Source organism: Pecten maximus, chromosome 5 (assembly GCF_902652985.1).
Source record: "Pecten maximus chromosome 5, xPecMax1.1, whole genome shotgun sequence".
Taxonomy (NCBI): domain Eukaryota; kingdom Metazoa; phylum Mollusca; class Bivalvia; order Pectinida; family Pectinidae; genus Pecten; species Pecten maximus.
This window is the reverse complement of record NC_047019.1, coordinates 11,115,685-11,259,863: the sequence shown is the minus strand read 5'-3', so window position 1 is coordinate 11,259,863 and position 144,179 is coordinate 11,115,685. Positions and strand designations below refer to the sequence as shown.

Below are 144,179 nucleotides of genomic sequence, written 5' to 3'. Positions count from 1 at the left end.
CAACTTTGTGAGAAAATGACAACTGTCTCACTATAATTTAGAAATAATTATTGATTGATTTGCCTAAATATGACTTATGTCAATTTTGTTATTCATGATGAAAGTCATAAAAAGAAATCTGGTGATCTGACACTGAAATAATGAAAATATAACTATTATTAAAAAAAATCAATAGATTAAAAAAAAATTGATGAATCTCATCTTTATACAGTTGTTTATATTTCTCGGTGCTGGTTTAAAATATACATTTTTTGTTATACATGTAATATACGGTTGATATTTTCCACATATCTATATATAAATTTATTTACATTTCTGGTCTCGATTGTGACCTGAACTGTTTACTTTGTGGGTTTTGTTGATTTGTAACAGAGTATTTTTATGTTCATCATCTTCCCGCTAAAGTGAAATAGACAACGCTGGATGTCCGCAGACTACACGCAAAACGCCATTGATTATTCATCCGTTTTCGAGGCGGTTAATTTATCGCTTGTTAGGCCGAGGAACGCCCCGCCCCTTTGCATCTAATTAACATGACCGATTTTTCAGCAGGTAGTACCGAATGAATATCTTTGGCTAATTTATCGAAAATATTCATTAATGGAAGGCACGTTCTACAGTTTAAAGAATCCAGCATCAGATTAAAACAATAGATACAAATTCCCAGCTTAACATTGGTAGTATTTAACAAATTGTTAATTGTAAGTAAGATCACACAGACTTGGGTATTTGTCATCACAACAATGGGAATTTGATGTAAAATCTTTTTTTAAACTTTTCCCTTAATATTTCAAACTCCAAGAGTAAAACTTAAATCTTATATACATCGGGCCAACTTTAAACAATAAAATCCGAATTTTGATCAAATAATGTTTCCGCAAGGAAATACTCCCGATATGACAACAAGATCATGTGTCACTTAACGAAATAGACATTTTTGTATACCGACCATTCTGTATAACGACAGCTCTGTATACCAACAGTCATGTATACCAACAACCCTGTATACCAACAGTCCTGTATACCAACCACCCTGTATACCAACAGTCATGTATACCAACAGTTCTATATACCAACAGTCATGTATACCAACAGTCCTGTATACTAACAGTCCTGTATACCAACATTCCTGTATATCAACAGTCCTGTATAGCAACAACCCTGTATACCGACAGTCCAGTATACCAACAGTCCTGTATACCAACAGTCATGTTTACCAACAGTCATGTATACCAACATTCCTGTATACCGACAGTCATGTATACCAACAGTCCTGTATACCAACAGTCATGTATACCAACAGTCATGTATACCAACAGTCATGTATACCAACAGTCCTGTATACCAACAATCATGTATACCAACAGTCATGTATACCGACAGTCATGTATACCAACAGTCATGTATACCAACAGTCCTGTATACCAAGTCATGTATACCAACAGTCATGTATACCAACAGTCCTGTATACCAACAGTCCTGTATACCAACAGTCATGTATACCAACAACTCTGTATACCAACAGTCCTGTATACCAACAGTCCTGTATACCAACAACCCTGTTTACAAACAATCCTGTATACCAACAGTCCTGTATACCAACAGTCATGTATACCAACAGTCATGTATACCAAGTCATGTATACCAACAGTCATGTATACCAACATTCCTGTATACCAACAGTCCTGTATACCAACAACCCTGTATACCAACAATCCTGTATACCAACAACCCTATATACCAACAGTCCTGTATACCAACAGTCCTGTATACCAACAGTCCTGTATACCAACAGTCCTGTATACCGATAGTCATGTATACCAACAGTCATGTATACCAACAGTCCTGTATACCAAGTCATGTATACCAACAGTCATGTATACCAACAGTCATGTATACCAAGTCATGTATACCAACAGTCATGTATACCAACAGTCATGTATACCAACAGTCCTGTATACCAACAGTCCTGTATACCAACAGTCCTGTATACCAACAGTCCTGTATACCAACAGTCATGTATACCAAGTCATGTATACCAACAGTCATGTATACCAACAGTCCTGTATACCAACAGTCATGTATACTAACATTCATGTATATCGACAACCCTGTATACCAACAGTCATGTATACCAACAGTCCTGTATACCAACAGTCATGTATACCATCATTCCTGTATACCAACAGTCATGTATACCAACAACCCTGTATACCAACAGTCATGTATACCAACATTCCTGTATACCAACAGTCATGTATACCAACATTCCTGTATACCAACAGTCCTGTATACCAACAGTCCTGTATACCAACAGTCATGTATACCATCATTCCTGTATACCAACAGTCATGTATACCATCATTCCTGTATACCAACAGTCCTGTATACCAACAGTCATGTTTACCAACAACCCTGTATACCAACAACCCGGTATACCGACAGTCCTGTATACCAACAGTCATGTATACCAACAGTCATGTATACCAACAGTCATGTATACCAACAGCCCTGTATACCGACAGTCATGTATACCAACAGTCATGTATACCAACAGTCCTGTATACCAACAGTCCTGTATACCAACAGTCATGTATACCAACAATCCTGTATACCAACAGTTATGTATACCGACAGTCATGTATACCAACAGTCATGTATACCAACAGTCCTGTATACCAACAGTCCTGTATACCAACAGTCATGTATACCAACAGTCCTGTATACCAACAGTAATGTATACCAACAGTCATGTATACCAACAGTCATGTATACCAAGTCATGTATACCAACAGTCATGTATACCAACATTCCTGTATACCAACAGTCATGTATACCAACAGTCCTGTATACCAACAACCCTGTATACCAACAATCCTGTATACCAACAGTCCTGTATACCAACAGTCCTGTATACCAACAATCCTGTATACCAACAGTCCTGTATACCGACAGTCCTGTATACCAACAGTCCTGTATACCGACAGTCCTGTATACCGACAGTCCTGTATACCAACAGTCATGTATACCAACATTCATGTATATCGACAACCCTGTATACCAACAACCCTGTATACCAACATTCCTGTATACCAACAGTCATGTATACCAACAGTCCTGTATACCGACAGTCCTGTATACCAACAGTCATGTATACCAACATTCATGTATATCGACAACCCTGTATACCAACAACCCTGTATACCAACATTCCTGTATACCAACAGTCATGTATACCAACATTCCTGTATACCAACAGTCCTGTATACCAACAGTCATGTATACCATCATTCCTGTATACCAACAGTCATGTATACCATCATTCCTGTATACCAACAGTCCTGTATACCAACAGTCCTGTATACCAACAGTCATGTTTACCAACAACCCTGTATACCAACAACCCGGTATACCGACAGTCCTGTATACCAACAGTCATGTATACCAACATTCATGTATACCGACAACCCTGTATACCAACAACCATGTATACCAACAGTCCTGTATACTAACAGTCCTGTATACCAACAACCCTGTATACCAACAACCATGTATACCAACAGTCCTGTATACCAACAGTCATGTATACCAACAGTCCTGTATACCAACAGTCATGTATACCAACAATACTGTATACCAACAACCCTGTATACCAACAGTCATGTATACCGACAACCCTGTATACCAACAACCATGTATACCAACAGTCCTGTATACCAACAGTCCTGTATACCAACAACCCTGTATACCAACAACCATGTATACCAGCAGTCCTGTATACCAACAGTTCTGTATACCAACAGTCATGTATACCAACAACCCTGTATACCAACAATCATGTATACCAACAGTCCTGTATGCCAACAGTCCTGTATACCAACAATCATGTATATCAACAGTCCTGTATACCAACAGTCATTTATACCAACAATCATGTATATCAACAGTCCTGTATACCAACAGTCCTGTATACCAACAGTCCTGTATACCAACAGTCCTGTATACCAACAGTCCTGTATACCAACAATCATGTATATCAACAGTCCTGTATACCGACAGTCATGTATACCGACAGTCATGTATACCAACAGTCATGTATACCAACAGTCATGTATACCAACAGTCATGTATACCAACAGTCCTGTATACCAACAGTCATTTATACCAACAGTCATGTATACCAACAGTTATGTATACAAACAATCATGTATACCAACAGTCATGTATACCAACAGTCATATATACCAACATCCCTGTAAACCAACAGTTCTGTATACCAACAATCCTGTATACCAACAGTCATGTATACCAACAGTCCTGTATACCAACAGTCATGTATACCAACAGTCCTGTATACCAACAGTCCTGTATACCGACAGTCATGTATACCAACAGTCATGTATACCGACAGTCATATATACCCAACAGTCCTGTATACCAACAGTCATGTATACCAACAGTCCTGTATACCAACAGTCATGTATACCAACAGTCATGTATACCAATAGTCCTGTATACCAACAGTCCTGTATACCGACAGTCATATATACCCAACAGTCCTGTATACCAACAGTCATGTATACCAACAGTCCTGTATACCAACAGTCATGTATACCAACAGTCCTGTATACCAACAGTCATGTATACCGACAGTCATATATACCCAACAGTCCTGTATACCGACAGTCATATATACCCAACAGTCCTGTATACCAACAGTCCTGTATACCAACAGTCATGTATACCGACAGTCATATATACCCAACAGTCCTGTATACCGACAGTCATATATACCCAACAGTCCTGTATACCAACAGTCATGTATACCAACAACCCTGTATACCGACAGTCATATATACCCAACAGTCCTGTATACCGACAGTCATATATACCCAACAGTCATGTATACCAACAGTCATGTATACCAACAGTCCTGTATACCAACAGTCATGTATACCAACAGTCATGTATACCAACAGTCCTGTATACCAACAACCCTGTATACCAACAGTCATGTATACCAACAACCATGTATACCAACAGTCATGTATACCAACAACCATGTATACCAACAGTCATGTATACCAACAGTCATGTATACCAACAGTCATGTATACCAACAATCCTGTATACCAACAGTCATATATACCAACAATCCTGTATACCAACAGTCATGTATACCAACAATCCTGTATACCAACAGTCCTGTATACCAACAACCCCGTAAACCAACAGTCATGTATACCAACAGTCCTGTATGCCAACAGTCCTGTATACCAACAGTCATGTATACCAACAGTCATGTATACCAACAGTCATGTATACCAACAGTCCTGTATACCAACAGTCCTGTATACCAACAGTCATGTATACCAACAACCCTGTATACCAACAGTCCTGTATACCAACATTCCTGTATACCGACAGCCATGTATACCAACATCCCTGTATACCAACATCCCTGTAAACCAACAGTGCTATATACCAACAGTCCTGTATACCAACAGTTATGTATACCAACAGTCCTGTATATCAACAGTCCTGTATACCAACAGTTATGTATACCGACAACCCTGTATACCAACAGTCCTGTATACCAACAGTCCTGTATACCAACAGTCCTGTATACCAACAGTCCTGTATACCAACAGTCCTGTATATCAACAGTCCTGTAAACCAACAGTCCTGTATACCAACAGTCCTGTATACCAACAGTTATGTATACCGACAACCCTGTATACCGACAGTCCTGTATACCAACATTCCTGTATACCGACAGTCCTGTATACCAACATCCCTGTAAACCAACAGTCCTGTTTACCAACAGTCCTGTATACCAACAACCCTGTATACCAACAGTCATGTATACCAACAGTCCTGTATGCCAACAGTCCTGTATACCAACAGTCCTGTATACCAACAGTCATGTATACCAACAACCCTGTATACCAACAGTCATGTATACCAACAATCCTGTATACCAACAGTCATGTATACCAACATTCATGTATACCAACAATCCTGTATACCAACAGTCCTGTATACCAACAGTCATGTATACCAAGTCATATATACCAACAATCCTGTATACAAACAGTCCTGTATACCAACATCCCTGTATACCAACAGTCATGTATACCAACAATAATGTATACCAACAGTCCTGTATACCAACAGTCATGTATACCAAGTCATATATACCAACAATCCTGTATACCAACAGTCATGTATACCGACAACCCTGTATACCAACAGTCCTGTATACCAACAGTCCTGTATACCAACAGTCCTGTATACCGACAACCCTGTATTCCAACAACCATGTATACCAACAGTCATGTATACCAACAGTCATGTATACCAACAATCCTGTATACCAACAGTCCTGTATACCAACAACCCTGTATACCAACAGTCCTGTATACCAACAGTCCTGTATACCAACAACCCTGTATACCAACAGTCCTGTATACCAACAGTCCTGTATACCAACAGTCATGTATACCAACAATCCTGTATACCAACAGTCCTGTATACCAACAGTCATGTATACCAACAATCCTGTATACCAACAGTCCTGTGTACCAACAGTCATGTATACCAACAGTCATGTATACCAACAATCCTGTATACCAACAGTCCTGTATACCAACAACCCTGTATACCAACAGTCCTGTATACCAACAGTCCTGTATACCAACAGTCCTGTATACCAACAGTCATATATTCCAACATTCATGTATTCCAACATTCATGTATACCGTCATATATAGCAACAACCCTGTGTACCAACAGTCATGTATACCAACAGTCCTGTATACCAACAGTCCTGTATACCAACAGTCATATATTCCAACATTCATGTATTCCAACATTCATGTATACCGTCATATATAGCAACAACCCTGTGTACCAACAGTCATGTATACCAACAGTCCTGTATACCAACAGTCCTGTATACCAACAACCCTGTATACCAACAGTCATGTATACCAACAGTCCTGTATACCGACAGTCCTGTATACCAACAGTCATGTATACCAACAGTCATATATACCAACAGTCATGTATACCGACAGTCCTGTATACCAACAACCCTGTATACCAACAACCATGTATACCAACAGTCCTGTATACCGACAGTCCTGTATACCAACAGTCCTGTATACCAACAGTCATATATACCAACAGTCATGTATACCGACAGTCCTGTATACCGACAGTCCTGTATACCAACAGTCCTGTATACCAACAACCCTGTATACCAACAACCATGTATACCAACAGTCCTGTATACCGACAGTCCTGTATACCAACAGTCCTGTATACCAACAGTCATATATACCAACAGTCATGTATACCGACAGTCCTGTATACCGACAGTCCTGTATACCAACAGTCCTGTATACCAACAACCCTGTATACCAACAACCCTGTATACCAACAACCCTGTATACCAACAGTCATGCATTACAACAGTCCTGTATACCAACAGTCATGTATACCAACAGTCATGTATACCAACAGTCATGTATACCAACAGTCATGCATTACAACAGTCCTGTATACCAACAGTCATGTATACCAACAGTCATGTATACCAACAGTCCTGTATACCAACAGTCCTGTATACCAACAGTCCTGTATACCAACAGTCCTGTATACCAACAGTCATGTATACCAACATTCCTGTATACCAACAGTCCTGTATACCAACAACCATGTATACCAACAGTCCTGTATACCAACAGTCATGTATACCAACATTCCTGTATACCAACAGTCATGTATACCAACAGTCCTGTATACCAACAGTCCTGTATACCAACAGTCCTGTATACCAACAGTCATGTATACCGACAGTCATGTATACCGTCATATATAGCAACAACCCTGTGTACCAACAGTCATGTATACCAACAGTCCTGTATACCAACAGTCCTGTATACCAACAGTCCTGTATACCGTCATATATACCAACAACCCTGTGTACCAACAGTCATGTATACCAACAGTCATGTATACCAACAGTCATGTATACCAACAGTCCTGTATACCAACAGTCATGTATACCAACAACCCTGTATACCAACAGTCCTGTATACCAACAACCCTGTATACCAACAGTCATGTATACCAACAGTCATGTATACCAACAACCCTGTATACCAACAGTCCTGTATACCAACAGTCATGTATACCAACAACCCTGTATACCAACAGTTATGCATTACAACAGTGTTGTATACATATATTCTTCATTGATAGCCACTTCTTAGACACCCGTCGTAATTTGTATAGATTTAACTGTTTCTCTTGATTTCGAGTAAGTATAGGATAGAACAAAATACATCATCAAGATACTTCGCCATAAGTACTACCTATTAACAATCTGTCGGTTGATGAAACGTTCCGTTTTATTCCCCCCACCCGTCCGTGATGTTCCTGTCGTTTAAAGCCACATTCCGTGTAGATCGCCCCACCCGTCCGTGATGTTCCTGTCGGTTGATGAAACGTTCCGTGTATATCCCCCCACCCGTCCGTGATGTTCCTGCGGTTGATGCCATGTTCCGTTAATCCCCCCACCCGTCCGTGATGTTCCTGTCGGCTGATGCCACGTCCCGTTTTATCTCGCCACCCGTCCGTGATGTTCCTGTCGGTTGATGCCACGTTGCGTTTTATCCCCCCCACCCGTCCGTGATGTCCCTGTCGGTTGATGCCACGTTCCGTTTTATCGCCCCACCCGTCCGTGATGTCCCTGTCGGTTGATGCCACGTTCCGTGTATATCCCCCCACCCGTCCGTGATGTCCCTGTCGGTTGATGCCACGTTCCGTGTATATCGCCCCACCCGTCCGTGATGTTCCTGCGGTTGATGCCATGTTCCGTTTATCCCCCCACCCGTCCGTGATGTTCCTGTCGGCTGGTGCCACGTCCCGTTTTATCTCCCCACCCGTCCGTGATGTTCCTGTCGGTTGATGCCACGTTGCGTTTTATCCCCCCCACCCGTCCGTGATGTCCCTGTCGGTTGATGCCACGTTCCGTTTTATCCCCCCACCCGTCCGTGATGTCCCTGTCGGTTGATGCCACGTTCCGTGTATATCCCCCCACCCGTCCGTGATGTCCCTGTCGGTTGATGCCACGTTCCGTGTATATCGCCCCACCCGTCCGTGATGTCCCTGTCGGTTGATGCCACGTTCCGTTTTATCCCCCCACCCGTCCGTGATGTTCCTGTCGGTTGATGCCACGTTCCGTGAATATCGCCCTACCCATCCGTGATGTCCCTGTCGGTTGATGCCACGTTCCGTGTATATCCCCCCACCCGTCCGTGATGTTACTGTCGGTTTATGCCATGTTCCATGTATATCGCTCCACCCGTCCGTGATGTTCCTGTCGGTTGATGCCACGTTCCGTGTATATCGCCCCACCCGTCCGTGATGTTCCTGTCGGTTGATGCCACGCTCCGTGTATATCGCCCCACCCGTCCGTGATGTTCCTGTCGGTTGATGCCACGTTCCGTTTTATCGCCCCATCCGTCCTTGATGTTACTGTCGGTTGATGCCACGTTCCGTGTATATCCCCCCACCCGTCCGTGATGTTACTGTCGGTTGATGCCACGTTCTGTGTATATCCCCCCACCCGTCCGTGATGTTACTGTCGGTTGATGCCACGTTCCGTTTTATCCCCCCACCCGTCCGTGATGTTACTGTCGGTTGATGCCACGTTCCGTTTTATCCGCCCACCCGTCCTTGATGTTACTGTCGGTTTATGCCACGTACCGTGTATATCCCCCCACCCGTCCTTGATGTTCCTATCGGTTGATGCCACGTTCCGTGTATATCCCCACCCGTCCTTTATGTTACTGTCGGTTGATGCCACGTTCCGTGTATATCCCCCCACCCGTCCTTTATGTTACTGTCGGTTTATGCCACGTTCCGTTTTATCCCCCCACCCGTCCGTGATGTCCCTGTCGGTTGATGCCACGTTCCGTGTATATCCCCCCACCCGTCCGTGATGTTCCTGTCGGTTGATGACACGTTCCGTGTATATCCCCCACCCGTCCGTGATGTCCCTGTCGGTTGATGCCACGCTCCGTGTACATTCTGTATATCCCCCAACCCGTCCGTGATGTTCCTGTCGGTTGATGCCACATTCCGTGTATATCCCCCCACCCGTCCGTGATGTTACTGTCGGTTGATGCCACGTTCCGTGTATATGCCCCCACCCGTCCTTGATGTTACCGTCGGTTTATGCCACGTTCCGTTTTATCGCCCCACCCGTCCTTGATGTTACTGTCGGTTTATGCCACGTTCCGTGTATATCCCCCCACCCGTCCGTGATGTTTCTGTCGGTTGATGCCACGTTCCGTGTATATCGCCCCACTCGTCCGTGATGTCCCTGTCGGTTGATGTCACGTTCCGTTTTATCGCCCCACCCGTCCGTGATGTCCCTGTCGGTTGATGCCACGTTCCGTTTTATCGCCCCACCCGTCCGTGATGTTCTTGCGGTTGATGCCACGTTCCGTTTTATCCCCCACCCGTCCGTGATGTTCCTGTCGTTTGATGCCACGTTCCGTGTATAGCCCCCCCCCCCCACCCGTCCGTGATGTTCCTGTCGGTTGATGCCACGTTCCGTTTTATCCCCCCACCCGTCCGTGATGTTCCTGTCGGTTGATGCCACGTTCCGTGTATATCCCCCCACCCGTCCGTGATGTTCCTGTCGGTTGATGCCACGTTCCGTGTATATCCCCCCACCCGTCCTTGCTGTTTCTCATGACACTGTCTTGGTCTCTTCCGTTGTTATTTGCGGCGGCATTGATTCGATCACAGACACGTGCTCTCCCCGGGGAGTTGTGTACGCTCAACAAGGTTATTACACAAGTATCTGCCAGCTTCGATCTCAAACATACACGGTATGACTCCATCGTCCCCCCTCTAGCCGTGCCCGAGATGACCGGTGTCCACCTACCAATGTAGCTCGGACTAATACACCAGGGAATGCCTTGGCCTGTTATCGACTGTAAACACAATTCACAACTGTTTGATCCAGGTCATATGATTATGCCGTTTCGATTGAATTCGAAATTTCAAATGTAGATTAATGTACATGTATGTATAACAATTGAATATATATCGCCGATGTATATTGTACATATGTATATAATGAAGCTTGAATTTGAATATCTACATATAACGCAATGCATGATGCTGAAATCTCACCAACTATCTACAAAATAAAACATATATCAAAATGATTATGTTAATGCCATATATAATATTAATAAAATCATATTGATGAAAAAAAACAACTTTTATTATGTAAATAATGCATTCCAATGAGGTCGATACGCGTTCATATCAACCCAAGAAAAATATTAACCGATGACGAGGTCGTTATTTTTCCTTTGTCATGGTGACTGATTTTCATATATGATGAGTGGGATGAAACAAATTTAAAAAGAAAAAAAAATAAGCATTCATCTAATATACATCCAACATAAAAATTTACCATTCCGCATAATGTGAAGTTGAAGTAATATAAAATGAAAACTGAACAGGTCCAGCACATGTATTTTATAAGCATATGGTATGAATTTTATAATTATAAACGACCAAAGAACCTGAGAATGTAGGCGGTGTATTGTAGATAAAGAATACCAAACTGTAAAATTCAGAATGAAGCTCACTAGAATAAATTGCTATTTCATAACCGCGTTTTGAGAGGTTGTACATCAAAAATAATGTTTTTGCTTTGAGATGTAGCTTCTTTTTCTGTTAAAACGTCAATAAACTGAAATTGAAATTTTAATTAATCACCAAAATTAAAATACGCTGTAATTTTTATTTGTAACTGAATTAAAAATCGCAAGTTCATATTTTGATGAGGCTTATTAGTTTAAACTTTATTTTACCATTGTAAATTGCAATATTCCATAAAATATACAAAAAAATGAAAGGGGTTTGGTTCTGATGGATGACGGTATATTGAATTAAATTCGTAAATTAGAAAAAAATGATATGACAGAAGTTAAACCAAGGACTTGGAAATACGAATTAAAGTATTTTGATTTCGTCGGGTCTGTTTTTGCCCAATCCTCAAGCATTCGCCGACAATGGAACTTCAGAGGATGAATGAAATACCCGGAAAACAAAATAGGGAACAAATAAGATATGGAATTGTAGGATTTTACCTACAAATATTCCACAATGATTTGTAACGTGGGAGGTCATATCGAAGTGGTGCATATTTCTCAGAAAACAACCACAAAACTATGATAAACATCCGGTTGTAACGAAAACAAATCGCATGTCGATACGTAGATTTGTCTTGATAGTCAAATGTCGTTGTGAAATATATACAGGATGTTGAGTTTTTTCATCTATGAAATATATCAGCAAAATCATCAAATTGAAAGATATGGCTACCTAACTTTGAACGTATTTTGTGAAATTCTTTCAATTAAATCGGTAAATAACACCTTCATATCAATTTAAACCCAATAAACACCGCATACCTATATAACTGTACTGTTGTCAAATAAACACTATATACCTATATAACTGTACTGTTGTCAAATAAACACTATATACCTATAAAACTGTACTGTTGTCAAATAAACACTATATACCTATATAACTGTACTGTTGACAAATAAACACCGCATACCTATATAACTGTACTGTTGTCAAATAAACACTATAAACCTATATAACTGTACTGTTGTCAAATAAACACTATATACCTATAAAACTGTACTGTTGTCAAATAAACACTATATACCTATATAACTGTACTGTTGACAAATAAACACTGGATACCTATATAACTGTACTGTTGTCACTGTGGTCAGATAAACACTGGATACCTATATAACTACTGTTGTCACTGTGGTCAGATAAACACTGGATACCTATATAACCGTACTGTTGTCACTGTGGTCAGATAAACACTGGATACCTATATAACCGTACTGTTGTCACTGTGGTCAGATAAACACTGGATACCCATATAACCGTACTGTTGTCACTGTGGTCAGATAAACACTGGATACCCATATAACCGTTCTGTTGTCACTGTGGTCAGATAAACACTGGATACCTATATAACCGTACTGTTGTCACTGGTCAGATAAACACTGGATACCTATATAACCGTACTGTTGTCACTGTGGTCAGATAAACACTGGATACCTATATAACTACTGTTGTCACTGTGGTCAGATAAACACTGGATACCTATATAACTGTACTGTTGTCACTGTGGTCAGATAAACACTGGATACCTATATAACCGTACTGTTGTCACTGTGGTCAGATAAACACTGGATACCTATATAACCGTACTGTTGTCACTGTGGTCAGATAAACACTGGGTACCTATATAACCGTACTGTTGTCACTGTGGTCAGATAAACACTGGATACCTATATAACCGTACTGTTGTCACTGTGGTCAGATAAACACTGGATACCTATATAACCGTACTGTTGTCACTGTGGTCAGATAAACACTGGATACCTATATAACTGTACTGTTGTCACTGTGGTCAGATAGACACTGGATACCTATATAACGGTACTGTTGTCACTGTGGTCAGATAAACACTGGATACCTATATAACTGTACTGTTGTCACTGTGGTCAGATAAACACTGGATACCTTTATAACTGTACTGTTGACAAATAAACACTGGATACCTATATAACTGTACTGTTGTCACTGTGGTCAAATAAACACTGGATACCTATATAACTGTACTATTGTCACTGTGGTCAGATAAACACTGGATACCTATATAACCGTACTGTTGTCACTGTGGTCAGATAAACACTGGATACCTATATAACTGAACTGTTGTCACTGTGGTCAGATAAACACTGGGTACCTATATAACCGTTCTGTTGTCACTGTGGTCAGATAAACACTGGATACCTATATAACTGTACTGTTGTCACTGTGGTCAGATAAACACTGGATACCTATATAACCGTACTGTTGTCACTGTGGTCAGATAAACACTGGATACCTATATAACCGTACTGTTGTCACTGTGGTCAGATAAACACTATATACCTATATAACCGTACTGTTGTCACTGTGGTCGGATAAACACTGGATACCTATATAACCGTACTGTTGTCACTGTGGTCAGATAAACACTATATACCTATATAACTGTACTGTTGTCACAGTTGTCAGATAAACACTGGATACCTATATAACTGTACTGTTGTCACTGGTCAGATAAACACTGGGTACCTATATAACCGTACTGTTGTCACTGTGGTCAGATAAACACTGGATACCTATATAACCGTACTGTTGTCACTGTGGTCAGATAAACACTGGATACCTATATAACCGTACTGTTGTCACTGTGGTCAGATAAACACTGGGTACCTATATAACTGTACTGTTGTCACTGTGGTCAGATAAACACTGGGTACCTATATAACTGTACTGTTGTCACTGTGGTCAAATAAACACTGGATACCTATATAACCGTACTGTTGTCACTGTGGTCAGATAAACACTGGATACCTATATAACTGTACTGTTGTCACTGTGGTCAGATAAACACTGGATACCTATATAACTGTACTGTTGTCACAGTTGTCAGATAAACACTGGATACCTATATAACTGTACTGTTGTCACTGGTCAGATAAACACTGGATACCTATATAACCGTACTGTTGTCACTGTGGTCAGATAAACACTGGATACCTATATAACTGTACTATTGTCACTTTGGTCAGATAAACACTGGATACCTATATAACCGTACTGTTGTCACTGGTCAGATAAACACTGGATACCTATATAACCGTACTGTTGTCAAATAAACACTGGATACCTATATAACCGTACTGTTGTCACTGTGGTCAGATAAACACTGGATACCTATATAACTGTACTGTTGTCACTGTGGTCAGATAAACACTGGATACCTATATAACCGTACTGTTGTCACTGTGGTCAGATAAACACTAGATACCTATATAACTGTACTGTTGTCACTGTGGTCAGATAAACACTGGATACCTATATAACTGTACTGTTGTCACTGTGGTCAAATAAACACTGGATACCTATATAACTGTACTGTTGTCACTGTGGTCAGATAAACACAGGCTACCTATATAACTGTACTGTTGTCACTGTGGTCAGATAAACACTGGATACCTATATAACTGTACTGTTGTCACTGTGGTCAGATAAACACTGGATACCTATATAACTGTACTGTTGTCACTGTGGTCAGATAAACACTGGATACCTATATAACGGTACTGTTGTCACTGTGGTCAAATAAACACTGGATACCTATATAACTGTACTGTTGTCACTGTGGTCAAATAAACACTGGATACCTATATAACTGTACTGTTGTCACTGTGGTCAAATAAACACTGGATACCTGTATAACTGTACTGTTGTCACTGTGGTCAAATAAACACTGGATACCTATATAACTGTACTGTTGTCACTGTGGTCAGATAAACACTGGGTACCTATATAACTGTACTGTTGTCACTGGTCAGATAAACACTGGATACCTATATAACCGTACTGTTGTCAAATAAACACTGGTTACCTATATAACCGTACTGTTGTCACTGTGGTCAAATAAACACTGGATAACTATATAACTGTACTGTTGTCACTGGTCAGATAAACACTGGATACCTATATAACCGTACTAATGTCAAATAAACACTGGTTACCTATATAACCGTACTGTTGTCACTGGTCAGATAAACACTGGATACCTATATAACTGTACTGTTGTCAAATAAACACAGGATACCTATATAACCGTACTGTTGTCACTGTGGTCAGATAAACACTGGATACCTATATAACCGTACTGTTGTCACTGTGGTCAGATAAACATCGATACCTATATAACTGTACTGTTGTCACTGTGGTCAAATAAACACTGGATACCTATATAACTGTACTGTTGTCACTGTGGTCAGATAAACACTGGATACCTATATAACCGTACTGTTGTCACTGTGGTCAGATAAACACTGGATACCTATATAACCGTACTGTTGTAACTGTGGTCAAATAAACACTGGATACCTATATAACTGTACTGTTGTCACTGTGGTCAGATAAACACAGGCTACCTATATAACTGTACTGTTGTCACTGTGGTCAAATAAACACTGGATACCTATATAACTGTACTGTTGTCACTGTGGTCAGATAAACACTGGATACCTATATAACCGTACTGTTGTCACTGTGGTCCGATAAACACTGGATACCTATATAACTGTACTGTTGTCACTGTGGTCAAATAAACACTGGATACCTATATAACTGCACTGTTGTCACTGTGGTCAGATAAACACTGGATACCTATATAACCGTACTGTTGTCACTGTGGTCAGATAAACACTGGATACCTATATAACCGTACTGTTGTAACTGTGGTCAAATAAACACTGGATACCTATATAACCGTACTGGTGTCACTCTGGTCAGATATAAAACAGAACGAACTTTGTATTTGATTTCGAAGCTAATTTTCCAATATCTATCAAGAGCAAAAATAAAGCTTTGATAAAATTGTATACAGAACGATAGTATTTACGATTTGTTTTGCAAAATGGAGTTACATTGTTACCCAAACAGCGACACACACATTTTCGCCACAGGTGTCTGTTTTACCGTTTATGTATCTCATTATCTATTTTTAAATCAAGAGAGACGATGAAATGGGAGTGTGAGCCATATATCTCCTAAACCCACTATGAAATTGTAACAAATTACTTGTGAAGAAGCAGGTCGGGGCGAGTCCGGATCTGTTACTGTTGATCTGGACATTATTACGACACGTTCCGTATCCGGTGACACCCATTGGGGCCCCGCCCATTGTTCACCCCGGGTGGTTATCCCCCATAACTACCACATATATGTGTCCACCATTATTTCACAATACGATTAACTATTATATTACCCGAACAGGCCTGAGCGCACATCACACAGATACCATTGAAAGATATTAGTTTATCTAGGGACATAAAGAAAATCCGATACGAAATAATTATCACGTGTAATTTCAGAGCATTACAAAACATTTCCTTGGTGAAATTCGAAGCCGAATCTGTGACAATTGGATTTTTTTAAAGTTGTAAATGTCGCGAAGGAGGAATAACAAAGTAGCGAAGAGCTAATCAGTACTCTAGGACGAGATGTGTTGTGTTACATAATGGAGTAGCTCAGTGTCCATCAATTGAAATCTCACACGGGCATTCCCCCCTGTTATAAGGATATCCTGCCAATGTTTCAACAATCTAATATATATCACCACTTAACACGGCTATTTATTAAAGCAAACACTGGATACTTTTTTATTCCTGGTATATACGATGCTTTAAACAAATCAACGGTATTACTTCTGGATAATTTATGTTTACAGTACAACCTCGGTATACTGCCTCTTTGATAAAATATTGATGGTGTAAAGGGGGTTGTCAGTATATCGAGGGACACATACAAAGGCAGTGTAAAGAATAGATGTAGGGCTGAGGGGTGTCGAGATCGATATATGGTAGTATGCGAAACAAAGAACAAGCGGTGTTATATCGAGGTTTAAATTGCAAGTCTGTATTAATTAGTGGATGGCATTGTATCGAGGTTTTACTGTATAATAAATTGAGGTGTAATTATCAAAATGTTTACCTTATTGTTTTTTCCATCAATAATTATATTGTCTGTCATTCATTGCCGCAAATGGTCTACGTTAAAGACTCTTTTTTCAATCACTATAATTAAAATAATTTACCAAAAGTTCATGTTAGTTATCGATCACAATAAAAAAAATCAAACAAACTTGCTGTATATCAAAAGACCGTTTTGAGAGGAAAATAATCGAGTTAATCTTACTTTTTTTCTGACAGAGTGGGGATCTCGGGCCTGCTGACACTCCGCAATTTTCTAAAGATTGGTCCCTGGAGGCGACTTATAGCATCTCGCTCTGCTGTTCTTCTTCAAACGCAAGAGATATTGAGAATTGAAGCGACCAAATTTGATTCGCTCCCCAATTGTAATATTATTTTCCATGTTTATTCTTTGTATTTGTATTTTGTTTTCCAATGTTGGTAATTAGTATCCTTCAAGACATCAGACCCCATATGACCCCGATTATTGATATCCCCTAGACACCCGTCCTCACATAGCCCCGACTGTTGATGTCCCCTAGACACCCGTCATCACATAGCCCCGACTGTTGGTGTCCCCCTAGACACCCGTCCTCATTTGACCCGGACTGTTGATGTCCATCCTAGACACCCGTCCTCATATGACTCCGACTGTTGATGTCATCCTAGACACCCGTCATCACTGACCCCGACTGTTGGTGTCCCCATAGACACCCGTCCTCATATGGCCCCGACTGTTGATGTCCCCCTAGACACCCGTCCTCATATGACCCCGACTGTTGATGTCCCCTAGACACCCGTCCTCATATGACCCTGGCTGTTGGTGTCCCCCTAGACACCCGTCCTCATATGGCCCTGACTGTTGATGTCCCCCTAGACACCCGTCCTCAAATGGCCCCGACTGTTGATGTCCCCCTAGACACCCGTCCTCATTTGACCCCGACTGTTGATGTCCCCCTAGACACCCGTCCTCATATGACCCCGACTGTTGATGTCCCCCTAGACACCCGTCCTCATATGACCCTGACTGTTGATGTCCCCCTAGACACCCGTCCTCATATGACCCTGACTGTTGATGTCCCCCTAGACACCCGTCCTCATATGACCCCGACTGTTGATGTCCCCCTAGACACCCGTCCTCATATGACCCCGACTGTTGATGTCCCCCTAGACACCCGTCCTCATATGACCCCGACTGTTGATGTCCCCCTAGACACCCGTCCTCATATGCCCCGACTGTTGATGTCCCCCTAGACACCCGTCCTCATTTGACCCCGACTGTTGATGTCATCCTAGACACCCGTCCTCATATGACCCCGACTGTTGATGTCCCCCTAGACACCCGTCCTCATATGACCCCGACTGTTGATGTCCCCCTAGACACCCGTCCTCAATATGGCCCCGACTGTTGATGTCCCCCTAGACACCCGTCCTCATATGGCCCCGACTGTTGATGTCCCCCTAGACACCCGTCCTCAAATGGCCCCGACTGTTGATGTCCCCCTAGACACCCGTCCTCATATGGCCCCGACTGTTGATGTCCCCCTAGACACCCGTCCTCATATGACCCTGGCTGTTGGTGTCCCCCTAGACACCCGTCCTCATATGGCCCCGACTGTTGATGTCCCCCTAGACACCCGTCCTCACATGACCCCGACTGTTGATGTCCCCCTAGACACCCGTCCTCATATGGCCCCGACTGTTGATGTCCCCCTAGACACCCGTCCTCATATGACCCTGGCTGTTGGTGTCCCCCTAGACACCCGTCCTCAAATGGCCCCGACTGTTGATGTCCCCCTAGACACCCGTCCTCATATGACCCTGGCTGTTGGTGTCCCCCTAGACACCCGTCCTCATATGGCCCCGACTGTTGATGTCCCCCTAGACATGCGTCCTCATATGACCCCGACTGTTGATGTCCCCTAGACACCCGTCCTCATATGACCCCGACTGTTGATGTCCCCCTAGACACCCGTCCTCACATAGCCCCGACTGTTGATGTCCCCCTAGACACCCGTCCTCATATGACCCTGACTGTTGATGTCCCCCTAGACACCCGTCCTCATATGACCCCGACTGTTGATGTCCCCCTAGACACCCGTCCTCACATAGCCCCGACTGTTGATGTCATCCTAGACACCCGTCCTCACATAGCCCCGACTGTTGATGTCATCCTAGACACCCGTCCTCATATGACCCCGACCGTTGATGTCCCCCTAGACACCCGTCCTCACATAGCCCCGACTGTTGATGTCATCCTAGACACCCGTCCTCATATGACCCCGACTGTTGATGTCCCCCTAGACACCCGTCCTCACATAGCCCCGACTGTTGATGTCATCCTAGACAACCGTCCTCATTTGACCCCGGCTGTTGATGTCCCCCTAGACACCCGTCCTCATATGACCCCGACTGTTGATGTCCCCCTAGACACCCGTCCTCATATGACCCTAACTGTTGATGTCCCCCTAGACACCCGTCCTCATTTGACCCCGACTGTTGATGTCCCCCTAGACACCCGTCCTCACATAGCCCCGACTGTTGATGTCATCCTAGACACCCGTCCTCATTTGACCCCGACTGTTGATGTCCCCCTAGACACCCGTCCTCACATAGCCCCGGCTGTTGGTGTCCCTCTAGACACCCGTCCTCATATGACCCCGACTGTTGGTGTCCCCCTAGACATGCGTCCTCATATGACCCCGACTGTTGATGTCCCCCTAGACACCCGTCCTCATATGACCCCGACTGTTGATGTCCCCCTAGACACCCGTCCTCATTTGACCCCGACTGTTGATGTCCCTTAGACACCCGTCCTCATTTGACCCCGACTGTTGATGTCCCCCTAGACACCCGTCCTCATATGGCCCCGGCTGTTGATGTCCCCTTGACACCCGTCCTCATATGACCCCGACTGTTGATGTCCCCCTAGACACCCGTCCTCATATGACCCCGACTGTTGATGTCCCCCTAGACACCCGTCCTCATATGACCCCGACTGTTGATGTCCCCCTAGACATCCGTCGTCATTTGACCCCGACTGTTGATGTCCCCTAGACACCCGGCCTCACATAGCCCCGACTGTTGATGTCCCCTAGACACCCGTCCTCATATGACCCCGACTGTTGATGTCCCCTAGACACCCGTCCTCATATGACCCCGACTGTTGATGTCCCCCTAGACATGCGTCCTCATTTGACCCCGACTGTTGGTGTCCCCCTAGACACCCGTCCTCATATGACCCCGACTGTTGATGTCCCCCTAGACACCCGTCCTCATTTGACCCCGACTGTTGATGTCCCCTAGACACCCGTCCTCATATGGCCCCGACTGTTGATGTCCCCTAGACACCCGGCCTCATTTGACCCCGACTGTTGATGTCCCCTAGACACCCGGCCTCACATAACCCCGACTGTTGATGTCCCCTAGACACCCGGCCTCATATGACCCCGGCTGTTGGTGTCCCCCTAGACACCCGTCCTCATATGACCCCGACTGTTGATGTCCCCCTTGACACCCGTCCTCATATGACCCCGGCTGTTGATGTCCCCCTAGACACCCGTCCTCATATGACCCCGACTGTTGATGTCCCCCTAGACACCCGTCATCACATAGCCCCGACTGTTGGTGTCCCCCTAGACACCCGTCCTCATATGACCCCGACTGTTGATGTCCCCCTAGACATGCGTCCTCATATGACCCCGACTGTTGATGTCCCCCTAGACACCCGTCCTCATATGACCCCGACTGTTGATGTCCCCCTAGACATGCGTCCTCATATGACCCCGACTGTTGATGTCCCCCTAGACACCCGTCCTCATATGACCCCGACTGTTGATGTCCCCCTAGACACCCGTCCTCATATGGCCCCGACTGTTGGTGTCCCCCTAGACACCCGTCCTCACATAGCCCCGACTGTTGATGTCCCCCTAGACACCCGTCCTCATTTGACCCCGACTGTTGGTGTCCCCTAGATACTTTGCCTCATATGACATTGGCTGTTGCAAAGACGTTAACATAAACACAAGCAGATCTTTGTCAAAGATACGCTTTGCTTCCCTTATACTTTTAAAACTGATTCCAAACACCCTAGTGAGTACGTCAGTGAACTTTCCCCTTCTCTTCTAAACTATCCAATAGGATAAAGAACACAAACACAAAAAAATGTATTTCCCAGCGACATAGGCACTGACTAACTGATGAATTTTCCCTTACCTTCATCTATTTCACAAGAACTAATACAACTACCAGTTTCTTAACAGTTAAAGTCATCTCTATATCATTTTTTTCTCAAATATTATTCATGGGTTAAAATAGGTTTGTTTTTGTTTTTTGTTTTTCATTTGCTTGAATTGAAATTCTATTATGAAATTATAGAAGTCACCGTGACGTCAATCCAATGCTGTACAAGCAGAATCTAAAACCATGTAGAAGATAAAATGCTAGTGATACCGAAGTGCTTTAAGGACGTTTTGTTACCATGATAAATAGCCAAGTGTTTATCTCGAAGCCATTGTAAGACAGACTAAACTCGAGTAAGGCTAACCCTTACCTGTGATAAGTTGTGAAAACTTGCGTCCAATTCTTTTGTAGAAATTCATTTGCGATGAAATATAGTTTTACACTAATTAATACTGATTGGTATTCCTCCAGTTGTTTTAAATCAAATAAATAAAAAACAAATGAAACAGACAGGCGTTAAAATTGGATTTGTTACCGCGTGGAGACGAAGACGTAGCTGTACCTGAAAACCTCCCTTTGCGCTGTCAAATACGCTCCGATGTCCCATCGTTAACCTGTTTACCCGAACGCCATTCTCATAGTTTTTGTAACCTCTGTTACACCTATCCTTTTCAACTCACCCACCTATTACCGTAATCTATAACCCACCTCAGTCAATCGGTGGACTCAAAACCACCTATATTTATCGGACGGAAGCGAAGGCCTTAGCTAGCGTCGGCAAGATCAAACACATGCTTATCGCTCAATGGTCTTGTCCTAATTCACGCCAAATCTATTAATTTTCTGCCGGTCGAATTCAACATTGTTATAATAATGAATTCAATTAACATCATTTCTCACGCCCTGCGCGAGATGTTGGAAGAATTAAAACGTACTTAACGGGTAAATTAAGTGTGAACGATATCGGTTTTTGGTGACAGTATGACCAGGGACGCCAGGGAACAGGCCGTGCGGGGAAATGTGGATGAGAAATTTCAGAATCTAAGATTAATCAAAATATAACCCGAGCTTTTAAAACCTTAATACTAAAAAGGAGAGAAAAAAATCCCTTGTATCTATGTTAAGTTAGACTGAATCAAGGCAATAATTTTCATATAATTATAAAATTCAAACATTTCGTATTTAGGATTTTATTATTGTGCACGTTTTCAATATAGTGTGTGCTTGGCTTAGCATTGCTTAACGCATTATGAACATGTATGGTCATATAATAATACATCGATGTGTGTTGGACAAATCTATATATTGCCATCTAACCTACGTCTGCATGGTAGGTTTCAGAATTTATAAATTCTGCCCCTTCCATTTAACGTTAATTCAAAAAACAAGAAATATCTTTAAAAAGATAAACGGCATAGTTTTTATGCTGGTGGTTATAATGTAAAACTGCTGGTGAAATAAATTTACGAACTAATTAATAAGTGCGCAGTTTCCACACGGATAACGAAATTATATCAGTTTGAATCATTTTTGGTGATAATAAGACTGCATTTGAATATATATCTCTGATTTGAATCAGGAATATGATTTTATTAATGTGTCATTTGAATAGATACATCCACTTATTTAGCTTTCATTCAATCTTAACTTTGTTTCGTTTTTAACTGCATATCTGCATTTTGCATTTACCGCTACATTGACCAATCACATACTTCATCTTGACCAGTAACGCCACCTTTCGCGTCATATCCGGGACCAAAAGAAAATTATACAGCTATGCCGAAAAACGAAAATTTGTAAGCTGCCAATGTTGACCAGAAAAGTTAATTCTATGTTACTCTTCAAAAGATCTCCGCGAAATACCATGTTTTAGAGGGTGCCATTTATCGCGTCACGGTTCACTGTATCAGAAACGAATGTCACGCACGAGTAAGCATTTCACATGTAATAAGGGATCGATAGGGGTATCGGAATGGAAGGTAATTGTTCATAGAGCTAAACTTTGGAGTTACAAACTTCAAACGACCGCTCTTTGTACTACCGGAAACGTCATCTTCGTCATCTCCATCACCTGGTCACACTCACAGTGACGTCGCGTTCATTAGAGCAAGCTTTTGTTACTGTCACGGTTGACTTGTTGATAAATTTCAACGGTCTATGTCAATTAAAATACATTGATAATGTAGACATCGCAAACTCAGAATCCCCCAGTGGCCATTTTAAATGGTTTGTTTCTTAGTTTGTTGAAATGCTTCAGAATATTATAAATTGTTGTGTTCCGCCATGTATAAAACTTGCTGTTTATGTTTGACCTCTTGTAACACACGTGTGTGTCTGAGCGATCAATAAAAATCTGAAATCTAAATTATTCATGAAACTCACAAATATGGAGATGACAGGCCCAGGTACCAGAAAACTGGCAAAGGTATCCAAAAACTTACCAATGTGTCAGGACTAATGAGATATTTAATTATCAAATAGCAGACCAGGGTGTCCGGATTAATGAAATATTTAATTATCAAATAGCAGACCGATGTGTCCGGACTAATGAAATATTTAATGATCATATAGCAGACCAGAGTGTCCGGACTAATGAAATATGTAATTATCAAATAGTAGACCAATGTGTCCGGACTAATGAAATATCTAATTATCAAATAGCAGACCGATGTGTCCGGACTAATGAAATATCTAATTATCAAATAGCAGACCAGAGTGTCCGGACTAATGAAATATTCAATTATCAAATAGCAGACCAGAGTGTCCGGACTAATGAAATATCTAATTATCAAATAGCAGGCCAATGTGTCCGGACTAATATTTCATTATCGACGTGTCGCATTATACAATATCAAATCCCAGCCTAAAATGTTGTTCATTTGAAAAGACAGACACATTTGTCCGACGTAATCACCCAGATATTTCCATCAGTGTTCAAAAATGTCTGGATTAACGAGGACCGTCAACTAACGGGCGGATTAACGAGAGGTAGCATAAGTACACATATCCGAATTCTTGTTATAAAAGTCATTAATCAAAATGTTTCAGAATGCCTAAAGTCTCATTTTAAAATTTTATCAAATTAAACGGATTAACACTTTTTGTTGTTGTTATTGTTTGCTTAGTTTTTGGAAACTGTAAACTTTTATCTATTTTACAATTATTGCGAAACAGGTTATAACAATTTATATGAATCGATATTTTTTATTGACTTTTGTTGTTGTTTAGTATGTCGTATTTTTATGATCAAAACCTTTAGTACCCGGAATGACAAGATTTCTCTGAATACGGAAAAGAAATTAAATTTCTGAAAAGGAACTACTTGATGGACCCCGATAGATTTTATGTTTTCAAATAACCCTTATCATGGGTGTGTAATTTCAGAAAACAAAACCAGAAACACAAATACCCGCAATATCAGCTTTCTTTTTTCTTTCAGTTTCATTTCAGCTGTGAAACCGTTTTAGACAAGGAAATCACTTCATGTAAGCGCTCAGGTAACAGAAATAGCTAATGTAACACATTTTGTTTATCATTTTATACAATTTCGACAACAATGATATTGACGTGATTTTTTTTTCAGTATTAGATGCCATATCAAACAGGTGAAATTTACACTCGGATAATTATCACCAACATGCTACCAGCTACAGAACACAGATGAAATGACTGCTGTACACAGCGCTTGGTGATTGTGCCATCCCGTAAAAATAGCCACATGTTACAAATATCGGGTGGCAACCCTTCGTCCTTAAAAGGGAACAGAGCACTTGTAGCTTAATTAACCAAAATATCTCGTTTTAAAATTTCAAATATTTGTACATATTTGTTATTTAAAAAAACAAATTTTATCGGTGATGATTGAGATGGATTGGGAGAATTTGAAATCGTCTTTTATTTCAGATTCAGTTGAGAAAATCATCCAAGGTGTGTTTTTTTCATTTGTCATTTTTAAGTTAAAGCTTATGATTTTTTTTAGATTATCCGTCCATCATTTCCATCAACACGGCAAAAGGCATAGGGGTTGTTAAACTCGTTATATCTGATAAGTAAGGCAACACATGGCCTTCACACAAAATCAGATTGCATTCGACTTTTAGTCCAATATAACTAACGATCATATTCACTCCGTAACACTTCCAAAATTTGCATATTTCTGCATACTAATGAATGACCTTTTGCACTTTCCCCTCTTGCCATAATTGTACGAAGTGTCACATTGATATTAATACCAGCCATTAGATAGTGGTCACACTTACTGGATACGGACTACTAGTCACCAAGGAAACAAAACACTGCAATATACTCCCAATTAAAACGGAAGCGGATGCTATGAAGATCAAATCGCCCGATTATCCGGAAACAGCTGAGAAGCACAACGCAGAAATGAGGCGACGGGTTCTTTATGAAATGACCGCTTGTTTTAATATGTCCGAATATCACAGGTTGTATTAATGGACATTGTAACATATGTGTTGAAGAGAAAGCAGACTATTATTTTTTTTATTTCTGTCAATATAAATACCATTAATGCTATAGAGATACCATCTTTCTCTACATCATCGCCGTAGTGTAGCAATTTATACAAACTTTATTACCTACTTGTTTTTACTTGAAAAAAATGATCAAATAAATCTATGAAATTTATTTTTATATCCCGCTATCGGTCAGCTACAACATACACATGGACGCAGCGCTTGAATAAATCAAATGTAGTTGTTTTTACTTACTATGACCGTCATGAATAACACTTTCCAGTCTCAACTATTTTTTTTTTTTTTTTTTATTAAACGTGAATTCTAGTAATAGAATTACGAACTTCAATACAGTATTATTAACTTTTTTTTTACATCTCACGGACGTAGGTCATGCATTGTACGCACGTGCAGCACGCTCTTTTCACCTCATAGTTTGTGGCCAACACACACTCAGTGTGGGTTACGATAATTAACCTCAGTCGCCTTCGGACCATCAAGCCACACGAATTGCAATAAAGAGATGGGTTTTTTTTTATGAATTAACTCAGCATAGAACTACTATGAACACCTTCATGATATTCTTGAATATTTTCTAAATGAACTTAGATGCTTGCTAAGTTTTAGAAACATAATATATTGATATGGAATTATCGGGTTAATAATGTGGTTCAAATACATATTTAAAAAAGAACCCGTTTACATTCATAATTCATTTTACAGGTCGAGAGGAAAATAGACTTGAAATGTGTTTAGGACTGTTTCCGGTACACGTTGGCGTCAAAATATCCTCCGCCGTTCTGATTGGCTGAAAATAGGCATGGCAATGGACACAGCTGATGATTGTACTGTAACACCGGGATATGTAATGATAATTTTTTATATACAAAACAAGCCTACTTATAAACTACGACAATGCTGAATGTACTTTTTTTTCTTTTTTTTTTCTTTTGAAACGTGTTGTTACCTTCTCTCTATTTTGGCTAATTTCTTTTATCTAAATCTAAAATAATTTAACATCAACACGTGATATCTACATCTGTGTTTACATACAACTTGTACTGAAGATCCCGAAAGAACTCGTTAGCGTCCACATAGATAAACCCAGATATTCAGCACATTCTTCATAGACGAAAAGAAAGGCTAATTAAGAGAAAGTTTAACGTAACGTCCTTTAAAAGTCGTGTGTGTCACTGGAATAAACGCTGACAACCATTGCTGGTTATGTCATGAATTTCGAGTGTCAGTTTCCATTACGTCACAACACATGAACCGTTGCTATGACACCGGTGTACTGTAGGTAATCCTATTTGACGCATTTGTGACCACGAATACACAAGGTGACATCCTTTGTCACCAATTCGTTTAGACGAAAAGGAACAAATGAACGGTTTCCTGTTAGTGGCGGAGCTAAATTAGTTCAAATTTCAAATAGCATCCTTCATAAATCGCCTACCCGGCAACCGAGTTAAATTCCAGGTTTCAGAAAAAAAAATAATAAAAAAAAAATGTACGAACTGTTTCTGCTTCTTACGGTAGTGGTATAACAAAACTGTATACGTCTAAAAGGGAACATCGGCTCGATGATAAATAAATAAATAAACAAATAAATAAATAAATAAATAAGATAAAAAATAAATGCACTCCCGTATAGATATCCAAGAAATATAGAGTGTGTTGACTCGCTTTTCGATGTGTATGCAAGTTCCAAACACAAACAAATAAACAAACAAACAAGATCAACTTTTATCCGGGTGAAATAAATTAAAGTAACGAATCCACCATTTGATACAGAGTTTGGATTTTTTTTTACCTTGGCGAGACTTATTTTAGTCAATGAGCCTTTGCCCCTTCATCAGCCCCCTCCCCCTTTTTCCTCCCTCCTCCTCCTCTGTCCCTGAATGGTCATCACAAATTAGCAAGAGTTTGATCCGCCTGTAAATCTCAATAGATCACAGAAAATGTATTGTTACATTCCATGCAATTATAGCTTGGTCTAGCACGCGATGATCTTTGATCTAAATGAACAACTCTTAATTTGAACGGATAAGTTCCCAACCGAAGACTGATTGGCTAGGATCAACGAACAAAAATCCCCCCGACATTGTTAACGAGGCATTCATACGGCTGCCCTCTGTATTGCCCTAGCGACCACTGGTGTTCATGTGTGTATAGATAAGTAGCGTTTTTGTTCCCCAGCATTACCATTATTTTCCCAGGAAAATACCTCTAATCCCAGAAAAAAACGCATTGAATTTCTTCAAATAGATTTATCGTTTTTTCCTTAATATGTAGGAAGCGACCATTCAATTTTTAAAGAGAAAAAATCCGAAGAGATGTACATGTACTATAGAGAGAATGTGACCTGGCCGTTTCTGATTGGTTTGCAAGCCTTTGATCCCGGTCTAACGCTCGCTATCTAGTTGTAATAGCGTTTTCGATTCTGCTACAGGACAATCCTTCGGATCAATCCATGGATGTTTCTCATCGATCTCTCCGCTCCTTTGAAACCAAAAGCCCCATTGTTCCCGAAGATAAGGGAAGTCGAGTTCGATACGGAAGCTCGGGCGACATGGCTAAGCATGCATGCTTTGCAACAGGCGATTCATTCCGTCAGACAAAGAATTTATTTCTTTTTGTATGCTTACTTATCTGTAGTCTTTATCTCTTCGTATGGGCGACCAAATCAACATTGAAAAATCACCACATTGTCAATATATCAGGAGTTTAGAACCCATTGGCAATGAAACAGATAACATAAGCCAAAACTAAATTAAAGACAACTTGAGCCCCCGCAGGAAAATGAAGGTGGGACCGGATGCCCCGGAAGATAAACATTTCGTGTACCACATGCGGGGCCCGTCCAATCAAGTGAAGTATAGCGTTATGCAAGGCGAAGCATTTCTTAAAGGCACATGATCTAAGATATTTCCTCGCAAAAACATTCCCCGTTTTAATTAAGTCAACTATGCGTAATGAAAAACGTTTTGAAGTTTCTTTTATCTTGAATATTACGCGAAAAAGTGATTTTTGTATGTTGAAATCGGCAAGTAATTATTGTCGGTACGATGATAATGAGTTGGCGATAAAAAAAAAATCGTCACTATCTCTTTAATTACGACCGTAAGAGTGAAAACCAAACATTCAACTTCAGAGTAGTTTCCTTGAAAACTGGATATATCTTTTTCCAGAGGAATATCGTAGACCCCAAGACTTTAAACTATGGTATACAGGATTCTTGGGCGTTAGACAATAGTAGCGTTAATTGGTGTATTTTTGGTAGTAAACCCTGACTAGGTAGTTTATTGGTTGATTTGAACTTATTTTATTGTTTAGACAAAATTTGTTTGGGCACAAGTTTTGAACAACTTAAAAGCCCTCTCCACAAATATATATTATGCTTATAATGATATAAGATTATAAAGAAAGAAAAGCAAACAAGAATGACAGGAAGAAATACAGATATACAAATCTAAGAGTAAGATGAATGTTGCTACACACTAGAATATAGTACTACAAATTAGGGTTCATAAATGATGTACATAATATCTATATTTAAATACACTTAATTAAAACTAATTAAAAACGAATGCATGACACTTTCTAGTTACACATCCAATACACATCCCTTATCCATTGTCCACAAAAACACATTCCTAAATCCTTCATCGGCTCACTCCTGAACTTTATAGCTTTTCTTATTCATATGCCATGCATAAGAGGTTTATTATATACTGTAAATGATATACGTAATAAATAAGAACCAATCACAATATTAATATCAACAAACTTTAAGAGTGACATAGGGTAACAGAACTTTCTCAATATAACGTCATGGAGTTTATCAGATGTAAAACCCTAAACTCACGGAAGACTAACATGTAACTACCAAGGAACGGAATGTTAAACACTCGTAGAATTAATATCTTATCATAGAGATTGGTATGTACATGATTGTTATAATGAGGGTTCCAAGATGTTAAGCTGAAGGTGTGTGGTGTGGTAAGTGAGCAAGTCAGGATGATAAATACAATAGACGCATTTTACAAATTATTGAGGCTTATTAAACAATTTCGAATGGCTTCCACTTTGGTTTGTTTTGTGTTGTTTAACATCCTATTAAGGACGTGCCAGGTTTTGGAGGTGGATGAAACCGGAGTACCCGGAGAAAACCCACTGGCCTACGGTCTTTAACTGGCAACTTCCCAACGTAGGTTTCGAACTCGTAACCCAAAAGTGGAGGGCCAGTGATAAAGTGTCGGGACACCTTAATCACTCGGCCACCGCGGCCCCATGGCTTCCGCGCATTAAGCGTAAATTCCCTACTCGCGCAGATTTCAACATTTACAGTATATAAACAGGAAGAGAAAATAATATCGATAGATTGGTTGGACAGGTCGGGAAAACAATCCCCTATCCCTACCACCACCTTCTCGTCATTCTGACTCCGGGAGTCGAACCCACAATTTCTGTCACATCAGTATCCTCCTAGCCGACTGTCCTGAATAACACTTTCAGATTTACATTGTTATAACATATATGATAACGCATTATATGTATATTCAATGTTTTTGTATCTCGATATATCATAAAACAATTGTTCACTAATTATAACAAATGGCGCTGACATAAGCTCAAACTTTATAAATGAATAATTTTAGAAAATATGAATAAATAATCGACATACGTGGTGAATTGTGAATATACTAATATATGTCATTTTCAAGTTTAGGCATAGATTATTAAAATGAATTGAAATAAAAAGAAATAAATACATACAAACAAGCATAGATATTCATGTGATGTATAAAATTATCTCATTCTTGTGAATGTAACGATTAAATAGTTGATGGCCTACGTCGAAGTTTTGACATGAATATTTAAATAAGGTCAAAGTTTTGACATGAATATTCAAATTAGATGGCAACAATCGTGTTTCGTCTCTATTGCGTCTATATGAGGTGTCTGGAATCATGGATGAATCTTGGTCGGCTTTGACGGCTTCACAAAACAGGTGTCAGGAAGATCATTATCTGGAAACAATATTAATGAGAAATGTCACCAAAGGTGCCAAGAATTCACTGGATTACCTAGTGTAAACCTCCAAAATGGTCTTCATTTATGTAAAACATCTTGATTGAAAGCGCAGTATAGAAGGAAGTCAGGCGTTTGAACCTGTGCACGAACTTTCACAAGTGTATTGTGTGTAAAATCAAGTTGAGTTTTTTTGACGTGCCACGAACTACAGGAGAATGAAAGTGTTTACGAGTATAAGAGTCTGTTTATCACACGAGGAGGGAGGGAAGGAGTGTATAAGAGATATTTTGGCTTCGATTTCCGAATCAACAGGAATCCGTGGAGCTACCACAATTGCTGTCATTTATAAAGATGTGTTAGCTGCAGACTTCCATACCACAACGTTCCAGGGACCATTTTCCCCATTCCTGCCAGGCCTGTTAATTCTGTATCCTGCGGGACTTGGGGGCGTGGTTCCGGGATATAAGAATCCGGCGAAACAAACAGAATCCCGGAACTATGAAAGCTTCGGACGGTACAGGACAACACTGTTGTTGGACTCAAAATCAATTGTGTTCTATGACGATTTGTCTTGTGTGCATCAAGTCTCCATGTCAAACAAAAGGTCAATGATCTTCAAAGGCATTGCACAATGGTTTATATAAATATTATGTACATTTTTTGAAAGAAAACAAAATGTCATTCTTTTTCTTTGCATGCATTATCAGAATAAAAGTATATCCTTTTTAAGAGAATACAGCGCCAAGGAAAAATGTACCGATGGTCATGAAAATTGATACATGCGATCTTTCCGAAAAAAATGCTTTGTTGTAACACATTAGCATACCTTCCATGTTGAATTTCTCGAAAATATCACAAGTTGTACTCAAACGCATGGCATGTTTTCTCGATGGAGTTGATATGCAACAATTTCTGCCAAAATTAAAAATTTCACTTAACACAAAAACTATTGTTGAAAATTTGCAATTTTATTAAGAAGAAGAAGAAGAAGAAGAAGAAGAAGAAGAAACAAATGATGTAGTCTGAACAACTGAATCACTAAAATGGCATCGTTGGAAGGCTAGTTCAGGCCTGTTGTGAAGTATTTAGTTATTTTTGTATATAGCGATTCTATAACTGTTTGTTACTGTAAAGTACATAATATAGTGACTCTCTTTGTAGTGCATTTCGTATTAAAATCCGTTCCCTAAATCATGAATATACATGTATCAATAGCCGTTTGTGTGTATCATGTTCTATGACAAGTACTGTTGGTGTACCAATTCATTATTTCGTTAATCTGTGTACTTTCAGTTATTCTTTAGAATATGAGTGCGCTGAAATAACTAATGTCTCGAAATAAATAAACGATAACAGAAGTTTACCAATACAGCCAAAACTGGTACATGTCTACGAGTCCGTGTGCTTACTGTGTCAGTAGACCTTTAATTCATGTACCAGTTTCTGCTGTATTTGTAATTTATTGGACACCGAGAACTGTCTTTTCTTATCAGTACTCCATTGGAAGACCAAAGTTATCGCATGTCTGCGACTTCGCCAGAAAGTGAAGCCAGTTAGTTGGACCATCCAACAGTAGGGGCACCATTATCGACGCAATATACGCCTGACAAAGTTTCCTCTTCGACGGGGAGGATAAATCAAAATGACTTCCCCAAACCTTTCTGAGGTAATTAGCTTTTATCTTCTATCAAGTTTATCTAGCGAAAATGTCATAACACTGATTGAAAGACCTTTCTCTGTTAAACCTTAATTTGCCCGGCCCATATGGTTAGAACCGAGTATAATTTACTGTCCTGTTTTCAGTGTCTAACTTAATCCCACCCATTTCCATATATTGACAAATTTGCCTGCTTTCTCCACGAGTGATATTGGTTTGCTGGTCGATTCTAGGCACCGCGTACATTTGTCTGTGAAATCGAGCAAAGATTTGTAATAGTCGAACTCGCTCACAACGCCGGGTAGGATTTAAAATCTCCATATCTTAATCCAAGTTTAATAGCACACAGGGCGAACTCATGTCATTTGTGATTTGAGAATTACGTTGTTACAGTGATTTTTGAGCCCTATTATTTGAAAGCCAGGCAACGTAAGACTGATTAGTGGCTTCCCCAGTTTGAACAACATTTTAGTTTATGTTGGGACTTTTCTAAAGGGTTTTCCGAAAGAATTTTATGTCAGTTTTTTAAAATTAAAAATAACTGCATATTACAAACTTTCAGTCTATTTGGGATTTGATGCTAGAATTTTTATCAGCCGTTTTTTGTTTTTGATTTTGAGGATTTGAGGCGTAAATTGTGTTTAAATATTTACAAAGAAAACACAAAATATACAATAAACGTAAATAAATCAAAACAATTTGTTTGTTGCCTGTTCGATAATATCAATGTACATACGCTAGAAAGTTAGTAGTTTTGTTCCATTGGAGTCTAATCTGCGATTTTATTGTAAGCATATATGTATTACTATTTAACCTACTCATAATTTTCTTGGTATTGATTTTTCAGATTTCTACGAAGTTTTGTGATTTTGTAAATCCTATATTTACATATACCATACTTCTGGAAATTTTAATTACTTGAGCATTGATGTCAATATTTTTCAGTTTCATAGGGTTGTGACCAAAACAATCGTTGCATTCTGTATGAATCTGCGTAGAGGATTCTTACAAAAGTTTTCAAATAATTACTTTTCATACCCCTATGAAACGTTTTATCTACAATTTTACAAGGGATTCTTTTGAACAAATCAATACGCAACGTCAATGTTCGTATAGAGGTATGAAAAGAAAAACAAAATCCACCAATCACTAAGCTGCATTCTGCATATAAATTATGGAAAATTAATTACATACTTATAGATATAAAATGTAATTATATTTGTAATGACAGTGTTGTCTATTGATAAACAAGTTTAACTTACTAATTTATGTTAAAATCGACTGATTACCAATATATAGAGAAAGAGAAAACTGGACTTTGTCTCTTCCGTGATCACACTAAAACGAAACAGTTCCAAAATCTTATTTCATAATCTGCAAACCAGTTGAATTATTTGTACATTGTGTGTGTGTCAGGCAGATAGCTAAACATAAATAATAGGATGAGCTTATTAAGTACATACGAACTTAAAGCCTTTTTGTTTTAAGCCTTTGTGTAAAATAAGTATTAATTTCAATACTTATTAAAAGAAAAGAAGAAACAAAAAACAAAAACAAAAACAACAACATTGAAATGTCAGTTTTGGCGATTCAAAAATGATTTTATAATGTTGAATGAAAAATCGAGACAGCTTACTGAGTAGCAGGGTTGTAGTTTTCTGATTAATTTGGCCAAATCAAGCTGTTATGGTTATGAAATGTCATAGAACTTATTAACTTAAATGATTGACTAGATGTGAGATATATTGATGCTTGATGTTTATTAAGTGGCGTGTGTCGTCACTGAAGCAGAAGACGGTAAGCTTCTCCAACACCTGGTCTAACTAGTATTTCCTTGATATTTTTATATAGTCATTTTTTGCCCTGACTCCATCGATTTGTACGTCGATATACCGATATTTCTTTTCTATGGATGGATTTGCCTTGTTCTTAAACATTGGAGGATATAGACAGGGAAATCGTGATGGTTATCAAAGAAATAAAAAAAATATATAAGAATGGATAATATGGGCATATTCAATAGGATCGCTTTGTCTGCATGTCAAGGTGATGTTCAAATTGTCTAATGACTGATGAAAATCTATCGCTTCTGAATGTTATACTCAAAGTTTTTAACATTTTAATCTTCCAGAGATTCAGTATTATGTGTTACCATTATTACGTCTTCATAGCGACAATGCTACACTAAATCATTCTATAACTATTTTGTGTCGATAAATCATACTATAAATAGTTTGTATACTAAGTCATGTTATAAATAGCGTGTATCACTAAATCATGTCATAAATAGCTTGTATCGTTAAATCATGTTATAAATAGCTTGTATCGTTAAATCATGTTATAAATAGCTTGTATCGTTAAATCATGTTATAAATAGCTTGTATCATTAAATCATACTATAAATAGCTTTTACCACTAAATCATGTTATAAATAGCCTGTATCACTAAATCATGTTATAAATAGCTTTTACCACTAAATCATGTTATAATTAGCTTGTATCATTAAATCATGCTATAAATAGCTTTTACCACTAAATCATGCTATAAATAGCTTTTACCACTCATTCATGCTATAAATAGCTTTTATCACTAAATCATGCTATAAATAGCTTTTATCGTTAGCGCCTATGCGCGATGATATTATTGCGCCGATAAAGGATCGTAAAACATAATATCTACTATATAGTATGCATGCATGGAGTGATGTTTTAACAACTCTTTATCGAACGTGTAAACAATATGTATATGTATTACGCATTTGCAATTCATTGCATTACCATCAACATTAGGCTGAAGCCATAGTATTGTTGGCTGTTTAAATCTCGGACGTCTATTCCATTCTGTTTATATAAATTGAAAATAATATCACAACATGACGCACCATAAGAGTTTGTGTTCTTTTATTGCTTAACTCATTTTTATATTAGTATTGGATTATATAAGGGCATGCTTTACCTAATATGTACTTGTATTTTGATTGTGAAAAGAGCCACCTTCTAGGATAATGATAAAGCATTTCATTGTTGTACATATCTGTTGTAGGCACTTTCCCAGCCAAAATGTTATCTTGATTGATGTTTCTGTTCCACAGATATTCTTCGCTATAAACATTTGCCATGGTTCACAGTACTATGAATGGTGGGGATATTCTTTAATCCCGCAATAAAGGACGAGTAAGGAAAGTAAACGCCCCCTTTCCTGGGTCTCGTTCATTTCTAAAGCATTAAGACTGATTTAGAAAGTACAATCCAGTCAGACTTCCGTAAGAAATAAATAAAATGTACGCGATTTAGACATTAAGATCAATCGGCCTCTGGTATGAAGGCGTGTAGGCTTTTTGGACAGCTCTTTTAAATGGTTGGACAGGTGCACGACCACCCAGAAAACCACAGGTACCGTGACGCACACCTGATATTAACGCACCTGAGCACGTGCGGGTTCTCCATAGCTGTCCTGGTCGTTATATCTATCCTCGCCTATACAATATCATTTTTGAATTTCTCTGCATTTGCGTCCTCCCTGAATGTATTGCACTCTCTACCATGACATGATCCAGAATGGAGGAATTAAAATCTCCAAAGTGATTCCAGTTTCCAAATCACATTTAAAATTTAGCTATATACAAAATCTCCCCTATTCGAAATATTATCCTGCAAATAAGTTTATAGAAATATACTGAAAAATTATCCTGATACACAAAATTATCCTATATACAAAATTATATGTTAAAATCAGCATATTTACAAAATTAGTATACACAATTAGCATATAAAATTGACATATATTCAGAATTATTTTATATACAAAATTAGTATTCAACAGTATCATAAAAATTCTCCTGTATACAAAATTATACTAAATTATTCTATATTCAAAATTATTTTGATATGTACAAAATTAGTATACAACAATATCTTAAATTATCCTATATACAAAAAATGGATACAAAATAATGGATTGGCTAAAATAATAATTTCTTGATTGGAATGCAAGGGTACATCATTTCATTCTGTGTTTTCACACTTTTGGTCCCAAGAATGATTTAATTCTTATGGAAAGATGAACCAGGTGTATATGTATATTCTGTATGCGAATGTTCTACTAATGAATATATTCATATTTGTAGGTTCTTTTCACTTGTACACGTCATTTGTATAATCTTTTAAGACATTGACGAAATAATGAATTGGTTAAAGTAATAAATTTACAGTGATTGATTTTAAGTGTTAAAGCGTTGTATTTCTTCAATACATGATGACATTTATATTGGCTTTCCTTTACTCACTTCTTTTTATAAAGTTAAATTATTCATATTTGAATTTTAAGTAAAATACGGTACATAATAATGATGACATAATTCAGAAACAATGTTGGATTGAAATCAATTCGTTATACCGCCAGTAATTCATTGAAATAGAAGAAAACGAAATCAAGAACAAAAAAAAACTCATGATTAATATTTGTGTTTTGAAACTCATTATATTACCATACTCTCCAGAATCATATTTGGATTAAAAACAAACAGATAAAAAAGTCTTTACACTGCCATCGGCTGTCCAGAAATGTGTTTGCGTTATAAAGCGGATTCCGTTGCTATGGCCGTTACAATTCAGTTCACTTCAATTAAATTGATTTTAACATATTTTATTGTTACGTTAGACACAATTGGACTGAGTACAAGTTTTTAACAACTTATAAAAACCCCTCTCCACAAATATATATGAAAAAAAGATTAAAAAGAAAGAAAAGCAAAGAAGACTGAGAGGAAGAAAGACAGATCTAGAGATCTACGAGAAAGATGAAATCAATTCAAATGTTTATTGCATAATTACATAAGTTATTTGATGGTAATACGTATACAAACATACATGACAGTCCATTCAGCAATATAAGTAGAGTATTAGATTATACAATGCAAGCCCTGTCTCTTCAGGTCTAATAACTGTTTTATGAATAGACAGTTTCTCCTTATATATCATAGTTATTAGCTGAAAAATTGAAGCTTTTCATCTTCTGACATACCTTATTTTATTTTATCTAGATATACTTCTGTAAATTGATCATAAGAACAATTATCAAATAAAAGTAGATTTCGTTTTCAATATCATTAATCATATGGACAATTATTAAATAAAAACATATTTCGTTTTCAATAACATTTCATGGTATATATTCGACCATGTGCCAGTTCTAAGTCATGCTTATTCTAAACTTGTCAATGCTATATGAATATGACTCCATTTACATTTTCAATACTTAGTCTAAACTTGTAAGTGCTATATGAATATGACTCCAGTTTACATTTTCATATCACATCATTTAATACTTTGACCTTTCCAGTATCATGTTTTCTTATAAAGATGCATCCTATCAATCGAAATGTTATCAGGGTTTTCTATCAGATCATCATTCCTCTACGCTGTCTTTCGTAATAGATTTGGTAATCAAATTATTTTGTTGGTGCTGAATGGTCTACGATCATCCTGGACAAAGTAATGGGAACTAAGTATTGTTCAGCAAATCTTTGATCTTCCGCTGAATCTGACTTTGTCTCCGTTCTCTTGTGAAAGCCGACGAGGTTTATTCTGTATCTCATACATTTCTCCTGTAGTCGTTCTGAGTCGATAATGAGTTCTAATTTGTCTTCATGATTTACCACAGGGAAACACATCCTGTATATTAAGTAGAGTTGTTACTGCTCAAACTTTGAAATTAGTTATATTGTCTATTTTGACGTTGTTGTGTTATTCAATTGTATTAACGTTTTAAAAAGTATCTTTTATAAAAGGAGGTTCTATAATTGTCTTTGACATGTTCATTATCCTAACAAAATTGCAACAGTTTCAATTCTTCAAACGGGCTTAATGAACTACAATAATTCAAAGTAATATGGCAAAGTTGCTGTATAGAGGGAGGGCAGTATCTCGAGTAAAATGAAAAGAAAATAAGATAAATAGATAAATATATTTTACCATCACGGAGTCATATATTCAACCAAAAAATGTCACTTATTTTTCATTTAAGTAATAATTTCTTTCATAATTAAAACCATCTTGTGTGGAAACGTTTCACAACAGACACATGCAGTCATTGAAAATATTTCTTATTTATAAGATTATCATTTTTTACACTGTTTATAACTGACAAGGTTGCCAATAGCTCATTATATAATAAAGAAAAACTGATTTCGTGTTCATGACTTGTCAATGTATTTAATACTTTGCTTTAGTTATGAAAAAAAATAATAAGGAAACATTATCATGGCGTTATAAGAATACAAATCGTATCCAATATGCATTTTGCGTCTTGCATGACAAGATAAATTAAAACTTACATATATTTTTGAAACTATCAAAATACTGAAATATCTAAAAGATTTGAAGTGGAATGTGGAATATAAAATACAATCTGGAAATAGTACATAGATAGTATTCATTCTTTGCAATCGATCTAAGACTTTATTAATAAGTCTTAGATGATTTTAATCGATCTACATAATGAATTGTTATTCTGTTAGATTAACCTTGCGGGGATACTTTGTCATTTCCTTTGATGAAATGATTTAATATCCTCATGGAATAATGTGTATGAATTGATGTAGTCGTAACATTCAATCACGGTAGCTCAATTGATATTATATATTTTTATAGAAATGCCCTGTTCACAGCTGTGTAATTCCGACTTACAGCTGTGAACAAAGAGAGGATTGAAAGATAAATGTTATGATTCAATGATTGTAGAATTTAAATTCAATATTATCAATTACGATCATTGATACACGTGTCGTCATATGATCGTCACTAACTACAGAAAATACAAGATGGAAAATGACAGGTAATATCCATCCAAAAATCAAAATACGATGATGGTGGGGCTCCTGAAGGGTAAATTTAAGCAGACGACGTTATCGAGAACACATTACGGAATAACAAAGACATGGATCAAAGAAAAGTTTCATTACTTCCTGGAACTTTTGCGATAAGTTTCGTATCATACAATAATGGTATGCATAACATGTTTCTCTGTCTTAAAACATGTATACCAAAGTGGAAAAATAACATAAAAGTAAATAAAAAATTAATACAAAATATCCGCCGGTGACAACGATAACACATTTCATAGAATATATACAGGGTAATATAAAAACTCCCCTCCCATATTGCAACTATCAAAGATAACAAGTATTTTAATAGTTTTAGTGCGAGATTACCTCACAATGATATATGTAAGGTAAAAGTAAGGGGTCCTCTTGAATATTACCCTTACATACCTGTTCTTTCAGCGTAGCGATCAGATATCGAAATAATCAAACTCGTAATCAATAAGGGAAGAGGAAGAGCTTCTACAATCAACAGCAAGTTATCTCCGCATACAAAAGTGCAACACAAACGCATCGGAGCATTGAGATTTCTATTGATAAATTAGGAACAAAATTCATACTTGTGAAATTATCCCGAGATAAACTCAGAGGAAACCAATTATGATTCTCATTAAATAGGATGTAACTCCGAAAGCAATTATTTCTTATAACATCAAATATTCCTTTAAAAAACGTTTATGGTCTAATTTCAGAAAAAGGTTATTGAAAAACTGATTATAACGACCTTACGGCTGGTTGGTTTAAAGCATTTGAGATGTGAACAAGTGATTTCGAACGAGATTTACTGGTAGATTAAGCTACTTTTAGTTTGTAAAGAAAATATTATCGTGTTATCTGGGTAAGACGATTATGTTTTATGATGAATTACAGAGTGTTTAAACAACACAGATTTCAACGTATATTACCTGCTTCGTCAATAAAATTCTGAAATTAATGACACAACCATACTCGTGAAACTTTACGACAGAAAATATCTCATGTGATATTCTTTATATCAATTAAAATTTAGTGACTTTTTCTTTTATTGTACATACCCAGTTTTTAAAATATTTCTACAATCATAACAAATACTATTAATATATTACTATTATAAGTATCATTAATTATGAATGAAATTATCAACGTTTCATAGTTATTTATTATGTATTTTGGGCTTATTATTACTTTTTAAATTGCAATGATTTAATAGTAAATTCGAGAAATACAAAGGTTTGTTTGTGTAATCACTTATTATCCTAAAACGCTCGAAATTATATTGTCAATTACATCTCAACATACTGTATTTGATTCTTTATATTTTGCTGGTTCAAAACTGAATCTTTTCCTGAAAAATAGAATTAAAATGATATATCAGAAAAGTAGAAATTAGCATTTCCGAAAAATCATCATATCACCATGGATTTGTTACTGTAGGTCTAATTGTTTTCGTGAGTAAGTATTTAAGATATCTTTTAATTATACAAATATATAGTATTTGGCTCTAGACTAACTTTCATTATGCCTTTGAAGTTACACGATATTTGTAACTGTGTGACGGTTTTATAAGGTAAATGATATTTAAACCATTTCTTCGTTTCATATTTTTGTTTATTATACTTTTTTGTTCGATACGGGGCTTATAAATATAATAATATACTTGTCTTTAGTAAAAATAAGTATTCTATATATCTAGCCGAATCATGATGAAATTGACAGCTTAGAAACCTATTAAAAACTATTTAGCAGCACATTCGTCTGGCCTCGTTGATCCAAGATATCTACCGTGTCGACATATTTAATTTAAAGATTTACGAAATACACAATAATAAAATTATCAAATCATATTACATATGTATGTCAATATACATATATATATATGTGCATTTGTCATCATTGAAATATACAAACATAGATACAGTGTAATATATAATAGACGCGATGAATATATCATTAATACATATTATAGTGACATCATACAGTATGTAATAAACAATAGTTAATTTTGTACCAATATTTACAGTCTTTCGGTTTTATATTTGTAGTTCACCATCAGGATCTATGTGGATTACGAATTCTCCTTATCGATCATTGTTGACCGATATATTATCGATTAATAGTAATGAATTCTGCAATAACGCTATTTCCTGTATCTCAGCAAATATCACAGATAAATCCATAATTTAACACTGGAACTGTTTCCAAAGTGATAAAATAAAATATTAAATCATTTCTATTGTGTTAGAAAAAAGTCGAGGTCAGTTGAACTTTAACCTCCTTTTCGCCCTGTCTAATTCAGGGGCGATTGTAAAGATGGATAAATATTGGTTTAGAAACCGAATATGAATTGAGTAAAGTTAGGCGAATATGGGTTTAGTAACCTTGGACGAATATGGATTTAGTAACCCTGGGCGAATGAGGGTTTGGTAACATTGAACGAACATGGGTTCAGTAACGATTGACGAATATGGATTTGTACTAATATAAACATATTTAACTGGTAAACAGATTTATATCAATGATATTTCAAAATTAAAAACAAAAATCATTAAAATTTGTGGATTTTAAACATAATTATATTACCAAAATATGAGAAAAACAAATCCCCGGTACCCATTTTGGTTCGATCAAACACAAATATGAAAATGACATAACAGAAGTCAGTTTTTCATGCGAGATACGAGAGTCAGGCGAAAGAAAGGAAAAAATAGCTGAAAAATACGGAGAATTTTCACGAAATAATTGATATGAAAGCAAAACATTACACTAGCAAGAAATGCGTAACAACAGAAAGAAAGACTACAAGGAACGAAGACATCATTAGTGGAGGTCTCGTGAGATTTGGGTAAACATAAACATACATGGCTTTTTTTATCATTTCAGAAATAAATGCAAGTTTTTCATCAACTAATGAAAATAATGAACCCTAAGTTCTCCCACAATGCGTCGAGTCACGCCCTCATTTGAAATTCTTTGTGAGTTTGTGAAATTGGACAGCATTAAGCTTTCGTGAATAGGAAACAACATTGATATGCCTTATCCTGTCAAACATGCACATGGCTCGGACACTGGTCAGCCGGCAACTGGACAGCCGATTTCCCGTCCCGTCGACTAGGCCATGTTCAGCCATTGTAACCAAAGACAAAGAGGGGCATCTTATCAAGTACTCGTATTCTGGCTCACGTCTAGAGAGGAATGGGTGTCCGCAAATGACCGAGGGTCAATTCAAAACAACTCGAGCGTGACAAAGCAACCCATTGTGTCTGTTTACAATCAAATGATAATAGCTCGTGAACCCACCTGTCAACTCAAGCGAAGCGCTGGTCAGGTATATCTGTCTACCTAAGTGTTATTTGATTAATTGGCGATTGATTATGGTGATAATACCCTTCCGCAGATATATAATTGGTTCAGTTCAATAGTATAAAAACAAATTTAGATAAGTATAAATGTCTCTTTTCTTAAATATATATTGCTTTCAAATACGTTTTTGTCATTGAAATAGAAGAACATATACATAGGTTGTGACGTATTTGAATATTATGATTTTTAGATATACAAATAAATCTATTCTTGATATTGATAAATTTTATTCGCTGAAATTAAATTTCAAATAAAATCGAGTAATAATATAATGTAATACGAAAATCACTTTAACACAATTCAAGTAATACAATTCGTTAATCAATTTATATTTATTGAGAATAACCGTTGATAAAATCAAATATATAAAAATACATATCATAAACTCATCTATTTCAGAACAACAAAATTACCCACTTTCTTGGTGAAATTGATGCACATATCTGTAACATATTGTTGATGAATATTCACCTTTAACTAGTTACTCAATCCATCCTCACACATACATCAAATATATACATCAAACTTACTTGCGATCCGTGATTTAAAGTGTCATTTTTTGTTCATAGTACTCAATACATAAAAAAACATCCACAGACAAGAAATAGTCTTCTCCTTCGAATAATGAGCCGTTAACGTTTAATGCGATTCTTTAATAGCAAAGAAATGAAATACATACCGTGCAAATAATTCATTTATTCACGTATTAAAATTCAACACCGTCCAGAGTCCTCATGCTTGACAGAAAGGCCAGCCTGCCCTTATCCCTAGTGAACTGTGGCGAAATCAGTGCTGTTGTCAATCTCTTATTCGCCATTGATGTTAAACGGTGTTAGGAAAAACACACCTATATTAATTCACTTACCTTTTATGCGTCCGGGTAAACCTCACATCTCTTTTAAGTGGTTTGTGTTAGATACGATTGTAACATTTATTTATCATCGAATAAGATAACAGATAAGTCATTGACTTTATAATGAAAACTTTACAGGTTAAATATATAAAATATACTCACAACATAATTATAACAACTGTGTATTTTTACATGTGTAAACAATGTCGAGATATTGTAAACATATTCAAACAGCATATACATATGCATGCCTACAGCTAACAATATGGGCACATGCATAAGAGTTCAGAGCACGATTTTCTTTACAAAAATCTGCATACAACACGTAAAGTAGATTGAATGTTTTTGTGAAATATTAATGTCGTTTATCCCTAGATTACTTAAGTAATTAATTTAAATTAATTAAAACAATTCGTTTAAATGTCAAACAGAGTTACAGAAAAGGCATGAAGTAATTAATTGTTAGTATGATTGCTTCTTTATGCCTTCTTCCTGTTTAATTTTACTATGTGCAGTGTATTTGGTGCTTAAATTGCGGGATTACAAACAGACTTTTTGATGATCTTTTGAAAAAAATCTAATATCAAAAGTTGCAAAATTAACAAAAAAAGACGTTACATTCAACCTTCCTCTTCCATATTTTACCATCTGGCTTGGATCACATATCTAAATAACCTTCGGATTATTTTCACTCCTTTGGCCAAGTACCTGTGATAAATTCTGCAAAGACGGAACAGCTGTATGATGCAGATTTGTATTCATTGTTTGGTATAAAGTGTATTTATTTTTATAGTAATAACTATTGTTTATTATTTCTATCTCTCTGACTTTCCGGTTATATCTACTTTATCCAAAGTATTTCCTGCACTAATCTTGCTGTAGATCTTATTTTTGCTTCTGCCGATTCTTTAGACCATATCTGCTGTTTTCATTATTATTTTATTCAATTTTCAATCTTCTTTGTTTTTATATAATAATTTTCATTTCTCCGCTTTCCTAGAAAGTCGAAGAAGCTCTATGATGTCCCTAGCATCCCTGACGAGATATAGAAGAACAGAACAGCTGTAAGATGTCCCTTACATCACTGACGAGTCCTAGAAGGACACAACAGCTGTATGATGTCCCTTACATCACTGACGAGTTCTAGAAGGACGGAGCAATTATGCTATGTCTTTAGCATTACTGACGAGACCAAGAAGGACGAGGGAGTTGTATGATGTCCCTAGCATCACTGACGAGACCTAGAAGGATTGGGAAGTTGTATGAAGTCCCTATCAACACTAGCAAGTCCTAGAAGGACGGAGCAATTGTATGATATCCCTTGCATTAGTGACGAGACTGAAAAAAAGGACAAAACGGCTGCATGATATCCCTAAAAACACTGACGAGACCTAAAAGGACGAAACAACTCTATGATGTCCCTAGAATCAATGACGGGACCTAAGAGGACAAAACAGCTATATGATGTCCCTAGAATCACTGACGAGATCTAGGAGGACGAAACAGTTGTTTGATGCAGTTCCATAAACGTTATTCAGAAAACGCCGGATCTATTACAGCTGCCATGTAAAGTGATATCCACTTGTGTCTCCCTATTTATAGTAATGGACTAGTCACTTGAATTTTCATGTAAACTCTTAATGAATATTTGTTTATTTTCGCTGAGTACTTGCTGATATCTTATTATTCAAATACTAATATTAATATTGTTTTTCTGCATAGGTTATTGATATAGTGGAGTTCCAATTTTCGCTGTCTTGAGGGATAGGTTAAACTTGTTATTGATAACTATAGTTACAATGCAAATTAAATTAAAAAAAAAGAAGAGAATATTATGGTCCGTTTCATAATTTCAACAAAAAAGAAAGAAAAAAAGGAGATATTTTTTTCATTCATGAAACATTTCGAAGACCGTGATACTTTGAATAATTGAAAAAGACATCGTTTACAGCATACCAGACACATTGTTGAATAGTTTTAAGAAGTTGTAAACACTACCGTTTGATTTGATTGACAGCTCATAAGTAAATGATTGATAGTCGAGAGCGCTCACGGTTGACTGCCGCTCGCTGGCAGGGCTATTGTTCTTTGGGAGACGTGGCTAAGAACAGGTGATCATTGGAGTACACTTACTTTAACAACTGAACAAGGGAAGTATCAACCACAGTAACTGGACCGTGCTAAGCTAGACACGAATTGGACTATGATGACATTTATAGCAAGGCATGAAGACGAGGGGAATGCCGTATGTCTTATTTCCAAAGTCAAAAAAATGTACACACGTGTTCGGCTATCAACCAAGTTAAAACAACATTTTATGGCGCAGTCTAAAACAAGAGGCTTGGAATCAATTAATTAAATCATGTATCAAATCGTTTCAAAATAATATGGGACTGATATCAAAGAAAGAATTATGATAAAAGAAAAAGAGGAAACTTATAGAAATAAGAACACGCGAATGTCTCAAGTTCAACGGAGCAAAACAAGTTAAGGCTGATGTTGGGATATCTTTATTGGTAGATCATTAAAAGTCGATACCTTTTATTACAATAAGAATTGTATAGGGTAGACAGCATCAAAAGGTTCATTGATGTAGGGATTCTTTAAAATTTGAACGAGCTACTGCAATGGGAAAAGCACCACCATTTTGGTTTCTTCAATGTCGACGCAATACAATGATCCGACTTTTATTGCTTGTTAGGAAAAGCTTGAACATGAAACATGACGATGCCTTTCCTTTTCATGTATTGCCCCCTTAGAACTGATGGTCTGTTGGTGTCCTGCTAGTTACTGATGGTGTGTTGGTGACCTGTAAGTTACTGATGGTGTGTTGGTGTCCTGTTAGTAACAGATGGTGTGTTGGTGTCCTGTTAGTAACATATGGTGTGTTGGTGTCCTGTTGGTTACTGATGATTTGTTGGTGTCCTGTTAGTTACTGATGGTGTGTTGGTGTCCTGTTAGTTACTGATGATGTGTTGGTGTCCTGTTAGTTACAGATGGTGTGTTGGTGTCCTGTTAGTTACTGATGGTGTGTTGGTGTACTGTTAGTTACTGATGGTGTGTTGGTGTCCTGTTAGTAACTGATGGTGTGTTGGTGTCCTGTTAGTTACTGATGATGTGTTGGTGTCCCGTTAGTTACTGATGGTGTGTTGGTGTCCTGTTAGTTACTGATGGTGTGTTGGTGTCCTGTTAGTTACTGATGTTGTGTTGGTGTCCTGTTAGTTACTGATGGTGTGTTGGTGTCCTGTTAGTTGCTGATGTTGTGTTGGTGTCCTGTTAGTTACTGATGGTGTGTTGGTGTCCTGTTAGTTACTGATGGTGTGTTGGTGTACTGTTAGTTACTGATGGTGTGTTGGTGTCCTGTAAGTAACTGATGATGTGTTCGTGTCCTGTAAGTCACTGATGTTGTGTTGGTGTCCTGTTAGTTACTGATGGTGTGTTGGTGTCCTGTTAGTAACTGATGGTGTGTTGGTGTCCTGTTAGTTACTGATGGTGTGTTGGTGTCCTGTTAGTTACTGATGGTGTGTTGGTGTACTGTTAGTAACTGATGGTGTGTTGGTGTCCTGTTAGTTACTGATGGTGTGTTGGTGTCCTGTTAGTTACTGATGGTGTGTTGGTGTCTTCGTTAGTTACTGATGGTCTGTTGGTGTCCTGTTAGTAACTGATGGTGTGTTGGTGTCCTGTTAGTTACTCATGGTGTGTTGGTGTCTTCGTTAGTTACTGATGATCTGTTGGGGTCATTCAGGACTAGTAGGGATGTAAAGGCTTTACCTCAAGCTCCCCTATTGAGTCCGTCCCTCTGGCCCCAGGGGATAAGAGTTACGGTTTAGGCAAAATCTGTTCCCTTTCTCCTAAGAATGTTTCTTACCAAATTTGGTTCAAATCAATTCAGTACCACAAGGAGGGTCAGAATTACCATTTACGCAAAATCTCTTCTCCTTCCCATAAGAAGGTTTCTGACCATATTTGGTTCTAAACCATTCAGTACTTTTGGACAAGTAGGGATTTAAAGGAATTACCTCTATTTTCCTTATTGTTATCCTTCCCTTTGGCCCCATAGGATATCAGACTCATCATTTATGAAAAATATATTTCTATTTCCGCAAGGAAGCTTTTGGCCAAATTTGGTTAAAATCTATTCATTACTTTATGACAAGTAGTGATTTATATGATTTGCCTCTATTTCCCCTATTGGGCCCACCCCTCTGGCCCCAGGGGGTTAGAGTCACCATTTAAGCAAAATCTGTTCCTCTTCCCCCAAGGATGTTTCTGACTAAAATTGGTTCTAATCCATTTAGTACTTTGTGAGAGGGCACACCCAGAACAATATATATATATATATAATTGTATGGATAATTTTTAAAAAAAAGAAAAAAATAAGACCAAGCGGTCCGGAAGAGTAAGCGTCTCATGTTTCATTGACGATACTAGCAATGCATATAAATCTGGGTTGAATCACAGGGTGGCGACAACAACTAGGTGTTCATTTAATCACAAGCACCGAACAAGTCTTCCTTCATATCGCAAAATTAAATAGACTATTTCCAAACGAGAAAGTGATGCAGAAACATTTCCGACATTCGCCATCAATCTGCATGTGATAGCAGCACAGCACTTTATTTGGGATGTTATGTACTTGCAAGACGTACCGTCATATGGAGACTGTGTCGATAAGGTTTTAAACAATTTTATTCAAACCTAATTTCCTCAAGGCAACAATTGTTTTAATTCTTTTTTTCATTCTTTGTCCCACAGCTGAAAACAAAAAATGAGAATTACTCGATAGGAAGGGTCTCACGTTGGTTGCATCTAATCATCATTCAGTGAAAACTGTAACAGGTAATTTCTTTATACTGTATGGTAGGTAATTCTCGCTATGTTCGCGGTCATTAAATAAAACGCAAAAATAAATACACAGCGAATATATTTGATTAAAAACAATTTTTTCATTTTTTTTTTCATAAATCGTCATGCTGAAAGATATCATTAGTAGCCAACTTTTAATCAAGTATAAAAGGTAGACTAGTTCTGGAACTATGCAAATTCAGTTGTCAATCATGGGACTTTTCTCATTTGTGATGGAGTTTTGCAAGGTTTTTTGCTTAAATCGGCAAAACAAATGAACATTTCCCTTGAAATATCGAAATATTTGGTATCTAAATGTTAGTTGGAATATTCTGAACACAATGATAAAATAATTGTATTGTAATTGTGTCATATAATACTCTGGGGGGAAGTTATATAGCAGGACTTCTAACAGCGACACAGGTGTTAGGCAAGGAGGTCCCATTTTCACAGAATTAATTCTGAAACTAATTTTTCCATATTTGTGCTTCTCATACCCATACCTTTTTGTATTTAACATATTTTGAAAATCCAAGCGGGGGCCGATACTAATGTGAAATCTCCATATATGTTGACCCCACCTTTACAGGGCACGCTTGCGCCAAAATTTATACCCTGATAAGGTCTGACTGGGACACCCGAAAAATACTAGCTCGTGAAATGTATCAATTATACAGTAAGATTTTCAAACCCTGATGGGACATGGATGCAATTTCAAAGACATGTTGCTTAAGAGTAGGGAGTAGCATTTATTAGATTTAATCATTATAAGATTTATACTGGTATCGTAGCAGATTAATAAAACTCAACATAGTAAACCTACACCTACAGGAAAGTATAAACAATATGGTAATTTTGACCATAAACAATATAAATATTCATTTCGGAGTATTTATTAACATGAACCCGTTTGGTATATATCTGATGGTACACAAATGCTACATTAGACAACAGCAGACTTCTATCATATCTCCACCCAACATCACTTTCATTGTGTGTGACAGCTTGAGCATTCATATATTCCATGCCAAACTGTGAATCAGATTGAGATATCTTACTACGTTCTATCTGTCAAACAATACATAAAAGTATGATTTACGACGATTCCGTTGAATTACACAAATGGAAATATTTTGAAATATGAAATATTTATTAACTCTCACCTTTTGAAGAAAGGTGTCACCATGTCGATAGGCCACGTGTTACAAAGAGTGTGCTTTTACTGATCTAGTGTGGACAGACTGTTTCTAATTAACATAAAAATACTCTTTGTTTCAATTTACATATTCATTATATGTAGGTATTGTTTATCACGTGATCATCGTGTCATCTGAGCCTCTATCATCTCTGAGGAGCTTCTGATTTTATACTTATTTACATACAGAACGTGCGATAAACTTTTATTACACACGTTTAGTACATTTCATGAGAGTGATGTCAGTGTCAAGCACCGTGAGATATATACATATATAGTATCATTAATTAGTCTTTTCTTTAACTGTATATAAGATATTTTACTTGATGCTATTGTAATAGTGTTATCTGCATGTGTTTGTATCAAAATATTGGGGTTTATATAAATCATCATGTCAATTCTTATTTTCCTGTTCATCAATGTTTTTGGTATAAATGATTTTTATTAATAAGTAATTCTTATTAATAAGTAATTCTAAGAAATAGAAAATTTATCCTAAACACTCACTATGATCAATTAAATTATAAATACAAAACACATTTGCTATGTATTTCCATTATTAACCAAAGTTTAGGATTCTTTAACTCAACAATAATGCATTAATGAACAAAAGCTTATAAAAGCACCAATTTCGATAATAAGTTCAATATGGGAATGTACTATATGGGCAATAAGGTGACTCAATCGAAAACATCATGTGCCCTTCAGTATTATATTTATATGTAATATTCATGTTGTAGAATTATCTAAGCATTGAACGGCTTTCAGTTGGCATTCATAGTCAATATGAATGCCAACTGGACAGAGGCAAATTCCATGAAGCGCGCTAGCGCTTCATGTTGAATTTGCCTCTGTCCAGTTGAATGCCAACTGAAAGCCGTCCAATGCTTATATTTACCATCTGCGATTTTTTTATTTGTCGTGCGATTTTTTTGGAAATTTTCAAATTCAAATTTCAGTTGGCAGTTCATAAGCTGGTGAACTCGCAACTGAATTGGTAGGGTTATATAGTGGCAGTGCCATACAATGGTAAATATATAATACTCAACCACAACTAACACATTCATACAAAGCTATTCTTTACAAAACTTTCTTTTCAAAACAGACACTGCATGATTTACAGAGAAGAATCATTTAAAAGCAATTTTCCCAATTTTACAGAATTTTTCACAAAGATTCTTGCTATATCATTATAGGATACTTTAATATCTACAAAACATGTTTCCATAAATTCCTTTTTTACATCTAAGAATTCAATGTATGAAATAATTACTGTTCAATTAACTTTTGCGATAATTGAAATTTTTGCGGTTTTGAAAACATTTTGAAACAAACAAAAATATATTCTTTGTGAAAATTATGAAAGGAACCAAAGTTATCGCTATACTAATATTGATTTCATTCTCAACATATATTCTTACACTGTTACATTTCGTCTTCGACCAAAGTGAAAAACATAAAGCACGGTAGAATCACCCCTGTATCAACATAAATAACAGTAAAGAAAGAAACCAAAAATGATTTACCTTTATTGACCTGCTAAACGAAGTGGCTAGATAATAAATAAATTAAACTATTAAGTACCCTACCTATATCAACACATAAACAAAGTGACTAGATTAGCAACCGTTTAAAATGGTATTTACCTGGCTACAACGGTGAGCTTGACCTTGACATAAAAACCCTGAAACTTAAATTGACCAAGATATTATAGTCCTCTATCATTGTGTGAAGTTTGATCAAAATCGCTCAAGGAATGAAGCCGCTGGAGCGTGAACAAACTTTGGTGGGGGTACAAGACGGACAGAGAGGAAACGAAGTCCCCGGGACTAATGGAAATCAAATAACATTTCCTACCTTTATCGCCCTATAAACAAAATAGGGTGGAAGCAAATAAAAACCCACACCAATATAGCTTACTGATTGATATTAAAACACATGTGAATTGGCACATCCGCAAGTAAATTTATTGACAGCGAAGATGTGAGTACAATGCATTCCATTTCATTTGATAACACCCAATTTGGTACTTCATTTGAATTCCTCATTAACCTTTAATATATGCCAGTATTTTACGATTCTTTTTGTCTTGATTGATTTTGTATTTATGTAATTTTCCCAAACTAAGTATTATAAAATGGAAACATATGTAAGTTTGTTTATTTTGGGGGAATACTTTGTTGATTATTTGATATTTCTGTTTTTCAGTCTTGTTCGATGCTTGTTGAAATGCCTGGCGGTTCGTTGTCAATGCCCCGGTTCCCACTTTGGGATCGTGGTATTACAAGAATAGACATTTGTTTCCATGGTGGTGTTGTCAATCAAATGAAAGACGCTCACACTTCCGGAATGCATGTACTCATTATCTTTGTCCTTTTTAAGAGTATTTGTAAAGAATGTGCATTGTTAATACAATTGTTGAACGAAATATAAAAAGTACAATACAATGATATTTACATGGCTATACACGTGACTTTACATTATGAAATACATCAAGATACACTTACAATCACTGTCAAAATCATTTAGAATGAAACACCATGTGGTTTTAATCAGATCTTGCATTCCCTAATCAAAAGCCCGAATAATAGACAAAGGTGTGTCATAACTGCTCCTGTGATATGTGTATATGAATATCAGATCAAACAAGAAGCTCTTTTTAAAAAAACCAGGAATATCTTACTCAACTCACGAGTGAAACATGCGCTTCTGTGATGTATGTTGAATGTTAGAGGAAATTGCTGAATCTTTTTTTGTTTTTCAGAAAAAAGTTCTATGAACAAGAACATGCCACTGGACAATCTAATCAGGTATGATATAACCTTTTATTACATTTTTACCAGTGAAATATCAAAAATTATTCATTCTATAAAAGTGATATTTTTCAAAAATATCATAGTGAAAAATATCATAGTGAAAAATATCACTGATTTGATCAATCAAATTAATGATTAGAAAATACCAAAATAATTGACCAATCAGAAAGCCTGACATATATGTCAGCACCTGGACATGGGGAACTACATGTACTTGTAAACGTATGCAAACTTTGGTTGTAGGCCTAGTTAGCATACGGGGTAGGTTTTTCGTTGATAAAAAATGTAATAAACAGAATATCTAACAGTGTCTTCAGTAATACCAAATATATTTCACTCGTGTGGCTAATATTTTGATATTTTTCACTCGTGCTGCGCACTCGTGAAAAATATCAAAATATTAGCCCCACTCGTGAAATATATTTGGTATTACTGAAGACACAGTTAGATATCCTCTATCTATTGTAAAGACTCGAGTAAACTATCTACAACATTTATTGAAGAAATATCGGATATCATAACGAATACCACAAGTGGTGCAGTATATAAATTAACTTCCGGTGTAAGGTTTTACGTTTCAATACCGGCATGACGCATTCTCTTTCTTTTTGCTTAAAAAATCCACTGTTGGCTTCAGGTAAGGTTGTATTTGTCGTATTAGTTTAGAAGGCCTTTTCTGTTGCCAAATAGTCTCTTCGATATCCAGTTTTTATTATTAATGGGGTTTAACAGATTTAGATAAATGCTATAGTTTATTTAACGAAGCTAACATGCAATACATATATTAATTACCTCATTTCGAAAGACAAAATTCAAAATGTATCGTGATTCAAAATTAAGTTATTTCAAAACAAACATAAACATGAAATTTGAAAACGGTTACTAAAATGAACAATGCTCACTCTGCCAATCCTATGCTTATCCAAACTGATGAAAAAGAATAATTATAGCTTAAAACGTGTTCACACCATCCAGTCGTTGTTTAATCATTGGCTTTATAAATAATTTTAGTCTGTATCAATACAATGTTGTGATACATATTTATATTGACAGATAAATAGCATGTTTACACTACCAATACAATAATTTACCAATGCTGTCATAAAGAATTATGATAAATATCCTGTTTACACTACCAATACAATGTTTTACTCAAGCTGTGATAAAGAATTATGATACATATCATATTTACACTACCAATACGATGTTTTACTCAAGCTGTGATAAAGAATTATGATAAATATCATATTTACACTGCCAATACAATGTTTTACTGATGCTGTAATAAAGAATTATGATAAATATCATATTTACATTACAATAACAGTGCATCACTAATGTTGTATAAAGAATTATGATCAATTATGAAGGTCTTAGTAACAATCAGACATATTACCACCATACATATTACCACCATACATATTACCATCAGACATATTACCACCAGATATATTACCATCAGACATATTACCACCAGATATATTACCATCAGACATATTACCATCAGATATATTACCATCAGACATATTACCACCAGATATATTACCATCATCAGACATATTACCACCGTACATATTACCATCAGACATATTACCACCAGACATATTACCACCAGACATATTACCATCAGACATATTACCATCAGACATATTACCATCAGACATATTACAATCAGACATATTACCACCATCAGACATATTACCATCAGACATATTACCACCAGACATATTACCACCAGACATATTACCATCAGACATATTACCACCATACATATTACCATCAGACATATTACCATCAGACATATTACCATCAGACATATTACCATCAGACATATTACCACCATACATATATCCATCAGACATATTACCATCAGACATATTAACATCAGACATATTACCACCAGACATATTACCACCAGACATATTACCATCAGATATATGACAATCATCACCAAGAGAGTGTAATCATCAAGGGAGTGTAATAATCACCAAGAGAGTGTAATCATCACCAAGAGAGTGTAATCATCATCAAGCGAGTGTAATCATCCTCAAGAGAGTGTAATCATCATCAAGAGAATGTAATCATCAACAGGAGAGTGTAATCATCACAAGAGAGTGTAATCATCACCAAGGCAGTGTAATCATCACCAAGAGAGTGTAATCATCACCAAGAGAGTGTAATCATCATCAAGAGAGTGTAATCATCAACAGGAGAGTGCAATCATCAACAGGAGAGTGTAATCATCACCAAGAGAGTGTAAGCATCACCAAGAGAACGTAATCATCACCAACGCAGTGTAATCATCACCAAGAGAGTGTAATCACCATCAAGAGCGTGTAATCATCACCAAGAGAGTGTAATCATCACCAAGAGAGTGTAATCACCATCAAGAGAGTGTAATCATCATCAAGAGAGTGTAATCATCACCAAGAGAGTGTAATAATCATCAAGAGTGTAATCATCACCAAGAGAGTGTAATCATCATCAAGCGAGTGTAATCACCATCAAGTGAGTGTAATAATCATCAAGAGCGTGTAATCATCATCAAGCGAGTGTAATCATCACCAAGAGAGTGTAATCATCACCATGAGTGTTATCATCATCAAGAGAGTGTAATCACCATCAAGTGAGTGTAATAATCATCAAGAGCGTGTAATCATCATCAAGCGAGTGTAATCATCACCAAGAGAGTGTAATCATCACCATGAGAGTGTAATCATCATCAAGGGAGTGTAATCATTACCAAGAGAGTGTAATCATCATCAAGACAGTGTAATCATCAACAGGAAAGTGTAATAATCACCAAGAGAGTGTATTCATCATCAAGCGAGTCTAATCATCCTCAAGAGAGTGCAATCATCACCAAGCGAGTGTAATCATCATCAAGAGAGTGTAATCATCACCAAGAGAGTGTAATCATCACCAAGAGAGTGTAATCATCATCAAGAGTGTAATCACCATCAAGCGAGTGTTATCATCATCAAGAGCGTGTAATCATCATCAAGCGAGTGTTATCATCACCAAGAGAGTGTAATCATCATCAAGAGAGTGTAATCACCATCAAGCGAGTGTTATCATCATCAAGCGAGTGTAATCATCACCAAGAGAGTGTAATCATCACCAAGAGAGTGTTATCATCACCAAGACAGTGTAATCATCACCAAGAGCGTGTAATCATCATCAAGCGAGTGTTATCATCATCAAGAGAGTGAAATCATCACCAAGAGAGTGTAATCATCATCAAGAGAGTGTAATCATCGCGAGCAAAGTTTAGTACACCATTCTCTGCTCGAAAACCACTACCTCTAAAATATGTGATTTTACATTTGTGTAGTCCTTCTTAATAAACTATGTTATGTAAACACGGCAAGTACAGTAGCAAAGATGTTACTATCAAGAAACAGAAAGTGATAAATTGAAATCAACGTGTTACATTATATAGTAGTAAAGTACTTTACATAAATGGAAAACATCCAAATTATTCCTTTTATTGACTGTTTTGCGAGCCCATTTCATCGAAAACGTGTTGAGACGTATCAAACCAATATACGCACCGAAAAAAAAGTATTGATAGTAAAGGACAATTTAAGAATCAAACACAACATCTGTAATCCAAGCCTTGTATCACATCGCATCAATCAGACAGATTCTGATCAGGTTTCGCCGGGATTTTCATGGAGAAGCAACAGTTTAAGATTATTTAAATTCAAATTCCTTCGAAGTTAGGTTTACACAAGTTAACTGGACTTTAATGTCAGATCTAATCGGATCAAAGACGTGTATTCAAAATATGCATAGTTTAAAAAGAAACTAATTCAAAATCTAAGTTCAGGTAATTGTTTGATTGTGGCTTTAAAGACAGAACATTAGCATATATATTTAAGTTATTGTAGATAAACACTGTGATTCAAAACGAAAAAAAACCCCTGATGAATACAGAACGTTTTAACATCTTTGGATGTTATATAATATATAGTATCAATCACGGATTATATGAAATAGCAACATCAAGGAGCATACTCTTATCATCGAAAAGTACCAACCACGTATTATCAACTTTTTAAGACCAATGTAGCGTCCTTGCTAACGAAAAAGTCAGAGGAAAGGTCATTTATAGATTTCACAGATTAAACTGAGTACGAGCTGTTAAAACGAGATTAACGGTACGGAACTGTAGAGACACAAAAACAAAGGGGAAGGCACCAACAGGAACTGTGGAGACACAAAAACAAAGGGAAAGGCACCAACAGGAACTGTGGAGACACAAAAACAAAGGGAAAGGCATCAACAGGAACTGTGGAGACACAAAAACAAAGGGAAAGGCACCAACAGGAACTGTGGAGACACAAAAACAAAGGGGAAGGCACAAACGGGAACTGTGGAGATACCGAAACAAAGGGGAAGGCACCAACAGGAACTGTGGAGACACAAAAACAAAGGGGAAGGCACCAACAGGAACTGTGGGGACACAAAAACAAAGGGGAAGGCACCAACAAGAACTGTGGAGACACAAAAACAAAGGGGAAGGCACCAACAGGAAATGTGGGGACACAAAAACAAAGGGGAAGGCACAAACGGGAACTGTGGAGATACCGAAACAAAGGGGAAGGCACCAACAGGAACTGTGGAGACACAAAAACAAAGGGGAAGGCACCAACAAGAACTGTGGAGACACAAAAACAAAGGGGAAGGCACCAACAGGAACTGTGGGGACACAAAAACAAAGGGGAAGGCACAAACGGGAACTGTGGAGATACCGAAACAAAGGGGAAGGCACCAACAGGAACTGTGGAGACACAAAAACAAAGGGGAAAGCACCAACAGGAACTGTGGGGACACCAAAACAAAGGGGAAGGCACCAACAGGAACTGTGGGGACACCAAAACAAAGGGGAAGGCACCAACAGGAAATGTGGGGACACCGAAACAAAGGGGAAGGCACCAACAGGAACTGTGGAGACACCGAAACAAAGGGGAAAGGCACCAACAGGAACTGTGGAGACCAAAACAAAGGGGAAAGGCACCAACAGGAACTGTGGAGACACAAAAACAAAGGGGAATCACTAACAGGAACTGTGGGGACACCGAAACGAAGGGGAAGGCACCAACAGGAACTGTGGAGACACAAAAACAAAGGGAAGGCACCAACAGGAACTGTGGGGACATCGAAACAAAGGGGAATCACTAACAGGAACTGTGGGGACACCGAAACAAAGGGGAAGGCACCAACAGGAACTGTGGAGACACAAAAACAAAGGGGAAGGCACCAACAGGAACTATAGAGACACAACAACAAAGGGGAAGTCACCAACAGGAACTGTGGGGACACCGAAACAAAGGGGAAGGCACCAACTGGAACTGTGGAGACACAAAAACAAAGGGGAAGGCACCAACAGGAAATGTGGGGACACCGAAACAAAGGGGAAGGCACCAACAGGAACTGCGGAGACACCGAAACAAAGGGGAAGGCACCAACAGGAAATGTGGGGACACCAAAACAAAGGGGAAGGCACCAACAGGAACTATAGAGACACCGAAACAAAGGGGAAGGCACCAACAGGAACTGTGGAGACACCAAAACAAAGGGTAAGGCACCAACAGGAAATGTGGAGACACAAAAACAAAGGGAAAGACACCAACAGGAACTATGGAGACACAAAAACAAAGGGGAATTATCAACAGGAACTGTGGAGACACCGAAACAAAGGGGAAAGCACCAACAGGAACTGTGGACACACCGAAACAAAGGGGAAGGCACCAACAGGAACTGTGGAGACACCAAAACAAAGGGTAAGGCACCAACAGGAAATGTGGAGACACAAAAACAAAGGGTAAGGCACCAACAGGAAATGTGGAGACACAAAAACAAAGGGGAAGGCACCAACAGGAACTGTGGACACACCGAAACAAAGGGGAAGGCACCAACAGGAACTGTGGAGACACCAAAACAAAGGGTAAGGCACCAACAGGAAATGTGGAGACACAAAAACAAAGGGTAAGGCACCAACAGGAAATGTGGAGACACAAAAACAAAGGGGAAGGCACCAACAGGAACTGTGGAGACACAAAAACAAAGGGGAATTATCAACAGGAACTGTGGAGACACCGAAACAAAGGGGAAAGCACCAACAACAACTGTGGACACACCGAAACAAAGGGGATGGCACCAACAGGAACTGTGGAGACACCGAAACAAAGGGTAAGGCACCAACAGGAAATGTGGAGACACAAAAACAAAGGGTAAGGCACCAACAGGAAATGTGGAGACACAAAAACAAAGGGAAAGACACCAACAGGAACTGTGAAGACACAAAAACAAAGGGGAAGGCACCAACAGGAACTATAGAGACACCGAAACAAAGAGAAAGGCACTAACAGGAAATGTGGAGACACAAAAACAAAGGGTAAGGCACCAACAGGAAATGTGGAGACACAAAAACAAAGGGAAAGACACCAACAGGAACTGTGAAGACACAAAAACAAAGGGGAAGGCACCAACAGGAACTATAGAGACACCGAAACAAAGAGAAAGGCACCAACAGGAACTGTGGGGACACAAAAACAAAGGGGAATTATCAACAGGAACTGTGGAGACACCGAAACAAAGGGGAAAGCACCAACAACAACTGTGGACACACCGAAACAAAGGGGAAGGCACCAACAGGAGCTGTGGAGACACCAAAACAAAGGGTAAGGCACCAACAGGAAATGTGGAGACACAAAAACAAAGGGTAAGGCACCAACAGGAAATGTGGAGACACAAAAACAAAGGGGAAGGCACCAACAGGAACTGTGGAGACACCGAAACAAAGGGGAAGGCACCAACAGGAACTGTAGAGACACAAAAACAAAGGGGAATTATCAACAGGAACTGTGGAGACACCGAAACAAAGGGGAAAGCACCAACAACAACTGTGGACACACCGAAACAAAGGGGAAGGCACCAACAACAACTGTGGACACACCGAAACAAAGGGTAAGGCACCAACAGGAACTGTGGAGACAGCAAAAAGAAGAACAACCGAAGAAGAGCTGTTTAAACACCCAAACAAACAGAAAGGCACGAACAGGAACTGTGGAGACACCAAGCTAAAGCGGAAGATAAGTATTTTGGAGACAGCAAAATAAAAGTGATCTAAATAAAATCCATAACTGGTCAAAATGGTGGTTGGTAAATTTTAATCCTTCTAAAGCAGAAACCTTCCTCTTCATCCTCCATTAGCCATGAACAATACTAACATCTCTGAGGTTACTTCACACAAACACTGAGGGCAATTTTCTCTTTGGAAATGGTCATTAGAATGAGCATGTTGATTATTTGATATCTAAGACTTCTTCCAACATGAACATTCGATGTAAAATTAGATTTTCTCTTCAAACTATGTATTTCACTCTTATTAGACCCATATTAGACTATGGTGATATCCTGTGGGACTGTCTCACCAAAGCTCAATCAGATCTTTTAGAAAATCTTCAGTTAGAAGCAGCACGTATAGTCACCGGTGGTACTAGACTGACGAGTAGAGTTGAATTGTATATTGCATTCGGTTGGCTCCCCCTCAAGGAAAGATGTAAACATCATAAGCTCATACTTGTTTTTCAAAATGGTCCATGGCCTCAATATCTTTTAAATAGTTTACCTCCGCGAACCGAAACTATCTCAACCATAATACTCGGACGGGTAGTAACATTCGTCCACCATCCTGCCACACGACTCTTTACAATAATTCCTTTCTGCCATCAGCCATCAGTATCTGGAACTCTGTATCAGACAATGTTAAAACGATCCTTCAATCTATAAACTGAAAACACATCTACTCAAGTCCCAACAATAAAATTCCAATATTCTACTATCACTGGTAGCAGAACTGGTCAGATGCACCACGCTTGACTGAGAATGGAATTTAGTTCCCTTAATTGAAGACATCTTATTGATAGCCCTCCGTGTCTTTGTACGGATGGAATCACACGAAACAAACAAACATTATCTCTTACATTGTCCTCTCTTTTCACAAATCCGCTTGCATGTAGTTAACGACATTTATCATCCTCTCACAACTCGACTACTTTTGTTCGGGAACGATGAACTTTCCGATGAAGAAAATACTTTCATATGTTCACGTGTACAAAATTTCATTGCCAACTCTAAAAGATTTGACTCAATACATCTCTTTAAGTCATCCTCTCTAATTATAAACTGCTTCCTACTCTTATTAGCACGGGCAATCCCGCCCCTTTCCCATCTCCCAACCCAACCCCTCACAAACACCACTCGCTCACACCCAACCCCACCGTTATATATTGTAATCATTCCAAACAGTTATTTGTTATTAATATCATAATCAAATAATTGATTAGATAACTGTTGAAAACGGATCCATATATGTTTTACAAAACTTGTTTCCGAATCCCATTCCTCTGTATATACTCATCATAAAATAGACTGAAATAAAGGAATTGTGGTACCCCCCCCCCCCCCCCCCCCCCCCCCCCCCAAAAAACCCAACAAAAAACAAAAAACAAAACAAAAACAAGCAAAAACAAAACAAAAAACCGCTAATTATCTGATGTAAAATGAGAGTTCGTTTCCAATATTAAAAATATTTGAAATTTTCTAAGTAGGGTAAATAACATATCACTTGAATTACTTTAAATCGTTTCAAACTTTCGGTTTAGCTCGACAAAATTATTCCAAGTATTGACCATACAGGTTCATTCCAGATATCCGACATTCGAGCTCATTGTTCTGTATAAGATATCAGATCATAAATATATAATGTCAACACGAGAGTTTTTTTGTTTGTTTTTTTTTTATCGCGCAACTACAATATAATTAATTTTGAATAATATTTTTTTTTCTCTCGAACGAATGTTGCTACTGTCACCTTTATGTCTTTTTGGTGGCTTAACATAAGTTCTTGAACATGTTTTAGAAACAATGACCTCTCTCTGTCTAATCTTCATCAATCTACTTTTATCAGAGTGAAGCTTCAGGATTGTCAAAATGTCAAACTTTGCCAGATATATGGTTTTAATATGACAATGATAATCCTACATTGGTTGTTTTATGAAGCTGTCAACTTGATAGATTTTTTATCAAAGGGGACAATGCTGTAGGATTGATATGTATTTATGTTTTGTAATCGTTAACAGTGACACCAAAAACGGAAACTTAAATCTTCAACTTACTATATTGAATTTTACATAATATAATATTATATTGTTTGAATAATTTAACATGGGATTTCGTACAATATTTAATTGTACAGAAAATACTTGTTGAATATACCGTTAATCATATATGCTTCAATAGTTTGATTTTTTAAAGATATTTACGGATATTTACATCAGAAAATCACCAAAACATGAGTTTATACCAAGTCTTTCTTTTTACTTAATAAAACCTTTCAATAAAATGTTATTCTTACATTCTTACAAATATATTTCAAAATATAGTTTAACCTTACACATTGTAGTAAATTATGTATCTTGTTTCTGGTGGAAAGCGTTTTAAGTACAAAACATCATTAAACATCTTTAAATACCATACCATACGTTAAGTTTGTTTTATTAAAACTGTGTAAGTACGTTGTGTAAGTTATAATGGAAAAAAAATATTGAATGATAAGAAATGCAATCAACTCGCGTTTTTATTATTGTTGAAGCGTTAGCTTTTTTGATGATGTATCATTATGTGTAATTTATAGAGAAAAAATGTTTGAAAAGTACACTTATTCACCGCAAGTTAAAAACCAGGAAATGACTATCAAGATTCAAATATGGAATGTAAATCTAGTTGCAGGTGTGTGCACTGTGTTCTGAGGGAGCAATGGCTGAGAGTGGTGGAAGTACTATAGATAGTTGTATGGATGATAGAAACAATGCTTTACTAAACATAACAGGTTTGATGGATATATTTTTATATAATGCTTGTAACATCTTGATAGCTATTATGACTGGTAAATGACGATAAACATATCTAAGAAATAATTTATGCAAAATATTATTCAGACAAGGTGTAAAAATGTCAGCTCGGATGACAGATTCTATGCTTCATGGAGTTGAATAATGATAGCTATGTCACTTAGGGCCATTCTGTTGAGGAGATTCCTCACCGTTTAATTTTCCTTCTTGTTCCATGAGATTTATTCTGTAGGTACTGGGTCTTTGCGGCCATTAAATAGTCAAATCTGACATGGTTCTTCCAAACTTATTCTTCCTTTTCTTATCTTGTTTATCAAATATCTATTTACTTGTTAACTTTCAAACTTCAAATTTGTAAGACAACGAATTACAGTATATAGCGATATCTTCCAAACTTATTCTTCCTTTTCTTATCTTGTTTATCAAATATCTATTTACCTGTTAACTTTCAAACTTCAAATTTGTTAGACAACGAATAACATTATATAGCAATAATTTCCGTTTGTTTCTCGATATTTCTAAGAAAATGGATTTTTCAAAAACATATGATGATGAAAATAATCGCTAATTTGTTTTGTTTTTATTTTTGTATTCATTGTTTCTGTGCGTGTTTCCAACTCGAGGAAATAAAATATTAATATATCAACTGTGATTTTTCGACAATTGATAATTCCGTGGTTTTTTGTTTTTGTTTTTGTTTGTTTGTTTGTTTGTTTTTCATGTATTTTTTCTTTTGTTTGAATGAGGCTAACACACCAAACATGTAAAACCTAAATTAGTAATCCAAAAATTGGACATTGTGAAAGACAAAATTTAAATCAACTGACGCTTCGGTGTAGAACCAAAATCGTAAGGTTAAAGTATTTAATTGATTTTTTAATTTTTAAATATTTGTTTCTATATGTTAAATGAACATATGGGAGGTAATCATTCCACATCTACCATGCGTTGATTTACTTCTACATGTAAATGATGATGTATCTTTAAGGTATGATTGATATAATAAAATGTTTAAAGTAACAAAGCAAATCATAAAATCTAATGAAATATAAACACATATATAGCATTTATCAATATTAATATTCATATAACAATGTGAATATTTTTACCCATCCAAAAACGGGAAAGAACTAGCAGATTTAAATTCAAAAAAATTAAGCTAACTTTTCTGAATTTATCCTCAGTATGCATGTACCTACTTAATTGCCACTGTCAAGGTCACAAATGGTATCAGTATATTGTTACATTATATTATGATAAGAAGGCTTTTGTTGCTTCCTCATCCATATGTAACATCTTTTGCATATGTACGTGTTCAATTGACACGAATAAAATTCAATTTCAACCTGTTCCGATTGTAACTTTTTTTTATTTACTCTAAAATATCACTCCATGATTTAGGTTGATTAAACAATGAAATGACCTTAACAAAGGTCTATGATTGTATGATTTATAGCCGAAGAGTTATATTGGTATTTGGGATAAAATGTAGTTGGAATTTACTTTGGAATATAATTTTAATAGTATCTACATTAAACAATCCATGCAACTTCTAAGAAGTTGCCACGAATGGCAAAGACTATTTCAACACAATATCTACCCTATTTTGAATATGAATGATACATGTGTAAAAGTATGTTTTGAATACGACTTCATGGCCAGAAGCTAAATACCTTGAGTAATAACGCGTTTGTCACCGTGTTCCTGTCCGTAAATATTTTATTGAAAACTCATGTTTATGATGGACATAGTTTAATGGTGTACCCGTTCCTACCACATGAAAAACATAACCATCTCTCAAGGTGCTCGACTCCTATCACACGAGTAGCTTTCCCTCAGCAGACTACGGTTACTAAAATATGTAGACAAAGCATGCGGGTAAAGTAATATTTCTGTCCTCTGCATATTAAAGTTATTATGATAAAATCTTAACGTGTCATATAGTTATTTATCGTTAAATGATGCTTTTGTTTATTAGAGATTATTCAAAGAGCTTCAGTTAACAATAAACAGAGACAAGATCAAAGATGAAAATGCGTTTTTGTTTACTTTTGTTAATTTGTCATAACATTTTATTCAAGCGTCATTCCTGCAGATTCTTTAGCTGTGAAAACTCCATTTGACTACCACATACTGATTTCGCTGTTTTGTTTCAGTATGAAATGACATCTACACCGCCAGAAAAAGTCTAGATACCAAACAGCAGCATCAGTAATCTCTAAAAGATGCGGAGTCACAAGTTTCGGAAGGTAATCATTTTCAAGATCCCATAAACACTAAGCAAGTGGTGACGGAACCGAATCAAAACCGTATTTCTAACTGAAAACCTGTTAAACGAGGATAATATATGACAATGAAAAAAGAAGAATAAAGTCAGGTGTTTCAGGAGGATAAGATCATCATCTGTTTCATAAATGTTACATCCGATGATGTAGATATAGATACAATCCTAGTAGGTGTACATTATATCATCATTTTTATATATTTTTGACTATTCTTTTATTTCGTTAACAATTTTCGTATTTTTTTGTTCAACAGTTGGTGAGCTTATATCGGATTATAATATTGTATATTTTGTTTTTAGTTTACATGGATCTGTAAAATTGCTTTCATGGGAAGATGAACGCTGCCGGATTAAAGAATTATACAAACACACACGCAAGATGTTAGAATCCTTTACTCCAAAAATTGAGAGTTAGACAGAGCCAAAATGAACTAAACTGCTCCACAACAGCTGCCCGTCCCTCCAGGACCCGTCGGTGACGTCAGGGGCCATAAGCGCCGTCACACAGGAAGTGACCGAGAGAACCAAAATTAGGTCAAATGAAATTTTCAACATTGGAATTTAGAAGAACTTCAAATACATCTTTAGCTTATCAAGTCATTCGGACGTTTACACTTCCGCCTCGCTTAACATGACAATCAAACATTTAGATGATCTTCAGCTGTGACAGGAATCTCGCTTTCTCTTATGATAGAAAGCTACGGCACTTTTCTCAATTTATATAGCTGGTGGCAATGATCTTAAAATGGATGGTTGCTTAATGCAAGCCTTTCTACATTAGCGGTGGAAAATTATCTATCAAATACGGATATTCCTTAACCGGGATTATTGAGAAATTAATTTGGTATTTCATTCTTCTTTAACTTTATCTACTGTAGTTCCAACTTTCATTGTATTCCTAAGACACTTTGACGTCATACATTTACAGTAAACAAAACTTGTCTTCTCAATGATAAGAGCATACATCAAGCATTATGTACGGAAATGTAATAAAACTGTTATTCGTACTGAAATGATTGATCGGAGGGTATACATCAACACCAAAGACTTACACAGAGCCTTTGTCTAACGAAATGATCTGCCATTCGCGAAGTCGTAGTTTAAGGTCTATGAAGTTTTGCCAAATGTCGGTTATCAGAGTGTGAATTAAGCTGACCTCATACCCTTTAAAGCAATGATATTGAAAAGGACCTCACTTATATTCAGGAAGTCATATTTTACAGAAGATCCATTTTTAATCTGAAAAGGACGCCGTTTACAATGAATGCTTAGTGCAACCCTTGCAATAAAATAAGTCATGTCTGAACACATAACTAGCTGATTATGCAAATAGCAAAAACAATATTTATGTTATATACGATATCTTAACTTTCGTTATCATATTACTTTTGAGATCTAGGCAGTCGGCATCTGAAATCAGTGACGCAATACCAACTGTGGACATTCAGAAAATAAAACCGAAATTCTTACTCAAATTCGATAAGACGATGGCAAACTATGAACAAGATGATTACCATTGACCTCTTTGAACACGAAATACAAGACCAGGAGTGCCAGTGGATGAGCGTCCTCTGCCTTATCAATGACAACTGCATTAATAATAGATGTCGCATTATAGCGTCTTATTTACGTTGAAAAAAATAGTAATTTGCGTATACATTTACCTGGGGGTGATATGCAAATATATCAATATGTATCACTATCATTAATCCGTACGTATCGAACATCACTCCGAAAATGAAAAAAAAAATCCATCTTTAGCTTCTGTTATAGATAACAACAGTGTTATCGAGCAGATCCGTACTACACTCAGCGAGGTGTTTGAATTAATTTGTGCGATTTAGTGTAGGCAGACACAACATATTTATATATTCGTCGATTCGTTTAATCGACGTCCCTGATTTGTAATCTTTACTTGTTAGCATTGGTATCAGTGAAAATTTACATCTGTCTTGATTTCAAGCTCTGTTTAACATTCATGCATATGGTTGGAGTCTGCGACAGTGTAAGGCATTCATCATCCTATTAACGACATCAATACAAACTACACGAATTTCAAACATCACTAATTGATTTTTATTGTTTTAAAGTGGGGGAAAAGTTTATGTTATTCAAATGTGCTTGTATAAATTTCGAAGGGAAAAACCAGTTAGCCGCAAGGTAATATACTAATTATCATATATATAATCGCCATAAAAAATGGAAAATGATCATCTCATTATACAAAAATTTATAATAAATTAAAATAAATTTTACATACGATTTTGGTGGATTTTGTTGATATTTGTGATCCTTCGACCGAAACGTTTAGATGAAATAATTCATTCTGTTATAGACTAAGCTTTGTCGGGATTTAGATTAAAACAAACCAGCCCTATCATGGGGCTTGTTTATGTCAGTAAACTATTAAATAATCATATAAAAATGTCATATAATCACATTTCGCAAAGACCAGAAAATTTAGTTAATGGAAGAAAATGACAAAAAGGAATAGAGTGCTTCCTCTGTCCGAAACAAATTGTTCTCACTACTCAATTTGTTTGCATCAAATGGTGCGTTAATTTAACACGAAAGTCCTTAATTGCATCACTTAAGTAAAACAGCGAAAGTAAAGATATTTATGCAGATTTCTTTCAGAAATATCTACACGTAAATTTATCACTTAAGGAATAATGCCCCATTGTCGTCATTAACTGCAATTAGGGGAGCATTTTCGGCATCTAAACATAGAATTTGAAATGCACGATGTGTAGCATTACTTAAACTTGATGATGCATAATTGTTCCATGCACAAAGACATAATGACAAATTGAAATAATTAGATATCTTAACTTAGTATATCAAATTGCAATTAACAGAAATTATCGTTAATTAATGTTTTGCATTTAATTTAGCTTGATTCTTTGCATTAGTGCTACTTAATATAAAACTATGACCATACAGCATGCAAAGCGTCGTTGTGACACCGTGCACGCTTTTAATATAACTCTGTATAGCCACTCCGGATCCATGAAGACATTTGTGTGACTATGTAAAGCGCCAGTGTAACAACGAATTTTGTCAGAGTGACAAGAAAATTACATGTGTGACCGCAAAATGCGTCGATGTGACTATGTTATGCGCAATTTCGACCTTTTTTCAGTAAGAATGTGTAAAGTGTTAGTCCGGCTAAACAAAATATCGATATTTCTATGTAAAGCGCGTGTGTATTTCAAGCGTTATCATGACCATGCACTCTTGAATGCACAAGTGTGGATGTTAAGCGTTGGCGTGTCTATTTCAAGCTTTATTTCGACCAAGTAAATCATACGTTAGACTATTTCTAGCATTAGTGCCACTTTACAAACTAATGTGACTAAGGAACATAATTTAAAGCGTCAGTTTGACTAGGTATAACGTCCGGGGTGATTGTATGAAGTGTTAATATGACTACGTAATGCGTTAGCTCGACTCTTTAAAGCGTTAGTATGCCTATGAAAGAGTCGGTTTATTCTGTTTTCAATTGAAAGGATAGATGTATACATTAACTAGAATACAAATGTTAATACTGCTTCGGTTTAGTTCAGATTTGTGTAGTAGACATTTCGATTGTATTACATACAAGAACAAAATCAATAGGATTCATTTTGAAATGATATACCAATGTGGCATAATATTACTCTACTTTTAAATCAAAGGGTTCACACGGCTAACCTTGACTTCATCAAATGACTGCAGAAAATATTACGCTATATAAGCTTGGTACTACAAACATCTACTACCAATTAAGATAAAATATAAGACAGTGTCTTTATAAATGTACATCCATTTAATTTGTCCACTTAAGTTAATTTCATCTTGTAATTAGCAACAATGTTGGAGCAATCGCCTGGCACGACAGCCTTTTTATTATTGTCAAAATACCTATAACAGCTTCTCGTGGTATTTTTAATTTCGCTTCGGTTTTTTACTCAAAATTAATGAGTGTGTAGTAAAGTGTTTTCTCACTTAACAACGTAATTTTTGTGAGTTATATAATGCATGTAAGAACAAACACACACACATATATATATAGTGATACATACATCCCTGATTAGAGGTAGGTAATTAATACATTCGCCGTCATGTGGTTTGCTAATAAATTAGCGACAATGTAAACCCAAATGAGCTGTGGAGTTCCTCGTTGTTTTAACGCCTAGAAAGCTAAAGATGATCTGGTAGACAATGTAATGTCGCCGTGTTCTCATTATTTCCCTTAAAAGATCATAACACCTTTTCAAACTTAACAAACCTTCATGAATTTTGAGTTGTTTTTTTGTGTGTGTGCTAAAACTGTAAATGACGAAGCACTGGTATTTTTGGAATTTTTGCTCAAAATGACAGAGCGGTATGCTAATGCTCGAACGATATGTGATAAATAGACGTCTTCAATTAACAGCGAGACCCGGCGGGACAACCCTCGAGAATGATGGTACAATATCTATCATTATACTTCTCAGTTTTAATTGAAAGGTCTTAGTACTTAACGTTCGTCCTTCAAAGTGTGATATAGCAACGTCACACAGGGTTCTATCCTAATTTAAAAAAACAAAAATTCATTTTCACCTGTAGAGCCTCTCTGAGAGTTTGATTAAAAACATATTGCCTTCCATTTGATTTTTGAGTTTCTTCGGATTCTGATAAATTACTGTATATGTTACGTATACCTATCATTTATTGATAAGTAACTAACACAGTCGTTGTCCAGCCATGAACAATAACAAGAAATATCTTTAAAAAAATAAACGGCATAGTTTTAATGCTGGTGGTTAATAAATGTAAAATTGATTGTGAAATAAACTAACGAACTAATGCGTTTCAGCACAGATAACAAAATTATATCAGTTTGAATCATTTTTTTGTGATAATAAGACTGCATTTGAATCAGGAATATAATTCTATTAATGTGTCATTTGAAAAGATACATCCATTTATTCAGCTTGCATTCAATCTTAACTTTGTTTCATTTTTAACTGCATATCTGCATTTTGCATTTACCGCTACATTGACCAATTACATACTTCATATTGACCAGTAACGCCACCTGTCGCGTCATATCCGGGGCCAAAAGAATATTATACGACTATGCTGAAAAAATCATGTTGTGCTACTATTTGCTCGACGCCGTCATTTTTACCAACATATCTTACTTTATTTTATCCTTCCCCGGATATGATCCCATTGCAGACAACCGTCGGCTATGACGGTATGTTATCTTGCCCGTGCTACAACACGTCACTGTTGGATAAGGTCGCCAAGGGTATATTCCATGCTTGAATAAGATTATAAGATGTTTCTGTTATTACAAAATGAAGTTCAGATTATCAGATCGTGTTAATCAAATGTGTTAATGTTTATTAATTTGGTTATGTTTTCCTTGGTGAATGGTTTGGTTGAGGATATTACTTCAAACGGATTTGGAAGTATTAAATAATGATTTATTCTAATTTACAAAAATGATAATATCACAAATCCTTACAATATATCATCAGTTATTGAGAATAACCTACGGTAGTACGCTACAGGTTACAAAGTGTCCTTCCAGGACTCTCCACCAATGAAGCTGAGGAACTGTATTGATACCGAAGAGGCATCGGAGGAAACTCGTCGAAGGAAATGTCAAAAACTGGTTTCGGAGGTACAATAGCTATAAAATAATATTTCATAATTTTCAATATTGGATTTCAAAGGAACGAATACTTTCATGATAATTATTCGTCTGAATTTCCCCGTGCACTGAGATCAGTATTATAGAATTGATATCATTTCTGGCATTTTGGAGACGGATTCAATGGCGTCCAGCGGCTCACAAGCGTTTAATATCTGCGATCTGAGTCAAGCATGTGTTTTAATGAATAGTATGAAACCAAAGGCTATGTTACAAGGTGGAATATAATGTTTCCGGACAATCAGTTTCATTATGACATTTCCCGATTTATAGTATAACGTTAAAATTATGTCGTATATTTCAATCTTAAAACGTTAATAAAAATAAGTGGAATGGTAATTTTCTCTGTGATGAAATATGTACCTAATTAGGGATTTGTGAGTGACACGAGATCATATAACATGACCTAGATATGAAATAGAAGTAGCCAGGGACCATTTAATATACACAATATACGTCATTATAGTTCCTTTAACAGATAGATAAACATGTCAGCCGTATGGGTTATATATACATAGATATATATATGTATGGTCTAACCATATTTCATTACCAACTCATGTTGGGTTTTCATAAGACAAATTGTCGTGTAACAAAAGCTTCTATTTATAAAAACAAAATACAAACGAGTTATGATCGAAGCATTACACCGTATGTAGATAAGTGAAACGACACTGGCATCCAGCCATCTTGGAAACGGAAGTACTTGCTAAAGTCCGTAAAAATTGCCAGCATCTCATAACTGATGACATGGGTACATTGATATCGCAATTATCAATAACGCGTCCAGTTTTTTTTATGGCACTAGAGTTTGAATATAGTGATAGGGGAGGTGACGTCACATGGGCACATTCTCAATCCATCGATTGTTACACTCATCGCCGTACCATCTGATAGAGTGAAACAAAGGGAAGTAACTGTGGAAGATAAAAATAGTTTGATTTGAGTTAGGGGATGTTTTGCTACGCAAATAACTTGTTTGTCAATGTAAACAAAATGAATTTATCATATCCGTAACGGAGTTATATCATTGATTTTTGCAAATAGATCGAATGCTATGAAAACATTTGAACAGCAAAGAAGAGGATAATTCAAGATGGCGATCGATTTAACATTTTCTTTCTGCAGTTTATGTTTGGTTTGATCGGCTGCATCATAATATATATTCTAAAAGATAAGCTAACATTCTGTCTCTGTCATTTACTTAGTTTGTTCAATGGGAGCGTCTTAAAAAAATCATTGCAGAGAAGTTTTCATTTCCAGATATGTTTCTATCGTAGACACCAAAAACAGAAGCGAGCAACAAGAGGAACAGAAAAGATGCAAAACCAACGGAAAGACAGTAAGACAATAACGGAAACTGAGGAGACGTCTAAACACAAAAAAAAAAAAAAAAAAAAAACGAAAACGAAAACAAACAAAAAAGCGAAACAATTTTTTTTTTTTCGAAATGAAAAGTTGATTTTAATTATTCATGATCATTAAGGAGCACATTTTCGAAGAAGGTGTTACACTGATTATTAGTCCGGTATGACATCATTGATAAGCGTTGATGTGTAGTTTCACACTTTCCACATACTATAATTTATTATTTTACCTGTATGCTGAGAAACACGTTTTTATATTTCAACAGTTCTGAACGTCATTTCATTTGGACTTTCGTTTTACCGTTGATGGCAAACGATTTTTTTTTTTTTTTTGATTTTTTTGCGTGTGCGTTTTTTGTTTTTTTGTTTTTTTGTTCATCTTTCATTAAATTTTTTGACAGAATATGTAATCATAAAGCATAGTATTAGGTTAGAATTAATCGATGTTGATTATCAAAATTGAGGCTTGATTAAAACAAGACAAACAAAGAAAGAGATAGAAAAGACGTTGAAATAGGAGCATTTGCGTCAAAAATAATCCTGTAGTTTTATTCTTATGTCAGTCAGTACTTATAAATTAATGCGACCCTGTCCAGGGTTCATTGCCCTGCCTGGTCAGGCTGAAGGTTAAAGGTCAAAGATCAGAACCATAATAGGTTATTATTTCTTTATGCACTGGACGAACTCTATTAATTACGTAGACATGGCCTATATCAAGTAGACATTTCACTCGTTTTAATCCGGAACAAATGAGGTTAAGTTTCAAGAAAAAAACTTGTTTTAAATAAAAACTCTTCTCAAAGAAATAAAGGAATCATATCTTATAAATGCAACACAGGTACTACTGTATTGAACGCATTTTCATTTTGATCCTGAAATACGATTATGTTTTAGAGTCAACAGACAAAAACATCAGAAATGAACCGAGGACCTTAAACCATAGTTGAAGACATAAATAGGAATAGGGAGCAAAACAAAAAACAAACAACAACAAATAAAAAACCAAAAACCAAAAGCAAAACGAAACAAAAAGTGTAGATGAAACATGAAGAAACAACAACAAAACCAACGATAAACAGTAATAACTGTTGACAGCAAAATATAAAACAGGAGTTGATGTTAACGAAAACAAAGAAAAACAACAAAGTTACGTTAATTGTATCATCATTGTATAGGTCAATAATTCCTTTCTCGGGTCTATAAACAGTTCCACCTCAAGAAAAATCCATAATTGTAAGTAGCATAAAGTAGTGATATCTTTCTTTAATCGTTTTAACCCTTGTAAACATTTGTCATTAGATATAAAAAATGAGACAGGAAAACCTCGTTTTGATATATTTCTCTATTGCGACAAGAAAATGGGACCCGTGACTAGCCGCCGTCAGGTTGCCTAATAAATTACGTGAGGTTATCCTCGGAAGAAAAGTTCCGCCTTTTTCACGCTCTGTAACGTACCGGCAACATAAATTTGTTAGCAACGTCACCATCCGTCACTTTCCAGACCACATAGTGTTACGAGACGTACGTTGACATATGTTTTTTCCACCCATTTTTTATTCGTTCTGGTGATCGGGACAGCACAAGGAATTTCGGGACGACATTTTGAGGTTTTCCTTAAAATAAAAGGTTTTGGTCTGTGACCTTAACCGAACCAAACATGAAACTAATGTTAGCTCCACTCATAAACGAGAAAGGTATAAGACAATATTAAAAGGTACGATATCTTCTACAATAAAGACTTAATTAATCAAAAGGCTATATAAAGTCTATTAACTGTTATCTTTCACCTATTATGGTTCCATGTTTCGTATAAAGAGGGCTATTGTGAAACAAAGAGTGGTCTGTACTAATAATGATGTACAAAATAATCTAATTCATTGTTGAGGATACGTGACATACACTAAGCGAAAATCGCCCCCTGTATCCTATAATAAATTATCCATATGCTGGAAAAGATAAAAAAAAAAAAATTAATAGAGCAGATTTACAGTGAGATATATTTAAGGAATTAGAAATAGTGATATTTATCCTCATGTTTATATAAATGCAAACCATTCAACATTATGAACTCTTTAGTTCCAATTCCTAAACAGACATAATGGCTTTTTGATGCAATAAATACGTGCTTTTTATGAGGTTTTCTTAATCTATGTATTTCTTTCTTTAAATAGTACTTCGTTTCGCCTTATTTTAGAGACACTGCTAAAGAATATGTCGGGTTGGCGGAATGACAAACAATGGTGCATACATTAAAACTGACTTGGTCATTGTGTCAGGGATCCTATGGTAATGTAACTATTCAAAGTGTTCGTTTAAATGATTTAAGATCTTCTGTAACACGATTAGTAATTATGAATTTAAAAGCCAACTTCGTACATTATATTTTCTTCAAATTAACGTTTGAAACATACTGCCATATGCGGGAATTCCATGTGGTATAACTCCTTCCTTCCTTGTGACAGGTGTATCTTTATCTTCTCATAGGTTTTAGACGATTGGATTCCATTGTCAAGTCAACATAGCATATCTGAGAGAGCCAATAAGGACAGGCAATGGTCCAGGATGTAGGTGATTTCAACATTCGAAGTAATATTAAGAAACTACTATGTTAATCTTCAGAGGTGGAAGAATCCTAAAAATCCCAAAAGTTGCACTCGTTGACCTTTTTCTATTTGTCATGGCTTCACATTGAGATAACGACAAAACTGGCAGATCGTCTCTTTTGGCTGTTCATTGCCGTTTGCATCTGATTCAATTTCATAAAAACATTCTTTCACATGTGCCATTAAATGGTAAGCGTACATACGATGTACGGTATTGGTTTGTTTTTGTTTAACGTCCTATTAACAGCCAGGGTCATTTAAGGACGTGCAGGCTTTGGAGGTGGAGGAAAGCCGGAGTACCCGGAGAAAAACCACCGGTCTACAGTCAGTACCTGGCAACTGCCCCACGTAGGTTTCGAACTCGCAACCCAGAGGTGGAGGGCTAGTGTGAAAGTGTCGGGACACCTTAACCACTCAGCCACCGCGTTATTTCCCCCTCCATATATGGTTTTATCGTTAAGTACATTGTATAAACTTTTGCTATAACAACATTTGCTTTTAAAATGACTACGGCGTGATTTGCCAAGAGAGAAAGAGGCATCCTATTACGTATTGTTGCTGGTAGGAATAAACTGCTCTGGCGACGAGGGCTCAGAACGTCGATAAAACCTCTGAAAGCATGTAACAAATCCCTCACCCTTGGATTTGATATCCACACTCAACAAACGTATATAACCTATTGCATTGTTTGTTTTCTTCCCATCTGTCTTTATCTTAATTTAACGACGAAATTCGGCTTCCATTTCCATATAGCAAGCAGCTGATGTTTTACAACGTTAAAATGTTTTCATTTCTCGTTGTTGTTAGATTTATGGTAACGAAATGAGATTAGAAAAGTTATGAGGTTGTTGTTTTTTTGTTTTTTTTTGTTTTTTTTTTTTTTTGTTTTTTTTTGTTTTTTTTAATTCCATTATTTAATGGAAACTGACGTCAGTCTGGTTAAATATTAAAAATACGTTTGGTATCACACAGAAAAAAAAGAGAGAAATACTTTTGCGCCTACAATTGCCTTTATCAACTGTTATCAAAGAATAACTTCAATGCTTGCCATTTCTAATTAAGGAATTCAAATCCAAATACAGATAACATAGGGAATTTTCGGGACGCACCCCGTAACCTTTCATTTTGTCATCACTTTAGTTTGCTTAATGTACCGAATGTTTGAGACGTGAAGGCAATATGAAAAAATTAAAATCACTTGAATGAAAGCATTGTTAGTAGAATGCGAAACAGACACTGGCCAATCCTTTACTAAGACGGCCGTAATGATCAGACATAGAAAATCCAGGTATATTTGTGTTTACCTGATATAGGATGATGTAAGAAATACGTTCAAAGTGAATCAGCTGCGGAGCTAGGTAACACAACACAGAACTCGCTGTACCGAACAACAAAAATTATCATGACAATAGAGCACGTAACCCTTAGGACGGTTCACACGTGTAAAATAGCCTCTATCGATTATGAATAATCTGGACGAGTATGACATCAAAAAGTGCTAAGAAACAGTACTTCACGATCTTTTAATTACATCGGATTCGCATTAGAAGTAGCCGGCCGTGGATGTTCCGTTTTCTGCCTGGAATACTCTGTACACTGTTGCTTTCTATACCTGTCATTTTCGCCCTGTACAAAAGTATGGTATAACACGTTTCAGCAATTCCGCCAATTTCTGACCGTTTTGATCCAGTCATCCCCGCGCTCACGGTTGGTTAACGCTTTCATTCCACACTTTTACCTTTCTAAGCTACTTCCTCCGGCCACTAGCTTCGGCGTGTTTACGTACAGGGATGCCTTCCGCCCCGACCTATGTCCCGTTTCTCTATGTGTGGAGGGTCAGACAAACAACATCCACTTTAACGCGTAAATACAGCTTAACAACAAAAACCGTGATTATGCTTTTATAATCTGATACATAATTACTTTAATATCTTAACACGAAAATACATTTAGAATCATATAATTCTTTTTTTCTGAAGAATTTATTTAGATTTGTAATATCATCTCTGATAATAGATATATTTTTATACAAAGAAGCGAAGATGAAAAAACTTTTTGTATTTTACTGTTCACAGGTGTCCGTCCTTGCTCGATACATCAGCCAGATCAGAGATGACAATGATGATGATTTAATAAATGATTGAAGTATGAGGATGTTAAATATGGAAATCCTAATCCAATCACTATAACGATATTGTTGTTAGGTATAATTATATTGTCAGTTATGTTAATGAATATGTCAATATCAAAAACAATATTGTAATTACTAACACGTGGGACAATCCAGAACGGGTTCTATGTGTACGAGATAAAGTGTTTTAAATCATGTCTAATCATTATGGAAAAGAAATCTGAAATCGGCATCAAAAGAAAAATACATAAAAACGGACATATGAGTAAAATATTATCGAATATTCAAGCACCGTTAACTACTTTTGATAGAGGATGGTTTGAATCAATTGAATATGAAAAGTGCTGGACGAAATGCTCGTTCAACTTTTTAAGGAGCATTAAAACGATTTGGTTTGTTTTTGTTTAACGTCCTATTAACAGCCAGGGTCATTGAAGGACGTGTCAGGGTTGGAGGTGGAGGAATGTCGGAGTACCCAGAGAAAAACCGCGGCCTACAGTCAGTACCTGTCAACTGCCCCACGTAGGTTTCGAACTCGTAACCAAGAGGTGGAGGGCTAGTGTTAAAGTATCGGGACACCTTAACCACTCGGCCACCGCAGCCCCTGCAATAAAACGAAATAAATATTATAATCTGCTATATTAGGTGAAGTCTCAATGAAACGTGATTGTTTGGCGGGCTAGATATTTTAATCAAATGAAGTTTTTCGATATATAAAGATACACTATTGTAGAAATCATTTAGAAATAAAGGCTTCCCAAACAGCCAATATTGGTATTTTAGTAAATTATCTATCATACACAATAAATAGTTGTTCTAGCTTAAGTCTCCATAAGAGATAATATTTCATGAAGCAGTTTCGAGGTTTAGCTAATCCCCTCACCAAAAACAGTAAATAGTTTTGAAATCAGCAGAGGATGCAGTTGATAGTCTTGACTTATTCTCCTGGCACTAATAGATTGGAATGTATAACCATGTATCTATCACAAGCAGCAGTTGTTAGTTTCAACTAACGCTCCCAGTGATAATAGCTAATAGCTTCAAATATATTTCATTTTTTTTAATATCAAATAAGAAGCAGTTGATAGTTTGAAGCTAATTCCCTGTATTAGTAAACAATAGTCATTAATACCTTATCTCTATTAGAAGTAACAATCGTAGCAAACTCATTAGCATAGGAAATAGTAAAATATTTAAACAATTAGCATAAGCAATATCTAACATATCCAAATTATTTAATCTAAACTAATTTGACTGGCGTAAATGTGTGGTTTCAAACACATAACCGAGAAAAGTTCCGGAGAGCTCTCCTGTGACCGTTTTTGGAGGAAGGCAAGCATACTCAAAATTATGTCAATGTTTATTTTTCTAAACGAAAAAAATAAACTTCTAGATGAAAACTAAGAATGACATGCATGCTCCAGTTCCATCCGACAGAATGTGATGAAACTTCCTTATATGAAATATTTGCTGATAACATTTGTTTTACTGTTGCATCTTTTCAAATGATGCAAATGCTTTTAATTATCTAACAGTACTTATGTAAGAGACTGGTGTAAGTATCTGCAAATGTTTTTGTTCCAACTGTACCAATTGAAAAATCATACTCCAATTATTTCATGTCTCGAGAACAGCGTCGCAGAATATTTCTATATACCAATAATACCTATTCTTGAACAATATTTCCAAATGTCAGATTCTACATTCGTTGTAAACGTTTCATGCAATTTCTACTTCTATCACATGTTGTAACTTCCTTAACTTGATAGCTATTCCATTTTATTTTTGACAGTCCCCGCCCGTTAAAAGTTTATAAATAGTAGGTCAAATACGTCATGTCAAGGTGTCAGAAGAACCAGTATTATTTATCAAACGAAGTCTTGAGGATTTCCAATGTACTGCTATTTAGTGTTTCCGCTTACCAACGGTATCAATAGCGATATTAAAATCCGGAGTTCCCCAAGTTTGAAACGTTCTATGACCTTGGACATGTCGTAAATACTGTACTTAAATATGTTGTAAAATTAATTTATTTCTGTTTTATTACTTTCGTGACACAGAAGGAAACACCATTAACAAATTGGTTTGACATACCCTCATCAAAGTTTTCACGAATATTAATATTTACAATTCTTAGATTTTATGTTTAAGAACTTTATTTTGATATATTTTTTGGACTAATACACCACTTATACGAGTCATAATTTTAGCAATATTCTGCAGGTGAATTGATAATGCTATATAAAATAGATACAGCTATGTCAACGTGTTATACAATATAGAAACGATATACGTGTAATTTTAAGCTATTTTTTCAAGTGTGATTTAGAATTTTGTTCTATCACTGAATGATTACAGTGGTTAAAATTCACAGGCCAGAGATTGACAAACTTTCTCAAGCTTCAACCATTTTTCTCGTCTCACATGCGAATAGCACACTTAGGTAAGTATTTCGTATTAAGAACAGTGTGTAAGGAATAAAACATAAAGTTCCAACATAATGTACTTTTCTGTACTCTTCAAAGATAAAAAGAGCTAAAAGAAGTAATTATACGAGTATATAAACAAAACATAATAAATCAATTTTAACTAAGAATTCATATTTCCTTAACAACGTTTAAAGTACATAAAGACAGATATTTTTACGGAATCGAAGACCATCTTTGAAATTTGCGCTATAAGTACCTGGTTACACAGAAGATCTGTTAGGTATACGGAAATGTTCTTACGTACGAGGGCTGTTAATATGATAGTGACTTATGACACGTTTATCGTCATTAAAATATACAAAACTATGTTGTAAGCTAATTTGATTAATCACTTATAATAATTTATTTCATAATTAAGACGTATCACTGTAAGAATTCTGAAGTTAGACAAGACGGACTACATTTGTAAGGCTTTCGCGCATTTGCATAATATGACAGTAACTCGGCACCAAATGAAGATATTTATTAAGACTAACACCAGGACACTTATAACTGACCAAACCGCTTTAGATCCAGATAATCTTAGTGCGCGACTTTTGTCTAATCAGTTAAATGAGAGTGATAATACGATTTTAACAATTCACGTTGTTTTTGTTTTTGTTTTTGTTTTTTGTTTTTGTTTTTGTTTTCTATCGAATAATATATATATTATAGTAAAAGAAATCCATAAAAAATAAAACATACATGCTTTTCTACATAATTATGTATACTGGATACCTCAAAGAAAACTTATATACCGCGTATCTCGATATATCTCGATACATGTATATTCTATTTCTCGAGATATGTATACTGGATATTTTGATAGGAATAATAAACTTTCCCGAAAAATATATAGCATATATTTCAGGATGCATACAGGTTATTTCCGGATAAAGATACTGAATATATCGATATTTACAGAGTATGAAAATCAAGATAAATGTGCTTTATATCGGGAGTTGGTCAATGAGTATTTCCAATTCGGCCTTACGGATTTTGATTAGATTCCTTAGTTCAAACGAATGCTTCATACAGATATATAACTTGGTATTATTATGCATTTCAACTGTCCTCTATCCATAGTTTAAACTTCACATATTAATCTAGTAAAAATGAATAGAATCATAAAGATAATCATTTTGCGCATTATTCATCGTAATAAGAGAAATTGATATAGGAATGCCGGTTTGATTTGCATTCAACGGGTACATAGAAATCCATCGGTGATACTGGTCCTTTACTCGATTTGCATAAATATCGGCGGGTCATCTAAATCTACCAGGCCCACAGTATTTATTTTCGTTAAGTAAAACGGCATCATATTCGCAGAGTAACAAAATCATGGAAGAACTGCGTCATCATTTTATGTAGAGTAACACAATCATTAAAGGACTGCATCATCACTTTACGTAGAGCATTAAATTCATGAAAGGATTGCGTCATCACTTTTTGTAGAGTATTGAAATCATGAAAGGATTGCGTCATCACTTTATGTTAAGTATCAAAGTCAGGAAAGGACCGCGTCATCAATTTACACAGAGTAACAACAGAGAATTGCGTCATCCATTTTGCTAAACATTCCATGAAACTTTGATTTCATAAGTTTAACGATTACTTTTGATGTCATTTCTAATGATAAAAGAAGAATAACTTTATTATTTGTATAATTACTTTTATCAAAACATTCATGTCCCAGTTGATTCGATATTCAAGGGCTCGTTCCCATTTGCACGACTTCAAGTTCAACTATTGACTAATGACACAGAAATTAACATTGGACGGTTTCGAGAGATGCAGGTTTAGGACGGCAATAGGAAAGTCTTCATGACCTCATTTGGAAATATTCTATTTCCTTATGCGATATGAGGTCAAACATTTTTGACGCTTATTGACATGATTAGTGGTTCCGTTGTCACCAAACTAACTGTCATTAGATAGTGACTTAACCCGAATTTGATCTAGATTTGTATAAGGGGTGTCGTCGTGACCTAACTTTGTATAGCGGATGTCGCTGTGACCTATTTTTGTATGACGGGTGCTGCCGTGACCTAGATTTGTATGGCTGGTGTCTTCATGACCTGGCTTTGAAAAGTGGGTGTCGCCGTGACCTATATTTGTATGACGGGTGCCGTCGTGACCTAGATTTGTATGACGGGTGTCGTCGTGACCTTGACTTGTATGGCGGGTGTCGCCGTGACCTAGATTTGTATGGAGGGTGTCGTCGATGAAGCAGAACACGCTTTCTGTTCCGGAATACCTGGTCTTATTCTCCTTGTACTTGTTCATAAGACTCCATGCAAAACTATATTTCTTGTTTATATTTTACACTCGTTAAATCGAAATTTGAGCTTGAATTATATAGTTAAGCTATTATGTCGATTTTCTTTGTTGTGTGTTTTTTTTACTTCAAAAGTAAGCATAACTTCTCATGATATAAACATAAATTGTAGTATATTATGACGATTCATGATTTCAATTCGAATGACTTTCAATTCTTCTGATCTAAATGGTATGACCCAATACGTCCTAGTGCATTCTGATATACGTTCCATCTTCGGCATGCCAAACTTTTGTAATGTAGGTATGTGTGGGCGTTGTAAATCTAAACAGGCCGATAAAGGAAAAATGATCACCGCAAAGACGAATTATTATAAACTACCAAAAAACAGCCACGGCGACCTATGCACCTTAGTGGAGGATTACTGTCTGTCTAAGATAGTGAGTCTTCCGTGTGTTTTCCGGTATTTCATACACCGTTAGTGTTACGTCGTTATAAATAATTTATAAAGAATTTTTTATCCTTGTTTGATACCTTAAGATTACAGTAAACCGCTGTATCAACTCTCAGAAATCTGAGTCAAATATCATCAGAAATGAAATGTACATGACCTGAACTATGTGCCTGAAATAGGTCCGATTTTGCGAGCCTTCACAAAGACATAGGTAGAAAAAAACCGGAAGTGTATGCATTCGACCACATAAACCACATGTGCTTCCGGCCAAGTGTGAAAGTCACCAGTCGTTTTTAGAAAGGACAATCTGCCTTCGATACAGTAGCAAGTACGTGTTTACTCCCATCTCATACAGTAAGATACCCTGTCCGCTCCTATCTATTCAAGAACAAATAGCGTCGTTAATGTATATCTATACTCGTTTCATAAAAAAATATATTATGTGTCGTCAAGAGGCATATAATCATATCGTTATACGAAACATCGCCCTGATCATGTCGATTTCAATCTGCAGGAGCCCAGTTTAATTTACAAAAAATAAACGGCAACGAAACTAATTTCAATGTTGTTTCCTTGTACTCGCCTTTCCTACGACGAGAAGTTTAGACCATGTGGTCATCTGCTCAACCTTACCCCCCCCCCCCCCCCCCCCCCCCCCCACCCCCCCGTACTTCGACAATCGTCCCAACAATAAATAAATGAATAAGTAAATAAATAAATAAATAGATAAAAGAAAGAAATAAAAATTTCTCTATAGTAAATTTATGCCTTTTTAATGTTTATCTGATCTCGATACTGATATCATATTCGCTGAAAAGACGAAAATATGTTCAAAGAGGAGAAAAAGAGAAAAAGCATTACATATTATGAGTAATATTGAGTTTTTTTCGCATTTCCTTGGCAGCAATAGCAAGCAGTTTATTGCCCTAAAAGGACAATTGACTTTTAAACACTCACTCAAACCCGTACTCAAATTTGAAAATATCGATTTAGTTTTATGCAATTTGAATAGCATTGTTAACGCTGATATTTGTATATCAATATATACGTCTAACTTCCATATCGGGTATCACCTGAGAACAATATGTTTATATGCCATCAACAATCTGTCGAATCCGACACTTGTTATGTGTTTTTCGAAGACAGGGTCATAAATATTCATTACAAACACGATAATATTTTAATTTCATGGAGACATTAAATATAAATGATAATGAAACATCCGTTATCTTAATCGATCGATCGATACCATTTGCCTTACCACTTAAAGGTGCATCCTACCTGCGATTTTTATTCAAGTTATCTCCCGTGGCGAGAAATTCATGAATTCCTTTTTAGTAAAAAGATGATTAAGCCCAAATTCGTTCAAGATAAGATTAGAATTATAAAAAAAAAGTCTTTCAAGAAAGGAGACAATCCCTACAAAACTCATAAGCCAAGTATGTATGATGAATATGATAAGCCAAAAATTACGCAAGTCTTATGATTAATAAACCTTTTATTTGTTTGGACTGTATAACGTTACAAGGGTTATTAAAATGTAATATTGTAGAACTTTCAGGTTCATTCGACCGAATGATTATTAAATATTTCTAAAAATCAAGAGCATATTTATATGATTTTCAATATTTAAAATGACCTCAATGATTTCAGAGGCGGAAGTATACATTAAGTTCAATTTTACTCTCTCCTCTTGGTGGTTCATCAGATGGATGTCAACAGCGGGGGAGAAAAAGTGGGAGATTGCGCAAGTCACTCAGCCGTGATGGGGATTCACAAGCGAAGCGAAGCGTTGATTAATTTGACAGCCAGGTAAATGAATAAAAACACGTATAGGAAGAGAGAGAAAGAGAGAGATCCTTACCTCAAACTAAAAAGGTGCTTTTGTTTTTTCTCGCCCAAAAGAAACCAAAATATGACGGATACGGGACAGTTAAATGGCCCTGGGCATGCGCAAATGAGAGGTTTGCGGTCCGTCACGATGAGCGTTAGAAACCCCAGCTGTAATGCGACATTTGTTAAATTCAGCTGTATACCTGGTGTGTAGTGAATTCTCTGATTTATGGGACACATTCATGATTTATTGGCCTATAAAGTGATATGGTGAAGAGCATGCTTGATAACTTCACTAGTTTTCATGAGACAATGTTATATAATCATCTGCAAATATAAGTGATGGTTTTATATTTTTCTTCTGACACAATGCAGCTGCGATCCTTCCTAGGGTTATGATATATTGAAAGCTGGCAGTTATATTTTCGCCTGTAATTCGAAAGGCGACATCAAAGAAATTCAATGACAATGATTTATTAGGTAAGGTTCATCTTCTCGTCAAACTGCGCATGAAACTTAAACTTGTACAACATACTTTGTCATTCTGTTTTCCTTTAATTACATCACAGTGCAAGGATATCGGCTATTGTCTCAAGTATTATTGTTAAGAGGAATCAAAGGTATCAATGCCATTGACCAGATCTGCTGTTTAAGTTACCAAAATGTTCAGGACTAATTTTTAAAATTTCGTCATGAATTAAGAACGTATTTCTTTTTAAAAGTTTAATGATTTATAACTGATTTAACCAACCATTAACATACTTTAAAAAACACCTACGTTGTAAGATGTTATATGTCTCTGGTTTTTGCCCTTGTTGTTCAAAAGCAAAATATATAACACCATTCAACTTTAAATTTTGTGTTGAAAGAAAGAAATGCAAAACTAAAACTTAGTACAGGTTGTAAAGATGTTGTACTTAACAGATTTCCCTTACAAAATAATACACTGAAACGTTATTAAATTTATTATATTATGTATTTAGGGCGGGGGATGGGGTTATTTGTTTTGGATAAATAACGAAAGAAGTATAATAGCATAAGCATATCCTCCGATGACGATTCCTGGCAACTTCATAATTATGTGACTTCGATTAAACAATTAAACACAAGATTCATGACCGAAAAACCTCAGTTTAAACTTTACTGTGATGTATATGTGGGCTTTAAACAGATCTAATTGACTTACTTAGCGATTTACATACAGATTAGACATTTTGGAATTTTCCTTATACAATAATTTCAGCTAAAATTTATTGCGAAGTTTCAAGTTATAATAAATTCATATGTATCGCAGCCAAGAAAGTAGTCAATAATCATATATAAATTAACATATTCTCGGGGGAATTTTTCAAATGGAATTTTGTTTTAGAAAATGTCTGAGTAATTAGGCGGACAGTGACATAATTGTCTCTACTTCGGCTATTCTAAACTGATATCATCGTTCTATTGATGCCCATACTTACATGTAGCTTGCAACAGATGCATGAACACATCACAGTAAGACTAAATTATAAAGTTATAAAGTCGAGCCCAGTTAATCCTACCAAACTTGCTTCATGTAAGGTTCATATGAATTTCTTTAAATGAAACGCAGTACCTTTTTCTGTAGAGTCGGATTCGCAGCAAGATCATCAAGATGTGGGGATTTCTGTTTTAGGGTTTGCAGACTTTGTGACAACGGATTAAAGATGGCTAGGCAATGTGGCTTGACAGCGGAGCAACTCCGGTGGACATGGCTTGACATATAGACAACCGGATTAATGGTGCCTGGATAATAAAACAATAGTATTAGTGGTGGCTGGATAATGAAACAATAGTATTAGTGGTGGCTGGATAATGAAACAATAGTATTAGTGGTGGCTGGATAATGAAACAATAGTATTAGTGGTGGCTGGATAATAAAACAATAGTATTAGTGGTGGCTTGACAGTGAAACAATAGTATTAGTGGTGGCTGGATAATAAAACAATAGTATTAGTGGTGGCTGGATAATGAAACAATAGTATTAGTGGTGGCTGGATAATAAAACAATAGTATTAGTGGTGGCTGGATAATGAAACAATAGTATTAGTGGTGGCTGGATAATAAAACAATAGTATTAGTGGTGGCTGGATAATGAAACAATAGTATTAGTGGTGGCTGGATAATGAAACAATAGTATTAGTGGTGGCTGGATAATAAAACAATAGTATTTGTGGTGGCTTGACAGTGAAACAATAGTATTAGTGGTGGCTGGATAATGAAACAATAGTATTAGTGGTGGCTGGATAATGAAACAATAGTATTAGTGGTGGCTTGACAGTGAAACAATAGTATTAGTGGTGGCTTGACAGTGAAACAACCAGGTGTCTAGGCAACGGGATAAGATTACTGATGGCTGAATTATACATAAACAAGGTTTGCATTGGCTTGGCAATGTAACAACATAATTAGTGGTGGTTGGGCAATGCAACGACAGGATTAGTGGTTGTTGTGCAGCGAGACGACAGGATTAGTGTGGAAGGCCAATGAGACGACATGATAAGAGGTGGTTGGGCAATAAGACGACAGGGTTATTGTTGATTGGGCAGCGAGACGACAGGATTAGTAGTGGTTGGCCAATGAGACGACAGGATTAGTGGTGGTTGGCCAATGAAACGACAGGATTAGTGGTGGTTGGCCAATGAGACGACAGGACTAGTGGTGGTTGGCCAATGAGACGACAGGATTAGTGGTAATTGGCCAATGAGACGACAGGATTAGTGGTGGTTGGCCAATGAGACGACAGGATTAGTGGTGGTTGGCCAATGAGACGACAGGATTAGTGGTGGTTGGCCAATGAGACGACAGGATTGGTGTCGGATGGCCAATGAAACGACATGATTAATGGTGGTTGGCCAATGAGACGACATGATTAGTGGTGGTTGGCCAATGAGACGACATGATTAGTGGTGGTTGAGCTATAAGACATCATTAGTGTTGGTTGGCCAACGAAACGGCAGTATTAATGTTAGTTGGCCAATGAGACGAAAGGATTAGTGGTGGTTGGCCAATGAGACGAAAGGATTAGTGGTGGTTGGGCAGCGAGACAACAGGATTAGTGGTGGTTGGGCAGCGAGACAACATGATTAGTGGTACCTGGGCAGGGAAACAATAGGATTAGTGGTGGTGGCTGAGTATCGTGAACACAGGATTAGTGGCGAGTAGCGAGATAATTGTAGACTGGACTTTTACATCATGATATACATTTTATGTGTACGTATATGAGTTTTTGTATGCAGTCAAACATTATAACAAATGTGTTTTTCTCAAATCTTCATCACCGCGTGACACTTTTCTGTTTTATTTTAAAGATTAATGCGACAATGTCCCTTTCTTAATACTTGATCTACACCATTTCACAATAAAACAAGTATCTTTATCCTTTTCATCAAAAGACAAATCATTGATACCCAGTGTGCTTTGATCAGAGAAATAAAAACCTATAAAGAATGCGGTTTTTTTTTTGCATTGTTTTGACATGATCAATGTTCTTTTTTGTTTCAACACTAAGACATGGATTACTACAGACATAATTTATGTCGTTTGTTAACATTTTACCACTTGAACTTAATTATTTTTGAAATCTTGTCATAAGTTAATTATGATTATTATTGATTTCAAAATACATACAACGTATTGATACGTCTTCTACTTCATGCCATCAAAATTTAATAAAATAAAAAAAGAACCTGTTTATCCAAAGAAGAAGAAGAAGAAGAAGAAGAACAACAACAACAACAACAACAACAACAACAACAACAACAACAACAACAACAGCATTAACAACAAAAACAACAACAACAACAACAACATATAACAGCGTATAGTGAGAATGCTTAGGTAGAAACCATGGACATGGACGTATAGAAAGCTTTGGCGAATCAAAGAACTAATTGTATAATAATGTAATATATCTGAAAACTTCATAGTATTTAACAGCCTAGATTGTACCCATTCTGTTAGGAAACCATGACTACTTAATCTTTACAGAATCTCGACTTTGCAGATAATGTTATCAAAAATCGTGATTTTCATAATCGCAAGAGGCGACTAAATTTGGGACCTTATCTTTTCTCTTCTTTGTAACCCAATCTCTTCTTCGTAGTGTCTACCTTGACACTACTTCCCTTTTGGCCTTTTGCTGAGCATTGGCCCCTATGAAGAGGGTTTTGGTTCTGTCCCATGACCGCGAGTTGATAAAAATGGTAGTTTCTACTCCTGCAGAGCGCTCAGCATTTTGGGAGCGGGGTGGCTGGTTCGCCCGTTGTCAGTATAATATGACCGAGTGGGGTATCCTGCTGGGTGTCTGCGGCAGTATACCCCAGTAAAGAAGCACTATAAAGTCGGCATTAGTTTCAGGCTCTCACAAGGAGACAAACACAAGCATACCACAGCCACCCAAAACACACTCACCACACGCAGGCTTCTCGCACCCATCAAAGGCCGTCCAGAAATGACATTAGCTGTTGATAGGACGTTAAACAATACAAACCAAACCAAACTAACAATAATGTATCAGAGGATTATTAAAAGACTGACATAAAATGGTTTTCTACACAATGAAAATATTACTTGATCATTATGATTACAAAATTATCGATAGAAAAAAAACATTGATTCTGTACCGATCAAAACTATAATACTGGTGAATGGGAAATTATAAGATCTCAATATTGAAATGATTTAAATTTTATGGAAATTGAAAATGCAAATTCAAACATTTGAAATATATTTTGATTAATCTAGATCTGACGTAGCCACACAAATGCTCCATCACATCACAAGCCCCAGTAATCAATTACATATCAATCATCTTATCGTTACCTTTGAAATCGACAATCTTGGTAAATGAGTCAGTAATCGATTGGTTAAAAAGTCTTGTAACAACACGTATTTCTACATCATATAGAATTCATAACGATTTTATTGTATGCATGTTTAAATACAATTTTTTCAATATCTCCCTTTATCTTATTCAAGTATTTGACCCGGAGGTCGTGGTTGTGTGATGTTTGTGTGTGTTGAGCAAGTTTCCGGCTAAGACTGAGATTCACCTTTGATACAACAGTCTGTTGGGTAGTTGAAGGGAGGTAACTCCTCCGTGGAAGGAATATTTTGAAGTGAAACGGAAATTAATTGCATGCGAATTATGCAATTACAAATGTATTATAGTGGTTAGGGAATAAAGAGAGGCTCATATCTCAGTATCAACCGAGGTAATTGTTTAGAAAATGAAATGTCTATGATAACTTGTGTACAAATAGTATATACATATTTGTATTACTGCATCTGAAGGTTAATTCAGATACGAATTCTCTAGAAATACTATCATTACTATTTTCTGTTTTCATATTTATATTCATGATCAATGAATTTGTTAAGCAATGAATTAAACTATTTTTTTGAATGTACAGAATTCAGTCGAGGATGAGCCCATTGATTTTGAAAAGTCTGTATCGTTGTCAATAAATGATTGCAATTAGTTAAAGCTTTGTTGCTTTCCAACTTGTATATCTTATTTCATTAATGTCTCAATAAGATGTTTTTCAATGTCGTTTTTTGTTGATGTAAGATAATTCTATAAAACATTTAACAAGTGTTTGATGAATCCTTTCTATTAAGAAAGTGGCCATGCCCCAAAAGGCCCACAGAGCTACTTGACAGTATAAGTGAAAGGATATATCTCTCTCGGGAAATGACAGACTGGTTGACGGACGACACAGATGTCCTCGTATTCTACGATTATATTAATTATTCAAATATATTATTTATCTATTTCTAAATTCAAACGTTAAAGGTATAAATTATGTTTGTTTCCCTTAAAGGCCTTCTATAGTTGCGATTTACTTCCCTGTTAGGTAAACGGTAATCCAGAAATCTAACGGGAAATTCCGCCAAAGTTTGGTTTGACGTCATGACAGAATTAAAAGTAAATTGAAATTACAGAACACTGGAAATACACGAAAGATTTCCGATCCGAGAAAACAGTCTCGTGCCGTGTTTCTTTGTTATTCCTTATTCAAGCCTTGAGGTGACAAACAAATTGTTTACGATGTTGAACGCTAAAACACGTATAAAAATAAACATATTTCAAAGAAGTTACCTTTTGACGAACTGTTTTTTTTTTTTTTTTTAAGGAAAACAATATTTTGCAGATTCTTTATATAAAAGGTCTGTGTATGCCATTTCGCAATTGTGTCTGCCGATAAAAATATAACAGGCCAGTGGGTAAGCAATTACGCTTAACTTCATACTTAATTTTCCATGCCCTGAACTTACCTGAAAGACAAATATTAATGTTCGGTAGGTATGAGGAAGAGAGTGTCTACTCATTAACTTAAATTACATAATTGGCAAATGTTCAACGAAATTAAGAATTCATCTAAATTAATTATAATTCATCATCTTGAGCATAGCATCAGGTTATCTTCCATTCAAGACCATAAGCGTTACAAGTGCAGTCTGCCAAAATTTGAATACACACGATTGTTCAGGCCTGCGATAAATTCGTTAACTATGGCGGGGTATGTCCTTTCGTGTTGTCATGAAAAGTGTAAATGCACGTGATGTATGACGATATAATTATATACGTAGTCTTTACCTATCAGACCTCTCGGGTAACCTTTCTTGATGGTTGTGTCATTTCACGTGTTCCGTTTGTTTCAGTTATAACATTTGCACCACTCACCACTAGTTCCTGATGAATTCGTCTTACGATGTGATGCTCTAGGTGCTATTTTACGATTCTTGGGTCAAACGCGATGATCTATTACACAATTATTTGACGGATTATAAGAACATTAAACATCAACACATGTAGACAAGCCTGTCATCTATCTACGAATCGTGCCGAGCCTGTCGTCCTACTGACGATTTACTAAGTTAAACAACTAGCCTTATCATAACTTGTGAACTCGACATTTATGCATATAGTGTGGTCAAGATTATGCTATCATGGAAAAATTAATTTGTTGATAATTTGTTGTCTGGCCGCCCAAATGCGCGGAAAATATGCATCGTATGACACGGTATTCACCTTCGTGTTATGATTTATAAACATATTTCCATGTCATTCTAATGTTCAGTTACCTTGAAAAGTTTTATTTTTTAACCGAGATATTTTTCCTAACAGACTATCTCAGTAAAGATCACCGCTCTTTGCTTGGTTTATTTGTCTATCTGATCTTTTCGCATAAACTTTTATATGCGATGATTGTGTCTTATCTTTAAAGCCGCCAATAAGTATTATTATATTTAATTCACAAACAAGGAAGATCATTTGTTTAAAAAATGGGTGACATAATTAAGATTAAGGTAAATTTCGTTTTACCAGGTTCTGCTGGTGTAAAACTTCATTCACAAATTAGCGACAGCGCGTTCGCTTAAAGAGCGAGAGATCGTTAAGTCAAACTTCGGACTGGACCGTTGTTTTGTGTAACCCGACCTTGACATACAGAATTGAAAATGAAAATCAAACCAAGGAGAAGGAGGATCGAGACAAAACCAAAATTAACAACAGTAACTGGGCAGACGGCAACATAAAAGGAAAGACAACAACAGTAACTGGGCAGACGGTATCACAAAAGGACAGGCAACTGGAGCTGAAATGATGACAACACGAATGGAAAGACAACAGCAGAAACTGGGCGGACGGCAACACAAAAGGACAGACAACTGGAGCTGAAAGGATGACAACACGAATGGAAAGACAACAGCAGAAACTGGGCGGACGGCAACACAAAAGGACAGACAACTGGAGCTGAAAGGATGACAACACGAAAGGAAAGACATCAACAGAAACTGAGAGGACAACATGAAAGGAAAGAAAACAACAATAAAGATTAAGCAGACGACAGAACAAAAGGAAAACAAATCTATGACCGATTAGACGACAACGCAAAAGTATATACAACAGCAACTGAGTAGACGACAACACATCGGGAAAGACAACTCTAGGACTGAACAAACAACAACGCAAAAGGAAAGACACCAACAGGAATTAAGAGGACGACAACACACACCAACAGGAATTGAGAGGACGACAACACACAACGACAGGAACTGAGAGGACGACAACACACACCAACATGCATTGAGAGGACGACAACACACACCAACAGGAATTGAGAGGACGACAACACACAACGACAGGAACTGAGAGGACGACAACACACAACGACAGGAACTGAGAGGACGACAACACACAACGACAAGAACTGAGAGGACGACAACACACAACGACAAGAACTGAGAGGACGACAACACACAACGACAGGAATTGAGAGGACGACAACACACAACAACAGGAATTGAGAGGACAACAACACACAACGGCAGGAATTGAGAGGACGACATCATACAACAACAGGAACTGAGAGGACGACAACACACAACGAAAGGAACTGAGAGGACGACAACACACACCAACAGGTATTGAGAAGAAGACAACACACACCGACAGGAATTGAGAGGACGACAACACACAACGACAGGAACTAGGAGGACGACAACATACACCAACAGGTATTGAGAAGAAGACAACACACACCGACAGGAATTGAGAGGACGACAACACACACCGACAGGAACTAGGAGGACGACAACATACACCAACAGGACCTGAGAGGACGACAACACACACCGACAGGAATTGAGGGGACGACAACACACAACGACAGGAACTGAGAGGACGACAACACACAACGACAGGAACTGAGAGGGACGACAACACACAACGACAGGAACTGAGAGGACGACAACACACACCAACAGGAATTGAGAGGACGACAACACACACCAACAGGAATTGAGAGGACTACAACACACAACGACAGGAAATGAGAGGACGACAACACACAACATCATGAACTGAGAGGACGACAACACACAACGACAGGAACTGAGAGGACGACAACACACAACGACAGGAACTGAGAGGACGACAACACACACCAGCATGAATTGAGAGGACGACAACACACACCAACAGGAATTGAGAGGACTACAACACACAACGACAGGAATTGAGAGGACTACAACACACAACGACAGGAATTGAGAGGACGACATCACACAAAAACAGCAACTGAGAGGACGACATTACACAACAACAGCAACTGAGAGGACGACAACACACAAAAACAGCAACTGAGAGGACGACATTACACAACAACAGCAACTGAGAGGACGACAACACACACCAACAGGAATTGAGAGGACTACAACACACAACGACAGGAATTGAGAGGACGACATCATACAACAACAGGAACTGAGAGGACGACAACACGCAACAACAGGAACTGAGGGGACGACATCATACAACGACATGAACTGAGAGGACGACAACACACAACGACAGGAACTTAAGGGATGACAACACACAACAACATTAACTGAGAGGACGACAACACACAACGACAGGAACTGAGAGGACGACAACACACAACGACGGGAACTGAGAGGACGACAACACACACCAACAGGAATTGAGAGGACGACGACACACACCAACAGGAACTAGGAGGACGACAACATACACCAACAGGAACTGAGAGGACGACAACACACAACGACAGGAACTGAGAGGACGACAACACACAACGACAAGAACTGAGAGGACGACAACACAAAACAACAGCAACTGAGAGAACGACAACACACCACAGCAGCAACTGAGGGGACGACAACACACAAAAACAGCAACTGAGAGGACGACATTACACAACAACAGCAACTGAGAGGACGACAACACACAACAACAGGAAATGAGAGGACAACAACACACAACAACAGGAATTGAGAGGACGACAACACACAACATCATTAACTGAGAGAACGACAACACACCTCAACAGCAACTGAGGGGACGACAACACACAACGACAGGAACTGAGAGGACGACATTACACAACGACAGGAACTGAGGGGACGACAACACACAACAACAGGAACTGAGAGAACGACAACACACAACAACAGGAACTGAGAGGACGACAACACACAACAACAGCAACTGAGAGGACGACAACACACAACGACAGGAACTGAGAGGACGACGACACACAACGACAGGAACTGAGGGGACGACAACACACAACAACAGGAACTGAGGGGACGACAACACACAACGACAGGAACTGAGAGGACGACGACACACAACGACAGGAACTGAGGGGACGACAACACACAACGACAGGAACTGAGGGGACGACAACACACAACGACAGGAACTGAGAGGACGACGACACACAACGACAGGAACTGAGAGGGACGACAACACACAACGACATGAACTGAGAGGACGACAACACACAACAACAGCAACTGAGAGGACGACAAAACACACAACAACAGCAACTGAGAGGACGACAACACACAACAACAGCAACTGAGAGGACGACAACACACAACGACAGGAATTGAGAGGACGACAACACACAACGACATGAACTGAGATGACGACAACACACAGCGACATGAACTGAGAGAACGACAACACACAAAAACAGCAACTGAGAGGACGACATCACACAACGACAGGAACTGAGATGACGACAACACACAAGCGACATGAACTGAGAGGACGACAACACACAACAACAGGAACTGAGAGGACGACAACACACAACGACAGGAACTGAGGGGACGACATTACACAACAACAGCATGAACTGAGAGGACGACAACACACAACGACAGGAACTGAGAGGACGACAACACACAACAGCAGCAACTGAGGGGACGACAACACACAACGACAGGAACTTAAGGGATGACAACAACATTAACTGAGAGGACGACAACACACAACGACATGAACTGATGGGACGACAACACACAACGACAGGAACTAAGAGGACGACAACACACAACGACATGAACTGAGGGGACGACAACATACAACGACAGGAACTGAGAGGACGACAACACACAACGACATGAACTGAGAGGACGACATCACACAACAACATTAACTGAGAGGACGACAACACACAACAACAGGAACTGAGGGGACGACAACACATACCAACAGCAACTGAGAGGACGACAACTCATAACAACAGGAACTGAGGGGACGACAACACACAACGACAAGAACTGAGGGGACGACAACACACAACGACAAGAACTGAGGGGACGACAACACACAACTACAAGAACTGAGAGGACGACAACACACAACAACAGCAACTGAGAGGACGACAACACACAACGACAGGAACTGAGAGGACGACAACAGACAACGACAGGTATTGAGAAGAAGACAACACACACCAACAGGAACTAAGAGGACGACAACACACACCAACAGGAACTGAGAGGACGACAACACACACCAACAGGAACTGAGAGGACGACAACACACAACGACAGGAACTGAGAGGACGACAACACACAACAACAGGAACTGAGAGGACGACAACACACAACAACAGGAATTGAGAGGACGACAACACACAACGACAGGAACTGAGAGGACGACAACACACAACGACAGGAACTGAGAGGACGACAACACACAACAACAGCAACTGAGAGGACGACATCACACAACAACAGGAACTGAGAGGACGACAACACGCAACAACAGGAACTGAGAGGACGACGACACACAACGACAGGAACTGAGAGGACGACGACACACAACGACAGGAACTAGAAAAATGACACACAGACCAAAAGAGACATTACCCACTTCATAGATAGCTTCGAGTTCTACAAAGGCGTTCAATAAATTCAACATTCCCGTGAATTCTTAGACGTTTGTGATAAAAAAAAATCACGTGATAGGGAATTCATATATTTGATAAGTGTTCTTGTAACGAAGGGAGAGTTTTTAACCAGCCATTATTGTATTCTACAAAAATCAAAATGTTGCATTTCACACATTTGTAAGCTAATTTGATACAAATATCAAAAATTACACATGTCCATCAAGTGCACATATTTAAATCAGACACCTGTCAAAGGCCACTTGAAATTATTATTTAAGATTGGTGTTAAGAAAATGCATATAATTAACATAATTTTAAACCGATTTGGACATAACTGTCCTTATGCAGATCAGGAGGTTTGTATTTATGTAATAATTTCATGTTTATTATTTACGAGATATAGCGATTTATTTGTTTATTGTTTCGGCACGCTAAAGATAAAAACAAAGTTTAATGACGTGTTGTAATATTACGACTTGTCCCAAGAGGCATACAAACGATGTCTTATCAAAATGCCATGCACCTGTACGCAATATTTATATGTTATGAAATAAAGTTTTTTTCCAAATCGGCAGGAAGTGAGCAGACTAAAACACGAACGGAAAAAATAACAAGAGGACTGGATAATACAACTAACCAAATATAGTTAACAGCAGGAACTGTGAAGTAGGCAACGCAAAAAGAAAGACAACAACACGAACTGAGAACTGAGAGGACGACATCATAATGGAAATACAGCTGAGAGGACAACGCCAAAGGGAAGACGACTGGAACTGAGAGCACGACAAGACAAAAGGAAAGATAACAACAAGGAATGAAAGGACAACACAAAGAGAAAGACAAAAAAAAGAGCACAACAACACAAAAGGAAATATACCAACAAGGAATGAAAGGACGACAACAAAAAAGGAAAGATAACAACAAGAACTGAGAGCACGACAACACAAAAGGAAAGACAACAACGGGAACTGAGAGCACGACAACACAAAAGGAAAGACAACAACAAGAACTGAGAGGACGACAACACAAAAGGAAAGACAACAACGGGAACTAAGAGGACGACAACACAAAAGGAAAGAAAACAACAGGAACTGAGAGCACGACAACACAAAAGGAAAGACAACAACAAGAACTGAGAGGACGACAACACAAAAGGAAAGGAAACAACAAGAACTGAGAGGACAACAACACAAAAGGAAAGATAACAACGGGAACTGGAAGGACGACAAAGCGGAAAAAAAGAAGAAGAAAAAAACAACGACAGAAACCGAACAGACGACAACGCAAAATTAAGCATAACAACAGCAAATACCCTACGCCAACGCAATAAACCGGCACTAAAACGACGAAAATTAAAAGACAAAAAAACAAATCAGCAGGAATCATCATTCAAACCCGGTTGTTACACCACGCGACCCGGACGGATATGATGTTTTGTATTTCCTGCATGCTACACAATGTGACTGGTAACCATGGCAACACATAGAAATAATGGGATAAGGTCGCTGTGACAAACGTGACATCGCTCAGTGTAGATTGAAGTGATTCTGGTAGAAAACCCTGAGTAAGCATTTTATTAGAAAAGGAGTCAGCACACTGTATATCGATACAGGATAACGAATAAACTGTTACATATCAACTCTATCTGAATTATCACTGACGGGAAAGAATTTTTTCTCCGCGGTGGGAAAATATATCAGATATATTGTGGATGAATATCTTTGAGAGAAAAAAATTAATGTTCGGTCGGAAACAATAAATAACAAAAACAGACACCATTATCGGCTGCGATTTGTAGTCTACCGTGGTGATGGGAGAAAGTTCAATAAGTCTCCATATTCTAACCAAGAGGGTGAACAAAATGTAGGTTACTTAGATAACAATATACCAATGCGTATTTCCTGTTGGGAACTGGAACACCTGTGATTTCATTTTGAGTGACAAGTACCTTGTCATTTCACTCCATACATTAACCTTAGTACAACGATACCAACTCAAAATGAAACCATCGATTGCGAAAATGGTCAGGCGGATTTCCTTTTGCCAAGTTGACATTTTATTTTACTCGGAAATCACTGTAATAACGTGGGTTTTGGAATACTACATACGTACTGATTAATTTAAAATTCTAATTAATGTTTTACAAGTTAAGACCTCTGTTCTACATCTTTGTGCTTCGTCTGAAACCCATTCGTCTGTAACAAAGACATGTAATAGGGCGCTACATGCATAATACGCTCATATTCACATACATGTTTGATGGTGCAACCCAGACCGCTTGTCATTCATATCACCGTTATAAATGTTACAGTGTTCCAGCGACGAAATAACACAGCATGTCTGGCCATTTTTTTTAATATAGATCAATATTTTGTTGAGAAACATGGTTTTATGAGATTTCTTAAATACCTGGGTATTGGTCATAATGAATTGGTGCATTATGAATGAAAGAAATAAGAGACGTACCGTTGTACACGTAGGCCTTAGGACAACGTGTTCAAAACTGTGACGTCAATATCACGTGACTCTGCCTTGACAAGAAATAACACAGATTACTTACATAGGTGACAAAGCACTGTTTAAAAATTCATAAAAATATCATTTCCTTCCGAATACGTCCCCTTTGATTAACGATCTGCTTCTCATAACAAAATGGCGTTATTTGAATAAGACAAATTATCTTGTACAATTCTCATTATTATGAAATGGAAACTGTCGACCTGGGTTCTTCCTAGAGACGCCAAGTCACCTCCTTCCTTAAGAAGACACCACAAGTTTGAGGATTATCGACTAAATACTCGATGAAACATATGTTAACAGCAGTGTGATTCCTGTATATTTTCTTTTCTTATTTTGAAACATATTATCTTTTATTACAATTTTACCAGTGAAATGTCGAAAATTATTCATTCTATAAAAGTGATATTTTTCAATATTACTTTTTCCATTGAAAAATATATCACTAGCACTTTTTTTCTGATTTGACCAATCAGAACACAGCTTACAAACGACAATGGGGAAAATCAAGATTTGCATATAGCTCTCCCTCATGTTATATGACGTCATAATGCAAGAGAGAATACATGACCGCAATGAATTCTGGGAGAGATTGAGCGGCCTCGGTATATTTTGCGATAATATATAATATAATATCTTACAGTGTCTTCAGTAATACCAAATATGTTTTACTCGTGTGGCTAAATTTCACTCATGCTACGTACTCGTGAAAAAATATCAAAATATTAGCCACACTCGTGAAAAATATTTGGTATTACTGAAGATACTGTTATATATCTTCTTTATCTAATTTTGAAATATATTCTTATTATTGGGAGATCTTGAGAACAATATGTTTGACTTTCGAAAAGCCTTTCAAAATTATATAGAAATATAATCTATTTGCATATATTTCAGCAAACTCAAACTTATAAACCTTTAAAATTAATGTGTTTTTGCTGGTCACGTGGTGTGCCGTGTACAATGGATATGCTAAATACTTCATGGAAGTGTGTAGAAACCACAACCACGCCCATATTGTACTACTTCCGGTTATAATAAGATCCCTTCAAAACAAGCACATTAAAGATAAAGCTGATTACATTGCAATATCCAAACAAAATTGACAACACGAGTTAAAGTTGGTTTGAGTAAAAATATAAAAAAAATCCTTTGTGATATTCGATTGTCAAAAACACTTCGCACAAAACTAATTTTTGAATTTCGAATTTTTACGATCAGACTAGTAGTTGAAGAACGTCGGTCGATGCTTTAGTTTCCATTAGAGAAAAAAAAACATGCCTTGGACACGGACTCGTTGTATAAAAATGGCAACATGTTGACCATGAGACCTTTCCTATTTGTTGTAAACACATTCATTCTCTAAAACCCGACGTAAGACGCATGCCCTCCCATGGTTTTGGGCCACGTGATTATCATCTATGACAGAGGTCGCCACCGTCATGGGCGGAGCAGTCAAGGCGCATTGCGCGAGGTAGTCTTTTAGCCTCGTTCTGGACACTTAATTTTATTGGCTGACAAGTGTTTGAAACAGTACCGACGTTAATTGCCTTAATGATTAAACTGTGTACTTACAGCGGTCACGTGACGAATAGATTAAGTGGGCTTTACAACTTCTTGTCCAGTATCGTGGCAGATGGTGATAGTTTGGAGTTTGATGTCTTCATTTATTTCACCTGGAGAAAAGACAAGCGTAAATACCGAGGTTGTTTTTATTACCGCATTAAAAAAAATCTACCTCAATGTCAGAATGACCGGTTAAGTCACTGAAATGCTGATATAAAAGTTCGCATGTACGATGTTCCCATGTTAACTGACACTCGGAGTTATAAAGGAAAGTCATCAGAGTTTTTATAGGCTAACATACTGTCATGAAGCACTTTACTTCCTCTTCATTTAAGATATTAATATTTTTATTGGTGAGACAGCAATATCAAGAATATTAAAGGAGAGACCCCCACCCCACCCCCTTGACACAGATATACACAGTTACGTGAAGGTCGCATCAGCAGTTCCTGAGATTATCAAGTTACATTGCATCGGGACACGACGACGGAACGGGGACGGGGACGGGACCGGGACACGACGGAACGGGGACGGGACGTGACGGGAACGTGACGGGGACGGAACAGGGACGGGACACGACAGGACCGGGACGGGACGTGACGGGGACGGCACGGGGGCGGGGACGGGGACGGAACAGGGACGGGACGGGGACGGGACACGACGGGACCGGGACGGGAACGTGGCGGGGCGGGACGGGAACGTGGCGGGGCGGGACGGGGACGTGACGGGGACGGGGACGGGGACGGGGACGTGACGGGACGTGACGGGGACGCGACGGGGACGGGGACGGCACGGGGGCGGGGACGGGGACGGAACAGGGACGGGACGGGGACGGGACACGACGGGACCGGAACGGGAACGTGGCGGGGCGGGACAGGGACGTGACGGGGACGGGGACGGGGACGTGACGGGGACGTGACGGGGACGTGACGGGGACGGGGACGGGGACGTGACGGGGACGGGAACGTGACGGGGACGTGACGGGACCGGGACGTGACGGGGACGGGAACGTGACGGGACGGGACGGGGACGCGACATAAGTAACACTATAACCCCCTCCACAATTCATGGCGGGGGCATACAAATCGGTCTGTTAGTAAACTGTAAACATCACTTGGCAAAGCAGGTTTGTTTTGTGTGCAAAGAATCTTCGCTACATTCGCAACAAAACTTGAACTAGAACTTGATATGAAGCTACTCATACTAAAGTTACAGAGACATTGCTGAGAAAAGTGTGGAAAAACTGAGTTGACGGCCTGACAGACAGACAGTCAAACAGACAGACGGACGGACGTGGAGTAAACCCATAGCCACCCGGTTTTACCATTAGTGGAATAACAACGTTGTAGACATAAGTCTTATTTCCGGTTGTTTTCACCGAATATAGCAACTGACTAACATGTCTCAACTGATAAGCATTTCCGCTTCAAAAGGAATAAACAAACTCGTCAAACAGGTTTAACATAAGGACAAGAAATCGTCTTCAATTCCAAGATTACATCAATAACCCACAATATTAATGGAACACCTTAATACAATGTTTAGTTGACGTACAAGGTAAAACAGAAGGACGAATTGTGGATATCACGAAAACAGCAAATCGCGTAGACACCGCTCGTCACAAAAATGAAACAAAAAGGTATACTTACGATACAGAAATATTTCTTATTCTTACAAGCAAATAAAATAATTCAAAACAGTGTCATTAAATGATCACTTATTTTTGTTTGTTTGCGCTGGGTTCATCGCCCCATGAACAGACAGGGTCATTTTGAGACGGGGTCTCCTTGTAGTAGTTGGTGACTACCTTTATTGAACCAAATACGGGAGGCCCGTCGCATGACATCCTGAGCAATTAGGGTAAAATGTCTCCCAAAGAAACAACCACAATACCACAGACCGGCCCGTTTCTCAGTTGATAGGAAGCGTCAAAACCACTCACTCACCTCGAACTTTCACCTGAGACGTTGCCGGCGCTCTAACCGACTAAGCTATCGCGGCCCCTGTTCAAAGCAGAATGCAATTATTTATTAATTCACTTTCAGTTTAAGATGAAAAGAGACGATAAACTTAATTGTAGTATGAAAAAGTATGAAATTTCTGGTATTCTGTAAAAAGACAACAGCAGATATTTGTCTTCAATCCATTATAGTTACGCTTTCTCGGAAATATTGCATCCTTATTGACAAGGAAAACAGGAAAATCCTCGGTCAAAGAAAATAGATAAACAACGAGTGATTTATTTCAATGTGCGCTTACAACTAATGCAAAGAATGGAAGCATGAAAACTAGGTTGTAATGACCTACTTTTAACATTGTAAAAGGTTGAGATCACAACATTGCAACGTAATGGTATGACATCCACCTGACCTATATAACCAAAGACAGACTTGATGTCCGACGGGCTGACCTATATAACCAAAGACAGACTTGATGTCAGATGGGCTGACCTATATAACCAAAGACAAACTTGATGTCCGACGGGCTGACCTATATAACCAAAGACAGACTTGATGTCCGACGGGCTGACCTATATAACCAAAGACAGACTTGATGTCCGACGGGCTGACCTATATAACCAAAGACAGACTTAATGTTAGACGAGCTGACCTATATAACCAAAGACAGACTTGATGTCAGATGGGCTGACCTATATAACCTAGACAGACTTGATGTCCGACGGGCTGACCTATATAACCAAAGACAGACTTGATGTTAGATGGGCTGACCTATATAACCAAAGACAGACTTGATGTCCGACGGGCTGACCTATATAACCAAAGACAGACTTAATGTTAGACGGGCTGACCTATATAACCAAAGACAGACTTGATGTCCGACGGGCTGACCTATATAACCAAAGACAGACTTAATGTTAGACGGGCTGACCTATATAACCAAAGACAGACTTGATGTCAGATGGGCTGACCTATATAACCTAGACAGACTTGATGTCCGACGGGCTGACCTATATAACCAAAGACAGACTTAATGTTAGACGGGCTGACCTATATAACCAAAGACAGACTTGATGTCCGACGGGCTGACCTATATAACCAAAGACAGACTTAATGTTAGACGGGCTGACCTATATAACCAAAGACAGACTTGATGTCAGATGGGCTGACCTATATAACCTAGACAGACTTGATGTCCGACGGGCTGACCTATATAACCAAAGACAGACTTGATGTTAGATGGGCTGACCTATATAACCAAAGACAGACTTGATGTTAGACGGGCTGACCTATATAACCAAATACAGACTTGATGTCCGACGGGCTGACCTATATAACCAAAGACAGACTTGATGTCCGACGGGCTGACCTATATAACCAAATACAGACTTGATGTCCGACGGGCTGACCTATATAACCAAAGACAGACTTGATGTCCGACGGGCTGACCTATATAACCAAAGACAGACTTGATGTCCGACGGGCTGACCTATATAACCTAGACAGACTTGATGTCCGACGGGCTGACCTATATAACCAAAGACAGACTTGATGTCTGACGGGCTGACCTATATAACCTAGACAGACTTGATGTCCGACGGGCTGACCTATATAACCAAAGACAGACTTGATGTCCGACGGGCTGACCTATATAACCTAGACAGACTTGATGTCCGACGGGCTGACCTATATAACCAAAGACAGACTTGATGTTAGACGGGCTGACCTATATAACCAAAGACAGACTTGATGTCCGACGGGCTGACCTATATAACCAAAGACAGACTTGATGTCCGACGGGCTGACCTATATAACCAAAGACAGACTTGATGTCAGATGGGCTGACCTATATAACCAAATACAGACTTGATGTCCGACGGGCTGACCTATATAACCAAAGACAGACTTGATGTCCGACGGGCTGACCTATATAACCAAAGACAGACTTGATGTCCGACGGGCTGACCACCGGACAAAAATTTGATTATATCGTGAAAATTTATAAACTTAAACATATAAAAAGCAATCGCATATCAACAGGCAATAGGTCAGACTGTAAAGAGTCATAAATTAAAACTATAATTTCACATTAAGGAAAAGTTAGCCATTCGGAACTACAGTGTATATCAAAACTTGCCGGGAGGTACGAGACGTCGGCAGTTACTAATTTTGATACTTTGTTAACTTCAATTTTAATATTTTATAATTGGTATATGTAAATCCAGGTTTCAGATCATTTTCGTTAGTTATATTAATTGTGATATCCCTTTTATTAGCTTTTAACGTGTCAAATACCTTACAAAGCTTATATTTATGTTTAAATACCCATATCTATACCTTCAGCGTATAAGCGGATTTGTCACACAACGAAGCCACAGGCTGACAGTGGTCGACTCAACCGTTAAGACTGTCTGTGGAAACGTTTATCTTATCAAGCTTGTGAGATAAATTTTGACAATATGTATATTTTGTTTAATTCTATATTTTTTTTTGGTGACAGACAACTACAGTACTTGCTGTGATTTCGTAGAACATCTTGCTATCCTTTTTGACAATTCTGAATGAACGAAACAATTGATCAAATCTGGCAACATGGCCAAGGGAAGTAAACAAAAGCTTGGTCCCACCCATCAACACGCCAGAATCCAAATCAAGACCTTATGATTCCAGGAAATCTTCAATCCCTGCATGATATTATTGATGTGGGTGTAACCGTATTCGGTTTAGTAGCAAAAGAGTGTCAGCTTTAATGTCAAATTACAGTTGATCGAGTTGAACCCCCTCACCGATAAATCCGTGACGGCATCAAAGTGTCATTCCGATCAAGAGGTGGGCGAGCTGCCATTTTTCCATTAAAACCATAAATCGTAGAAAACATGTGGAAAATATGAGATCTCTTTTGATAGCCAATGATCAATTCACTTAAAACGGGAACATAAATAGGGAGAAATTGACAGCTGAAATGGATTCTTGCCGACAGGATGTTGGGTCCAGGCTCATTCCGCCAGTATCCGAGCGTCCATACATAACATTGAACTCAGCCATTTATGCTACCAAAACATATGTCTTTGCTGTTTGCGAAGCATCCTAACGGCCTCCGTTTAATATCAGTCATTCGAGGTGAAATCTCAACTACCAGTAAGTCAAGAAAATGACACCGCCTTTTGGTGAGAAAACAAAAGAAAACACTGCCATTTTCCTCAGTGAATATGGAACCAAGAAGAAATTTGTATTACAAATGTTCTCGTTAGGTTTCGTTTATGTGTCCTAGAACATCCGCGCAGAAATTTTACCACCATCATGGAAATAAATTTAAAAGGATTTGTAGCTTAATATTTCAACTAATTTTCGGTCAATTTATCACATTTTTGCATAATAACATCTACCAGGCGATATGCGTAGGTAGTTATATCATAGTTAATACTCGTTTTGACACGGAACTACATTATAGGGCAAAACAAACCTGACCCCAGGATACGCAAAAACAACCATTAGAAACAGCAAAAAGCCATGAATTGAGAAATAAATATAACAATAATGATGTCAGTTTGATATTGATTGTCAGCCCCAGCCATCTGGGTCCACTTGTTCAAAAGTGATTATGGTTAATCATAGTTTAACAATTTTGAAATCCTGATGAAAAAAATCTGGTAGAACTAATTTTTTTTAACGAAACTATAACACTCCTCAATCTCTTCCTAACTTGCTTAACTTAAGAAATATACACATACGTGTTTTAATGTAAGGGGAAATGATATTTTCACTGATCAAGTAATTAAGCTAATCACCTGTTGAATAACTGGGCCCATATGTTTAAAATACGTAAATAAGCTACATCTATATATACCTGTACATATATATAACTAAAGGTATATAGAAATGTAAATCAGTTACCTAAATATACAAAGAAACGTAACACAGTCCTAAAATAGAACATCGCTGTAAGTGCTTAGTCTACTCTATACGCGTTGATACTGCTTTGTAGAATCTTTAATATTTGGTGTTCGTAAAGCATTGAATTCCATATCATGTTTATCTTTAAATGGACATTCAAACGTCACGTGATCAACTGTAAAACACGTGCAGAACTAAAAGTTAAGTATTTGTTAATATAACCATTTTGGATTCAACGTCGCTTTAATATCAGTCTTTATGAAAACCAAGCTACTTCAAAAGATCCTTCCCATTACTGAATGTTTTGCGACACAGTAGAAAGTTTCTTCTTGCAATTCCGATCGATATTCAGCACCCATGCTGGTGTTTAGTTAACCCCCGGTCATTAGACCCTTTCTGTGTTTGAAGCGAATGTATCAATACCCATATTCAGATCATTAGCGTGAGCGGATTTGTCACACAACTGAATCCGCAGACTGACAGTGGTCGACTCCCCTGTTAGGACTGTCTATGGAAATGCTTGTCTAAACCTCTGACAGAAAGCGACTAAAAGTAACAACACAAACTTGATATTGCATTTACGTGTTTTGGCGAATCAGTTGCGACCCTAATGACTCTAATGGATAATTAATGGCCGTCCATTTCATTCTTGCAGACGGAAGGCGTCGTTGAAGCAATCAGGCGCGCGCAACCTTTCCCCGTCCAGCATCAACTATCCTCTTCTCTCATCAATTTCGTCTGATTGACCCCTGACCTTGAATTTTGATTGGCACTCGAAGAGCTTCCTTGCTGACAAAGTTATATGGCTATTTATCAATGCTAATCAAGGGCTAGTTAATAGTTGATATGGAACAAATCCAAGAGCATAAAAGACGTTGATCAAATCATAAAAAGCCATTATTTTGGTCAGACAAAACTCTGATTTATCGCTACAATGAAAATAAAAGCTTATTTAAGGATCAATTAAGCGGTCCAAAACACAATTATTTGCAAATAATACATTAAAATAACTACTTTTAATGTCAGCATCCTATATTTGTTTATATTCGTTATTTAATGCAAGTATGCTATTTTCGGTGTATTGTTTCCAGGACATCCAAAACAACTTGGCGTATAAGACCCCTCTACCCCTGAAGTCATGACGTCATAAACACACAATGTATTCGATATAGACACAGCTATCAAATTTGTTGATAAATAGAAAGGTGTTCGAACGAGTAAAAACATCAAACTAGTTAAATACAACGTACATTTCCAACTATCGGTCTTTTGTCGAATGTAACCGTCAAAAACGATGCGGAATAAAATGGTTATTATTTAATTTATCAAAACTTCTGCCTAAAGATTTGTACATATTTATTCCCACGACAGGTACCATTGTCGAAAAAAACAATCAGGTTTGTATTTTCGTTTAAACTCGTAATCGATTGAATGGTTAGGAGTCAATCTGGTAAAAATTATTGAGTTGAGGTTTTTCAAACTGAAAAGTTTCAGTGACAGTATAAGAAGTTTCTTCTGCTATCAACTTAAGATACCAATATGTTCAAAATTTGAAATCTGCGTCCTTTTAATTTTCCTTTTTTATTCCCGAAGAAAAAACATTTCGAATTGGAAGACGATTGATGATTTCATGCAGATACTGTAAAATTTGGAATAACGAGTTTGATTTTCTTAACCGAACAATGTGTCCTGACTTTTCCACACACAAGTAAAAAACTCGTTTGGATACAGAAAAAAAATCATTTTAATATATGCGTAGAATCATATGGGTAATTTCATGTTTTGACACACATGCTATTTAGCTAGCAATCTTCCTCCTTTCATGACAAATATCGACAGAAAAGCGAGGTCTAATTGCGTTGTGATTTATGAGAATTCATTGGTCATTAATAACCAATCATAAATCGTGTTCCATCTAGAAGCATCTTGTACTTCCGGTTTTTTCCGGAAATGACAGTATTAGATTAAAGCCGAAGTTCCCATAGGCCAGAAATCATATTGCAATTAAAACGGGCTGTATATTTGAAATATTGCGAACATAACTGCCATCAGTATTGGATTAGGAGCGAGAGACAACAGATAAATAGACTTTCGGGTTGGCTTGAAATTCTGTTATCGAGCTAAGCGTCTCGCTAAATTTGAGTTAGGGTCGAGAGCATGTCAGATTTTGAGTAGTAAATTACATCATAATGGAAAATATGCAAACGATTGACTATGGAAAATTTTAAACTTCATTAAAGCAGAGGAGGTGGGTCGAAAAATATCTTTAATAGAAATTTACATTTCTTCTTTGAGAAATTATGCGGTTGAATGGTTGGGTTTCGCTAACGTCAGTTTTTGCTATTTACCCGATCCGTAGCGTCAGTGTACAGGAATAAAACTGCCAAAAACACATAAAATAATTTAAATGTCTATTCTAAATTACATTTTTTATAAAAATATAACTCAAGGTATGTAAGTGCAGGCATAAATTAATGTATTAAAAGTACATAAATCTCGGGCTAATTGTTTGAAAACATTTTTGTTTCATTAAAATTACACAAATATTAAACGTAGAAATAAGACTTTTGTTTGCCGACAACCGAAGTTGACAAAAGTTGTTTTTAGAGGAACCTTGGGCGATGTAGTATACCATCACTGTGCCACTGAATCCTTTTTTTAGAACGTGGATGTGGTGTAGTGGTATAAGCTGCTGGTATTTCTGGCTAGGAGATTAGGTGCCATGGACCGTGATTTCGAGACCCTGTCAGGAAACGAGTCATAAAGTTGTTTTCCTTCGTCATTTGAGTTTTATATTGCATACAATGGCTCGAAGCCACCAGTTGTTAGAGAGTGAGGCTCCATTGGGGAAATTTAGCAGTAGATATAAGAGTCGTATTCTCTCCATAATTTTACAGAATTACATTGTATGATATTGACTCATAGTGACAAAAACTACTGAATACATTTCTTAAATACTTCTGTTTGATAAAATATAACTTGTGCCAAAATTGTATATTTGCTATAAGCACAGTGATGCCATAAATGTGGCGAAGAGGTATGGCGCGTATTGGACTGTTTCGACCTAACGGTGACCGTTTTCAAAATAAAAAAAATAAATGTTAAAAACTGAGTTTTTCAATACAAACCTTAAATCTATAACATATAAAAATTCGTATTTGCGGAAAATACAGTTGTACCGGTACGAATCTGCTGTACCACTTGGATTCAAGATGGCGGAACTGTGATGCCTTCTCTCGTCCTACTAATGTACGTTTTGTCAAAAACGAAACGAGAAATCTTCATTTGCGGTGAAATTGTAAATTACACGTTTTGATATATGACCGAATTATTCAGGTATTGATTATTGTAAAAGGAATTTTTGTTTATGTTTGAAGCGTATGCTTCATAGAGACGGTCGCCATCTTGGGAACTCTCTAAAGTTCAATAGCGTGCCATTATATGGCACCGCGCCTATTCAGTACAAATGGTACGAACCAAATAAAGAAACACACTGTAAGTGTTATTCAAGGGTCAATTGTCGCTTCAATGTTAAAAGGTCAAGGGCCACACGAAAAGTGTGTTAAACAAGATATCCAACCAATATATCTTTGTTTGAATATTATATGGACAACGATCTGTATATAGAGGCAATTTATGCCTGCGTTCAGAATATATACTAAGTTACTAAGATATAAACCGTCAAATGATTTCTTTCACCAGAGTTTCATTTTAGCAAATTGATGTACATATCTCAATTTGTATATCAGCAATATATATATATAACATAGTAACAAAAATGACGAAGGAAGACAACTTTTTGACTCGTGCCCTGACCGAGCCCCGAACTCGCGATCTACGGCACGCAATTGCCTTGCCAGAAATACCCGCAACTTATACCGCTGCGCAACATCGGCGTTCTTAATAAGAACGTTTCAATGGGCTATTGGCACAGTGATGGTCGGCCCGATACCCTGACATGATCATTGTGTAAGTCGTCTTATATATATATATATATATATATATATATACATGTATATATATATATGTATAGATAATAAATTGTTTTTATCCTTACGGACGAATTATAAAAGTAAAATAAAAAAAACAACTCTCCGTTAGTGTATTACTGTCTCTATGTCTACGTCTATGACGTCATAATATATGACGTCATAATCATCTATTTTGAAAATAAAATCATTCTGAAGAGTCGCTATGACGCGACGAAAGCGCTAACGGAGAGTTTTTATTTTTTATTTTACTTATATATATATATATATATATAGATGTAAGTACTGACATTAGTAACCGATGACGTTGTAACTCTCAGGCTTAGAGAACGCCATATCACGGCACCCTCCTTGGCGTTGCTTTGATTTCATTTCTGCCTGGGGATGGCTAAGTAGTTGACATTTTTTTCCCATATTGAGACATTTTTATTGAAATTATGAATTCTTCCCTTTGGAGGATATGGGGTTTGATACAGTTTTAATATATAGATAATTCAATATCGCATGCATTATACGTGATGGGGGTATCATGTTTGTCACGTGATTGTCTGTTTACTTCCAAATATGGTGTTTTGCTCGACCTGGCACGACGAGTAGGCGTATATAATGATGTAGAAATAAAATCCGAGAAAATGTAGTTTCGTTTTATTGCTTATACTGCGAGCTACTTCACAAATTTGGTATTAGCGCAAAACCTCATAACTCAGGCAAACCAGGAAAGAAAATAGAAAGTATTTAACATTTTCACTGGAACAAAAAATAGCCTAAAATCGTATACGCGAGTAGCCATCTCTCAAAGTTCATAATCTTTAAAAAGGAATTAATACATATTTAAATAATATGTATTTTTGCGATTTCTTCAGCTTTGGGGACAAACAGAGAGAAATGACGATCGATGCTCCTGTCAGGAAGAGGAATGTATCGGAAGTCTGAATCAATGTGATACCAGCTGGAGGCGATTCGGCTTATGTTTTAATAATACCTGATATTGCACTTATCTTAGAATGTATATATATTAAAATCAGCGGATATGTGTTTAGGGATAACTAAACCGTTTCAATGTCCTTAATTGGGTAACCGCACGGTATTCATGGCGACTCAGGGTCATGAATAGATGGCATCAGATTTTTATGAGACAGATCGGATCTCTATTAAAGTTGTATTTCCAAGGAGATATTCTATAGTTTTCTATATATGATTGTTTTCACATAAGAACTGTTTATGGTCCTCAATACATTTTTATGGTCAACCCGTTTAAGATCTGTAACGGCCTATTTGACACAATCCCAGAAATATCAGACTTACATGTACGTCAGCTCAGGGCGCTCGTAGAACCAAAGGTCACAACAAAAAAATATGCAGTATGGAATTCCATGAGCGACAGAGTCCTGCTTACTGTGTGCTACCTACTGATTTCTCTACTTCAACCACCTTTACTGCTTACTCTATACTGCCTATTACTTACTGCAAACCGTACACCGCTTACTGTATACTGCCTATTTCTTAATGCTTGGAGTCAACTGCTTACTGTCTACTACTTACAGTGAACTGTCTACTACTTACTGTGAACTCTCTACTACTTACAATCAACTGTCTACTGCTTACAGTGAACTGTCTACTGCTTACAGTGAACTGTCTACTGCTTACAGTGAACTGTCTACTACTCACAGTGAACTGTCTACTACTTACAGTGAACTGTCTACTGCTTACAGTGAACTGTTTACTGCTTACAGTGAACTGTCTACTACTTACAGTGAACTGTCTACTGCTTACAGTGAACTGTCTACAACTCACAGTGAACTGTCTACTGCTTACAATGAACTGTCTACTACTTACAGTGAACTTTTTACTGCTTACAGTGAACTGTCTACTACCTACAGTGAACTGTCTACTGCTTACTGTGAACTGTCTACTACTTACAGTGAACTGTCTACTAGTTACAGTGAACTGTCTACTACTTACAATGAACTGTCTACTACTTACAATGAACTGTCTACTGCTTACAGTGAACTGTCTACTACTTACAGTGAACTGTCTACTACTTACAGTGAACTGTCTACTACTTACAGTGAACTGTCTATTACTTACAGTGAACTGTCTACTGCTTACTGTGAACTGTCTACTACTTACAGTGAACTCTATACTGCTTACAGTGAACTGTCTACTACTCACAGTGAACTGTCTACTACTTACAGTGAACTGTCTACTGCTTACAGTGAACTGTCGACTGCTTAAAGTGAACTGTCTACTACTTACAGTGAACTGTCTACTACTTACAGTGAACTGTCTACCGCTTACAATGAACTGTCTACTGCTTACTGTGAACTGTCTACTGCTTACAATGAACTGTCTACTGCTTAAAGTGAACTGTCTACTACTTACAGTGAACTGTCTACTACTTACAGTGAACTGTCTACTGCTTACAATGAACTGTCTACTGCTTACTGTGAACTGTCTACTGCTTACAGTGAACTGTCTACTACTTACAGTGAATTTTTTACTACTTACAGTGAACTGTCTACTACTTACAGTGAACTGTCTACTACTTACAGTGAACTGTCTACTACTTACAGTGAACTGTCTACTACTTACAGTGAACTGTCTACTGCTTACTGTGAACTGTCTACTACTTACAGTGAACTGTCTACTACTTACAGTGAACTGTCTACTACTTACAGTGAACTGTCTACTGCTTACTGTGAACTGTCTACTACTTACAGTGAACTGTCTACTGCTTACAGTGAACTGTCTACTACTTACATTGAACTGTCTACTGCTTACAGTGAACTGTCTACTACTTACAGTGAACTGTCTACTACTTACAGTGAACTGTCTACTACTTACAGTGAACTGTCTACTAGCTTACAGTGAACTGTCTACTACTTACAGTGAACTGTCTACTACTTACAGTGAACTGTCTACTGCTTACAGTGAACTGTCTACTACTTACAGTGAACTGTCTACTGCTTACAGTGAACTGTCTACTGACTTACAGTGAACTGTCTACTACTTACAGTGAACTGTCTACTACTTACAGTGAACTGTCTACTACTTACAGTGAACTGTCTACTGCTTACAGTGAACTGTCTACTACTTACAGTGAACTGTCTACTACTTACAGTGAACTGTCTACTACTTACAGTGAACTGTCTACTACTTACAGTGAACTGTCTACTGCTTACAGTGAACTGTCTACTGCTTACAGTGAACTGTCTACTACTTACAGTGAACTGTCTACTACTTACAGTGAACTGTCTACTGCTTACAGTGAACTGTCTACTGCTTACAATGAACTGTCTACTACTTACAGTGAACTGTCTACTGCTTACAGTGAACTGTCTACAACTCACAGTGAACTGTCTACTGCTTACAGTGAACTGTCTACAACTCACAGTGAACTGTCTACTGCTTACAATGAACTGTCTACTACTTACAGTGAACTGTCTACTGCTTACAGTGAACTGTCTACAACTCACAGTGAACAGTCTACTACTTACAGTGAACTGTCTACTACTTACAGTGAACTGTCTACTGCTTACAGTGAACTGTCTACTACTTACAGTGAACTGTCTACTGCTTACAGTGAATCGTCGACTGCTTACAGTGAACTCTTTACTTCTTACAGTGAACTGTCTACTGCTTACAGTGAACTGTTTACTGCTTACAGTGAACTGTCTACTACTTACAGTGAACTGTCTACTACTTACAGTGAACTCTTTACTTCTTACAGTGAACTGTCTACTACTTACAGTGAACTGTCGACTGCTTACAGTGAACTGTCGACTGCTTACAGTGAACTGTCTACTGCTTACAGTGAACTGTCTACTACTTACAGTGAACTGTCGACTACTTACAGTGAACTGTCGACTGCTTACAGTGAACTGTCGACTGCTTACAGTGAACTGTCTACTGCCTACTGCCAAAGTATACTGCCTATACTGATTATTGCCCATACTTCCCATTGGGAATTTCAGTCCGCACTAAGCAGTTAATGTAGTTAAACTATGGCTTATGGATATATCTCTTCTTACTGCATACATTTTTTTAGGCACGATTAAAAAAATAAAAGTTGTGGCGTTTATTACGGCTTGGGGTTTATTGTTCCAAAGGGTCTATCACCGGGTTGGAGAACGCATTGACTCTGAATTTAGTTCTCGATCTCTACGGAATTCCATAAGTGACAGCCTCTCCTAGTCTCCTGCTTACAGCATACTGCCCACAGCTTGTTATATTTTAATTTCTGTCATCTGCTTATACCTACTGCTGACTGTTAAACTGTTAAAGTAGCAGTAGGCAGTACATAGTATGAATCGAACAATAAACAGTATGAATCAAAGTGAAAGTAGTTTAAATATGCAAATGTAGCGGGAAGGTGGGCAGTGGGCAGTATGCAGGTGGGCAGTGGGCAGTATGCAGGTGGGCAGTTGGCAGTGAGCAGTTGGCAGTGGGTAGTGGGCAGATGGGCAGTGGGCAGTAGGCAGGTGGGCAGTAGGCAGTGGGCAGTTGGCAGTGAGCAGGTGAGCAGTGGGCAGTTGGCAGTGAGCAGGTGGGCAGTGGGCAGTAGGCAGTGAACAGGTGGGCAGTGAGCAGGTGGGCAGTGAGCGGTAGGCAGTAGGCAGTGGGCAGTGGGCAGTGGCAGTGGCAGTGGTCAGTGGGCAGTAGGCAGTGGACAGTAAGCGGTAGGCAGTTGGCATTCAGTGGGCAGTGGGCAGTAGGCAGGTGGACAGTAGGCAGTAGGCAGTGGGCAATAGGCAGTAGGCAGTGACAGTGGGCAGTAGGCAGTAGGCAGTGACAGTGGGCAGTGACAGTAGGCAGTAGGCAGTGACAGTAGGCAGTAGACAGTGACAGTAGGCAGTAGACAGGTGGCAATAGGCAGTAGGCAGTAGGCAGTGACAGTAAGCGGTAGGCAGTTGGCATTCAGTGGGCAGTGGGCAGTAGGCAGTAGGCAGTAGGCAGTAGGCAGTGACAGTAGGCAGTGGGCAGTAGGCAGTAGGCAGTAGACAGTGACAGTAGGCAGTAGGCAGTGACAGTAGGCAGTAGACAGTGACAGTAGGCAGTAGACAGGTGGCAATAGGCAGTAGGCAGTGACAGTAGGCAGTAGACAGTGACAGTAGGCAGTAGACAGGTGGCAATAGGCAGTAGGCAGTGACAGTAAGCGGTAGGCAGTTGGCATTCAGTGGGCAGTGGGCAGTAGGCAGGTGGACAGTAAGCGGTAGGCAGTTGGCATTCAGTGGGCAGTGGGCAGTAGGCAGGTGGACAGTAGGCAGTAGGCAGTAGGCAGTGGGCAGTAGGCAGTGACAGTAGGCAGTAGGCAGGTGGACAGTAGGCAGTGACAGTAGGCAGCAGGCAGGTGGACAGTAGGCAGTGACAGTAGGCAGCAGGCAGGTGGACAGTAGGCAGTAGGCAGTAGGCAGGTGGACAGTAGGCAGTGACAGTAGGCAGTGGGCAGTAGGCAGGTGGCAATAGGCAGTGACAGTAGGCAGTGACAGTAGGCAGTGGGCAGTGACAGTAGGCAGTGACAGTAGGCAGTAGGCAGGATGCTGGTGCTTATGGAATTCCATAGAGATAGAGAAATAAATTCCGAGTTAATGCGTTCTCCAACCCGGTTATTGACCCTTGGAGCAATCTACCTCAAGCAGTGATAAACGCCACAACTTTGATTTTTTTAATCGCACCTGTATCGCGCCTGGAAGGAGCATCCTAATTTAGCTCCGCGTGGTATACGGTAGATCAGGAGCCAATGGTGATGATTTAAAACACATTTAAGAGAGAAAATGTTCAATTTGACATAGCCACATAGCGCAATGCTGATTACAAACCTACAAAATTTCAAATCATTCAAAAATATTGACATTGTCCATTTTCTCGAACTAGATTACGTTATGGCAAAAACTGATGATGGTAGCAACATAAATGATAGGAAATCTACATTCACATATTGTTTTTGTTTTTGTTTGTTTGTTTGTTTTACTTTGTATGCTTGATTAGAAATGCATAAACAGCCATTCAGGTATGGCAAGCCATTTTGGTTTACATCCGTTTAATTCAGATATCTTTTTTTCAAATTAGAGATATCTTTATAACTTGACAAAATACAGACATCTGTATTTAAATAAGAGACATCTATTTTTAAATTAAATATATCTTTATTTCAATTGAATATATCTTTATTCAAAATGTAAATATCTTATAATTAAGAAATAGAAATATTAAGATACAATGAACTAAATGTATGAAAACCCTAATGGCTATTATGACAAAATCGTTTTTGGTTTTATTCATTTAATTAAGATATTTTCATTGGAATTACGTATGTTTTTATTTATTGAAAAAAATACAGATCTATATTGATATTAGAGATAAACGCTATGATTTAAAACATTCATATTTGCCGGGTTTTTTTCAAATTAATCTTCCCAGGGTGCAATGCAGTAATTTGCGCATGGAATCATGAGAGAGATCGCCAAACACAGCTCTGTTTTAGCTAGCCCGAGTTTTCTCTGGCACTGACACCATCGGTGTCGGTGTCAGGGCCAGAGGAAACTCGGGCTATGTTCTAGCTTGCACGATAAGGTGCTTTCTGTCATAGGATTTTGTATGTGTGTTCAAACCCCAAAGAAATTATACAATTTTGAGTCACTATGTGACATAAGAATAATTTATCATAAACTTTTACAATGACAACACTTGATGTAATGCATGACAGCAGGCGTACATGTTCGTTTTATTGAAAGGTCCATTGCATAAACAATACAACCAATCTAACTAGAATTAGACTTGTAATTTCCACACCTCTGCGATACTCTACGATACACTGCAATACTTGTTTTGAAATGCATCATGGTGTATTATAGAGGAGCGGAAATTACAAGTCTAATTTTAATTAGATTGACATTGCAACATACATTGTTTATATCAGATCGTAATTTATTATATATTATTTATATATTTCGCGTGTAGATCTTTTATTCTTTTTTAAATCTTGCAAGTTTTCGCGGTTTCGTTATTTTCGCAGGTGATCATGTCGCTATTTTGCGCGAGCATATATTTCATCATACCTAAGTTCCGGATTAATTCACGATAGAATTCACTTGATTCTGATGATGACGTCCAAATCATTAATTCATTCAAATCTATCGATCTGCCACTCCTACAAATTGATGAATTTCTTGATAACTCTTTAAGACTTAGGATTATGCCGACTTTTCGATTCGATTTAAAGGAATGCCAACATACATGTATTCCACCAACAAAGCTGTGTACGACATAAACGACCGAACAATCTTCTGTGTTCCAGAGAGAGCTACACTAATGTAGTTAATTTACGAGGTAATCCGGGTCTTTTTGGAGCCATGACAACTCGTGCCCTTACTTAGTTCGGACTTATACTGCCACTAACGACAAGCGTCAACGCAGTCCCGGAGATCGGTTCGTGGTTCGGCCTCCTAATGCAAGACGATGTCTAAGTGATGAAGGGACGTGATAATGGAGAGAAAGAAGAGAATTAAGGTCATGGAAGAGTAAATGGTCTCGTCTCCGTGCTTGTCACGTGACCCGAAAATTACACAGGGACCTGCTAATTTGCTAGTTTAGTTGCAGTTTAAACTACATTGTAGGCCATACACTAGGATGTAATATATTCAAATACACTTAGACTGAAACAATTCTCAGGTCCCTCTGATACATGTTCACAATACAGCACAGCATACATGACGTACATACATGTACGTATATTACAACTAAAAGATGACGGAAGTAATGAATTACATTTCTTGTTTGAAAGCAATACAAAAATTCTAAAAAAAAAAATAATAAAAAATAAATAATCTCCAGCATTTCTCTCTTCGATTGTATAATGTATTTTTTAAACAGAAATTTTACGACAGGAGAGAGAATTTTTAGCCATGGGAGCACACCTGCCTATAATTTAATGACAAAGCTACCCTAATGGTGATATTCATTTAGGGTGTTGACCTCTGAAAAGGACACATTTCACCCTTAATGCTCCCGGGCCTTTACTCTATCCTGTTGGATTACTTTCGTCAGATGTAGTAAAATTTAACAAGCTGGTTTTCTTATCAGAACAAGTATCGAGACAGGTTTCAAATACCCCGAGTCCCGTACCGTACGTCGTTAGACCAGTACCGCCTCATTATGTTTCTCAGAGAGAGGCTTCAGGTAAAATAAGGAATATTCGTGGACTTTTCAGCTAAACGTGAAAATTAAAAAGTCTTTTTGTTTCAGAGAAATATTATTTCAAGCGGTTGACGGTAGGAATTAAGATATTATTTTCTCTTATTTTTCCTTTAAATCCCTACTTGGCCTGAACGACCGAATGAATTTTGATGAAATTTGGTCTGGAGCATTATTACGCAAAGGAAATCTAAGGTTGTATAAATGGGGTGTGTGGCTATCCTGGGGTTGGATGGTGGGGCCAAATGGGGAAAATAGACGTTAATCCTTTAAATCCCTACTAGTCCTGAACGCCTAAATTGATTCTGATGAAATTTGGTCCAGAGCATTATTACGCAAAGGAAATCTAAGGTTGTATAAATGGGGTGTGTGGCTATCCTGGGGTTGGATGGTGGGGCCAAATGGGGAAAATAGACGTTAATCCTTTAAATCCCTACTAGTCCTGAACGCCTAAATTGATTCTGATGAAATTTGGTCCAGAGCATTATTACGCAAAGGAAATCTAAGGTTGTATAAATGGGGTGTGTGGCTATCCTGGGGTTGGATGGTGGGGCCAAATGGGGAAAATAGACGTTAATCCTTTAAATCCCTACTAGTCCTGAACGCCTAAATTGATTCTGATGAAATTTGGTCCAGAGCATTATTACGCAAAGGAAATCTAAGGTTGTATAAATGGGGTGTGTGGCTATCCTGGGGTTGGATGGTGGGGCCAAATGGGGAAAATAGACGTTAATCCTTTAAATCCCTACTAGTCCTGAACGCCTAAATTGATTCTGATGAAATTTGGTCTGGAGCATTATTACGCAAAGGAAATCTAAGGTTGTATAAATGGGGTGTGTGGCTATCCTGGGGTTGGATGGTGAGGCCTAATGGGGGAATAGACTTTAATCCTTTAAATCCCTACTGGTCCTGAACGCCTGAATGGATTTTGAGGAAATTTGGTCTGGAGTATCATTACGCAAAGGAGATCTAAGGTTGTATAAATGGGTGGTTGGCTATCCTGGGGTTGGATGGTGGGGCCAAATGGGGAAAAAAGACGTTAATCCTTTAAATCCCTACTGGTCCTGAACGCCTTAATGGATGTTGATGAAATTTGGTCTGGAGCATTATTAGGCAAAGGAGATCTAACGTTGCATAAACGAAAGGCGTGGATCCCCTTAAGAGTCGGAAGGGTGGGCCCCAATAAGGCAAATAGAGGTAAATCATTTAAATCTCTACGAATCTTGAACAACTGAATGTATTTTGATGAAATTTGGTATAGAGCATTATTGGCCGAATGAAATCTAACGTTCTATAAATGAATGATGTGGCACTATTTGGAGCGATGCGTTCTCTCTGGGCCTTTTGTATTTTTTTTCTATTAATGAGATAAATTGGCTAGGTGAAGAATTTGTAAGATGTGTGCGAAATGTGTATTTTCCAGGTTGATAGTATTTAAAATCGTTCAATTTGAATACTTTAAAGCAAAAACGAAGAAAAATGAAGGGCAAAATATCATTGGGATCGAATTTAGTAAATTATATTATATATATATCACTGGTTGGTTGATTGGTTTGTGTGTTATTCGCCCCCATTCATGGCGGTAGCTGTTTTCAGCCAAGACCTGAGTATACGTACCAGACAGCTCCCAGGGACGGGTATGGGCGCGGCTAAGTGGTCATTCTCGACCCTGTGTCGAGCTCTATGTGTGACTTATATATACTCTGCAAGTCCAACATTTGCCAATGTTGCTACATGTTCATTGCCGCTAATACGTATACGCTATTAGCAATGGTGCAGCCAAGAAAGTATATAACAAGAATGAAAACTGAATCAATTGACGGGGAAATAACTCCAAGCAAAAGTATATACATTGTATTTCAGTGGTATCTTTCGTTCTTATGTTTTTGACTCGCACTTCTTGTCCGTACGATACTAAGCTGTGTTACAACCAGAAGAGACTTTGATCACAGGGCTATGTAATTCCTTGTTGATATTTCAACCCCGGCTTTAAGAACTTTTTTTTGTTTTCTTGTTTTGCAAATACATAAAGTTTATGGCGTAACATAAGGGATGGTGATTGTACATGACTTGTTTTTACTTTTTTTTTTACTTTTTTTCTTTCTATTTTCATTTATTTATTGTTATTTTTTCTATGAACGACAGGAAACCTGAAAAGTTTAAATTCTTTTTCAAAATATATCACGGAAAGAACCGAATATGTTAGGTGATTTTCTAAAGTATGATGGGTGAAAAACAAGTAGTCACATGCATTGTTTTCAAAACAGTCCATAATTTAGATACATCCTTTCATGCCATATATGAATACCGTAGGAAACGATATTTTCATGGGACATTTTACGAGATTTTTTAATCAGATTTCACACCTCTTTTGTGATGTTTCTGCTGTTATCAAATCCTGAAGATTGCTCCCAATGATCTCTCAAACGTCGTATAATCGTTCCGTGGGCCGCCGCGTTACGGGTGTCCATCAGAACGAGAGTTGATCGGTGGAATCCCAAGTAGCGATCGGATTACACACTACTAAAATTAAAATATCAGATATGAAATCTACATCGTTCCGCGATAAATTACACCGAATCGGTTTGTGTAATATGACGCGACTCGCTCGTAAACAGCTGGACGGGACAAAGTTGTCGGCTGGCGACGGGTCATCGTGAAACTGGTTGTAACAAATAATTACAGCGTGTTGGAGATATACATCTGTACTCCAGTCAAGCGGGACCTGATACGGGAAGGTTCGAGGAAGAAACGAATACTAAAGTACAGTAAGACCAATCAGAACCGAAAATCACAGTTGATTAATTTTTGAAATTCAACTTGGCGGAAAATTTTGGTTGTTTTAGCAGTTTAACATCATATATTTAATTAGATAGTTGCAGGTTTATCGCCTACACGGCTACGCCTATTGCTAGGTTTCTTCTCAACGACTATAGTCAATGTTCTGTCGGCCCTAGTTACTGGTATACTCCCAACATGACTACAATTATTGCCAGATTTCATCTTGCCGACTTTAGTCAGTGTTCTGTCGACGCCTTGACGTCCTAAAAGTAAGGGTGAGGCGAGGACGGATGTGAAGGAGACATATATAGCTACACGTATATGTAACCAAAGCACAGAAAGACAGGGAAAGAAAGAAAGAAAGAAAGGAAGAAAGAAAGAAAGAAAGAAAGAAAGAAAGAAAGAAAGAAAGAAAGGGAAAAAAAGAAAAGATAAATATCCAAAGTATTTCACTGGGGACAGAAAAATCTCATTTTGGTATCTTCAATATCCACATTTTTTTTGAAAGAGATAGAAAAAAACAAAAAAAACAAAAAAACACGAGAAAGACAGCCCGATAGAGTTACATTTGCTGCCGTTCATTTCTAGCTAAAGTTACTTGGCTTACCATATCGATAATGAAATTCAAGTTCCGCTCTCGTTAGATATACAAACGAGAGCTGAAGTATCACTAAATGTGGCAAAGGGGTCGAATCCAGTACACGTGGGTTTTACATGGCAACATACTGTATAAACTGATATTCTAAATTTCGGATTGTGTTTGATATGACCTCTATGACTTTCTTCCGGTTATCGTATATAATAAATGCGTTTACGGGCACATCACGTGATCTATAGAATTAAAACACTTACCTTGAAACGTGGAGAGGCCATGAAACTTTCCTCAGAATGTCCCAAGAACGAGCGTTTCCAAAAAACATTAAACGATATTACAGAAATTAGCCAAATTAATATACTTCTATGTATGTGTATCGGGGCTGCACTCGCACGCGAGGATGAATGTCTTGATCTTGTCAACGTTTTACACGTAAAGCACGTGCAATATCTAACGATGTTAGTATCACTAAGAATGATCTGATAAGAGGACGGGTTTAGAGGGTACATAGAACAAACTATTATGGCAAGAAATGAAGTACTTTTATAATATATATAATGGTGGACTAGCCCGAGTTTCCTCTGTTCTAAACACCGGAAGTTAGATATTTTGACTGGGATGTGTCTCTTTTGTACAGTGTTAATGAATCTGTCCGTCATTATGCCTAACGACTGATGTAGAGGACAGAGGAAACTCAGACAAATGATCGAGGTCTATACTATCATAAAGCAATGTTTCGGCACTTCCTTGGCCGTGGTATTCGGAAGTGGTCAGAAAGGGCACTGGGACCTCGATCTTTTTATTTCAATCTCTCATAAAAAATAAACATGCGCCCTTAGTAGGAAGTGATGTTGTCACGAGTTCTCACTTAATTGATTTAAGGCGGCAATTTAGCGCCTTCTGGAATTGAATATTAGAAAATTGTCCCCAAGCTGCCATTTAGGGAATGCACACTAAAACGTACTGATAAATTTGATATATTTGCCAAACAGATGTCAGAGTGTTGAGAACAGAAAAACGAAAAGGGAGAAGAGGAATAACTCTCGCAGATAACAATCGCATTTGCTAAGAATAAAATCGTACAAGATATTTAAGTTTAAAGGAAATAAAAGAATGATTTCAAAAGTACGCAGATGGAAACTTAACCGGAACATAATAAGGTGGAGTAGACGAGGCGACATACGTCGATAATCCATTCTCTTGTGGTTCTCGCCGTGACCGAATGGAATACGGGAGATCGCCGTGACCAAGTGGAGGACGGGAGCTCACCGTGACCAAGTGGAGCACGCGGGAGCTCGCCGTGATACCAAGTGGAGTACGGGAACTCGCCGTGACCAAGTGGAGTAGGGAACTCGCCGTGACCAAGTGGAGTACGGGAACTCGCTGTGACCAAGTGGAGCACGCGGGAGCTCGCCGTGATACCAAGTTGAGTACGGGAGCTCGTCGTGATACCAAGTTGAGTACAGGAGCTCGTCGTGACCAAGTGAAGCAATGAAGCTCGAAGTGGCCAAGTGGAGCACTGAAGCTCGAAGTGACCAAATGGAGTACGGAAGCTCGAAGTGACCAAATGGAGTACGAAAGCTCGAAGTGACCAAATGGAGTACGAAAGCTCGAAGTGACCAAGCGGAGCACAGGAGCTCGCCGTAACCTAATTGAGCACAGGAGCTCGTTTCTATTGGTAATTGAAAATATACGAGTCCAGGATCAGGAATCAGTATAAAAATTACCTGATGCTTGGCTTTAATATGTTTTACTGACAATATAAAAGAGCTCCCGTTGATGGAATGGCATCATGACCTATTGATAGGAAATGATTTAAAGTGATCTTATTTCTATATGATCCCGTGTTCTGCCAGTTAATCTAACCCCGTTGAAAATCAAGGATCATACAAGATTTCAGTGATTTAAGCTAATGTACTTGTGAACAACAAAACATATATACCAACTTAGATAGAAAATTCAGAGGAAAAAAATGAATTAAGCCTACAATGTGGTCGCTTTCCAGTTTGAAAGAATTATTGAACTGAAAGGAATGTTTCCCGAACATCATATTTTCAATTTAATAAACCTAGTGTTGGAAGGGAAGTAACTCTAGTAAAAACATCGTCTTATGTATTGCAGGATGCATCGATCCAAGTCTTTCTTCTCAAGGAATAGCGAAAACAATGTCAACAATTAAAATCAAAGATGGTTGCCTAGCTATCGGCCATGCTGTTTATCATATATTTCAGTCTCAAAATTCAAGTTCAACAGGCACAGCAAGGACTTGAGGAGGTTGAATTCCAATGTGTCAAATAAAACACATCATACTAAAGAGAAAGAGGTAGAGGTTTCACCTTAAAGGGGCATTCTTTGTCTTTGCGGTAATTAGTGATAGTCGAATTAAGAACTTTGGTTTATCTTGAGAATAAAACGGCCGTCTTAATGTAAAGATTAGAACTTTTATTACTTGGAAAAAAATGCATATTTTTCAGTAAGTTTAATTATGACGACCTCAACTTTATTCAAACGAAGGAATGTCCCTTTAAGGGCAAATATTTTTTTTTTTTAGTCATCATATATTTTTATCTTAACGTCAAATAATTTTACCTTAACGTAAAAAAGAATGTTTTATACTTGAGGTCAAATCGTTTAACCTTAAGAGTAGATAAATATGATCGGGTCACATCTAATGGCAAACAAATATTTACCTTGAGGTCAAAAACCTTTCACCATTATGTACACATTGGCAAGATAATGTTTTAGACCTGAAGGTAAATAAAATGCACACAGTGGCAAAACAACCCAAGACATTTATTTACAAAAGGTCCCCCCCCCAAAAAAAAACAACAACAACAACAACAAAACCCGCAACTTTTTGCCATTATATACCAATCATTAAAGCCTAAGAATTAATGTTTTCTCATACCTAATGTTAAAAAAATGGTAGCACAATATGGACAAAAATGTTTTTCTGCCATTATGTGACCGATTCTATTTTCATAAGGCAATTCTTTTGCCATTTTGTAAAACGGCATCTTTATTGCCACTTAAGATCAAATGATTTAAACTTCAGATTGAGAAAAACATTTTGAATTTAAGTATTTTAAGTGTTATTTTACACTTTAGCATGTCATAAGGAGAAGTTACATTTTTTTTAAGGTTGAGAAATATCCATTCATATATATATATATGGCTCTGATTGTACTTCTGAAAAAAATATAGTCAGCTGTCAAAAATCAAGATGGCTAAAAGTTTGGTACATGTACTGCTATTTTAGAAGTTGTACACATGCTCAATTTTGAGACGGCATATACAGTAATTGGCTTTTGTCTAACAATTGAAACGGCACAGCTATGGACGAAGGTAGTATGGAAGATGTTCTTTAGGTTGGTAAGTATGGATGTTAATGGACTTCGGAATATCCCGTTTTATATGCTTGATGTTTTGGTAGCTATACAATGTCAACGTCATCAGATCAATAAGTTGAGTACGGGAGCCCGCCGTGACCAAGTACAGTACGGGAGCTCAACATGACCAAGTTGAGTACATGAGCTCGCCGTGACCAAGTGGAGTACATGAGCTCGCCGTGACCAAGTGGAGTACATGAGCTCGCCGTGACCAAGTGGAGTACATGAGCTCGCCGTGACCAAGTGGAGTACACGAGCTCGCTGTGATCAAGTGGAGTACATGAGCTCGCCGTGACAAAGTGGAGTACATGAGCTTGCCGTGACAAAGTGGAGTAATGAAGCTCGCTGTGACCAAGTGGAGTACGGGAGCTCGCTGTGACAAAGTGGAGTACGGGAGTTCGCCATGACCAAGTGGAGTACAGGAGCTCGCCATCAGGGGGAAACATGAGACCCCAGGGTCATGAAATGCACAATTTTGGTAAAGGACATTAAGACCTTGTCAAGGATATGTAGTCATCAGATGGGTCATACTCGGGAGAGGCAAATCTTTTTATCTAACAATTATATTTTTGTGAGTTAGGTCCACGCCTACCCACTGTGACTTTAGACTTTGTCTCAGGTGACCTTAAAAGGCCAGAGACCTCCAATCACAGGTTGTTTACAAACCCAACTCCCATCTACACACATAAATCAACAAAAATCAAAAACAATCAAAAATCAACTTTAATGAATTTGTTTAATGTTGCATAATTATATTCATTTTTATAATATCACCTTCTTTCATCCATCCTAAAGTATATCACTTTTTTCCATCTTTGTCAACATTTGAAACCCCAAGTGTCAATCCAAGTGGTATCAAGGGAGATAACCCTTCACTGGGCTCCATTATACGAGGTCAAATGAAAATGTCCAAGAAACTTTGGTCAAAGAGCTCTGCCGTTCACCGTCTCGGTAAAAAATAAAAATGTTAAGGATAATGTCATGATAGTTATGCAAATATCCAAACTGAAGTAAGATGGAATGCTTTATTATTTTGAGAAATGAGTTTGTATGTCCAGTTATTGTGGGACTAGCGTGGATTAATCTTGGTGCTACCTTGGTTGAGACGGATTAATATACCAGGCCACCCGGTCTATATCAGGCAGACGGAATTATTCAGTACAGTCAATGGGAATCAAACACACAATAACACAAGTTTTTAATCAACTAAAATCACAGGTTTATATTTAAAGGGGCATTCCTTCATTTGAATAAAGTTTAGGTCGTCAAAATTAAACTTAATGGAAAATAAGTATTTTTTCAAAGTAGTAAAAGTTGTAGAGTAATTAGTCCTGAAAATTCTTATTTTGACCCGAAGTATCACTAATTACTGCAAAGGCATGCGGCATCTGTCTACAATACGCCTTTTTCCTGTACATTTTGGTGGCACAAACACTCATATAATCATCGTTTGGACAGAGATTTCATCAATAGAAATTGTACATGTTTCTGATGTCCGAACGAAGGAATGCCCCTTTAAACAATATTTTCTTTCTCTTTCTGCATTTGGTTGCTCTCAGTATGCATATGTCAAGCCTTGACCGTTCTGTGTGTTCTTTTCTTAACTACTGTCTGTGCATTTAATCTTGACCACAGCCTGTATGTCCACTCTTTCTACTGCTTGTCCACTTCCTGTGCTTCCACTAATCACTTCACCGTAGGTCAACTCTTGATAGCCTCAGCGAGCTGTACAATGTTTCTGGCCTGCAAAACAAGGGGCATGTCTATCATGGCCCCATGGAAGGTAAATGCACCCTGAAACAGAAATAGATCACACAACTCGTACACAATAGTTATGGACACTGAATAAAAATACATATGTATTCTTTTCGATATGCGGAGTTAAATCTGTTTTTTATAAGCCAATGAGTAACAGGATTTAACTATTTATATAAAACAAAAAAATGCTAATTTTTTTGTTTTTTTTTGTTTTATTTTAAATTGTGTAGATATAGAAGATATGTTTATTCTTTGAATGCAACCATTTTAAATATAATTAAGGCAAAAACCCTCTTTTCACTTTCACATAGCAAAGTACCTGTAACAATCAAGTACTCTGCTATGTAAAAGTTCAAAGAGTGTTAATGCAGTGAAGCTTCTTAGTACCAAAATTTCAAGGGCCTTAACTCTGTATAAAGTGGGACAATTTCCACATGCAATAGGCTGCGATCCCAATCTGTTGACAAGTACAAAAGTATTGCTATGGCCCATCTAAATAAAATTATTGAGCTGAAACCAAATCAATAAGTTTCAACTAAATGATTAAGTATTTACCTTGCCAGACTGAGTATGATGAGAAAAGGCCTGTAGGAGCTGCGTGGCCCACTCAACACGGTCAGGACTCGGAGAGAATGCCCTCTGGACCACAGGAATCTGACCTGGGTGAATCACCTGCTTTCCTGTAAAGCCCATATTTGATCCGTCTAATGACTGTTTCTCCAGCCCATCTAGATCTGTTAGGTTGACATAGAATAAAACTTGATAGAAATTATGTAATTTCATTAAAAATGACCATATTTGTTAAAAGGGGCATTCCTTTGTTTGAATAAAGTTTAGGTCGCAAAATTTAACTTACTGGAAAAAAGTAAAAGTTATAATCTTTACATCAACAAGAGATCCCAGAGGGATCTTGGCGCCCACCATTGAATGATCTTCATAGGTTCCATGTCAGATTGATCTTTTCTCTACTTTTCCCTTCATTTTACTAATCTGTGCAAATTGAGACATCCCTCCAGTACTTTTCAAACAAGGGAATCCTAGCTATATAAGAAATTTGAGATTTAACAATAATGGCTGTTTGTTTGCCAGGTTGTTTTCAGGACAGGCTGGTCTAAAAATGCAATACAAGGGACCAAGGGGAACCTACTTATGAAATTTGAGAAAGATCCATTCAGTACTTGGAGAAATAGAGATAATAAACTTCAATTGTCAAAATACAAGATGGCGGTCTGTCGGCCATGTTGTTTTCCAATTGATCTCAAAATACAATAAGCATAACGAGGCACCAAGGGGAACCTCCATATGAAATTTGAGAAAGATCCCTTAAATACTTTCTCAGAAATAGAGATAACAAACTTCAATTGTCAAAATCCAAGATGGCTGCCTGTCGGCCATGTTGTCAAAACACAATATGCATAACTAGGCACCAAGGGAAACTTACATATGAAATTTCAGAAAGATCCCTTAAATACTTTCTCAGAAATAGTGATAACAAACTTCAATTATCAAAATCCAAGATGGCTGCCTGTCGGCCATGTTGTTTTCAGATTGGTCTCAAAACGCAATATGCATAACTAGGCACCAAGGGAAACCTACATATGAAATTTCAGAAAGATCCATTCAGTACATTCTCAGAAATAGCGATAACAAACTTCAATTGTCAAAATCCAAGATGGCTGCCTGTCGGCCATATTGTTTTCGGATTGGTCTCAAAACGCAATATGCATCACTAGGCACCAAATGAAACCTACATATGAAATTTCAGAAAGATCCATTCAGTACTTTCTCAGAAATAGTGATAACAAACTTCAATTGTCAAAATCCAAGATGGCTGCCTGTTGGCCATGTTGTTTTCCAATTGGTCTCAAATCGCATTATGCATAACTAAGCACCAAGGGGAACCTACATATGAAATTTGAGAAAGATCCCTTCAGTACTTTCTCAGAAATAGCGATAACAAACTTCAATTGTCAAAATCCAAGATGGCTGCCTGTCGGCCATGTTATCCGATTGGTCTCAAAACGCAATATGCATAACTAAGCACCAAGGGGAACCTTCATATGAAATTTGAGAAAGATCCCTTCAGTACTTTCTCAGAAATAGCGATAACAAACTTCAATTGTCAAAATCCAAGATGGCTGCCTGTCGGCCATGTTGTTTTCCGATTGGTCTCAAAAGACATTATGCATAACTAGGCACCAAGGGGAACCTACAAATGAAATTTTAGAAAGATCCATTCAGTGCTTTCTGAGAAATAGCGATAACAAGAATTGTTTACGGACGGACGACGGACCACGGACGCAGGGCGATTTGAATAGCCCACCATCTGATGATGGTGGGCTAAAAAGGCAGTTTTCCTCTCAAGATAAACCAAAGTTGTTCAAGTATTAAGTCCTAAAAATTCTTAATTTAACCCAAAGTATCACTAATTGCTGCTGTTTTCCTGAACATTTTGGTGTTTACATGATGTATTTCATTACTTGTAAACACAAACACTCATATAATCATCATTCGGACATAGATTTCATCAACAGAAATTGTGCATGTTTCTGATGTCCCAATGTCCCAGGTTTAGGAGGTGGAGGAAAGCTGGAGTACCCAGAGAAAAACCACCGGCCTACGGTCAGTACCTGGCAACTGCCCCATGTAGGTTTCGAACTCGCAACCCAGAGGTGGAGGGCTAGTGATAAAGTGTCGGGACACCTTAACCACTCGGCCACCGCGGCCCCCTATTTTAGTACAAGCACTGCAGAGGCAGTATCTTATCCAAATAAGTACACCCCTGTCTATAAACATCCTACTTCAATACATTCAAACTCCATATGACTATGGAAACTAGAGCATTTTTCACCCGAAAAGACGTGAAGATAGTCAATAAATTTAATTAAAATATTGTCAACTTCAAATATCTTAATATAACAGATTAAAAACGAATTTTTTTTTCAGAAAGTTTCTGGGTGAAAATGTCTAATATAGATTAACCTCAAACACTTAACTTTGACCTTATCATTAAACTAAAAGATAATTGCTTTTATACTTAATTCTATCCAAAATCTGCTCTATCTAAAATTCAATGTTTTGCTTAAACAGTGAAATGGCAGGATCATGATTGCTACCTTTATAGTTGATGTAGACAAGGTCTATGGCCTGTAGTCTGAACGCTTTGGCACACGTAACAATCTTCTGTCGGGCATACATCAGCTCTGTGGCATCAGCAGTTCTTGACGCACCTTATCAACAAAAGCAGACCATTGTCATCAGGTTTCGCCTGTGTGGACCTAGAAACACAGGCAAAATTCCTTCACATGAGAATTAATGTGAAATTTTTCTCGTGAAATTCTTGTAAAATCTGAAAGTTTCATGTGAATTTCACTTTTTTGCCCTTTTTATGTGAAATTCATGTGAATATTTTCATCTGAAATTCAGGTGAATTCCATGTGAAGGATTTTTTTCCTGTGTACACATGTGCTAAACCTACAGATATGTCTGTACCTACCATGATTTTGTTTTGTTTTGGCAATTTTCAATGAAGGACTATTTAAGTCAAGATTCCTTTGCAATATCAACACTTATCACTTAAATTCTATTAAAAAAGATTTCTGAATCTTCCTCCCCCCATTTTTTTCAGACATGTTAGGCCTTACAGTATTGCAGCTGTGTACTCCTTTAAAAATGATGTCTTTCGATAATCATGAACTTTGTTTTTAAATTCCTCAACACATATTTTGTCAATCTATCATATTCCAATTTTAGGATTCTAAAAGATTCTTCAATAACCAATTTTCCAAAATATCTAGACAGTTCAAATTTTAAATCTTCTGATAAAAAGTATCATTTTCAAAAGTCTTGAAATTTAAAGATTATACACAGCCACAATTATATACTGTAGCAACATAACTATGTATGCTACCTGATGTTTGATATCTTTTTATTTGAAAAAATAGTATATCATGCTTTCAATGTCATTTAAACAAATCACTGAAAATGTGTTAAGATACATATATTCTAAGTTCAAAATTAACAAAATTATAAATTAAGAGATCAAATCAAATTACCAATATCTGCACAAAAATCATCAGACCCAAAAACGACGCCAGCTAGGTCAAAGAGTCCCTCAGAGTTTGAAAGTTCTGTTGTATTTCTGAAGATTTCAGTCAGGTTGATAAGACCTATGGCGCTCTCCACAAAGGTTATTAACTGTAACTTCTGCTTTTGTATCCGGCCTTTTAATGATTCCTTCAAATTTTCTGTGAACTGAAATTAAGTCAAATATCACATCTTTTTATTTAATTTGAGATGTTAATTAACAGTATAGTCGAAAATAATTATCAATTATGAGGTGTTGTGATGAATTGGAATATCTATCAATCCAGGGTTTATATATATTACTAAAAAAAGACTAATTTATCATACCAAACTACAAAATATTCAATTATCATCAATAATGTTAAATTCAAGAATATAAATTTAAATATTCTTTAAATTAAAGAATAAACTTAACAGCTTTATTTCAATCAATGAAGAAAATTACTTTCACAAATTAAATAATATTTTTAGACGCTTCTTGGAGACACAATATCATGTCAAAGAACATGTAGATGTTTTAGGGATATTCTTATACAAAATGTCACCAAGGGGACGTAACTCTAGTGTCCTTAAACATTTATTACTGAACAGACCAGTCTTTGTCAATGATATTGTATATATATATATATATATATATATGAATACCTGGATCGCAATGTATTTACATACATGGATACGAATTGTACATATATTAACTACATGCACAGTGCCTTTACTAAAGACCATGAAACTAAACACTGACTTTTTCAATCATCTTAAATTACTAAAGACCATGAAACTAAACACTGACTTTTCAATCATCTTAAATTAATGTCTTATCAGCACATACATGTACACATCTGCTTTTTACATCTAAGCAAATATATTGTGGAGGCCTCGTACATGTTTAATAAACGAAATTTTGCAAAATGTGTATTTTTGGTATCTTATATTTTACATACAAGTCACTGTCACAAGTCAATTTGCAAAGAAAAAAGTTTGGAATACTCGGGGATAAAACAGGTCATTATGTATGATTTTAACTGTTTTTCTATAATTCATTTATCTTGAACAAATGTCTTCAAACATATAATTTTGGTTTGTTTTTGTTTAACGTCCTATTAACAGCCAGGGTCATTTAAGGACGTGCCAGGTTTTGGAGGTGGAGGAAAGCCGGAGTACCCGGAGAAAAACCACCGGCCTACGGTCAGTACCTGGCAACTGTCCCACGTAGGTTTCGAACTCGCAACCTAGAGGTGGAGGGCTAGTGTTAAAGTGTCGGGACACCTTAACCACTCGGCCCCCCTTCAAACCTATGAAGGCATGAATCAAATTACATAGTCACAAACAAATACTTAGTGGAAGGAGATGTTTTTTGTTAGAATTATTTCCTGAATCATCAGAATTTATCATTAAAAAAAAGTGACAATTTTGATTCCCCGTGAGAGTTCCGAATGAATTTGTTCTATAGCTAAATTTGGCGATGATCGTCCAAACTGGCTGTTTCACAGCACTTACATCTGTCAAAGAATGGATGGACAGATAATTTCTAAACAATTTTTTTTTTGGTTTGGTTTGGTTTTATTTATTTAACGTCCTATCACCCACTAAGGTCAAAATATGTGATAATGAGATTAGGCTGAAAAATTTAGGAATACATATATAGCAGCTAATACTGGGTACTTTGTTCAAGAGGATGTGATCAGTGCAAAAATGGAATATAAATTCAAAATTCCTTTTCTCATACCACAAAAGAAAATTTCAAAACAAACCCTGAAAGAGGACAATTGAAATCAAATGATCAAAACTGTTTTTCATATATAAATATTGGACACCAATATTAAACTGATAATATTTTGGAGTGTACGAGACTTGTTACTTGTTATATTTATTACTTACCTGGTATATTTCTTGTGGGCTGTTGACCTTGGGAAGCATGATAGCTTGAGGCATGCGGTCAGCCCTGAATATGACCTTGAGGTCTTCCTCCATCAAACCACTGTCCACAGAGTTGACTCTGACCACACATTCTGTTCGGCCAAAGTCCAGTTCATCCAGCATCTTTCTTATAGTGTGTCTAGCTTCCTCCTACATATCATCACAGAATCATGGTTAAATTACCAGTATTATAGAGTTGATCACAATTAAACAAATCAATACTTTAACTGAACTACCAAGCAAGACATTGTTATGGTCATTTCTACCTGGTTTTTTTGCCAGTGTGGAGAGATTTCTAATTAATACTTATTTTTTCTTTTGTATAAGGGTTGAAAGTTTCTCTATATATAAAAAAACGGTTTCCCCTGCATGGTTCAGGGTCCCCTGGCTAGAATAGTCAAAATTTGGTAGGAATAATTAATTATCACATCTCCTATACATTAAAGATTTCATCATGATAAACCTTAGTTTTAGATAATTTATAGTCAGAATTGTTCAGATTTTTTAAAATATTTTTTTCCTAATATAATTTCAAATCTACAGGTATATTGATAATTTTATTTTAATCAAACCCACATCAGACCTTTCTATTAATAGCCACACCATCCTCACAATCCATCACAGCACAATCAACATCAAGACCGGTGATCTTTTGGAGTTTCCGGTCATCGCTTCCTGGAACATATAGCACTGCTCTCCGAGGAGTGTAAACATTGGACACCATTGTATCTGCGCAACTGGAGAGTTGTCTCCCATGGCCCACTTTGTGAATCTGTTGGAGCCAGCGATGATTAAGTTGACTGTAGGATAAGCAATGGATTTTATATTTTTGAAGATGTCGTGTTAATGACAACATCCGTTTGAAATTCAGAGTCCCTTTCATTATTATGCTGTCTGTTATAAAGCCAATATGACCTGAAAATAAATACATTATGTATAACATTGGAATTATGACAAAAAGTCGAGGATCAAAAATTTGAAAATTATAAGTAAATATTTGAAGAAAAAAGATGCAAATAATGCAACATGCTTTTACTCTTCAAATAGATGCAACAAATGTATAGAGGATATCTAACAGTGTCTTCAGTAATACCAAATATATTTCACGAGTGGGGCTAATATTTTGATATTCACGAGTGCGCAGCACGAGTGAAAAATATCAAAATATTAGCCACACGAGTGAAATATATTTGGTATTACTGAAGATACTGTTAGATATTCTGTTTATTACATTTTTTATCAACGAAAAACCTACCCCGTATGCTAACTAGGCCTACAGCGAAAGTTTGCATACAAAAAATGTAGTTCCCCTGTCCAGGTGCTGACATATATGTCGGGCTTTCTGATTGGTCAATTATTGTGGTATTTTCTAACCATTAATTTGATTGGTCAAATCAGCAAAAGTGATATTTAGTGAAGAATATCACTTTTATAAAATGAAAATTTTTGATATTTCACTGGTAAAAATGTAATAAAATAGGCTTTTATAAGTTATGTACTAATTAATCGGAACCGGATCGGTGAACCAATTAACTGGCAAGAAAACCAAATCAGGATATATTATATATATTTGACAAGTATAGATATATTTATTATGCTATGACTATCAGAAGAAAATCAGACCAGACACCTAACTTATAGGCCTCTGATCAGACCAAACAACACTTTAGGCAAGTCTGGCGACTGTTATATAGGGGCCAACAAGTCTTGGGGCTGTTATGGGGGCCAACAAGTCTGGGGACTGTTATAGGGGCCAACAAGTCTGGGAGCTGTTATGAGGGCCAACAAGTCTGGGGACTGTTATAGGGGCCAACAAGTCTGGGGACTGTACATGTTATAGGGGCCAAAAAGTCTATGGACTGTTATGGGGACCACAAAGTCTGGGGGCTGTTATGGGGGTCAACAAGCCTGGCAGCTGTTATAGGAGCCAACAAGCCTAAGGAATGTTATAGGGGCCAATAAGTCTGGGGGCTGTTATGTGGGCCAACAAGCCTGGGGGCTGTTATGGGGGCCAACAAGTCTGGGGACTGTTATAGGGGCCAACAAGTCTGGGGTCTGTTATGGAGGCCAACAAGTCTGGGGACTGTTATAGGGGCCAACAAGTCTGGGGACTGTTATAGGGGCCAACAAGTCTGGGGGCTGTTATAGGGGCCAACAAGTCTGGGCTGGGGACTGTTATGGGGACCACCAAGTTCGGGGGCTGTTATGGGGGCCAACACGTCTTGGGGCTGTTATGGGGGCCAACAAGTTTTGGGACTGCTAGAATCTATATGGCTGTAATCAGATTGGCATTCTGGTGTGACTTAATTTCAATGTTTTACATGCCTTCTAAAATCTAATATGGGCCATGTGCAATTGCATGTCAGTAGTCAGCTAAAACACCAGAAACCTTCGGATTATCCACAGGGTCGACATGTCTATGGAAATAATATCTGTAAGACTGGCTAATTTTATCTAGGGGCACGCGTCACTCTATAACGTAGGGTTTTGCATACGTTAGAATTTTCTCCTAACCTAGACATATTATCTAAGCATTTGTTAAAGCTAGAGCCTTTGTTGAGGAGTATAGAGAGCAGAAAACTGGTGGTATTTGGTGATCTTGACGTGACCCTGTGCCTGTGTCGTGCACAGGTCCTAGCCTCGTCTGTCAATACATCCAATATACTACAGACGAGGTTAGGACTTGTGGTGCCGTGTCTGCGCATTGAACGCATGCATGACCATGAGGGATGACACATGGAAACAATGAAAATAACTCGTGCCACAAGTTACATACCCTTGCTTCAGTTGAAAATCAGCGTAAATACATTCGTCTGCATCGCGATAACCAACTTGCAAACTTCAAAGACGTCGACACTCAATGTTGTGGTAAGCCTAAAGCCTGTATACATATAGATGGCGCTCGTTTTCCGGAAGTTAATTTCTATGTTTGATCACGTGACGATATATTTTTAATCACTCGACAGCAGGAGAGGCAATGTTGGTTTCGTTCTGTCAAAAATGCACGATTTCAGAAAACAGTAAGAAATGTTGAGGTAGGTGCACAATATCCGCAAAAAAGAGTCCTGGTTTCAAATGTCAATGTCACATATTCTGCCTGTTTTGACCGCCAGCTGGGCCCAAGTTTTTCGGTGACAGATGCTGGAATCGCAAATCGGCATGAATCCGCATCAATATTTCGTCTGCAGGTATCTTGCCGGTAATCTTGTCAGAATGTCATTTTTACAGTGAATTATGTCATATGTTACTGTTCTGTTGTGCTGACGATATATATTGAGGTATTCTGTCCATGATTTTATGTAAATATTGGAAAACATAAACAGATGAATCATCTACATTTTTCTTAAAAAGGGCAATTTATGCTACTCTTGCCACACAATCCAGTAGGCCTATATCATGTAGTCTTCATAGAATTAGTATACATTTTTAATATAAACTGTGACACATATTGCTATAAATATACAAATGATATATGTCTTCTTGGAAGTAAATTGTAATCTTTACAATATAAAAATCAATAAACACTTTCACTTTTATTGTTGCTTTTGGAATGAGATGCATGCATATATTAATGCATAAAACTCTCATAATGACCTTTAATCAAATTAAATAGTGAATTGGTCAGCTGATTGTTTGCATATGCGTGATGTGCCCAGTCTTTTACTGTCTTATAATTAATTAATTCAAAGATTATAAATGAAAAGAAATTTGGCATTTACTGTTAGTAGTGCATTTTATTATGTAGATATAAATTACTTACATGTATTTAGTTATGTATATTATGAATGCCACATTGCAGCTACATATTCTTAAACATTTGTATATATTTCAAAGCATTTATAGTTACTCATTTGACATATATATTCAGAAAGCTCACATAATCGTTATATTGAATGCAATACATGTACAGTACATAAATGATTTACTGATACAAATGTGTATAGTTGACTTATAACTACAGCTAGCTCACTGTAAGTTATAATTGAAAGTCACATATATACTTACTTATACTTATATATGTATACAGCATTATTAAAGTAGAATTCTCTTGAGTATTAAATCTCAAGTTTCAAGAATACAAAGGCAACGCCATAAATGTTGAATCCTGGTCTATTTAATAGTCATGCATGCATGCAGTAAAAATCAGACTGATGTTTATATATAATTTAAACACCTATAGTTTTATCTAACATGATTATTATGAAACTTCAGTTCAACAAAGGTTCAGATATGAATCTCTCAGAACCCTACATACAATAGTTTAGTAAGTCGGTAAAGACCAAAAATCCAATTTCATATGGCATGTTAATGTCAGTAATCAAAGTTTGAAATTTACTCTTTAATAACTAGCAAAATACCAGTTAAATTGCAGGAAACTAAAAGCTTAAAACTTTTGTCTACTCACACATTTTCGCTGGTATGTTTTCCCTGAACCTGTTTATATACATGCACGTGAAACACAATTAGCATAATGAGTGGCAGAAAGATACTAACATTGGGAATTATGATTTTATGCAGAATGAAATCTTTCCGATAAATTGTATTTTCTCTACGTTACTTTGTATTAAAATTAATGAAAACACTGCTATGTAGTTTGCTAGTACAAAAATTTCATTTTGCCAGTGGAAAATTTATAGGCACTTGCATTGAACTGCTATTATGATAGTGATGATGGTAATAACTATTGACTGTACTTTAGGGAAACTGTAAAAAAAAAAAAAACAAGATAAATTTAGGGAGAATTTAAGTGGTGAAAAATTTGTACGAACTTCAATATAAATAATGCTTTTATCCTTTTATCCTTTTGCCGACATCTTTAAATAATGCTTGCCCCCACGCCCCATTTCGTGGTAATAAGAGCTCCCCCCTGTGTGCATGGAGAAGTTCATCACTTTGTGTTCTGACCAGGAATACACCAGCACCTGCCAACTGAATTTAAGATATGATTCCCGTAATGTATTCATTCAAGTCTATGACACTGAAATACTTACATGAACTGCTGTCTATTTTTGGGACACCATTTAACTGGGCTGGTGATATGATGTCAAGTTTTACACTGATCCCTTAAAAAATGTCATATCTTATAAACCTAGGTGTCATATCTCTTTATTGCAAGTGTTACATTTTGTACACATGCAGGCATCATCTTTTATGCAGGTGTCATATCTCTTACACATGTGTCATATCTCTTACACATGTGTCATATCTCTTAACACAGGTGTCATATCTCTTACAAATGTGTCATATCTCTTAACACAGGTGTCATATCTCTTACACATTTGTCATATTTCTAACTTGGGATGTCATCTCTTATGCTGGTGTCATATCTTGTACACAGGTGTCATATCTCTTAACACATGTGTCATATCTCTTACACAGGTGTCATATCTCTTACACAGGTGTCATATCTTTTACACAGGTGTCATATCTCATAATACAGGTGTCATATCTCTTACACAGGTGTCATATCTCTTGCACTGATGTCATATCTCTTGCACTGATGTCATATCTCTTACACAGGTGTCATATCTCTTACACAAGTGTCATATCTCATAATGCAGGTGTCATATCTCTCATAACAGGTGTCTTATCTCTTACAGGTGATATCATATCTCATACAGGTGATATTATATCTCATACAGGTGATATATCTCATACAGGTGATATTATATCTCATACAGGTGATATCATATCTCATACAGGCCAATGTGATTTCCTATCGAAAAGCATTTTTGTTTTATATGATATCAATAGTTATATTCTAATAATTATTTTAAACTGAAGCTTTATAAACTGGTGCTTTTTTCAGGAGGAGGATGTTGACCTCTACACCAAATCATTCTGGTCAATGAGTACTGACCGTGACGCTGTGAGTCAAGTCCAGCCACAGTGGTCATCATGTTGAAGGATATTATAATCGAAAAGCTGCAGCAGTACATTGGGAAGTATGTGGAAAATATTGACCCTGAGAAACTCAACTACAGCATCTTAAAGGGTAAGTTAGTGCTGACTTATATATACATGTATATACACTACCACAATATTGACACTGAGAAACTCAACTACATGTATGAGCATCTTAAAGGGTAATTTAGTGCTATCTTAAGGCTACTACCACAATGTTAACATTGACCCTGAAGAAATTAAACTCAACTAAAGCATCTTAAAAGGTAATTAAGTCAAGGGCTATCACAATATTGGCCCTAAGAAGCCCCACTATATCATCTTAAAGGGTAAATACAATGCTGTTTATAGTCTATATATATATATTGGGAAAAGAAGTAAATCTAAAATAACAGTGGATAATCATGAAGGAAAAATTTCCGAGGCAATCCGATCCCGGGCCTTCATCAAGACACAGAGAATACAGATACAATCACATGATATATAAACAGTACTAGAACATACAATAAGATACTGTAAGGCTAGTATTTTTGGTTGTCGTTGAAATACCAACCACGAATGTTGCGGCTGGCGTGGGCAGAAGACAGAGGCTAGTGTGACATATATACAGAGCCATGTTCTATGATGGAACGCTATGTGACCAATGGCCAAGACAATAGACGTAATAGACGTTTCATCCCAAAAGTTATGTATATGTGTACTTCTATAAGTCAAATGCTGTCTTAAGACTGTATACTACCTAAACACTGACTATGATTAATTCATGCAGCTACAGCATATTAAAGAAGAAAAGGTTTGCATGGTCTAATCTTTTACATTCCATACAACTCTATTAGAAACTAATTCAGGTTTATAGCTAATAAATGAAACTCAAATTCCAATCATACATAGACAATAAATGATATTAACTAATTACGCTGATGTAGGATACAGCTATGATCATGAGCTGAACTGCTTGTTACATTGTTTCCTTTCATTGTAGGCATTGATGCTGAGTTGACAGATTTGACGCTGCGCCCTGAAGCTGTGGTAAGATTTAAGTTTATCTTATTTTAATTTATTTCTAAAGTTTAATATTGATATTTTGATCTGTTCAATTTGTTAGATGAATGCTTCCATATATACTATTCTCAAGTGGTTTCGGAAAAAGTACAGCCATGATTCACACGGGCTTTTTAAGTATTTCAGGAAATACTGTTGGAAAATAAAGGAATTTAATATACATTTTCAGGAAGTGTTGAAATAGGGTCACAGAAGATTTCAAGGACCTATTATAATAATGACTATATAGAGCTCCCATGATATACCGATATACTGTTATATTGCAATACAGATTCTGTGACGTAGCGATATTTTCCCTTGTGCATTATCTAATTGTCATGTAAGTTGTAACTACAGTATATCTCTAATGTGAAATATTATTCGATTCTACAAAATGATATACAGTTCATGTGTATCGCAATATATCATATATAGTACGTTGTTAAAACCATTTTGGTGTATTGCACTATATATCATAATATGTTTAAACTGTATTGTGTATCACAATATATTGTAATCATATATCGTAATACGATAAAACCGTATTTCATATTGTAATTATATATCGTAATTCGATAAAACCGTGTTGTGTATCACAATATATTGTACTGTGATAAAACTGTATTGTGTATCATAATTATGTTGTAATTATATATCGTATTACGATAAAACTGTATTGTGTATTGTAGTATATAACAATACACTAAAGCCATATGATAACCCAGTAAAGTCCATGTATACATGAATGAATGAGGAAAACTTTTAACGAAGAAGAAATTTGAATTAAAAAAAAAATATTACATGTATTTACTTTATAATTGTATCGTGTAAAGAATCGGCATATAACATTAACGTATCGTGTAAAGAATCGGCATATAACATTAACGTATCGTGTAAAGAATCGGCATAAATCATTAACGTATCGTGTAAAGAATTGGCATATAACATTAGCGTATTGTGTAAAGAATCGGCATATAACATTAGCGTATTGTGTAAAGAATTGGCATATAACATTAACGTATCGTGTAAAGAATTGGCATATAACATTAGCGTATTGTGTAAAGAATCGGCATAAATCATTAACGTATCGTGTAAAGAATTGGCATATAACATTAACATATCGTGTAAAGAATCAGCATATAACATTAGCGTATTGTGTAAAGAATCGGCATATAACATTAGCGTATTGTGTAAAGAATCGGCATATAACATTAGCGTATTGTGTAAAGAATCGGCATATAACATTAACGTATCGTGTAAAGAATCGCCATATAACATTAACGTATCGTGTAAAGAATCGGCATATAACATTAACATATCGTGTAAAGAATCAGCATATAACATTAATGTATCGTGTAAAGAATCGGCATATAACATTAACGTATATCGTGTAAAGAATCGGCATATAACATTAACGTATCGTGTAAAGAATCGGCATATAACATTAACGTATCGTGTAAAGAATTGGCATATAACATTAACGTATCGTGTAAAGAATTGGCATATAACATTAACGTATCGTGTAAAGAATTGGCATATAACATTAGCGTATTGTGTAAAGAATCGCCATATAACATTAACGTATCGTGTAAAGAATCGCCATATAACATTAACGTATCGTGTAAAAAATTGGCTTATAACATTAACGTATCGTGTAAAGAAACGGCATATAACATTAACGTGCATCTGATCACGAGTTCCAGGGCTAAATCTGTGTATGGTGTATATCAATTTTGCTGGAAAATGCATAACAATGCTGAAAAAAATGTATCTAGCTTGTTGGGAATTTAGCCAATGAAAATTTCAGCTATATTGGATTTTTCCTTTTCGATTTTGATGAAATAACTCACTGCTATATAGGAGGTAGATTTATGGTTAATAGTTTACAATGAACTGTACATTTGTGAATGGCAGCTGTTATTGATCCACTTGTGTACAGTACTACCTTAGGAACTGATCACTTTCACCACTGTAGGTAGAACTGTACATAGGATATCAGTTTCACCACGATCACTGTAGGTTGAACTGTACATAGGATATCAGTTTCACCACGATCACTATAGGTAGAACTGTACATAGGATATCAGTTTCACCACGATCACTATATGTAGAACTGTACATAGGATATCAGTTTTCACCACGATCACTATAGGTAGAACTGTACATAGGATATCAGTTTCACCACGATCACTATAGGTAGAACTGTACATAGGATATCAGTTCACCACGATCACTGTAGGTTAAGTGCTGTACATAGGATATCAGTTTTCACCACGATCACTATAGGTAGAACTGTACATAGGATATCAGTTTCACCATGATCACTCTAGGTAGAACTGTACATAGGATATCAGTTTCACCACGATCACTATAGGTAGAACTGTACATAGGATATCAGTTTCACCATGATCACTATAGGTAGAACTGTACATAGGATACATGTATCAGTTTCACCACGATCACTGTAGGTAATACTGTACCGTAGGATATCAGTTTCACCATGATCACTATAGGTAGAACTGTACATAGGATATCAGTTTCACCACGATCACTGTAGGTAGTACTGTACATAGGATATCAGTTTCACCACGATCACTATTGGTAGAACTGTACATAGGATATCAGTTTCACCACGGTCACTATTGGTATAGAACTGTACATAGGATATCAGTTCACCACGATCACTATAGGTAGAACTGTACATAGGATATCAGTTTCACCACGATCACTATAGGTAGTACTGTACATAGGATATCAGTTTCACCACGATCACTGTAGGTTACAATAATAAGTACTGTACATAGGATATCAGTTTCACCATGATCACTATAGGTAGAACTGTACATAGGATATCAGTTCACCACGATCACTGTAGGTAGTACTGTACATAGGATATCAGTTTCACCACGATCACTATAGGTAGTACTGTACATAGGATATCAGTTTCACCATGATCACTATAGGTAGAACTGTACATAGGATATCAGTTTCACCACGATCACTGTAGGTAGTACTGTACATACACTAGGGATTAGAAAAGTGGAAATTCGCTCGCCAAAGTGGAAATTCCTACCACTTTTGGCTTAACCTACCAGAGTTTTTTAGTAGTTTCCACTTGATTTTTTATATTTCCGCAAAATGTTTCCTATTACCACTGCTTTAATAGTCTTTCCACGGATTTATCATTCTTACCACTAGCTGTTTATTCTTTCCAGTACAATTTAGTAATTACCACTAATTATATATAATTTGGTTTAATTGGTAAAAGTAGACCGCTAGTAACTATAAATCGTTCATCTGTTTCAGAATACTTGCCGATGGCCTCGTCACGGCTGAGCGCGTTCACCTGTGTGTCAAACGTGCCCCGTGACGATGGCAAGTAAAGGCTTCATACAGTGAACGCGCTGTAAGTTTAGCTGAACCATAGCTCTTGACGACCATGGAATTATTAAATGTATATGAACCAACTGATTTATGGTTGTTTTGTTTTCATTTCCATCCACTATTTTTACAGTTGAAATCAAAATCCTTTGATGATACAGCGCTGCGTTTGCTGCGTACATATCTGACGGTAATTATCTAGATGTGCTGCTAAGTGAATCAAAATCACCATGTAAAACCATATGACTATCTTCTGAGAGATGTATTTACCGAAATTATTAAAATGTCCCACACAAAGTTGTATTACGGTGTTTGTTTTCACTTCCAACGGAGAGATCTCGACATATGTGTCTGTGTGTTGATAGCAGATCGAGAGCCCCAACACTGTTACGTAGGTGTGACACGTGGGAACACACTGTAAGTTTAGCTGAGCCATAGCTCTTGACGACCATGGAATTATTAAATGTATATGAACCAACTGATTTATGGTTGTTTTGTTTTCATTTCCATCCATTATTTTTATAGTTGAAATCAAAATCCTTTGATGTACAGCCGGGGACGTCGTCCCCGATTCAGCGCTGCGTTTGCTGCGTACATATCGGTAGGTAGGTATCTAGATGTGCTGCTAAGTGAATTAAAATCACCTTGTAAAACCGTATGACTATCTTCTGAGAGATGTATTTACCTGAATTATTAAAATGTCCCACACAAAGTTGTATTACGGTGTTTGTTTTCACTTCCAACGGAGAGATCTCGACATATGTGTCTGTGTATTGATAGCAGATCGAGAGCACCAAAACTGTTACGTAGGTGTGACACGTGAATCTCGGCCGAGTTGTGTGCGCTAGACTTTATATTTTGCTGAAACTGTAATAGATTCTACTGGATTATTCGATTTAAAACGACAATACATTGTAGATATCATTTTACTGTTTTGCATGACTTCTGCATGTACGGACTATCCGCGTTGTCTTGGATGACCTTTCACCTTCAATAGATGGCGCTGTGATTGGGAACGTTTGTGTGCTTTTTTCTCGAGTTATATTTTGTGAAATAGTGCGGTAGCGCGATATTGTATAGAAATTTGTTTGGTACAACAATCAGACTACTACATTAACGGTATTGTAAAGAATTCCATGATAAAAGTGAACTAGATTCTACGTCCCGGATTGAGGTAAATGTGGTTAGCAGTAACTACAGATTGGTACTTTTATTGTAGGTTAGTCTACATCATCCTGTCGGATACAATGAAGTGTACGGGTAATAGGATTATCTGCGACGGACATGCAATCCAATGATTATTGATAGTTTCTTATTATTATTTTGAATGAAATATGCCACAGGGAAAAAAAGGTATGGTTGATAATCAGAAGTGTCATAGATTTTACTTCAGGAACTGGAAATTGGATGACGACGGGTCCATAGTTTCATTTTATTTTGGTATGTCCATTTAAAGCAATGTTACTACAAAAGACCACCGGTTTTATT

The 144,179-nt window shown here is 37.3% G+C and overlaps 1 protein-coding gene and 2 long non-coding RNA genes across 4 annotated transcripts; 1 reads left to right on the top strand and 2 right to left on the bottom strand.

Annotated features, from left to right (window-relative positions):
• Positions 1–31,186: 31,186 nt before the first annotated feature.
• Positions 31,187–121,606, bottom strand: LOC117327143. Its single transcript, XR_004532581.1, has 3 exons — positions 121,473–121,606; positions 85,582–85,751; positions 31,187–31,365 (listed from the first exon to the last, which is right to left on the bottom strand). It is a non-coding gene; the product is annotated as an uncharacterized LOC117327143 (long non-coding RNA).
• LOC117327144 lies at positions 65,047–66,851 on the top strand. Its single transcript, XR_004532582.1, has 2 exons — positions 65,047–65,126; positions 65,462–66,851. It is a non-coding gene; the product is annotated as an uncharacterized LOC117327144 (long non-coding RNA).
• Positions 121,607–125,309: 3,703 nt separating the features above from the next.
• Positions 125,310–135,271, bottom strand: LOC117327140 (citramalyl-CoA lyase, mitochondrial-like). Of its 2 annotated transcripts, none has more exons than XM_033883991.1 (7): positions 135,142–135,271; positions 132,949–133,280; positions 132,327–132,515; positions 130,418–130,616; positions 129,479–129,592; positions 126,918–127,096; positions 125,310–126,398 (listed from the first exon to the last, which is right to left on the bottom strand). In XM_033883991.1, the coding sequence occupies exons 2-7, from the start codon at positions 133,246–133,248 to the stop codon at positions 126,306–126,308; spliced, it is 1,074 nt and encodes a 357-aa protein (XP_033739882.1). In that variant the 5' UTR covers positions 133,249–133,280; positions 135,142–135,271; the 3' UTR covers positions 125,310–126,305. The 2 variants fall into 2 exon arrangements, with proteins under 2 accessions (XP_033739882.1, XP_033739883.1); XM_033883992.1 differs by having other exon boundaries at positions 132,949–133,165.
• Between the last annotated feature and the right edge of the window lie 8,908 nt (positions 135,272–144,179).

What these genes read in the sequence shown, in the direction of transcription:
- LOC117327140 (XM_033883991.1), bottom strand. Translation starts at nt 133,248, where the DNA reads ATGAAAGGGACTCTGAATTTCAAACGGATGTTGTCATTAACACGACAT. An exon ending in GCCCACAAGAAATATACCAG is followed by an intron (nt 130,617 to 132,326) that starts GTAAGTAATAAA and finishes ACTTAATTTCAG; the next exon opens with TTCACAGAAAATTTGAAGGA. An exon ending in TGTCTACATCAACTATAAAG is followed by an intron (nt 127,097 to 129,478) that starts GTAGCAATCATG and finishes TCAACCTAACAG; the next exon opens with ATCTAGATGGGCTGGAGAAA.